The following is a 144,179-nucleotide window of genomic DNA, read 5'->3' on the forward strand; positions in this document are numbered from 1 at the left end:
TCTTATTTCTATCGTTAATAGATAATACATTCACTTTACAATTTTATGCATTTTCATTTGGTAAAAGAAAATAATCAAACTCGTGGGTAGTAAGAGAACATGTTTCATTATGTTTAATACGAGTCCGAGTATTAATGCGTTCGCTGTACGAACAGTACGAATAATAAAACTAAAGTAAACTTGAAAATGATGTTAATCTCAATAGGATGAAATTGATTAAGTGTAATTTTTGCTGTTCACTAAAAAAATATCAAAATTTTATCTCATTGACGAAATAATGAAATGAATAACAAGGATTCGAAAATGATTTGCATATTTTGCTAAAAAAAAAGAACATAAATTAAAAATGTTTTAATTTAATTTTATTAAATATATATATTTTAAGTATGTTTCAATTAAAACTAATATTAGATTAATATGTTTCCTTTTCTATGGATCACATACATGTGTTATATTAAATATTTAAAAATAATAAGTATGCGTGGAAAGTTTGGTATTTGACTCGACGAATCATACTACGTCGTTTCTAATCTCCTCGTTATCTTTTAGCCATGCCTATCGATAATCTCGACGATAGTGATTCATACTCGATCGTAAAACGATGTCAAAGCTTTTAAAATTAATCTAATCGAATTGAATTTCCTATCGACTTATCGACTAATTCTTATATTTATTAATTTTTATTCTTCATTTCGTTTTATTGTTTATTTTTTTGTTTGTTTGTGCATCAAATAATCGAATAATACTACGAAGTCCGAGGTTATACTATTTTTTCATTAAATTAATTAATTTTTATTTAAATTTCCCGCCAATAAAGATCAAAACTTTGATTTTTGTACCAAAAGCTTGTTTCGTTTCTCTTCGCAGGTCGAATAAACTTATATATATAGGTATATATGTATAAATATATATAGGTATGCATAAAAGGTTTCATAAACATACGCGCGAGCAAAGTTTCGTCGTAGGTTTGTTGTTTCTTTCGCAAGAAGGAAGAACCGCGAAATGCTATCATCGTTGGTCGTTTGCTAGTGGTGCCAGCGGCGGGGGTTATCATGTAGGCCACGTGACGTCATATCGTTCGCTGCCGCCAACAAAATGGCTGCCGTTGTATCTCGGTAGCGGGTCAGAACGGAAAAATAAAAATTTCTTCCTCCTAAGTATACATGTAAGTGTATAAATACTTGATTTTATCAACTACTCATATAACTTTTAATATATCTGACTGAACATGCGTTTGTTTACTTTGTCGATCGTATTAATTCATATTTTCGAAATAACTGATTTAACCTACAACAACCAATATGGCGTTTAGATTTCTTACTCTGATAATTTTAAACCTTCCATTTGTTCATCTTATTGGAAAAAAAAGTACAATTTGGTTATAAACTGAAATAAACTGATTCTACTATATTCGATATTATTAATACTTAAATTAATGTGCAAAGATCGTCCTACGAATTCCCTAATAGACTGATTTATTCATTTATTCGCATAATTCATATTGAAATATTAGAAAAAAATAATATGCATTATCATATACAGATATAATATTTGTTGAGAGGGAGGGGGAAGAGAGGCAATTATATCTTCGTAAAGAATATATGACAAATATCAGAAAAGAAGATTCAGAAACGAAGGAAGGAAGGAACGTTGCGTGGCGCGTCGGCAGTGTCGATCATGTGACCTTGACACGACAGAGTTTTGAACGATGAAGTTTGCCGCCGGTATTAAAAAAGAAAAAGAAGAAAAAAAGGAAAAAGAAAATATCAGAAAATAAACCATAGGTGTGCACACGTGTGTTACGATCGAACCGATAATCGTTAAACGTGCGGATATTTTTTTTATTTTTCATAGTTAGAGAAAAAAGTTTGAGGGCTTTGACGTTGGAATTTTACGAGATTCCATCGAATCGAAGATATTGTATATTATGCATGTGTTTATAAACCTCTGTGTGTGTGTGTGTGTGTGTGCGCGTGCGTATGCGTATGTGTATGTGTTGTTTGTCTATATCTTTCTCTGCAAACTTCCTCCACCGTCCTTCTCCATCCCCATACCCCCAGGAAAGCTTTCTCCTCTTTCGTTTCTCCCTCGTGCTTTTGGCGGTCACGCGAATAAGCCATTTGCTGAGAATCACGAGCGACTTTTTGCGTTGACGTTCATCGTATTTCTGTGTGTGTATTATTCTCTTTTTACAACGCAATGTACGAATTAAATAATACAAAAAAAGAGGGGGAGAGGGAGAAAACGAACACTACCGGACGTGTACGAACGTCGACTAAATCGTCGTATCTCATTAATTTTATCTTTTTTATTTTTTGTATTTTTTTCGGGTTGTGTGTGTTGGTTAATATTATTTTTTAATGTAAATCGCATGTAACAATAATTTTATGAAGTATTAGTCGATCTTTTTTTAGATAATCAGATGCGATTGATCTCATTCGTTTGAGTTAATTTATATATAGTATGTTGTGTTGATAATAATCATATTTTATTCTATGCTTTCTATGTGTTCGCAGATTATTTTTCTTTTCGAAAGAATCAGATTAGATCGATATCATTTATATTGACCAAATTTACGTAGTTGATAATAATTATGTTTATATATTTTCTTTTATATATTTCTGTTTACTTAAATTTGTTATAAAATATCTGTTTTCTTTCATTTTAAGATAGATATAAAAATTATTATCAAAGGATTAATAAAATATGCATATTTAATATTGTTGTAAATCGCAGATATACTTTCACATATAGATAGAATAAAAATATTTGTTATTTGAGAACACTATTATTATACTAATCAAATATTTTTTGTTCGTTATCTATAGAAATCATATTTTCTTATTCTTTTTTTTTTCAAACGTTATAAAACATGTAATAGCAAGTTCCTCTTACAATTAGTTAAAGAATCTCAAAATAATTTTAGATAAGGAAAGAAAACTTGAGTTCTTTACCAATGCGAAAAGAAAAATGGATTAATAAAATAATCAGAAAAATGTTTGGTGAGAAAATTTGGACAATTATTCCTTCGTGTACTTTCTTATATACACTTGCTTACTTAGTTCGTCGAAGAATCGATCGGATCTCGAAATAACACAGGAAATGTTCTTTCCCTTTGATGCTCTTAGCGCGTTCGGGATGAACGTATCGATTTATCGAGACGGACACCACAAATTCTACGTAGTACAAACGACGAGCGAGAACGTCGAACGAAAATGCTGGTAAGAAAATACGATCGATACAATTCCACTCTAGAATCTGGCTAACAGACTGACAATAAAATAAACTTAGAAGATTGAGAAAGTAACAACAACGATAATGCATAGTAAAGTATCACACGAAGTTGAACAAAAATACATTCAATTAATAATAAAAAAATGAAATATCACAAAAAAAAACAATAAAAATCGTAACATCATTAAGCAAAGTAGCAACCAAAAACTACCCTAAACGTTTCCAACTAAAAAAGAAAACTTCGTTCGTAACTTGTAAAACAATAGAAGTAATAATATAAAATATTAAAAAATGTCAAAAGACTTTGGTGGTGCGATTTGAAAAAAAAAAAATAAAAATAAAATAAATTCCCTTAGCATGATCAGTAAAGCCCAATAATAATATAAACGAATGAACGAATGAAAATATGAGAAAGTAATAACAAAAAAAAATTACACGTTTCATCGTAATTAGATAAATGGATAAATAGTAATCATACATAGGATTGATTGAAGGTGTTTCGGTTGGATAGTTAAAAGATGAAGTGTAGAAGGTTCGTTTGATTTTGCGAGCATCATTGGAAGACTTGTTATCGATCTATCGAACGTAAGCCAGAGGCTACACTGGCTTCGGACTTAACGGACAAGATGGTAAAATCACTCTCCGCGACGTTCGCTGTCTGTACGTCCGTTTCTATGTTCGTTGGATAATACCAGAGTTCACCTAAATATAACCCCTAAGTAGAAAGAGACAGAGAGAGAGAGAGAGAGAGAGAGAGAAGATGTCGAGAAACTATCGGCTATGCGTGTGACCGTCCTCCACTTATGTAGAAGTGAACTCGAGAGGGCAAAAGACAGAGAAAGAGAGAGAGAGAGAGAGAAAAAGAGTAGGTGTGTGTGTGTGTGTGTGTGTGAGAGAGAGAGAAAGAGAGAGAGAGAAAGAGAGAGAGAGAAAGAGAGAGAAATAGAGGATGGCAGAATGGAATAGCTTCGAACTCACAGTAACGTGTCCAGGCTGCGCAGGCAGCAGCTACAGCTGCGGACATCACCACGACGATGCATTATTTTGCACGTGGCTTAATACCTACGTATATCTCCAGCCAGATAGCAAGAGAAAAGCAGACTGACGCGGTTTGATGCTCAGCCACGACCCGTTCATTAAATCGGTTTTGGGTTATCGACGCGAATACCATCGGTCGTCGACCCTATTTACAATGAATAATATTATATATTTTACTATCTATTTTATCGGTACCCTCCACCCTCGCCACCCCCAGCCCTACCCCCACCCAGATAATAAAAAAACAAACGAACATCAATCGAAAACTGAGGTGTCTGTCTGTTGATCGACGTAAAATCTTCACAATCGAACAAATTCATGTATTTATATTTTACGTAATAATATTAAACAGACTATTGTATAGTATCATTGAATGATCAAGTATGTAGATACTCGAATGGATATATTAAATTAAAAGAAAAAACATATTTAATCGGCTAAAGCATATTCCGTAAAAAAGAAAAAAAAAAGAAAAAAAGAAGAATATAAAAATAAACGTAATACATTTGGATAATGAATATTTTTCATGAACTTTGACATTGGTGACAATTTGGGTAGATTTCGTAGAGAAAGATAGTGAAAAACAGGTCTACGTATCAGAATATATCTAAATCTATATGCATATATATATATATATAATATGTGTGTATGTACATATGTATGCACGCGCGTGTGTATGTGTGTGCATGCATGTATCTGTATAAATATATATATAGATATATTCGTAGTTGGTACATTCTCCCCTAATTCCAGGATCCCGTAGGTGGATTTGGTTCGGCGTCGGGGCGTTCGAAAATTGGTATTGGCGTGGCCTGGAGCGGCAGCAGCCGCAGCACCACCAGCAGTAACAGCAGCAACAGCAACGATAGTAGTACCAGCACCGATGGAAGCACCAGTACCGGGGAGTTTCTACTTGGAACGCCGGTGTGCCGGGGGTATAGCAAGAGAGCGTAACTATAATGAAGGCAACCCCCGTTCCGTCCCACAACACCCCTCGACATCGCCACTGCCATCCCTCCTGCTCACCCCTCCTCCCATCTCGTTGGCCAACCTCCCCTCACCCCCTCTCACCATCTCACCCTCTCACCATTTCACCCCCTCTCTTTCTCTCTCTCTCTCTCTCTTCATCTCTCTGTCGTTCTGTCTATCCTGTACGGGGTTATGCGCATGCGCGAGGGTCGAAGGGAAAAAAATCGGCCCGGCTAGGAGAATGGGAGAAACGGTGGAGGAGGATGAGGAGGATGGAGGGGGGTGGGTGGTCGTATCGATCGCGCTAACATCGGACTCCGTGCTCTGCTCGAGTCCGCTCGAATCCGCTCGAACCCGCTCCAGCTCGCTTCTCTACTACTATTATTACTACTATTACTATTACTACTACTACTACTACTACTACTACGTTTATACTCTAAAGTTACCTTCTCTAGTCGATAGTTTCGTGCATGTATATGTATATGTATCTATCTATGAGCAGACGAATGTAGGGACGTTTGTTATGGGGATGTTTCTATAATATCATACATATTATATATCTATCGATAAAATACTCTAAACATTGAATACATTTATACATTTGTATATGTATATGTATATGTATATATGTATGTATGTATATATGGATATATGTATGAATGTATGTATGGATGTATGTATGTAAATAGATAGATGGATAGATAGATGCATATAAATGTATTCAATGTTTTGAGTATTTTATCGATGATATTATTATTTTTAATAGCACGCCAGTTTCGTTATATCTATGTGTATCTATGTGTTTTTATTTTATTTATTTTCTTTTTGTTTTTTTTTTTTTTTTTTAAAGGTATTTTATAATCGTATAGAGGAGAGACAATTTTTTTTAGATAGGTAAAAAAGGTGATAGTTATTGGAAAGAAATAGTTTCGTTTTCGATCCGTTATTACTAATTATTTTTTCTTCATCATTATTGCATCGATAGATTGATCGATATGTTTATAGATATTTGGAGAATATTTTTTAATAGTTTATAAGATTAATGAAAAGATAGATTAATAGATATTTATATTACTTTTTATATATTTTAGGATATATTTGGAAAAAATTTTATGATAGTTTCAAATAGATGAAAAACAATAGATAGATCAATAATTGAAAAATTTTTAATCATTTGTAAATTACGTAAATATATTTTTATATTTATTTTTTTTTATATTTTAATTTTTTATCGAGAATACAATTATAAAATTTTCAAAGCAACGAAAAACCGTGTCAATTTTCTGTTTCAACAAATATTTTCGTAATACTTAAAAAAAAAACAACATACCAAATGGAAATATATATATTATATATATATATAAATTCAATAATTAATTTTTTACCATTCTATACATTATTATGGCTTTTATGTTCGAACATTTATGTAAAAATTTTCGTTTCACAAAATTTGCTGACCATTTGAAAATTCTTCCGTCCTTTTTTCTCTCTCTCTCTCTCTCTCTCTCCTACCATTAATTTGCTATTTCTCTTCGATCTCGCTGTTCTATGCCTGAGGAGACACGAATAAAAAAAAAAAAAAAGAAAAAGGATGAGACACATTTTCCGCGAACAAGATCATTAGAAATGATTTTTTCCCAAACGAGAACCACTAATTCGAATTTCTCTCTTCAAATAGTATTATCTGTAATTAATTAGCGGTAAGCCGTGGTTTTCCTACCGTTAATTGTCCCCCCACCCAAATGTGAGATCTCATCGTAATGAAATTCGACAACCATAACAAAGAGAAAACAAAAGAACGAAAGAAGAAAAAAAAAGGGAGTCAGAGACAGAAAGAAGAAAGAGTGAAAGAGAAGGGGGATAGGGGGGGGGACACAGAAACGAAACGAGTTATCGATTTACTACCCTCTCAACATTTTTGTCGCCAAAGAAATTCACTGACACTCGAACAAGTTAGTGGGAAGAAGAAGGATACCATTGTCCCGTAGCATAAATTTGACTACACAAATGGAGCGCCCACCCCACACCGTTTCATAAAATCATTTTACGTTAACATAAGAAAAAAAAAAAAGAAGGTCTCCGAAAATTAGTAGTCGAGATTAATACGAATCAACAACACAGCAGGTATAAATAAATTAAATTCTTTTGGCGTTTGCTCGGTGTGCTTTGCTTTTTCTTTTTTGCCTTTCTTTTATGTTTTTTAACATATTCTTCATCGTTCGTTCGTGCATTTTATTTTTTTTTTCGTTTACTTTTAAAACATTCGTTTCAATTTCTATTCTAGAAAGGGTAGAAAGGGAAAGAGTGAGAGAGAGAGAGAGGGATGAGGGTCGTCTTTTCAAAGACAGAATCTCAGAATGGTTGCTCGATGGAGGCAGAAAACGTCGAGAACCTTTTTCAGGGTCGTTCAGTATCCTCCCCCTCCCCCTCCACAACTTCCTCCTTACACTCCTTTACCTTCTTCTTCTTCTCTTCTTCTTCTTCTTCTATGTCCTCTTTCTTCTTGTACTCATTCTTCTCATCCTTTTCCTCCACCACCTCCTCCTCCTCCTCCTCCTCTTTTCATTCTCGAATCCAGAAGGAAAACGTTTTCACGGAGTCGCGTTTAATGTCGCGAAACAGATAAACTGAGGAATCATGGCGGCAAAAGTGCTACCCTTTTAAAACTGTTACCTCGAACGTTTACTTTAAAGCTGACTACTGGTCCATCGGAAAACATCCAACGATCGGTTTATTCGATCCTATATCAACGGTTACTTCCTCAACACATATATACATAGATATATGTATATGTATATATGTATGTATGGGTTAGTTGAAAAAAGAATTTACGATTTAGAATGTGTGTACAATATTAATAATCTTCTGGTACTTCAATATTTTCCGATTACATATTATCTAAAACTTATTTTGGTTAATAAAAAAGATTCAAGATTTAGAAGGAATGAATAAAGTAATTGTGATGTAAAAATACTCGCAATGAGTTGACATATTTTATCGTACTGAATTGGTCAGTTTTTATTCACATTTTCATTGGAAATTTTTAATAGTAAAAAAGTTAACGTAAAAAAATGATCAAATTTTGTAAACAATATTATATTTAAAATCTTATCTATAAGATCCTTTTAACGTATAATAAAGATGAACAGAAACAAGTTACATAAGTTACTATCGTTAGGAAACTTTGAGGATTACTCAAACTCCTTCAAGGTCAATCGAAACTATGTTGGTGAAACATTTGAGTACTACATGTTATCAAAGTCCCTAGTCGCTTTTCAACACCCTCCGCATAAATATGCATATACGCGCATATACACTAACCGTTCGAATCGTAGAATCACATGCTGATTTCTAAAATGTAAAACATCTAATATTCGAATGGGATAACAAAAAAACCTAACTATTCGGATGCAAGTAATTTATGTATAATAAAAGATTAACAATTTCGACTGCATTTTTATCATTTTTTTTTTTACTTTAAAGAATATTTATTTCTTTTCATTTTAATATTTATTATTATTAGTACAATCCAATTTTTTGTTCGATTCATTATTACACGCGGATTATAAATGCGTGAGAGATTAATATCATACGAGAGCAATAAAAATAAAATAAAATATAATATAATATTATAGAAAAAATGAATTACGTAATTTACGCAAAGATTCCAAACTTTTCGATAGTGTGTATACATGTGTGTATAGTGACCAGGTATATATTCGGTCATTCTATAGAATACCCAGATAGTTTCGGTCAATCTATAAAATGTGCTTCAATGATGTGATATTTCGAACATGAAGAGAGGCGTGGGGGGGGGGAAATATCTGAAATGAATGTAAGTGAAACAAAGCATAGAAATTTCAAAATTCCCCCCCCTACGGTCTCCTCGTGCTGTAAATACAACCCAACTAAAACACATTTTATACAATGCCCGCAGTAATACATTGCCCGTAACATATATATGAGAGGAGAAGTAGGAGGAGGAGGAGGAGGAGGTGGGAAGGTGGGAAGGTGGGGAGGTTTATATTCGACTTTCATAGATTTAGTGAGCTTAGAAGGGCAAGATCCGTTACCGGAAACGACAAGGACTCCTCTCTCCGCGAAAATCGGCTCGCAGCAACGCTAAAGAAGCCTTTCTAGAGCGGCGTTCTTCCGAAAAACGCGCCTTGGCGATCGGCCAAGCGTCGCAAAACGTCAGACCTTTGCCACGGGAAATACGAGCTTTCCATCTTTCACGAAACCCTCTTTCGAACGCGATAAGGGTCCTCTTCTTCTTCTTCTTCTACTTCTTCTACTCCTTCTTCTTCTTCTTCTTCTACTCCTTTTTCCTTCTTCTTCTAGTTTTTCTTTTTCTTCTTTTTTTTTTTTTGGGTTACCTTACGACCACTACTAAAACTTTGACTTTAAGATTTATTCCCGAATTATTCTACGTGCTTTCAAGTATTTATGTTTTTGACCCTTTTTTGTTGTTGTTCTGTTCTTCTTCTTCTTCTTCTTTTACTTCTTTATTTTATTTTATTTTATTTTATTTTATTTTATTTTATTTTTACTTTTATTTGTTCGTTCGTTTTATTCTGGTGCAACATATGCACGGATAATATCTCGTTTGACAGTTGTCGATCATGAGGGTTAAATTTTTTAGGATCGATTTCCAATTTGGCAAAAAATCATGGACCATATATATATATATATATATATGTGTGTGGATGTGTTGGGTTTAATTTTATTGGCAAATGTATCGTAGGTCGTTAACCTTATTTAGAATAATATGTAAAATATATTTTACAATGTATATTTAATCATCTGTTAAAATATTAATATGTAATAGGACTTTGAATATATACCGAGGATTATTTGAAATCTTCCCAACTATTTATTATTTTTAGCATACAAATTTCATTCATAAAGTGTAACATATCTAACAGGTAAAAATGCCACGGAATTTTTCAAATAATTCTAGTTTCCTCTTTCATCATATAGAAATATAAGAGAAATTTAAAATGGCGGAACAACTTTCGTTTCTTTTTTTTTAATCTTTTTCATCGTTTCACGCGTCTATAAAGAAAATTTCTAGAATTATTTTATTTATTTTCATTAATTCTTTTTTTTCGCATTTATGTTCGATTATTTCTTCAATATTATTGCAGTTGTTTCGATGATCGCGAAATGAAATTTGGATAATTGTTACTAAATCAAATAAACGCTATTGATATAAAGTTCTTCAGCAAGATACGTTATTAAAGTACCTCATTATAACGAAAATTCTACTATCTCGTTCTATTTTAGAATATATGCAAAATATTGGCAAGTTACTAACTTTTGAATTATCTCAGTGATATAATATATATTGACTTACCTTTACAGAAAATGAATTTAATAACTATTTGTGTTCTTTGAATAAACACTTGAGTTACAATGGCAAGTGATTATGTTTACACATGATATTTTATTTAAATCATTAATGAATGATCAATATATAATATATCAATAATTAGCTAATTAATTAGCTAATTAATTACATAAATAACTTAATTTTCTTCTCTCTCTCTCTCTCTCTCTCTCTCTCCTTTTCTCTATCTTTTATCATATCAAAGATAAACATTGTATTAAACAATCAAACGATATGATTTCTTTTATATATGTATAATATATTATTAAGACAGTGATCAGAATTATAAAAGTTATATTTTATACATATAAATATCAAAACATTGATTATTATTTTCGGTAAATGGAATCATCAAAAGCAAATCTATTTAACTTAATGTTTTCAAAATAAAGTATAATAGAAAAGGTTCGCGTTTTTGAATGATACTTTTTGAAAATCCCAAGTATCACGAGTAGGAAGATAGAATATACATATAGTATTCGAAGCATAGTAAGTATAGTTGGCTCGAGACGAGAAATCGAAGAGCGTGACTGTACAGGTTCCTTCGGTATGTACGGAACAGGTGGAAGCTCTCTCGTTGGCGAAGGTAAACGAGATCTCAGTACTCTTCGAACTCATGGGAGGATCTTTGAATGAAGATCGAACGTATATCTTTTTCGAGTCGATACTTTAAACTACGATTCGATACCCAATCGTTTATCATATTCTTCTTTTTCTTCTTCTCCTTCTTCTTCTTCTTCTTTTTCGTTTTCTTTTTCTTGCATTTTATTTTGCAGTAACAGCAGCATTTAAAAAATAGAATAAAGAAATAGGTGTCGTACGTTTCGAAGATTTTCTATTTTGTATACTTATTTTTTTTTGCTGACAATGAGCATTGTCTTACTTGAATTTTGGGACTTTTTATATCATGAAAGGAACCACTGATTCTCTTTCTCTCCCTTTTTATTTCTTTCTTTCTTTTTTTTTAACCGTGAAAGAAGAACCCCCTTTTGTAGCAACCCCCAAAAGAAAGGGTATCGATCGAATGGTACTTGGCCTCGAGGATCTAAAACGTGCCTGGAAAATCGTACTTTTAGTCCAATGCTACTTGGCAATAAATAATCATTGGTAAATCGACACGAACGAGTTTAAATGAGTTTACAATAATTAGAATTATTCTCTCTCGATGGATTGTTATTTTATAATTAAATCTCAATATACTGTGTGAATATATACATTGATTCCTTCTTTTACTTTTAATCAATTTATTTCAAACAAATTAGACAAATCGTAATTTTGTAAATATTATCTGAGAATAAACTAATCGAACATTTTAGATAACTTAGAAATAATTATGATTAGTTCATAAAGATTATTATATTTGAATAAATCTCAACATTAATATTATATCTAGAAATATATATTAATACTTTTTATTTATTTAAAATGAATTCAGTAAATCGTATTTGTACAAATAATGTTATTTCACATTAAATAATCGAACATTTAGACGAGTTAGGAATAATTATGATAAGTCCGTAAGAATAATTAATTTTCGGAAACGCGTGTGGCAGATTTTGGAAAATCTTCATATCGATATGTATCAATATATATACATATATATTTACTTACATATACATATACATATATATATATAATCGAGATATATATTTATATATATATATGTATATTCGTAAAACGTACTCATCAAAATAAATTATTATTATCCACCACGGGGTCAGTAATTAGCCGGCGTACGTGAACAAATGTAATGTGATTCCAATTGGCCTGCGAATCTGACACCACTATCAGGCCAGCTTCCGATATCCATTTCGATTTTACTTCTCTATTATATCACGCATAATAATTCCATCTCTCTCTCTCTCTCTCTCTTTCTCTCTCTCTCATGTTCATATATGTATGTATAAAATCACGTTTATTAGTTTAACGATTTTGCCAATCGGTAGCAGGTTGATTGGTAGGAAAATTAATGATACACAAACGATATCACACGGAGAGTGAAAGAAAAAAAAATGTGTTACTTAGGCTTACGAATGAAAAATTAAATGACGAAAATAAAAAAGGAGAAGTAAGTGAGAGAGACCAGGGATGAACCGGTGGGGGGGAAGGACGGGATGAAGGTGGGGTTTGGGGGAGGGACTTTGAGAAGTTGCGACACTCGCGTTTATCTCTCTCGTCACACGTGCGGCCTGTTGTCACGTGGTAAACTCGTCCTTCCGGCGGCCTTCGGTGAACGACAGGGCCGTCCGTCTACCCGGCCGATAGTCAATTACCTCTCGATCATCTCGCCCTTCCCACCGCCCCCTCGCCCTGAAACCCCCGTCCCGAAACCAAAGCCCTTCCCTTCGCCCCACCCTCTCGGTGTTTTTTCTCCCGTGAACGAGCACGAGCGAGTAATTAAGTTAAAGAGTCGAAACTAACGCGCTGTACCGGCGGATTTAACACTGAAACTTCGTAGGAGGTAGGAGGAGGAAGACTAGGAGACGGAAGAAATGCTGATGGACTCGGGGGATGGCAGTGCTGGTCGTGGGAGGAAGAGGGGGAGGTACAGGAGGGAGGAGAACTAGCGGTTTGGCTGATTTTGGAGAAACGAACACGCGAGAGAGAAATGTAGTTGAAAGAATAAGTGAAAGAGAGAATTTTAGACAGAGAGAGAGAGAGAGAAAGAGAGAGGTCTGTGTATACGTGTTCACGAGAAAGAGAGAGAGAGAATTTGTGTGTATATATGTTCATGAGAAAAAGAGAGAGAGAGAGAGAGAGATAAAAAGAGAGAGGTAGAGAGTTAGCTGGCTGGCTGGCCTGCTCGACCAACGCATTTTCGAAATTCCGACTGGGTAGAGCCGTTTTACAGACGGAATTAACGATATTCGTGTAGGTGTGTGGGTGCTTCTCTCGTACACGCTCGTATGCGAACTCGTATAACGGTTCTTCATTCGGACGAATTGGATGGGTCGAAACACCGTGTATTACCCGTACGCGTTCTCTACCACTCCTCCTCCCCTTCTCTTCTTCTCTATCTCTCTCTCTCTCTCTCAGTGTTGCACGCGTTCTCTGTTTTTCACCCCTCATGCCGTTTCCCGCTCGAAATTGCACTCTGCCGTACGCGCGGCACACCGAAAAACATTCGAGCTAGGCGCCACAGATTCGTATATATATAAATATGTAATTGTGTGCGTGCGTGTGTGTGTGTGTCAGTATCCGTGTAAATATATAGATATACATTACATACTTCTATTGCTTTGGAAAAATCTAAGCGAAATTGCGCGTAAGTCCGTCCGTACCGATGATGTTCACCGGAGGTTGTTCGTCAACCATGAACACGCGAATGGGAACGACTCGTAGAAACGAATTCTATGAAATAGAATAAACTTACGCGACCACGTTTGATTGTTTCTTCTGTTTTTAAGAGATTTTACTTTATTACGTTTTCAATATTAATTATTTTATTAATAGTTCGAAATCGATTTTCTGTACTTATTTTTTGTTTTTTTTTTTTTATATAATATAATATTTTTTCTCTATGTGTGAAACAATTTGTTTGGAAAAATGACGAATCTTCAACAAGACCACCCCACGCGATTAATTCTAATTACAAGTACAAATTTTTATCCGAAGTAATCCGTCTTTTGTTTTGAAATTTTTATATTTGTCATTAAAAAGATAAATGGTTGTTTCTTTTTTGTTTTAAATCATTGCTCTCGCGTTAGTTCGTGCTGAAATATTGATACAGAAGTTACGAATCTACTAATTCGGCACTCTCTCTTTCTCTGTCATCTTTGAACATCTACGAAGAATCGAGCAGATAAATTTCGATTATGTAACATTGTTGAAAAAGAAAATCGAAAAAGGAAAAAGAATAAGAGTCTCGGTTTAAAAAAAAAAAAAAACTAAGAAGGAAAGAGAGAACTATCAGGATGAAAACCGGTACTTTTTCTTTTTTTCTTAGGTGACAGGGAAAAAAGAAAAAGGAAAAGGTTGAAGAAGAAAAATAAGAAGAAAAAGTAGAAGAAGAAGAAGAAGAAGAAGAAGAAGAAGAAGTAGAAGAAGACGTTGCTTTCATCTCGAGATTCGACCCTCGCGAAAAAATGAGAAGAGAATTGTTTCACGTTGTATTGGTAAGACTAAAACAGACAAACAACGCAGATAAACAAAGAGCAAAAGAAAAAATGAAAGAGAGAGAGAGAGAGAGAGAGAGGGAATTGCGTGCGCACTATAGGAGGGTGGAAGAAAAACTCATATCCCTTAATGAAGTAAAACGGAACGTGGACTCTCATGCGTGTACGACTATGCGCGTAGGTTGTTATCAAAGAGAGGGAAAGGGAACGATCGTGTTGTCGTCGTACTTTGTCGCATTGAAAGGGATGAGAACTGTGGATATATCGTACCTACGTCACGAACCAACAGAAAGAGATAGAAAATAACACAAAAAAATATTAGTGAAAGGGAAAGAAAGAAGGAACGAGTCCTATGGCAACGAGAGAATCGAATGCACCAAAGTGTGAAAGAGAGAGAAAGCAAGAGAGAGAGATAGAGAGAGAGAGGGAAAGGTTAGAACGAGAAAGAAACAAAGTACACGTGCTTGGGACACAGAGAAAGGCGTTACATGGCGGACAGTGACGAAGCACCCTTCGTTGTAAGAGAAGAAGAGAGAACAATAGAAAGAGAAAAAGATAGAGAAAGTGAAGAAGAAATAGAAAAGGAGCAAGGAGAAGATAGGAGATAGCGAGGGAGATAGGAAAAGGGGAAAGGGTAGACTGGGAAGATAATTGCGAAGGGGGTGTTTCTGTAAGAGAGATGGAAAGAAAAAAGTATGAGTAGTATAGAAGATTGTTGTTGATGCTATAATCCATGATAGAATGAGATAGGAGAAAGATGCGCGTTTTAAATAATATCCTTACATTTGTATCTGTTATCTATCTTATATATAATATTTAAGTATCGCATTTATAATATTAATCAAAAATTGTCGATTATTTGAGGATATCATATTTCTCATAGAATACGATTAAACGATGTCCTTATATTTTTATATTTTTATCTATTATCTATCGTATATACGATATTTAAGTATATTACATTGATATTAATAAAAATCGTCGATTACATTTGTAAATATTATTTTTCATAGAATATCATCTAAATGATTTTATTAATTGATCTTAGAAAATGTTTAACTATTCAGACGTATGAATTATTCTTGCAAATTCTCTTACGAATACGGGATAATAGAAATAATGTTCTTCTTTTTTTCGAGTGCTTTTAGAAATGATTCCACGGAGTCGTGATATAAACGTTCGTCGGGACTCTTGACTCCTTTGTCCAAAACGACGTCTGAAATCGTAAAACTGCGCTCAATTAAAGGGTTAGCCCGCTCGTCAAACGTTACTGCCCACTTGCTGCGGGACATTCGTTTCGTCTGGTCGCGATAGCGCTCCCGGCTATAAACCTCGAATATCCTCAACGGTCGCTATACGTAGACACACAGAAAGAGAATCCAGACACAAACACGCAAACACACGTAAAGTAAAATAAAGAAGAGAGAGAGAGAAAGTTCGGTTTCTCCTCTGAGAGTACTCGTACACACGTTACCAAATACTCTCATCTATCTATATCCATCTATCTATCTTTCGTAATTATCGATCAGGTAAAACGAGTAATCGTCTAGCAACCAGCAGCAACAGCAGCAGCAGACAGTTTAAATATCGACTGAATCGTAAAACTTGTTTGAATCGATTACCACCCTGTTTATCGTACAATCTGACCTATTCAAATCGTTATTATCGATCTATTGTAATTAAATTTTCTTATTATAAAAGAAAACAAAATGAAAACAAAAATCGTAAGAAACGAGTGATTAGATTCGATCGGATAAAAGTAATACGATAACCACCGCGTCGAATGTAACATGGAAATTGAAATTTTCAATCGTTTCTGAAGTTAGCGGGCGCATAAAGCTTCCTCTGCATCCGCGTTCGGTATTGAACGCTTTCGGCGCGTTATTAATCCAATGTTTGTACGGTGCATTGCGCTGACGCGGTCTCCCATCGACATAATTTATTACACACGGAGCATCAATTTTGACTAAACATTCGTCCTACCGGCCCGATGTAATGCAGAGCCCCCTTTACCCCTTCAGCCAGGTTTACTCCCCAGAAGACGTCATTGGTAGATACGTTGCAATTCCGGTTCTAATTATTTCCATATACGAGTAAATAACCAGATGATCCATCTACATTTACCTATTAACTGTAACTACAATTTTTATTTCTTTTTCTTTTTTTCTTTTTCATAAAACAAAATAAACATAATTATTCAAAAATCGTCTAACGCTCGAACAATAATTATTAGACAAATTATTAATATCAAATATATTTTCATATATTCTAATAATTTACATTTCTCATCATAAACGGTTATTGCAGTTTACACGTAGAGACATATACATACACGCACACGCACACACACGTACACACACAATAAAAATAATATCTTTAAATGATATATTCAATCAAAACGATACATCTTCGATTAGTAGAACCCTATTCAAATATAAACACGTAGATACTCACTTATAAATACTCACACATCCATAAACTCAAACGAACACAAAGAAATATACTCCTATAGAGAGAGAAAGAGAGAGAAAGAGAACGCATTCAAATAAATCCTCTCTCGACCGCGACTGCATTGTTCGGATGCGGCGTGTATGCTTTACCTGTCTCCCCGTTATGCGCATGGGGGGGTAAATAGTAGTTAGTTTTGAAGAGGTCGACAGTCGAGGGCTTAGAGGTAAAAGAGGAACGAAGGGAGGGAAGAAAACTCGGTGAAAGGGTGAGGGGGCGGGGAAGGGGAAAAGGTGTGTACGTTACAGGTGCAACGAGGTACAAACTATAGGAAGATACGAGAAGGTTTCTCATACTAACTCTAACGAATCGTATGCACCGACGAGATCGAAAGTAAAATCTTCTCCCCCTCTCCCTTCCTCCCTCTCTCTCTCTCTCTTTCTCTCTCTTGCCATACACCACGGCATCACTTTGTTTACCCTACGCCGGCAACCGAGTGGCCTGTGCTTTACGCTCTGCCGTAAACAAACTACACCTTCCACTTATCTCCTTTATTTACTTCCCCTCGTCGAAGAGTTGATACAATTCGCTTTCCTTTCTCTCTCTCTCTCTCCCTATTCCTCTCTCGTTTTCTATTTTTCTCTTTATTTTTCTTCCTTCCTCTCTTTTTTCTGTGTATTTTTTCTTTTTCTCATTTTTTACCTTTCGTTCTTTTATTCCCTTTTTTTACCCACTCGTTTAAATCCTTTATTAAGAAATCACGTCCTCGTTTCGTCTACTTTATTTTTCAATGATAATTTTTATCCTTTCATTTTTCTTCTTTTTTTTTCTTTTTTTTTCTTTTTTGCAATAGTTTCTACATTTAATTTTTTATTAATTACGGGAAATAGAGTAAATTTTTGTGAAATATTTGATATATCGTTTATTTACTCCTTTAGTTCTATCTACGTGTATTTCTCTTTATTAGAGTCCGTAGTTATTACCGTATCTAATTTAGTGAAATTATTAACGTTACTCCTATATCAACTAATTTCAGACTAAAATATGTATACAATACCTATGCTATGAGGTAGAGCTATTAAAATAATGAATTATTAACGTTAATTATTGTATTAAATATGATCACATCGATTTATCTATTATATCTATTAACGTATATGTATATCAAAGAGTAAATACGATTATCAATCTCGATCTTTCTATTCGTTTATCGATTAGTCAATTATAGCAATTAGAGTTAAGACAATTGAAGTATATATATATATATATATATCTATGAACTTTCTAATTGAAATGAAAACAACATGAAAGATAAATGAAAGTGTTTCTCTATAGAAACGTCAGAAATTATTGAAAGGAACGTTTGATCTATCGATCTATTAGATTGTTCGAATAATAATTTCGTTTATTCAATAATAAATAAGAGCAGATTTTTTTATATATAAAACCCAAGAAGTTTTATACGCGCATTCGCGAATGATCAAATTTGATTAATTCAAGTTCTCGGCTATTATTCGCGTTGTTATTCGACGATTAACATCTACCAGTGTCTTTATTCTCCCCTTGTCTACTTCAACCGGACGATCGAAACGATTTCATTTTTAAATCGAAATTACCGAAAGGAAATTATTATAAGTTATTTTCAGCCTGGTATTTAATTTGAATCAAAACAATGAATTACATATATATCTATGTTACTACTTCCTAATTAAAATCTAAAAATAAAGATGAAAGATAAATGAAAGGTTGTGTTCATTACAATGCACGTAGAAACATTAGAAGGTATTGAAAGGTAAACGAAAAGGATCGATTGATCTATCGATCTATTTATCTATCTATCTATCTATCTATCTATCTATCTATCTTAGCTTCTCTTTGCTTTGATCTGTAGGAAAGCTATGTGAAAGAGCTTTATAGTAACTCGTACTCGTACTAGAAGGGATGAACAGAAGGGAGGAAAGGTGAGGAGGTGTAGTAGGAGAAAATAGAAGGGTTGCCGAGAGAAATAGTTGTTTTCAAACTAGCAAACATAGCTGCGTTGGTCACGAGCATAATGAATCTATTCCGTTGGGCTAGTGGTATACGTAGAGGATGGTTGCTGTTATCCGTTTTCACTGTGACCCCAGCACAGCAACGGGGTTTCTGCTGTTAGTGCTACTGCTATACTCTGCTTGCTTGCTTGCTTGCTTGCTTGCTTGCTGTTTCTACTGCTGGTACTGATGCTGATGCTGGTGCTGGTGCTGGTACTGGTGCTGGTGCTGGTGCCGGTGCTGGTGCTGGTCTGGTACTGGTGCTGTTACCTCTCATGTTCTCCGATACCATCGAACGAACAAACGCCAGGCTCTACCGTGATACACATCGATCCTGACGAGAAAGACCCGATTCGTATCCTGCTTCCTACAGATTATAATTATCAGAACGTATTACGTTCAGAGAATTCTACCTATCAAACCCGACAATTTACAATTTACTCCCATTACATTTGTTTTATTCTCTACGGTTTATTTCTATTGATAATTATGACAGCGAATTCAATTGAAAAATTAGACAAAATGGTTTCGCGATTTATTTCAATATTATAATATTATTTTAATATGATAATATTATTTTAATATGATAATATTATTTTAATATTAAAGAAATCGTAATTATTGAAATATTTGTGGAGTATCATTATTTTACGTATTATATCTCGACAGTTGTCTACCTATCAAACCAAACGATTTACAATTTACTTCTATTTTATTTAATCTGATACGTGCAGCATATATTTGTCTTGATAATTATGACAATGGATTCTTCGTTAAAGAACTTAATGAATTGATTTTATAATATATTTGATAATATATATATAATTGTAATATAGAAGAAATCATAATTATATTGAAATATTTATAAAGTAGAATTATTTTAAAAGACAGTAGGTAAATATATCTTTTGTTTATTTATCGATACAATTTATGTTTCGACAAAGTGCAATGACAATAGTCTCCTTTCAATCATTTTTGTATCCATAATATAACAAACTTGCCCAAGCAAGTCTAGCACAGGCATCGTTTATAAACGTAAATATATATTTATTATATATTTTATTCAATAAAATGAAAATTTAAATTTATGTTAATAAAAAATTAATAACCAAAAAAAGATAATTTGTAAATCGAAAGTTTAACATAATTTAATTACTTTTTTCTTTAATTATTTGTCTTTCCTTGTAAAAAAAAAAATAAAAAATAGAAAAATCAAAAAGAAAACATAAGAATAAAATGAACAAATAAAAATATCAGACATTTCCTCACCAACAAAATATTCAAATCCTATTAAACAAATGTTTATCGAGCCTAACATTGTTTCCCAAAAGGTATCTTAATTACTCCGAAAATGAGCATACTAAAATCCTAATATCCCAATGACAATTTAATAGGAAGCCAACTGAATGGTCTAAACGATGTCTCTGTTATCGATCGATTACCAAATTGTCGCATAACGTTTGGGATATGTCATCATCGGTGTGATATTAACGGACTATGAAAAGAGAAAAGGGAAGACACGCGAATTGTAGGATGAGAAAGATGAGTAGGATGAGGATGAGGATGAGGATAGGTGGAAGGAGGCAGGTGGGGGAGGAGGTTATAGGTCCTGGGGACGGATAGCGTCGTTGGAAAGCGGCCGTTTCTCGTTGACGAACCAATTCATTATTATCCGGGATAAATAATGCGTTGTGTGTGCCTTGCGGTAACGGGAATTGTTCAATTTCCTCGTCGATGTGATGCATACACAAACCTACCACGTGTATACTCTTCCTCCCTCCCTCTCTCCTTCTCTCACTCTCTCTCTCTCTTTCTCTTTCTCTCTCTTTCCGTCTGTCCGTCTCTCTCTCTTTCTGTATCTCTCTTTCACTCTCAACGTTCATGAAAGCTCCACGCGGATAAAGGCCCTACATATCCTCCCCACCCCACCACCCCCACCCATCTTTCCCCTGTTTCACCCCCTTGTTCCCCCCCCGTGCGTGCATCGATGTAGTCGAGTCTTTAAATAGATCGCGCGTGTAATTATCGCTTGTGCAAACTCGCCGAACGAGATCGGATGGATGGACGAATGAACGAACGTTCGTTCGTTCGTTCGTTCGTTCGTTCTCTCGTTGGTTCGTTTCCGAAAAATTCGAAACCCTCTCTCGAAGCGATGAAAAGTAGCGGCATTATCATTAAAAGGGGATTAATTAATGGGAGGGGAGAGAGAGGGAGAGAAGAAAGGGGGAAGATGAGGAGGTAGGGGGCCAGGAAGGGAGGGAAAAAGAGTCGCGTTTGCTTTATAAAACGCACGTACCGGTTCGTCCTCGTACCGATGACGTCCTCGTGTTTGATCGGTGCATCGCCGTTGGTAATCTTGTCGTTCGTGAGATTATCGTTGTTCGACGGATAATACGATGTACGTACATATATATCTATTTTCGCGTCGTTAGCGTTTGACCGGTTCCAAATTAAAACAGAACAGATATTATTATTATTATTATTATTATTATTATTAATCTTTTTTTCTTTCTTCCTTTACCGGCTAGAAAAATCTGAAGAAAGAAGTGATAAGAAGCAATAACGTATTATTACATTTTAAACATTTAACGTATCGATTGACTGTAAAAAGAGAAAAAGATACTAGGGATTACATGAATGATATGAATAAATGTTAATAATCGTAATAAGAATATAAATAATCTGAAGTACAATAAAGTAATGATATTTAATGGTAAAAATGAAACAGCATTAACGATAATAATGTAAATAAAAATATTGTTAGTAATAATTATTTGATAATAAAATGAAGAGACGATAATTATTTATAAATAAATTCTAAGATAAAATGAGATGATGTTAAGATCTTCGTAAAGTATATTAAACAATTATTTCTTGACGATAAATAACACGATTATTATTTCCTTCCTTGTTTTATTAATTGAAAATATTTCTTAACGTTCTCATAAAAAATGGTGGACAAGACTAGATGAAAAGGTGAGAGAAAATAAGAAGAAATAAACGGGGGGAATCCCGTTAAAAAATTCGCGGAAGAGTTAACCATTGATCGGGACGTAGTATAACGTGTTAAAAATTATGGAATAATTTTAAGATGTCTCCGGTAAGAAAAATAAATAACCGAAAATTCTCTCGAAATATTCGATGGAAATGTGAAAATAGATAGAAAAGGTGAAATTAAGTAGAGATAGATAGACGGATAGATGGATGGAGTAAAAAATGTAGCGAAATATAATACAAGAAAGAAAAAGGTAGATGGATGAAAGAAAGATATGCATATTCTTCTCTTTCTATCTTTCTCGAAGTCGAGCAACGAGAAGCACGCGAACCACGTCGAGCAAATTCAATGCATAAGAACGAGACGAGAAAGAGAGGATTATAATATAAATGAAGAAGGCACCTTGGCTTCGTTTCTACCTGTACCACCAAACGAGAGAGACATGATACAGAAAAAGGGAAAGATGAAAAGAGAAAAAAGAAATAGAAGAAAAGGAAAGAGAGAAATGAAAGGGTAGGGGAGAAGACAAAGGGTGGAAGAAAGTGAGGAAGGTGGAAATGAAGAAAAGAAAGATGATAAAGAGAGAAAGAGAGAGAAATATATGGATGAGGGGTGGGTAGACGAGGGTGTATAACGATGAATATGACAGATTATAATTTTACGCTGCGAGTAGTGTGAGTAAGATGAAGAGGGGGAATGGGGGGGGGGGAAGGAGGAGGAGGAGGAGGAGAAAGTGGAGAAGGTTGGTGACTAGAAGGAGAGGTTTGTCGCCAACGACGCCGAAGCTCGACGTATTTGACGGTGGTGGGTGGCAGAAGGAAGGAAGGAAGGAAGGAAGGAAAAGAGACAAAAAAGAAAGAGAAAGAGAACGAGAAGGAAGAAGAAGGAAGAGGGGGTGGTTCGTCGTGAAGGTGCCAGAAGAAGGTGTTGGTTGAACAAGGCAAGCTGGTGCTGTCGAAGCAAAAAGAACGACGAATGTAGAAAAGGAGAGGAGAGGAGAGGAAAGATGTATTCACGATTAAGTCGCGCTCGTGACTAACTCGAACATTTTTCTATAATTGCATACACCTTTCCAACCATACACATATTTACACGTATATATAAGTATGTATAATAAATTTAAACGTGTAAAATCTAAGTCACGAAAAGGGAATCTTTTGGAAAAGTTTGAGAGTTGAATCAATGAGATCTTCGATATCGATAAACGTTTGTATGCATGTATGATACATACATATGTATCTACATACTAGTCGGTTGAATCATCCTAGGGAAAAGAGGGGGAAGTGGGTGGTAGGTGGGGAGGAGGCTTGGGAAGAAGCTTGGGAGGAGAGAAGTAGGTATGGTCGATGACGTAGGAGAGGAAGAGGGGAACGGAGGTCGCGGTTGCGACTTCCGGCTTCTATCTCACCTATGTGTATATATATATATATATACATATATGCGTTGTATACTTGTATACCAAGCATAAGCTTATATGCGAGGCTGACTGGCCGGAGACGTCGTGGGAACTGACTTCCTCCGCCGCTACGTTTTTTTCATACCGGTGAAAGTAAGTACAACCGAGAGAGGCGTGTGCACGTCAACGGCCCAGCAACTCTCCAAAGATATCACCCTGTCCCTCTTCGTCTTCCTCTCCCTCTCTCTCTCCTTCCCTCTTTCCCTTTTTCTTTTCTTATTTTTCTTACTGTTCTCTATCTATTATATATATGTATGTATGTATATATGTTGCATACACTACAAATCCAAACTTTTGATACGCGTCAACAAAAATTATTAATTTTTAACAGATAAAAATAATCTGCTTTGGTATCATCAGCTCATGTCCTAAAAGGCTTAATATTTGTAAACTAAAACTAATCTGAACACCTCTGAATCATTGTATAATTTAATATCGCAAACAATATTGATTACTCCGAAAAATTATTATTTATTATTTAAGAAATCTAATGAATTTTGATAATAATACGAATTCTTCTACCATATAAAACATATGCAAGAATATTATGAAAATATGTAAGTGTATAATGTTAATGTAATAAATGTTCAAAAATTTGCAACTAGTAGTATACATATATGCAAGGTATGTGAGTATTTACGTACAAAATATGACTAAAAAAATTCATGTACGATTGGTAGATAAATTGTAGGTAAGTAAGTAGTTCTAACGAGTTCCCTTTCTCCTCCCTTCGATGGAGAAAATTTCGCTTTAGCGAGTCCAGCTCGTTACTAGCTTTTAGCTTACGACGTACCTAACTACATAAATATATGTATATGAATATATACCTATATATGTATGTATTATAATTACGTATATATTCATAAATATGTATATATATATGTGTGTGTGCCTATACCTTAGAATTACAACAAGAGTTAAAAATAAACCGTCGTCGTGGTAAGGTTGTCCTTAAACAGAAGATAAGAAAATAAAACGAGCCTGAAGTTTAGGTAGCAAGTAGGCAAACGTTCTACACTGACATGAACGCGGTATATACGTATGATTAATGACTTTATGGTGGAATCGTTTGAACGTACATATACAAGAGACGACTTCGATCGTATTTAGTCTTGTGGTAGACGGTGGATGGTCATCGTTGTCATGACAAAAATTAAATTTTCGATATTCGTAGGATTTATGTATGGGCATTCGTAAAAACCGAAAAAAAAAAAAACATAAGTCTTTAGGGAATTTCCTATAAAAATTTGCGTATGATCTAGCAATATGATTTTTATTCCTATTTACGCGTTGATCTAAGTTAGTTAGCTAGTTAGTTAGTTAGTTAGTTAGTTAGTTAGTTAGTTAGTTAGTTAGTTAGATATATAGATAGATAGATAGATAGATAGATAGATAGATAGATAGATAGATAGATAGATGGATAGATAGATAGGTAGGAGAGTATGATACGCGATCGAAATCGAACATCCTCGAATTTCTAGGCGCGTTCGTTATCACGCATACACGCTCGGCCGAGTTCGCGAGCACTTTGCCGAGCATTTTCGCGAGCATTTCGGCAAGCAAGAGCAGGAGCGCGTGTTCGTGCACGCTACTGAAATCACCCTCCTCGAAATATAGTTTCCCCGCTGGCTTCGTACACGAATCTCTCTCTCTCTCTCTCTCTCTCTCTCATTCTCATTCCCTCTCTCTATCTATCTATCTATCTATCTCTCTTCTACTTGTCTGGCAGCTCAACCACGATCGGCGCACCCCTTTCCAACTCTCGCACGCATACGCGCACGTGCACGTTTCTACGTTAACTCTACGATCGAGTCGTAAAGCATCGCACACAGAGATACCAGACAGAGACGAGGTAGAACGAGAGAACGAGAGAATAAAAGAGAGAGAGGAGAGAGAGAGAGAGAGAGAAAACGTATACTAGCCCCCAACACCAATACGAAGACGAAGCGTATTTCCACGGAACGCGAACGTAGGAGCATTGCCCCTCGCTTGCTCGTTTGCTCGTGTGCGCGCGCGCGCGCACCCCCGAGATGTAACGACGCACCCCTTCCCCTTAACCACCACTCCCAGCAGAGTTTTACTCGCGCCACCCCTTGACCCACCCTTCCATGGCCTCGCGTTCTCCCCCTTTCTCTATCTCTCTCTCTCTCTCTCTCGCTCTCTCTCTCTATCCTCCCTCTCCCACCCTCCACCCTCCACCCTCCCGCTATCTCATTTTCTACTTGTTTCCATCCGCGTGTCTCTGTCTCTCGCAGAGCGTCGCCCAACCCTCCTGACCAACAGTTTCAATTTGTTATTTTTACATCATTTCGTCCTCCTCGCTCTCTGCCAGTCCAGTAGTCCAGGCCAACCCTTCTTCTACTACCCTCCCTCACACTCTCTCACTCTCCTCTCTTTCCCTCTATTCCTCTTTCGGCGTGGAACCGCTTCGAACCCTTCTCTATCCTATTCTAACCCTTTCTCTCTCTCTTTCTCTCTCTCTCTTTCTCTCTCCCTTTTTCTCTATACTTCGACGTGGCACGATTACTCCGTAGCAGCAGCGATGCCTTTTAATCGTCCGGTCATTATACCTATATCATATACGACATTTAATCACGTCCCTTGTTTTCCTTCAAATTCTTTTATTTCTAGGAAAAATTTGTGTTAGAATTTGTACGATATATTCGTCTCGAGATCTCTATCATCAGTACGTATACAGACAAAATATTTGATGGAATCAATTTTTAATAATTCTTCTATAAACATATATTTTTTTTCTATTTTCTTATTGATCGATGGTAATTTTTTACTCTCATTGCAAAAAAAGGTTCGAGTTAAGGGTTGGTTCTTACCAACCTTCTAGTAGTCGCAGACTTCTTGGATTCTCTCTGGCAAACATACGCTGAGCTACGAGATAGCACGTCCTCGTCCTGGTGCGCGCGCACCCTTATCGATCCATGCCGAGTAATCGATCGATCTATATATACGAACATATATATTTATATATATATATATAAATATGTATGTGTGTTTGTGTGGGTGTGTATATATTATATATATTTTATATATACTACGAGGCTAACTGAATATATAGAAATATATACGAACCAAGAGAGTATGTATGTATTTATGTATTAAAGCTTGTGTGTGTGTGTATATATATACGTGTATATGTAGTTACATATATGTATCTCATTCGATCGATAGCATTCAGTGCCAGTCGCACAGCCGGTCTCGGAAGGTGCGAAAGGACGAAGAAGTTAGCCATCTTATTTTGATCTTTCGACTAGTTCATTTAAATTTTTTTCTCATTATTTTATTTGATCATTTTATTATTTAATATATACGTATTTATATAAATATATGTAATATATTAAAATGAAATTAATTAAAATAAATATTATATTTTTATATATATTATATATTATATGATATATATAATAAAATATGTTACATTGAAATATACATAAATAAATAATAATATAATAAATAAATATAATTTCTTTTTCGTTACATTAAAAAATATATATAATTTATTAATATATTTTAGGTTAAGTGCATTAAGGATGAAATCAATGTAAAATTTAATTCTACCTATATATATATATATGGGTATACTTATATGGATATATAGTACGATGTAGAATATGTAGTTATCTCCTATCTCTCTTTTCTTTCCTTTTTCACCATCTCTTTTATTTTTATTCTCCTCCTTCCACTCCTTCCATCTCAGAATTACTTCTATACTCAGCAACCTCCTCTCTCCTTGTCTTTTATCGGGACGTACCTTCTCTCTCTCTCTCTCTCTCTCTGTCTCTTTCTCTCTCTCTCCCTCTTTTACTACTCCGTTTCTCCCTCGTTTCCTTCTATACGTTCATATATATATATATATACAATATATCGATACATCTACATACTAAAGTAGTAAGCGTGCGTGGGTCGAAAAAAGGATTACTCGAATATCTTTCTCTTTCTCTTTTTCTCTTGCTCTTTTTCTCTTTCTATTTTTCTTTCTCAGTCTCTCCCAGTATCCCAATTTAGACTCTCCCCAAGTATTTCAATGCTGAACTAAACCGAGAGCATCCTGACACACGCGCGCGTATCTACGCACTTTTATTTTTCTTCTTACGAAGGACGATATCTTATCGAGAAAGAAAAAGAAAGTAAAAGAAAAAATAAAAAAAGAAAAGAGAAAATAAAAATAAAGAGAGAGAGAAAGAGAGAGAGAGAGAGAGAGAGAGGGAGAGAGAGAAAAAAATAAAAAAAAAAAGAATCTCATCTCTGTCTCTTTTTTCTCTTTCTCCAAAAATCAGCTATCGCGCCCGTAGAGAAGGTAGTAGAAAGGGTGGCAGGATGGGGGCGAAGCGAGGAAGGGGGTGGGAGCAAGAGGGAGAGAAGAGGTAGGAGAGTCGAGAGAAATAACGGAGTAAACGAGGGAGATAGAGCGTGAAGGAGGGAGAGAGAGGTGAACGTAAGGTATGTACATACATATATACATGTATACGAGTATATACTATACGTATATCTATCTAAATATATATATAGATATATATGTATATATAAAACATATATATATATATATATATATATATATATAGTTGCGCGCGCACTCTGCAGCCTCGTGAAATAGGGGGAGAGAGAAACGGGATGCAGGGAGTAACGTCGTTCCAGTTGGTGGGGATAAAAGAGAGAGAGAGAGAGAAAGAGAGAGAGAGAGAGGGATAAAAAGAAAGGGAGAAATGGAGAGGGTGATAGAAAGGGGACTGGTAGAAGGGAGAACCGGTAGAACGAAGTACGAGCTAGCTGTTCTCCCCCTCACCCCCTCTCGACATTTCTCTTTCTCTTTCTCTCTCTCTCTCTTTTTCTTCCTTTCTTTCTTTCTTTCTTTCTCTCTCTCGTTCTCTCTTTTTCTTCTCCTTTTCCACACTCCTACAGCGCGTGTATAACGCGTACGAACCTTTACCTCCACCTCCACCTCCACCTCCTCTTCCTCCTTCTCATTCCTCCTCCTCCTCCACCTCCTGCTCCTTCTTCTCCTCCTTCTACTTCTATCTCTCCTCCGTCGTCGTTAGACGCGCTTTGCCAGACTCCCTCACCCTCTCTGAAATATCTCTCCATGGATATTATAGAAGGCGACGCCGGTATTTCTCTATCTCTATCTTTCTTTCTCCTTTTTTTCTTTTTTTTTTTTTTCTTTTTCTTTTTCTTTTTTTGCTTTTTGTTGCTTTTTTTTTTCCCCCCTTTTGATTTCTTTTTATCTTACCACCGCTACGCGAATAGAAGAGGAAGAACATATTTAACCCTTTTTACAAAATACAATCGTCTCGTTTGCGAGCAAGTATTTGTTTATGTTGTTGTTGTTGTTGTTGTTGTTGTTGTTGTTTTTATTGTTTTTTTTTCTCTATAATAATAATAATAATAATAATAATAATATAGAAAAGAAGAAGAAGAAGAAGAAGAAGAATAATAATAAAGTCTTTCGGTTCTTTTTCCTTTTTGTAAATATACGAAAAAGACCCCGTCCGAGATCTTTTCTATCGTTCCTATGGGGGCCTATGGGGGTTGATTTTCGTTGGACACACGAGGTACGAGTGTACTGCTAGTAGTAACCAAACGGAAGAACGGAGATAGTAGATGCAAGGGGTGAAAGACTATAACAGAGAGAGAGAGAGAGAGAGAGAAAAGAAAAAGAATGACAAGGAGAGAAGAGAAGAAGTGAGAGAGAAAGAGAGAGGAGACTGTATCCACCTAACCTACCTACCGCAGGGCAAGAACAGATGAGAGGAGATCCCTCTCTGCCAGCCATCAGGCTAAAAGGAAGGGGTGAGTGTCTCGGGGTGGGAGTGGGATACGGGAAGGGAAAAAGGGGGAAAGAGAGAAAGAGATAGAGTGACGAGCTTCTCTCTTTGAATCTCTCTCTCTTTCTCTCTCCCTCTCTCTCTAACTCCTTTTCCCTTCAAAGCGTCCTTTGTTCACTCCTCGCTCGTCCCCCGGGACCTCGCGTCCTACGTCTTTTCCTTCCAGCGCACCGTAATCGTGTCTTCCAGGGCTGAAACCCGCCAACGAGGAAATACCGAAAACTTCTTCTTCTACTTCTTCTACTTCTACTTCTTCTACTTCTACTTCTTCTTCTTCTACTTCTCTTTTTTTCATCTCTCTCTTTCTCACCCGTATTCGTCTAATAGTTCGTTGCAAAAAAAAAAAATGAAATTATATCAATTATCTACCTTATTATTACTATTATCGTTATTACTTTTATTATAAAATATTTCGAGAAAAATGTGTTGATTATTATTATTATAAATAATAAAACTAACCCCTGGTGTTTGGAAATTTTGGAAAGAAACAAAAATTACTTAAAATATTTTCTCTCATTTTTCGTAGTCGGGGATGGGAAGGAAAAAAGGAAAAAAATATAATAATAAGATACATTCGTTTAAGTTTCTCGTCACAAAAGTTCCTCGCAGAACGGAGTGGAGCAAAGCAAAGCAGAGCAGAGCAGAGCAGAGCTGAGCAGAGCAGAGCTGAGCAGAGCAGAGCAGAGCAGAGCAAAACAGAACAGAGCAGAGCTGAGCAGAACGGAGCAGAGCAGAGTAAAGCTGAGTTGAGCTGAGCTGAGGAGAGTAAAAGCAAAAGCAAAAGCAGAGAGAGAGAGTGAGAGAGAGAGAGAACCCACAGTTTCCCGTTTTCGCTCATCCCGCTGCTTTTTCTCCCCGCTCATACGACATACCCTTCCACTCACAGAGTATCCTCTCTTTCCCTCCCTATCTATCTCTCTCTCTCTCTTTTTCTCTCTCTCTCTTGGTCTCCTCCCTCGAGGAGAGTCGGTGATACGCCATTGGAGCCGGGCGTGGACCAATCGTGAAACTCGTTTCGGACCTGGCGCATTCCCCACACACGTGGTTGACGTATGTCCATATTCCTAGGGATAGCTGCGCGAAAAACGTCAAAAAGAGGGAGAGAGAGAGAGAGAGGGAGAGAGTGAGATAGAAGTTTCGTAGCCGAATCGTGGCTCGCCATGCTGCTAACACGAGATAGGAAGAGAGAGAGAGATAAAGGACGATGGTAGATATAGTGTAATAGAGTAGTAGTAGTGGTGGTGGTGGTGATGGTTGTAGTAGTAGTAGTAGTAAATAGTTGATAGTATTGGTGATGGTAACTAGGTAGTGGGGATGAAAATGAGAAGGAACGAGAATCGAGAAAAACAATGATATTGCGGAGGATACGTGGAGGAGAGACGGAGAACCTCCTGTAAAGAGTTTCACATACATATATATATATATATATATATAATACACATATACAAATATAAATATATATAGGGTCGTAGGATTGGAGAGAAAAAGAGATGGAGAGTGAACGTGGATAAAGAAACAAAAGTTAAGAATAGGTAGAAAGAGTTAGTACACGAGTTTAAGGGAGATAGAATGCGATGAAAGAGATGAGAGACAGAGAGAGAATGAGAAAGTTAGAGAGTGAAAGAGAAATAAAAAGAGAGACAGAGAGAGAGAGAATGAGAGATGGAAGGGAATCGTTCGAGAGAGATAGAGATAGATGGATAGACTGAGACAGAAAAAGGAAGAGATGGAAACACACACACACACACACACATACATAGAAAGAGAAAGAGAGAGATGAAAGGGAGAAATTCCTCCCAATCCTACACAACGCCGGTTACGACGTGACGCGAAGCGCCGACCACGTGGTTCTTCTCTCTCTCTCTCTTTTTCTCTCTCTCTCTCTATTCTCGTATTCGCCATTCCCTTCCTCTCATTGTCAAACATATCCGTCTATCTTTTCGTCTCTACACATTCCTACTTCCTCTTCACTCTTCACTCTTCTCTTCTCTTCTCTTCTCTTCTCTTCTCTTCTCTTCTCTTCTCTTCTTCGTGTTCTTCATCTTCTTTTTCTTTTTTTTTTCTTCTTTCGTCGTTGTCGGTCGTTGTCATATTCATTTTCGTCGTCAACGTAGTTGTCATCATAGGTATCGTTGAAAAGTGTATCTTACTATGTACTAACATGCTGCTTTTAAATATCCGAGGGTAAACGAAGATAAGTCAAAGAGGAAATAATTGTTAGAAGAGAGGACTTCAATTCGTTCATTCATTCGTTCGTTTGTTAGTTCGTTCGTCTGTACTTTCTTTCATAGGATTTGGTACCGCAGTCCCGCACTGCGGTCCTAGCCAGTTGATCCCAGACCAATTTTGCATTATATCGATTATTCTTCGATTTTATATCATTATAATTGAGAAATAATGAACTTCTTCACGTTTAAACAATAGATTCGGTCTAAGATTTGAAGAATTTCTTGTGGATATTTATTTTTTCCAATAAATATCATTTGTACGATTAAATAATTTGGATTATTTGAATTGGTAACTGATGTTATACCAATTATCAGACATTGATATGTTTGATAATTAGTCCATCAACAAAGTGACACTAGCAACTGTTTGGTAATAATTAAATATAATCATTAACATAATTTCACAATGGAAAGAGAATAAACAAATTTTAATTCATAAAGTAATTGATTTTTTTTTTACGATCATTAGTTATGCTCTTGTTATCCCGAAAAAAATAACAGAGGGGAAAAAAAGCTCCTGCATTGATAAGCGACTTATATTGATTTTCTCGAAATAAAAGATTATTTCGGGGGTTGAGCGAAATGACGTCACGAATTGATCACAAGTTCCGAACCAGTTAGATAGGTTAAATTTTCTCTTACAATTAGAATGAACGCGTAGTAAAACACGCGTGCAAGTTTACGTAGTACTACGTATAAACCCTCGCGATTCTCTTTCATCGCAAATTGGCCCACGTGGAGAATATGTATCAGCAGGATGAAAAAGCACCAACACGCTTTCGATTATTATCGAAATTGAACACACACACGACTTCCGGCTGGCCATCGATAGAATCTTTCCACTCGGTGCAACACGCTACTTTAACATTCCTATCAAAATCAACAAATTATCTCTTTCCTATCTACCAAATAATTATCTCTCATTATTTTCATGGGAATTGATCTGATTGTAAATGATCGAGATTAATATCAAAATTATATAAAATTAATTTACTAATATTTTTGTTCGCAGTTTTGTTTACAAAATGATGCAAGTGACAGATTAAAAAATAAAATGTATACACTGATATTAATTGAAATATAATTATTTCGTAGAGATTTGTAACAAAATTTTGTGAAAAATAAGGCGTTAGTGATTCCGTTAAAGGAAAAATTGAAAAAAGAAAATAACTAAAAACGTTTCCGTATAATTTGTATACAATTTTAATGCGAAATCAAGATAAATTGATTACTTTATTAAATTTCGATACCTCAGAAACAAAATATTTTATTATCCAGAAGGAATAGAAGTATCCTTGGTCTCTCTTAGGTTTTTAATAATATCTTTAATTTTTATTTATTTATTATATTACTGCTTTGGTATATAATAAGAATGTTACCTTGTCACCCTTAATTGTAAAAGTGGAATTCGGATCGGTTATATTAGATTATTATACATTTTATTTATTTATTTTATTTGATAATTCTTTTATTTTCATAAATGTATATCAATATTTCCAAATTTGGCTTGTTACCCTAATTATAATCAAGAAAATGTAACAAAGTGAAAAATGCATACCATTTTTGATTCAAATAATTGATTTCAATTATGAAAATGATACGAGTGAACAAATTTCGTATGCGAATCTCATCCAATCGCGAAAAGTGCAAACACATTTCAAGAGATTTTGGACGCGCGACTCGATCGTATTTGGCGAACAACACTCTATCCTGATTTTAGATATAGTCTTCGATGTAAATAATAAAAATATTTCTAGAAATAATCAGCGTATTTTGCAAAGAAAAGAACACAAGAGAAATTCAAATAAATTATTTTTTATAATATATAAAATTAAATGTCAAAATATTCTTTATAGTAATTTAGAAAAAAACATTACTTTTTGCAAAATGACTGCAACAAGAAGTTGGAAACAACGTTCCAAGGGATACTAAATCGTTAATGTTAATACAAAAATATAAATAACATTCTATTGGGATATTAATAAAACTGTCTCGAGTATTACATTGCGATGAATGAAACAATAACTGATAACAAGAATATTATACAACACAATACTTATATAATCCAAATAATTTCAAACTACTCGAGTGACGACACTAAATAAACGTAAATTGAAATATTCCCCAAAAGAAAAGGAAAAAAAAACATATAAATTCAATCTCTTTAAACTAATTAATAAATGATCCATATAATATTATTATTATTTTTATCATTTTTATCAATTCACTCGAAATGGTTACGCTCTTCATTTTTGTTAATACACGTAGAAACTGATTAATCCGTCGAGACACTTTAATTCGGAAGCATCGAAGAGGAAAAGAGAGCGTATCCAAATACAGATAAATAGGTCATTGCATTAAAAAGCATAACTAGAGGAAGAGTTAGGCGAGGATTTGATCAAGAAGAAAGAAAGAAAGAAAGAAAAAAAAAGAGAGAGAGAGAGAGAAAGGTAAAAAGAAAGAAAATAAAGAAGTCAGAAAGTAAAGTATTGAAAGAGCAAAATAGAAAGTCTTGCGAGTGATTTAAATTCTGCCACATTTTCCGTCTACTCGAGTCTGTCATATTCAAAATGAAAAAAAAGAAAGAATCAAATAAAATAAAATAAAATAAAGTAAAATAAAATAAAATAAAACGGGTACCAAGTTGTTTGGTTTTCTTCGTTGTCTTTAATTTTCTTATTGGTCTTTGATTTGTCGGAGGGTAAAAAGATGAAAGAGAAAAGGGTAAAGTACGATCGGAACAAGTGAAAAGTCGATTTACGTACTCGAACGATCTTGACCCAGAGAATGTGGTTGGGTAGTAGTGTCAGTAAGCGCACGACAACCACCACCAACCAACCAACCAACCAACGAACGAACGAACGAACGAACGAACCAACCAACCAACCAACCAGCCAGTACGGGAATTCCTACAACGGGCCATCTATTACAGCAAGCCACCTGCTGGCTGTGGCATTGAATCGGCGAGTAGACAAAGGAAGGGAAATCTCAGGGAAAAGAGAGGAGTCCGAGGAAAACGACTGCGGAAAACGAGTGGAGCAAAAGGAGAAGGAAAAAGAAGGAGGTGGTTGTGGAGGTGGAGGTAGAGATGGAGGTGGAGGAGAAGATGATGGTGGTGGTAGTGTTACCACTGTTAAAGGAAGTTAAGAAAGAGAGAAAAGAAACCAAGTGTGTCGAGCTTGGAAGCCCACGTCCGTGTTCCTCTCGACGAGACTATTCCAAGTGTGCCATCCAACGAGTGCATCGTCCGTCCATTCTCTCTCCTTCTCTTTTTATATAATACTTATACCATACACTTCTTCCCTCTTTATTCCACCAATAACACCGATCGCAAATATCGATGAGAAAATTTTTCAACAAAAATTTCCGAAAAATAAAGTAAAAGACCCGTTTGTCTGTTGAAAAATGATCAAGGGGTGTGGTTGATCTACTAAATTCGATCGATCAAACTATCCTTACGTTTTACCGATAAGTTTTTATACTTATCTCTACGTTCTAGATATTTTATATAGTTTCATATATATGAGCTACGTTTGACATGGTGGTTTGATATTTATGGAAGGTAATTAATATCAAATATACATATATATATAATATATTTGATATTAGTTCCAAAATTTCGTTATTATTTTCATCATTATTTTTCATCTAATTTAAATATTAATCAAACGCTATTATTAAATCCGATACAAAGTAGAAAATAAACTTCGTATATTTAAAATAATGTATTCAAAATAAAACGAAAGAACAAAACCTAAAAGAATGAAGTGAATTACTAGCGTATTATACATACTTATTTACTTACTTACTTACATACATACTTAGGTTAGCACGCGACGGGACAACCTCGAAGGGAAGAGCTCGCAATGGGCAATGGGATGGGAAAATCGCGGGAAATTCGAGGGCGCCGCGCCCGGAATCCGATGGTAGATAGAAGCAAGACGATGATAGAGAGACTCCGACCCTAAACCTCTCTCTCTCTCTCTCTCTCTCTCTTACCCCCTTTCCCGCCCTCGACCAAGCCAACCCTCACCTACCCCGAGTACCGTCGCATACTCGACGATCCCAAGTATACGTCGACGTAGCCGGCATAGCCGACTACTATTTTGCATCGTGACCTTGACTCTCTCTCTCTCTCTCTCTCACACTCTTTCTTAAGCTGCATGCCTGCTTCGAAAAAGAATCCAACGAGTAGCCCAGTCTTCTTTCTTTCTTCTTTCTTCTTTCGACACGAGAAAACGAAAGAGAACAAGGAGAGTTGTTGCGTGGCCCTCGCACGTATTTCGCTCTTTCTCCCCCCCCTTCTCCACCTCTTACTCCTCCTCCTCCTCCACCTCCACCTCCACCACCACCGTCGTCGTCGTCGTTGACCTACTTTAGGGCAAGCATGAAGAAAGGCACACGGTACCTAGGTGAACACGAGGTTGCTCCGGTTACGCTACTTTCATTTCATTTCGAATCACCGGTCCACCTTTTTCCTCACCTTCTACGCAACTTTCCCCTTTACCGATCTTTTTCATTGTTTACCGGGGATGATCATGTCAATTAAAAACATTTTTCTAGATTATTGTAATCATTTTTGTTCAAATATCTTGAATAATGTTAACGAGAAAAATGGAAATAAAATTTGATTTAAAGGAACGCGTGCGAGAATAGAATGTGTTTTTTTTTGTCTTTTATTTATTTATTTTTCTTCCAACGATTATGAAAAATAAAAAGTGTTCGAATATTTGTTCGTAACGGGAGAGAAGGAAGTACTACTATTTTCTAATAAGTAAGTTTGTACAACAGAGTGAAAGAAATTGAAAGAGATAAAAAAAACTAGACAATGAATGAAAAAGAGATAAAGAGGGAAAGACAAAGACGGAAAGAGTCGTATGGATAAGGAAGAGGGAATTCAACAAGTAGAAAGCCGACAGCTGTTGATGAGAACCCTCTCGGTTTGGTCCTCTTTCGACCTCCGAGACTTTGAAATTCTTTCTACTTTGGATTATTGTCAGACTGTCGCACGCGAGATCTCGGCCCGATTTGAAATGCTAGGAAATAAGTATTCTAGTAAGTTTTTATCAAGAAAACGGAAACGTGTTTCTTAATACAAGGTACATGTGCATATATTTATGCATGTAAATATGTAAGATGTTTGGCATCGACGAGAAACATGCTTTTCATCGCTTCAAAACTTGGAATGTTACCGAGTAGGCAACCTTGAGCCTTGAGCGAGTAACATGAAGTATAATTTTCTCAAAGAAACAGAGAGTTTTAGAAAAATTATTATATTATTATTATTATTATACGTGATATATCAATATTTATTTATACGAATATAAAAATGAAGAAGAAAAATTATTGATATTTTATATTTAAACATATTTAATAATTAATTACATTACGTATAATGTAATAATATTTTATAATTTATAATAATTATAATACGCAATATATTAATATATTATATCAAGATTTCTAAATGCAATTTTATCAAACAAATTTTGACCAAAACTAACAAATGCTTGGTAGCGCGAAAATTCATTAAAAACCAATTTAGCAACGTTACAAGTATAGTATACCTGTGAGTTTATGATTAGTGAAATAGAGTCTATACTTAGGATTTTGAAAATATTTTCTCGAGTAAAAAAGACTAGTCAAGTGAAAAAATTTTAAATAGTCTTATGTAATATAAAATAATATTAATAATATATATTATAATTAGATAGTATAATAATATATTACAGAATAGATAAATATATAAATAAAATATTGTGGGATGCGAGCGCCTCCAAGCCAAACACTTAAATAGGCATTCGTGAGGAGATTGAACGGTGGGCCCTGGATAGCTCAATGGTTAAAGAGTAGTCGCCCGGAAAGCGGAAGATCCGGGTTCGAATCCCGGTCCAGTCAGTCGAACGGTCCAATTTTTTCACGAATCCTACAATATTAATTTTCCCATGTAAAATAATTATTAAAGATAATTTTAATGTTTCAAAAATATCAAAAGACAAAAGAAAAAATCAATTGGATCACCTGCCTTTGAAAAAAAAGAAAATAAGAACACGTGTAACCACAAGAACAAAGAGATTGCACTTGGATGATATTTGTGAAGATCTCCCGATCACTGTCAAAAATGTTCACGAAACATCCGGTCTTGTGCGTCCTTCGTATCGATCGACTCGATATCGTCGACGGGACTGACGCGTCCAGCACGAAACTTCTGACACGATCGAAATCTTATTGAAAAAAAAAAAAAGAACAAATTACAGGTGCAACCGATTCATTCGATCGATCAATTCACCTGTTAAACGTCACGAATCAAATTGAATTTATAATAAATATCCGCAATTTTATACCGAAATCTTCTTAACTATGCTAGTTGTTACATAAAGTGTAAGTTTAAACACTAATTCATTGAATAAATAAATAATTAATATATACACACACGATCTTTCTCAACGGAATTCATACGAAATATTGATAATAAAAATGAATAATCCAGGAAATTGATATACATATTAAAGATTTTTATGAAAATAAAAAATGCACATATAATCTAGACATTCGATATTTTGATATACAAACGTAAAGATTATCTCATTTTTACTTAACATTAATTAACAAATTAAACCCTCGATAATCCAATTGTTTTTTGTGTCTATACAAGATTATACAATACGAAATGTATAATTTAATTGATAGTATAACAACGCGCTTACTTAACAAACAATTATTATTATCTACAATAAAATTGACAAAAATTAATGACGAAAAAAGAAATGAATTAAAACACAAGAAATAAAAATAAAAGACCAACTATGTATGATCTCCGAAAATTCTCTGCTTACGTTGCGAAGACAACAAAATTATTGAATATCACCCTAATCAATGGATCTAACGCTTATAATCGAATAAATCAATGAACAAAAAAAAACACCATAATCATCAAAAGACATGCCCTCTGTCGGAAGGAAGAGCAATCGAGGGCTCTCACGGTTTTCGATCGATACTCCGTCGGTCGATCGTTCGAACGGGCTGGAGGGGGTGGCAAGCGGTAGGAAGGCAAGGGGGGAATTTGTGATTTCCTGATGATGCGAAAAAGGTACAAAACCAATAGGAAGTGTTAATTATAAACATCCACGCGTATGCGTACAACACTTAACACAACCTATACACATACACCCATACATAATACACACACATACAAATAGAAACGATTGGAGATGACCGTAAAAATCAATAAATTAGTCGTAGTAGTCGTAATCGTAGGTATTGTTAGTAGTTGCAGCGGATGATGACGGATGATGGGTTGTTGTAAGGCGAGTTAAAAGGAAAGAAAAAGAAAAGAAATGAAGAGAGAGTGAGGGAAAAATAAATAGGTGGAAAAGGAGGCGACAATGAAAGTTTTAATCGATTCTTATCATAGACGTCAAGAGAGAAAGCACGTGGGTTTTGACGGTTGATAGAAGGTTTCTCGCGTCGAATCGGCGCGCGCAACCATTGTACCGCGTGTATATCCTACGCACCTACATAGTATGTCGTATATAAGTGTAACGTATGTACGTAAATACGAAAAGGAAGTAGTACAAAACAAAAAGAGAGAGAGAGAGAGAGTGAGAAAGGTGACTAGGGTGAGATGGGGGGGTGTCGACGATCGGAGACGAAGGAACGCAAGATATTTGGAGATATTTATAATGCATGGACGCGAGCGAGGACTCGGCACGCGGTGCGACATCGTGTTCCTAGATGGAAAGAGATGAAAACGAAAGAAAGAGAAAGAGAAAGAGAGAGAGAGGAGGGACGGCAAGGAACGTTGGGGCAGGTCGTACATAAACGGGCCGACACAGAACCGCTGGAATTGCTGAGAGACGGAGATAGAAGGCTACGTGTTGTGTTATGTTGTATATGAGTAAAAGAGAAAGAGAAAAAAAAAAGGAGGAGAAGGAGAAGAGAATATAACGCGTATCCTCTTTCGTGCCGCGTGCTGAAGCTCTAAGTTGTTTAATGAGTCGGAAAGAGTTAGAAGAACACGTTGTCCAAACGTGGAAGAGGATGAAGAACAGAAAAAGAGAAAGAGAAGGAAGAAGAAAAAGGGGGAGAAAGAGAAAGAGAGACAGAAGATAGAAATTACATAATTGGTGTGTATCTGAGAGATTAGTTTTACGACACTTCGGTTCCTGTTACCAGATCTCCTCCCCTTTCTCCTCTGCCCCATCCCAGAATTAATTCTTCCCCCACCATAGAGACCCGCGAGTGAATACAGACGAGTCGTGGGCACGCGACCCGAACTACGATTGTGTGTATCTATGAACGTGCGTGTGTCTGTGTGGGTGTGTGCGCGTGTGGATAGATAGTAATGGGTATATGGGTAGAAGGTTGGAATACATTAATGATCTGAACTGATAGGGTAACGCGATCGTCGGCTAACGTACGGCCGGACTCGAACTTGAGAGCCGTGAAATTTGTCGTAGGTCAAGGCGGGGATCTCCCCGTACCTCTCGTCTCGTCTCTCTTCTCTTCTCCTCTCTTCTCCTCTCCAGCCAGCCTCCTCCCTCGACTCGCATTAATGACCCCGTTTAGGAGTTTATGCGAATACCTCCGAGCGCTCGGAGTCGGAGCCCACGAGCGTGTTTACAATACTACAGCCTTCCTTCTATTCTCCATCTTCTTCTTCTTCTTCTTCTTCTTGTTTGAGAGAGAGAGAGAGAGAGGAGAAGAAAAAGAGACGTTCTCTCGATTTATGTAAGATCCGATCGCAAAGTTGAGCGTTCGAGAGCAGTGGAACCACTTCGGTCACGGAGGACAACGATAAAAGCGTCGGGTTGGTGAGCTCGTAAATAAAAGGGTGGAAAGAGAGAGAGAGAGTTAGAAAGAAAAAGAGAAAGAGAGAGAGAGAAAGAAAAGAAAAAGAAAAAGAAAAAGGGAGAAAGGAGGGAGGGGTAGGAGGAGAGTCGCGGTCCATTCATGAGTTCGGCCACAGGCAGCAACGTGCTGCTGCAAGAGGAGGAAGAGACGAACGAGGAAGAGGAGGAAAAGAAGGAGGAGGAGGAGGTGGAGGAGGAGAAGGAGTCGACTCGCTCGGTCGTGCGTACACGCTGGAAAAGTCTTTTTCTCCGTGTATTTTACGGGAGGTCAGGGTTAAAGGAGGATGAAAGAAAGATGAAAGTTAAAGGAAGAGGAGGACGACGACGACGACGAGGAGGAGAAGGAGGAGGAGGAGAAAGAGGAAGTAAAGAAGGAGGTGGGGTTGGACTAACGTTTTATGCGACTACGATTCTCTCCGACCGCGGTACGTCGACCCTCTCCCTCCCATCTTTCCACCCACCTTCCCATCCTTTTCTCTTACGAAAGAGATTAATCGAGAGCGAGTTACAATGCCCTCCTCCTTCCTCTTCCACCTTCGTTCTCTTTCTTTTTTTTTTTATTCTCTTTCATCCCTTTTTTTTACTAATTTCGATCTAAAAACAACGTACGTGAAGGAAAAAGTGATACTTGGTATATTGCGTAAGTATAGTTATTTGAAATTTTTCCATTTAATTTACCGACAGAATTTAATTATCAGAAAAACCCTTTTCTCAAACGATTCGAACGATTCCGATCTGATTGATCTTTTCCCGTTCTTTTCCTTTACTTTCTTCTTTTTGTTGTTGTTGTTTTTATTAACCTTTTCAATTCATTCCTACTTTTTAAAGAATCCAGTTAATAATTATATTGAAAGTAGAAGAAAATGAATGATAAAGATTTAGTCTAATTTCTAGTAGTTGCTACTTACGTACCCACCACGATTTGTTTGTTTAGCAGGAAAAAGACGAAAGGTCGGTTGGTTGATTGGTTGGTAGGTAGGTTGGTAGGTAGATAGGTAGATAGCTTATGGTTAACGTTGCATTTAACAGAAGATATTTTCCAGAGGAAAGTAGAGAAAGAGGAAAAGATAGGAAGGCAGAGAGGTTGGGAGGGTTTTAGGAAAGAAAATGAGAGAGAAAGAGAGAGAGTAGTTGTACGAAGAGCAAAGGAAATCACTTCTGTTGCAATCCTCTCCGTGCTCCTCGCTTCAGAACTCTATCCCTCTCTCTCTTTCCCTCTCTCTCTCTCTCTCTCTCTCTCTCTCTACAACCTCTTTCAACTCCTCTTTCACCTCCTCGTCGTCCCTTCTCGAGACTTTCTGAGAGCGGAAAGAAATTAATAGAGGTAAAGGCTAAACTTCCTGCACCGCGAAGAAGGACTTGGCGTGGCTCGTAACTTTAAATCCTCTCGGACGAATTTCCGACGTGCGTCTCCCTCATCTCAACAGAGGAAAAGAGAGATATAAAAGACAGAGAAAGAAAGAGAGATAAAAAGAAAAAAAGAGAGAGAGAGAAAGAGAGAGAGTTTACGTCCCTTTAAATTTAAAAGGAAAGGGAAACGATATGCTTCTTCCTTTTCTGACTTTCCTGACCTAGTGCATGCTTTTCGTAGATGCACCCCGTCGATCCTTCTTCATTCATCTTTCTGATATATACATTACGTGCACATATTTATATACTTACAAATATAAATATTTATATTCATTCACATCATTATGTACATCATTATATGCATAGATTTTTTCCAATGTATACCGTATATCATATATTTTAATTATTTACTTTATAATTATATATTATATACCGTACAATGTATATGACATTAACCGTATATTCTACACTGTATATTGTAAATATTAGGTTTCTAAACAGAAATAATACAAGATTTAAAGTTTAATTGTTAATTATTCTAACGGCGGGTATCTCAAAACATCCAAGCAAAGAATCTTCTCCATTCTAACTGCTACATATGTTTATTTCATTGATAAAATTTGACATTTAATATGCACATACATACACATATATACTTGAAATATTAAAATTCTATTCCCTGACTAAATCATTTTGAATATTCATTCCTCAACGAGAAATACACTTTAATAACATGGAAAATATCGGTCGACTAACACTCTTATTAAAAGTATACAAACAGTCTAACCTTTATAGGAAAATTTTCATATTGTCAATAATTTGAAGAAGTGATCTGTGAAAGGTAACCGATTGTTTACCAAGACACAGTAAGTTTTGAACGATTATCAAGGCAACAACCTTTGTGATTCTTTGGCAATTAGGCAGACAATTTTACGAGGGTTTCATACTAATCTTATAAAAGTAAGTGCATACGCTACATCCTAATTAAATATATTATATATATTCATAATTAATCTCATCGAAAATATCGTTTATGTATGTGCATATATATATATATATATATATATATATATATATATATATATATAGAATATTTGAAATATTGTTCGGATTTATATAATTAAAAATTAATCATAACTTTATATAATTTCATCTACATACATATAATGGAATATAATATATATGTGTTATCGGTATAAACGATAGGGGGAAAATTAATGCTTCTTGAATATCTTACAATATTAAATATATTACATATTACGTAATATTATATATATATATGCATATTCAAATAAATATTTAATAAAAAAGCACAAATGCGTTTGCTTAAAATACATTATAGTTTTCAAGGGGAAGGTCACGAATGTGACCATCTCAAAAAAGTACATTTTTCGATGACATATCTCTCTTTAAAATAGGCGCTAAGATAACATAATACATGTACTTTTAAGTATATAATACTATCTCTTTTGATTTCTTAACAAATATTCTAGAGTATAAAATTAGATACATATACAGGGTATTATACACATAGAAAGAGAGAAAAAGAAAGAAAGATGTATATGCAAATGACTGGAAACGTACACTTGGAAAAACTCAACATGTTCGTTCGTTCGTTCGTTCGTTCGTTCGTTCGTAGATACGTTTTGAGCATCGAAAAGACTTTATCACTGATAAGGATATCCTTATCGTCGTGCGCGAGCAAAAGATAAGATGCACGAGGTGTATACTATACGCACGAACACGAATCTCACATAAATCCGTCTGTTCTCTCCTCTTCGTTCTTCTATATTTTTATTCATTAATTATCAACTAAACCTTATCGATCTATCAAAAAGAACATAAATGAAAATCATGGAAAAGAAAAAAAAATAAATAAAATAAACATTTCAAACCGAGAAAGAAAGAAGAAAAAGAGATATTAATTAATAAAAAATAAATATTCCTAAATATTTTAACAATAAAAATCAAAGTACACAAATAATACAAAATACTTCAATACTTAAGAAATTATTAATGTACTAACTTGTCAATAATTATAATTAATGAATTATTAAAGGAATTAATTAAACAATCATAAACCGCTTGTTACGAAAATATTATCCAAACGTCGAAGATTTATAAACTAATTGTAAGATAGAAGATATATATATTCACAAAACGACAAATCAAAATGAATACCTACTCCTTGCAGGACGCGTTTTAAGGAAAAGGATATTCTCGAGAATGGAATAAGGATCTGATTACCGATCCTTATCATCCTTGAACATCGGAATTCTTAACGAGCTTCCGATCGGTCGCTTCCTATTAAATTCTCTGTTTACATCTTGTTATCCTTTCTTCAACCTTTCCCCATCTTTCCTACCCTTTTCTCGTTTCTTTTTAATCGTTCACTCATTTGCTATCTCCGTTCATCTCTCTCTCTCTCACACACAATAATCGCGAAAAGGTCGTCTTCGCATGGACGAATTAGTCGATTAGAGAAACGTGCACCTGTCTCGTTTTAAATATTTAACCCTGCCCCTTCCCTTCCCCTACCCCCTCCCCACTTCTCTCTTTCCATCTAACTTCCCTGCTTGCGTCTTCTGTGCATGTAGGTGTGCATGCGTGAGTGCATAAATATAAACAGGTGCTTTTAATTTATGAACCTTAGACGGAATATCTCGATCGAGAATTCTTTTTCTCTCACAAGTCGTTTTTTTTCTACTTTCCCTTTTCCATTTTCCCTTTTATTACCTATCCTTTCCTTACCCTTCCGTCATGTTCTGCTTTCTTTTTCTCTTTTTTTATTTTCTTTTTTTTTCTTCTTCTTATTATTATTATTATTATTATTTAGTTTTCGTTCGCTGCTTTCTTTTTGCTCGTTTTCTTTTTCTTCTCTTGTTGACTCTCGTTCTGTTTTCTTATTCTTTCTTAGAAGCGTTAGCCGATGGTATACGCGTCGTTAGAAACAGAGAACGTCGATTTGGTCGTCGTATTTCTACGTCTTTCCACGAGCTTCCGACTCCGAAGCCGAAGGTGAATCGCGCGTGTAAACAAGGTCTATTCTAGTGTGTATATATACATGCACGACGATATCGTACTTACTCGACGCACCAACTTTATTCGCGACATGACCCGACTTCTTATGACTGTATAACTATTATTATATATTATATATTTACGTCTATATATTACATAGACATATATGTAATAAAATATGTATAAATATATAAAAAACACTGTACACTGTACATTGTATATAACAAATATTCTATACTATTTACTGTATATAATATATTGTATATACCATATATTGTATACTACTTACTGTATAATATATTTAGTACATAATATAGTATACTGAATGCTAGATATTATACACGCAATATATCGTAATTTTATACTCATATTATACAGTATATCAAAAAAATATTTGTTTAGCCAATAAGTCCATAAACTTTTTATCGTGTTATTTACTGTTAAAAAAAATCGCACAAACTTATTGGTCAATCTAATATGTATATCGATACATTATATACAAATATTTATATGAGTATTTCTACTTATATACAAATCTATGTATTTTCGAGTCAGTACTCTGAAGTGGCTCAAGTTTTTGCTATTATGTAGCTCGATCTCTCTTGGAGGTCCCCTACAACTAGTGGCGGGAAAACGGGAAGAGAAGTCGTTTCGATGTCTCGAAATCGAGGCCGGAAGTAGTGGAGGAGAAGGAGGAGGAGAAGGACTCTTGGCTTTCGAAGACGCTCGTAAAACGTTCCACGAACGGTCTACTTTTACTTGGCCATTTTCGAGCGGGAAATTTTGTTGGATTTTTAAACCGATCTCTTTTATTTCATCTTAAATAAATAAATGATAATAATAATAAAATAATAATAATAATAATAATTAAATATAAAATAAAAATACAATTTATATATATTTCTTCGAGTATCATATCTTCTCTCTCTGTTTGTCTCTTTTTCTTTTTCTTCATTATGAAAGAGCAAGCAAGAATCTTTTTTCCATCTCTCTTTCTCTCCTACCTCTATATCTGTCTCTGTCTTACTTATTAGTACGGCAAAGCACGAGGCGCGCTCCCCTCGAGACCGACGTAACGCGGAATGTCGCGGAAAATTCAAAGTATCGCTGATCCGAGGAAGTAAGCTATGAACTTACATCGATGTAGCTTCAAACGAAGTCTTGGATCGCGCTCGAGACGTCCCGTTGACGATCGCCGTTCGACCAACAGAGAATAAAAATGTTGACGGTGAATTTTCTTACCCTCTTGGTCGTATAGAAGGTGGCGCGCGAACGAAGCTACGCGAAGCTACCGCTCTGCCGTTGGAAGGCTCCGTCGAGCGTTCAACGAGCGAGAGAGAGAGAGAAAGAGTGAGAAAGAGTGAGAAAGAGAAGAGAACACGAGCGAGATAGTCGAACCGAGCCGAACGAAGCCGAGCGGTAGCGGGGAGGAGCGAAGCGGGCCGTCGAGGTCTTAGTCGAGCGCTACGTTCTTAGGCTCTTTGTCGTATACGCCCAACCGTCTCAGGCCCGTATCTACCAACGCGTTAGTTTCTCTGAAAAATACTACCTCAACTTCGGGGGGCCCACCACTTTCATTTTATTTTTTTTTTTTTTATATAATATTATTTTTACTCATTTTTATTATATATTAACGTATAATATATTAAATTTATTTACCGTTTAGCGAGATGTATTAACAAATAATTGTAATTCTTTATTATTAGTTTAAAATGCAAATTTTACTCTCCGATATTGAAACGTGATTTTTTTTTTCTTTCGATTATTTTATTTTCGATTTTCCTTTTGTTTCTTTTTACGTATTGAAAATAATCAATAATGGACTTTAATAAATACAAGAGACTCGCACGTCGAACGTTCGGGATTAAATAATGCACTTCCTTTTACAGAAAATACTGAAAGGTATATAAACAATCGGGGAATATTCAATATTAATTATACAGTTAATTTACGAGGCGTGAATAGAGCTCGGCCATCCGCTTAAACGAAATCTCCCATTCGAACGCGGACAATATGCCGCGTCGTTTGGCATACAATAGAGTTTTATATGTAATTTATTAAAAGCCAAAACTCTCCTGCGGACGATGGATATTATCGGCGAGCCGTTCGTATTTGTGAGAAAAATGCGTAGTAGTTGGTAGTAATAGTAGTAACAGAAGTAGTAAAAAGCTCGAGCAGGAAAACACCGTCGATCAGCTGAAAACAATGCAAAAAGGGAAAGGATGTTTTTGTATTCCAAAAGAATCTTTTTCCATCTTTTTTCTTTGATGAAACTGTATGCACGTAAGTCGTTCCACTTGCATCAGGATTTACAACGGGAATATCCTTTAGACGATATAATAAGAGTTATCTCCTATCCTCCGAGGCACGGAGTCTCGAAGCAGTCATTAGAATTTTACAACCTCGATCGATGATAACGGGAGCCCTTTCCGTAGACGTTTCATTCACAAAGAACGTTGATCGATCACGCGGGAGGAGATAATACTTTGTATATGTACGCGCGCACGTGTCTACCTATCGTTTAAAAAGTATTCCCAGAGAGTGAGAGAGAGACAGACAGAGAGAGAAAAAGAGAGAGAGATCTTCGGTGAAAATTTAACGACGATAAGAGAAAAGTAAATGAAATACATGATAAATGATTACGTGTTTTGTAAGAAAAGAGAGAAAAGATTTGGGATTAAAGAATGTTGAATGATCTCTCTTGTAGATCAAGATCTTGAGAAATATAAGGTAAAATAAAAGGAAGAATATTGGATTCGTATGATAGTTGCAGAGAGAAGAGTAAATAGATCGAAGAATATATGCAGGGTACGGTATAAGGGTAGATACGGTACTGCTCGGCGTAGCGAAGTGCAGGTGGGCCGAGCATCTACGGAAAGAGACGAAGTCGTACTCGGGGGAAAACCGAGCGGCGGCACTCGGCCGAGGACTGTTTTGCCAGAGTACCTCAGTAATGCTTTGCATGGCCAGCTAGCCGCAACTCGGCAGTCGTGTAGCTGAGAGTCGCGTCGTATATTTATCGTTTAACTCGGTGTGGACATCGTGTTGTGTGATATGTATTATTATTATTATTACTATATTACGAGATGAGGACGAAGAGAGTTGGTGACGAATAAAGGAGAAATTAAAAGACCGTATATAATAATATTGATAGTTGAACGGTGAGTTAAAATACACTGTGTTTCAACGATAAAGAGAGATATATTTTTCGGGCGTGGATCCAATCATTTTCTTCTTCTTGAACGACTAGAACAACGACGACAAATAGAACTGCGAACTCAAGTATTGTGTCTCCACGTTGATGAGGCAAATAGAAAGTAATTGTTGAAGATATCAAATATAGTCGCGTGTTTAAAGAAAGACAGTGGGACACATTTGTGGTTGTAACGTGTGATAAAAGTAAGGATTGATAACTTTAAAAAAAGAAGAAGAAGAAGAAGCCGGATCAGTGGACGGACGGCAGCGACTACGCTCGCTGCGGCCCTGGTGGAATCTCGATTCCACCCCAAACGTGTTTCCTCACTTGAGAACCGAGCTACCATCGAGACTAACTGTGTATGGTGCACGAGCGAATCAAGATGCTGTCGTCGGTGCCAGCGAAATAATAATGTGGTGCGACGTTGGTCAGGTGAGTGTCGTGCAAGATCCTGTTCGTTGGTTGGATGATTGAATGATTGCTTGCTTGGTTTCCTCGGATTCTTACACTTTGTTCTCATCATTGTCATTGTCAATCGTAACCAGCAACCATGGTCTACGTTCCTACAATATTCTTCTTTCTTTCTTCATGATTTATCGAGTCGTTAGACAAACGGGGGAAAAACACAGCGATAGAGAGAGAGAGGAAGAAAGAGAAAGAAAGAGAGCGAGAGAGAGAGGAACTGCGACCGTCGCTGGTCGATCGGCCGACGGCGAGACGAAACGAACTTCCTTCGTATATTCTCGCCATCTTTCCACACAATATTTCTCAACTTACTTTTCCACCGTTTTCCAAATTCTAATATCTCGCATTACATATCTACCGTCGCATTTTATTCAAAAATACATTTAAGTATAATAAATTCAATCGAGAAAGAATAAACCTCGACGACGCGATATTCGATCACGAAATTTCGATTCCAACGATTCTCGTATAACTCGGAAAAAAATCTTTCTCTTATATATCTCGTATAAAACATATAGAATAAAATATTTGTTTAAATCTAATTTCCTAAAACCTAAAAAGAAAGAAACTAAGGAATGAAGTATCCTCGTAGAAAGACAGAGTAGAAAAGTAAAGCAAAGGAATAAGAATTCAGGTAGATTAGATTGGTAAGAACTGAGAGCGCGTAAACAGATCGAGTAGTACGTGTGTCAGATTTGACGCGTGGTAACCTCGTGTTCGGTAGTTTGAATTCGAAGCGATCCCGCGTTTCCTTGGCCTGGGGCTGTGGGGTGGTGGCGCGGAGGGTAGGAGAGTTGGATCAGAGAGGTGTAGTACGAAGAGGAAGAGTTGGGTGGAGGTGGACGAGTAGGAGGAGGAGGGGGAGGACGGTAGAGAACGGCGACAGCGACGATGACGGCGGCACCGATGATAACGTATAAAAAGAGAGGGGGGTAGCAAAAAGAGAGAGAGAAAGAGAGAGAAAGAATCGTGTATAAGATATATGTATGTGCGTTTGTGTTGTGCTGTGTGATGTGTGTGTGTGTGTAAGTTGCGCTCGCGCGTTCGACACGATAGATGTATTTGCGAGGGGTGGTGGGGGGAATCGCTGTGAGGTGACTATGGCAGCGACGCTGGGTCGTGGGTCGCCGTTTGCCCGCTAGGTGGGGGTAAAGTAGCGGCGCGTGAGAGAGAAAAAGAGAGAGAGATAGCTGGAGGCTGGCTCCTCTTCTTCTTCTTCTTTTTATTCTTCTTCTTCTTCGTCTTCTTCGTCTTTTTCCTCTTCCTCTTCTTCGTCTTCTTCTGCTTCTTCTTCTTCTTTACTTGGCCACCGGCGCCGTGGAGAAAACGCTCACTCGACTCTCTTCGAGCTCTGCTGGTTCTGCTGGTGTGGTGTTGGTTGATGGTAGAGAGGAGGTGATATGGTACCAGTGGAGGTGGCCAAAGGAGGTGGGCACGTTTATGACCAACCACCGAGGGGGCATCGTAGTCATGGTTACTACGACGACAACAACCCGAATCCTCTCTCTCTCTCTCTTTTTCTCTTATTTTCCTTCTTTCTTTTTATCTTGATCTTTATCTTTCTCTATTTCTTCTTATCTCGCAAGGATGTTTTTTTAGAAAATTGTATACACAATTTTTTTTTAATATCCTACCCGTTTTTGCTCTTTCATCTCTCTCACACTTTAGATCGAATGACTAGTTTTTGCATATATTTCATATTGTTTTTGTATTTCTTCTCTTTCTCTGATAATAATATATTCAATAATATATTTTGAAAGGATGGGTATAAGGTTAGACCAATGTCCAGGATGAGATATACTAAACATGTTAAATTCTTTCCGTCGCGTCCAGCTATTGGAAACACAACGTCCGCACAAAGTTCGGTGCTAACTTACTTCATTTCATTTATTTTCGACGATCCACCGATGTCGTTCTTTTTTATCGTCATCCTACTTCTTCAGATTCGATTTTCACTCTTACGTTTAATAAAAATAATTCTTTGATTTGATAAAGAGAGAGAGAGAGAGACAAAGAAAAAAGAAAATGTTATTTACCAGTAACTGTTTCTATCGGTTCTCATCGTTTCATTCGATTATCAAAATTATGTTCCTGTTGCGAAAGTATCAAGTAGTAGGGAAAGACAGGACGAAATTGATGAAAGTTTCGAAGGATTTATCTAGGTATAGTCATTCGACCATTACACAAGAGAGAGAGAGAGAAAGAGAGAGAAGTTCTAACAAACTAATACTGCATCCGCTGTTGATCGGAATTGTTCGACGATGGTTCACGAATTACTTGTAGAAATTCGACATGAAGTAAGTTGTTCATTTCTAATAGTACTGGTATTAAGACTAGCAGTACTAGTAATTCGACAATTTCCTCAACGAGATTCATTGCATTCTTATTATCTTGATTTTGGATATATCAAAATTGATCATTTTGAATAAAAGAAATGAATTTAGATTATTTATTAGAAGATGAAATATTTTTCTATCGTAATTCGTCAAAGCGTTTCGTCTTCCAACTTTCCGACGGCAGGTATCAGAAATGTTAATAGTTTAATATAATTTACTGTACATTTAATTATACGTATTTTGGTAATAATAATACTGACAATGAACTAATTGTAAATCAAAAAATTCTCCAAATTTATTTCATGATTTATTTTATATTATAAATCATTCTATTTTTATTTTTTTTTTGCTTCTTAGAAACTTCATTACGTGATTTATTATATAATAGAAATAATTGTGACGATGAAGAAGCTTAACTTCATAGACCCTTACTGAAAAATATACCCACAAGAAAAATATTTTCGAAAACTACATAGGATCAAAAAAAAACGAGAAGTACCCTCATTGGGGGAGAGAGATCTCGAAAATGTAACCTACTATAAACGAAAAGTTCTATATATTTACATAAGTTCTCGGGTGACGCAAATACTTCATCGTTTTGTAGTACGCTCATTGATACACATATGACGCATATACACACGCATACAAAATAAAATCGACTATCGTACGCACGGCGTATTTTCGAGAGATAATCGTAAAAAACTATACGTTTAAAAGAGCAAACTTTGAATGTGTCGATAAAAGTAATTGCCAATGGAAAAACTAAATGTTTAAAGGTTAACGTTCCAAATATTGTTTTTCTTCAAGCATGAATAAACAAACGAGAAAGATTAAAAAAAGGATAAGAAGGTTGTTGAACGAACGCGAATAGAAAAATAATTGGGAGAGCAAGCAGTTTATTTGAAACGTGTAAATAATCGGTTTGTTATAGTTCATTTGAAAACCCTGCTTGAAACGGGTAGGGAGATGTGTTGTCCGTAGAGTTATCGGACGGTATGCGCTGATCTGTCAATAGGCTTCTCCCATTCATAAATTCGGTGCGGGTAGTGCGGCCGCATAGTTTCACCGCGAAAAGCACGTGGCGCCTCGGCCTGTTGGAAAGGCCGCTTCTATCTCTCTCTATCTCTGTCTCTTTCTGTTAAACTCCTTCCCCTGTGTCTGTGTTCTCTTGCACGAACCCCTTCGTCCACCTCTTCGTTCACCCCTTCTCCATCGTTGCTCCGTCCCGCAAGTTGCGTTTCATTCTAACCACCGATAATGACTAACATCTATCTTTCTCTTTCTATTTCTGTCTATAATTAGAGTATAATCATACGATTTATACTCTATTAATCTTTAATACCGTGTCCCTTTTTCCTCTTGCATGAGCCCATTCGTCCAACCCATCTTCTCTCACGTTCGTCTAAACTATGCTTTTAACTGCAACTACTGAAAATGATTAACTTTTATCTTTCTATCTTTATCTAACCGATTCCTGTGTCTCTTTTCCTCCTCTTGCATGGAACCCTTTCGTCCAGCCGATGCAACTTGCGTTTCACTGCAAGCAGGAAAAACGAGCTAGCTTCTATCTATCAATCTTGATCTAAGTTCTATCTCTATCTTTCTCTTTGTGTATTAGTATGTACAAGTAGCGTATAATTGGCATATAAGATTTATCAGTGGAACCACCAGCAGCGGGGCATTTCTCCGTTGATGCGTAAAATCTAAGAAAGGAATCAAAGCACTTCATGAGTCGTGATAACGGTACGTATGTACGTGTACATATGTGTTAGGTACCTGTAGAAAACATACGCGTAGTCTCTTGGTCGTCGTGTCGTGAAAAGAGAAAGAAGAAAAGGCAAGACCACGAGATATCCCGTGGTAACCGTTAGGAATAGCGTAGGTAGCACGCGACACGTGCCTACGCACGCTTTCGGAGTAGAAGAAAGGTGGAGGATATCGATAACACTTAGGCTTCCACACTCTACACTCCCGATGGATTTTTCTAAGAAACTAGAAGGGATAAAGAGAGAGAGAGAAATGGTAGACACTTTGCGGTAGGTTAAGGTTAACGCACACACAATGAAAAGGTTGATCATCGATATACCCACATAAACCGCATAACCTTTCTCACCCTAACCATAATATATTTTTCTTCCTGCTTTTAGAGACCCTGTTGTTGTCCTCTTTTAAGCTTGTATTTGGATAAACTAATTTGTGAGTCTTTTTTTATTTTGTAAGTTGATCGTGGTCTATTTCTTTGATCCTTTTTATTTCTTCTTCCTTTTCCCTTTCTCCCCTGTTTATACCGCATAACAAAAGACGAATAATAACACCTGTACCATAACGTTAAGAACTACTTATAGGAGTACTCTTTTACTACGGTTTTTTTCACCCAACACGTTCTTCGTAAGAATAACTAAAGTAGCAGGTGCTATATCAACACCCTAAGTGTTCTTTCTTCGCTTTTTTTTAACCACAAACCCCCCGCTGGTATTTCTTATTCTTATTCTTATTCGTTGACACATTCAAATATATTTCAATGTCATCAATATATCATTCAATGTCAATGTGGATTCCTTTTTTTATTTCTTTTTATTTTTATTTTTTTGGTTGCTCTTCTACGTTGCGTTTGGTCTGTCTAACTATCTCTGTCTCCCTTTTTTTATTTATCTCTTTCTTAACCCTCTTCGAATTAACACGTCTCTCCTCAGTCTACCTGCGAAATCGTACCCTCATTTTTCGCTCTTTAAAATCCCCCATTGTTTTCTTCTATGGGTAAGTACGTGCCAGCCATAAACGAGTAACGACCAAATAATCTCCATTGACGAGAGTCAAGCACTACTGCGTGTGTTGTTTCATTGCCACGAGTTAAACTCAAATACACGCACACATATAGACTCCTAACTCGTACATTTCGATTGGATCAACTATCGAGATTATTAAGCCATCAAATTTTTCATATATCATCGAGCTTCAAATTCTTTCATTAACATCAAATGAATTTTTCATCGTGTTAAAGAAAAAATACACTCGTTTATTCATATTTCAAATCAAAGATTCATCCATTACCGTACAATTAATTTTTCTGATAAAATTAGACATGAACTATACTCGTGCATTTCGATTAAATCAACTATCGTATTATGCGATCGCATCTTTCATCTATCAGATTTAATAATTCTTTTCCTTATTATCATGCATATAATTCATTTTTTGATAATGTTCGATCTAAGCAACAATTTATTTTCAATCATGCAACACAGTGTCAATCTCTGTTAAGATATTACACATTTATTCATTCCTTTCTAACCATAATTTATTATCCCGAATTACTTATTGGTGTAGAAAAAAAGAAATAACATGAACCCTAGTTTATTATTTCTAATCTTCGTGACAAAAGTAACGGAAGCTTTTAGAGATATCCAACAGGTCTCTAATTATTCCACACAACAAACAAACACTTTTCCAACATGACATATACATATAAACAAACACACATGTTTGTAAAGGGCTGGCATGCGACGACGTGCGAAACACACGTGGAGGAAGTAACGCGACTGGGTGCATCGTGCTCGTCCTCCTCTACCTCCACCTCCTCCTCTTCTCCCGTCTCTCTTTCTCTCTCTCTCTCTGAACACACACATACACACACACTTTCCACCACCTTTCGCAGTAGGTCGACGGTATCGGAAAAAAGCATCGCGCTCTCTGCCCCCACGTGGGGATCGCGAAGCACCGTCTACTTGGACGTACTCGCAAATATACTAACTGTATACATATACGTGTGTGCGGTGTGTGTGTGTATATATATATATATACATGAGAGAGAAAGAGAGAGAGAGAGACACGTCCCCTGAAGAAACGCTCGGACGGATCTTCGAAGATCACGTGCTGCGCATAACTTACATTCCCACCACTCCTTTCGGTAGCACGTGCCTCAGAGTTTCTCTCTCTGTCTCTCTTGGTCGTCGGTGCGCTTCCCCATTCTCCTGCTCCTCCCCCTGTCCTTCTATCGACGGGTATACTTCTCTTAAAGAGAGAGAGAGAGAGAGTTCGATTCCGCGATTCGATTCGATCGAATGAAACACTGTGTACTCGATCTTAGACAGTCGGTCGCCTTCTGCGACACCACCTTGATCGTTCTTTCTTTCTAACTATATTTTTCTCTCTTTCTCTCTTTCTCTTTGGAAACTTTGCTTTGGAACCACTGCATTGCAGAAGGAAGAACCGTATTCGTTCAATTCGCGTTCTCCTATCTATTTTTGGTTATGTCGAGACTCCCTCGAGATTCAGAATTAGTCTATTGTATCTGTTTAGAATCGAAAATTAAAGCGAAGGGTTAATCCAGTTTGTTTTTTTTGTCTTTCTCATTTATACATTTTAAATAAAAAAAAAGAAGGAGAAGAAGAGATGTTAAGGGAGAAATTTATAAGAGGGAGTGGGTAGGGGGTAGGGGGTAGTGAGGAGAGAGAGAGAACAAGGAATGATGAATTAGAATTGTAAACAAATCTACAAATCTATTTATATCTACAGCGTTATTAATATCTAATAAAATATGCAATTTAATGTGATAGAGGTAGATAAAGAAAAAGAGAGAGTGAAAGAGAGAAAAGGAGGAGGAAAAGAATAGTTGGTTTTAAAGAATCACGCTCAGGTGGCAGCAGTTCTCAGAGTCTCTCTTTTTTTTCTCTCTTTTTCTATCTTTTTCTCTTGCTCTCTTTCTTTTTCTAATGGATGAAGGGGGGTCGAGGTGGAACGCGTAGGAGTCGCATTCTATTCGTGTCCATCTAACTTGTCTTCCCTCTCTTTCTCTCTCTCTCTTTCTCTTTATCTGTATTTGTATTTTTTTTTGTTCTATCTCTCTTTCTCTTTGGATGAGAATAGCGGACGGGTGCGCGCGCGCGCGCGCGGGTGCGGGTGCGGGTGCGAGTGGTATCACGTATCGAGGCCGCACACACGTAACGCGAGCCTTTGGAGGGTCAGGTGGTGGGGGGTGCTTATCGGGAGAGTCAGAGCGAGCTTACGCCCGCGTCGCCGGTGTTACGCAATTCACTTGGTCGCCGTCGTCGACGCCGACGGCGTCGGCTCCTCGTTCTCTTCTCTCGGCATCGACGTCGTCGTCGCGCCTTCATCCACATACGCCATCGAAATCGAAATCGAAATCGACTGAATTGCGACTGCGACTGCGACTACTACTGCGACAGCGACAGCGACAGCTTAGCAGCTACTACGATTGGCTATTGCGATATTTTTCCAAAGATTCCTCTCTGATATCCATATATGTGTCATTATTGTTTTTTCATATCTTATTATTATTACGTTTATTATGCAATAATTACTACTACTGCTACTACTATTACTATTACTTAATTATACTTACAATTACATACTTTCCAAATCAAAGATTTCAAATTGAAAGAAAATCAAAACTCTGAGAGTACGTCTAAGCACGTGAACCACGTTACGTCGACTAGTTTTCTCTCTCACTCTATCTATCTATCTATCTATTTTTCTCTTTTTAACTCCTCTTTTTTTCGTTTTTATTTCCTTGCGAAGCGTCGCGACGTTACGTAAGCTCTCCTCGTCCTCTTCTTCCATATCTTTCTCTCTCTATATATATATATGTGTATATATATCGCACACATACTAGTATCCCACTCGTAAACCTCTGGAGAAAGACAGCAGCAGCAGCAGCATCGTGTCAGCAATATCATTCCTCTTTCTCTCTCTTTTTCTTTCTCTCTCTGTCTCTATTTCCCTCTCTTTATTTCTTTATTTTTCATACCTGAAAAAAACCCGAAAATAATATCCTTACAAATACTACGTCCACGATTTTTTTCCTTCCTTAACGCGAATATAGAACAGAGGAAGGAAAAGAATAAAATTAGGAAAAGGAAAGAACGGGACGACGTGGGAAGAAGACGGCGGCATCGATCAACGTTATTCTCAGTGATCGAGGAAAGAAAGAAAAGAAATAGAGGGAACAAAAAATAGGAGAGGGAGAAAGAAAGTAAGAAAAAGAGAGAGAGAGAAAGAGAGATAGGTAGAAAAATAAAATTTAAAAAAAAAACAAGAAAAAAGAAGAGCAGAAGAGAAAAGGAAAAAAGGAAGGGAAAAAGGGGAAAAAGGAAGGGAAAAAAGGGGAAAAAAGAAGGAGCGTCGCGGCGTAGGAGTCAGTGTCCTTTAAGTAAGTTAGACGCCTGCGCGCGACGCTTTAAGGGGTGGCTGCGTGGGTGGTGCTTGCCGAGGGTTAATAGGACATTGGCGCCACGGTGGCGGCTTCGAGAAGTACGGCCACGTGCGTCCGCTATCGAACGGTCGCCACCCCTCTCTCTTCCTTCTCTTCCCCCTCGTATTCCCCCTTGCCCACCGCTCCTTCTACCACGAACTCTCTCGCGAACCACCACGCCCCTAACCCCTTCTCCACCCCCTCTATTTCTGCGCTATATTATATATATACGTTGTATATAAATTGTATATACATTTAATATATAAACGTATATATGTATATTAAAAGGTGTATGTATGTATGTATGTATGTATTTATATTGTATGTATATATATATATTTATATTTATGTATGTCCTAGCTAGGCTAGGTTATATCGTGCTAGCCCCACACGAAATATATAAATATATTCGTGAATGTGTACGGTTCTCTCTTTCTTTTTCGTTCATAACGTACGCGTATATATATATACTTTTACGGTGTATACCTAATTTGGAACGTATGTATTATTTCAGAATGAGAAAAGAGAGATAAATCGTGCCACGCACTCTCTCGACGCCTTTTATTTGATTTCTTTTCTTTTTTTTCTTTCTTTACTTTACTTTACTTCACTTCTCTGTCTCTCTTTCCTTTTGTTTTTCCTTTCTTTTTTGGATTTTTTTTTCTTCTTTTTAACATCGAGTACTTCGATGAGGTTCACGTATGTGCGCATGTATGTGTGTGTGTGTGTGTATACGTTTTCATTGAAATGGGTCATCTCGGCGCAAGGACGCCTTGATCTTACCTCTTCTTCTCTTTCCTACCAACAGAGCAGATCGTGCGCGTGTAAAGATAGCTTCTGTCTTTCACACACACTCACTCTTCTCTCTCTCTCTCTCTCTCTTTCTCTTTACTTGATGGCGAACGTGCTCGCGCGCTCTCCTCGGAGGAATTTTCAAGGTGGACTCTTCGAAGGCAGCAGTATGCGTGCGAGACCCGCATCACATCCTCTCAAACCAGTTTCACACGGACGCCAACGAAACCTTCGTTTCTTCGGCATCATCGTGCGATTAGTATCCTTTTACCCCCTTCTTCCTCTTTACATTTCTTCTGTTTTTGCTTTCCTTTATTTTCTTTCTCGTTTCATTTCTCTATCTCTTTATCTCCCTTTCTTTCCCCCCCCTCTCTCTCTCTTTCTCTTTCTCTTTCTCTTTCTCTCCCTCTCTCCCTCCTTTTTTTCTCCGCTTGTTTTTTCCTATCCTTATCGACCAACTCCTTCGTTTGCATTATTCTTGAACATTCAACGAAGGTAACAACACGAAGGTGAATTTGTCAAGAACGTTTTGTCACGCACAACCTGCCCTTATTAGTTTTCTTTTCTTGATTTTGTTCCAATCGAAAGGGTAGAAAAAAAATGATAAAGATGAAATCGAACTCGATCGATCGATTGATGGTCTCCTCCTTAGTCGCTGCGTAAAAGGAAAAAGGACACACGTAGGAAACTATTGCCTACCTCGTATCATTTGGCTTTCTTTCTTTCTTTCTTACTTTTTTTTTCTTATTATCCTTCGACTTGATTCTATATATGTATCTATCTTTCCTTCCCGTTCATCTATCTCCGTCGGTAATTTCAAGAAGACGCGTTTTTCAAAGCCCCCTATAACCGAACGTCTCCCAACGGTGGCTTGGCTCCAACGGAAAATCTATATCTCGAGGGATGAGGTGGGGAGAGTGTTGTAATACTAGTAGTAGTAGTAGTGGTAGTAGAGGTAGGTAGTAGTGTGGTATACGGCGCTGGTGGTAACGCCGGCAATTATACCGCTCGATTCAAACATCCCTTTTTCCTATTTTTCCTATGTTTTTTACTTAACCCTGATGCATGTTTCGTTAAAGTGTCTGAGATGTAGAAATTTTGTTTTCTCGTCTATTTATAAATATAAATAGGTAAGAGCAATACTATTTAAGTGGAAGAAAATTTCTTGGAAATAAATAGCATAGAGTGATCGAGGGAGGGAAAAAAATCGCGCTTGCGATTACGCGGGTAATGTAGCTCTTCTATTATGTCCCTCCGTCGATTTTACACTCCACTTTCTTACGACGATTTTACTCGAATTGTCTACCAGCCTTCTGGCTGGCTGGCTGGCTGGTTGTTTCGTATTCTCCTTTCGAGAGCGTCCGTTATTCGTCCTCGTGGAAAGGCTGGCTCCTCGCGGTATCGTCGATAGACGGCGGTAGTGCGTGAACGGCCCTGTACGCAGAAGCGTGATACTTGCCCCGAAAGTGGGGGTACTGCAAAGCGCTGATAAGGGAGTGGGGGTAGCGTGAGAAGGATGTAGAACGTGTCGGACAAAGAGCGGCGCATTACTTGTGCATGGGGCGTTGCCATGGCAACACTGCTCCTCTCTTTCTCTTCTCCTCTATCACTACCACCACCACCACCACTATCACCGCCACCACCATTGCTTCTACCTCCTTCTCTTCCTCTCCCATACTCTTTACCGAGTGAGAGGGGGTGGATCGAGCGAGGTGCGCGGAAAAAGGGGAATGCTGGTAGAGAAAGATCGAGCGATATCCCAACGTTGGAACACGAGAGAGTAAAATGGAACGACGTAGGGTAAAGAGAAGAGAAGAGAAGAGAAGAGAGGAGAAGAGAAGAGAGGAGAAGAGAAGAGTGGTAGAGGTGGAGGAGGTTGAGGAGGTGGAGAGAGTCGATTACCAAACGCGAGGCCTTCGGTGCAATCAACCCGTTGCCCCCTTGCGAGGGTAAAACTACCCTCCGGTCGGATAAGGATGGCAGCGGGAGGAGGGGTAGTGGAGAAGGCGGATGGTCGTCCTTGTGTGGGTGTACGTAGCGCGTGTGAGAGGTCGTCGAGCGAAAGAAAGAGCGTGGGGCTGTGGAGTAGGGGGTTGGGAATAGTTGGAAGGGAAGTATATAGCAGCAGCAGCAGCAGCAGCGCTGCTAGAGGAGGAGAGTAAAAAAGGGGGAGTAAAAAAGGAGCGCTAGGAGAATTACGAGAAAGATTACATGCGAAGCGACGTCGACGTCGACGTCGAGGACGAGACGAGGACGTACAACGAGCGCTCGGTCGGTAAGGCAGCAGGGTTATCTTTGCTTGGAGACACGCAACCCGCCTCGTGCCTCTTTTTTAAGTCGATTATTTGCGAATCGCTAAGATGACCTTCTGCTCATACCTCTTAGAGGGTATCTATCAAATATATTAATTAAAAAAGAAAGATCGAGATACGTGTTAGCTAACACACGTCTTAAGTATATTTTCGAATACGTCTCTCTCTCTCTCTCTTTCTCTTTTACACGATTGAAATCCTCCCCGAAGCGATGAAGGAGGAGAAATGCTTTCATAGAATTGAGATCGATAACATAGCAGCGTGTGTTCGATCGAAGCTCTGAAAACGGGACGCTTATCAGCGTGGACGTCGACGACGAACGACAACGACGACGACAACGACGATGACGATGACTAGGGACACCTTGCCGTTTGTCCTTGCTAGTCCTATAAAATGTATCTATATGTAGATTTAGTATACATACACTACCTATATATTATACTGTAGCATGTAAAAAGGATCATCGGTGTGGTGGATAACGACGGCAACAACTACGACGACGACCAAACGTTAAGGCAAACGGTTGGCGTGCGAGGGTGTCGAGAGGTTTTCGTTTCGTTTCGTTTCTCGTTCCTCTTGCGCTGGTAACGCGTAGTTGCTCTATTCTCCAGGAACCAGTTTTCCTCCACGCTTGTGCGCGCGCGAGCGCAAACGACAGAGATAAGAAGGAGAGAGAGAGAAAGAGAAAGAGAGAGAGAGAAAGAGAAAGAAAGAAAGAAAGAAAGAAAGGAAGAAAGGAAAGAAAGAAAGAAAGAAAGAAAGAAAGAAAGCCTGGCTCGACGAAGAACTCTCTCACGTATATACGTTCAACACTTCGACGAAGGCCGACGCGCTCCTGCGTCGAATGCGCGCGCGCGCGCGACTACACACGCACACACATACGCGTGAGCTCATACACGACGACGACGACGACGAACGAACGAACTCACTATACACGTCAGCTAAACTAGAAAGTTGCCCCGACCGACAGCGAAGAAACGACCGGTGGTACGCCGTTCGGCTAAAGCCTTTCGAATTTAACTGAGAATGTTTTCTACTTTATGACGTGCCAAACAATTTCCGTCGGGGAACTTTGGGAGAATTAAAAAAATCTCGTTTGAATTCTATAAACGGAAATAAACAAAATCATATCCGGAGTTTTTCATCATATTTTTTATTATCTATATATTTTCTCTTATATAAATACAATTAATATAAAAATGCATGCAATGTTTCATACGATATTAGATAAATTTATTTCTATAGTTGGAATTTGTATAGAACAGATTTGAAAATGGCGCGCACAATTCGCATAGCTTTCACCGATGAGAAGTCGTTGTGTTGTTGTTGGTTGTTGTTGTTGTTGTTGGTTGTTGTTGTTGTTGTTAACGCTAGCCTTAGGAGTTAGTATGTATAAATCACATAGACGGCGTAGTGTATTATCCCGCGTAACGTTTTCACGGCGACAACCCCATTCCTGCGAGTAGAAAGTCTCGCCGGTAGAGGTATTTTACTCGGCGCAAAAGCGACATCGCGGCATGGCTCGAGAGCGTGGGTATCAGCACGGAACCGAGTCCTACGACGTGTTGATGCTGCGTTGCCACGTTTCGAGGTTTCTCCTTCCTTCTCTCTCTCTCCCTCTCCCTCTCTCTCTCTTGCTCTCTCGCGCTTATGTACTCAGCCGTATCGTTGGTCGTTCCGGCGAACGAGCCACGCAAGCGATTCGACGTTGCCGCTTCGTGCCAACTGGCGGGAAACCGAAGTTTCGAAACGAATTTTCTCCCACTTTGCTAACGCAAACGAGAGAGCCGGACTCGCCAATGTACTTTTCTCCTCGACTCGCGATCTTTTTCTTTCTCTCTCTCTCTCTCTCTCTTCTCTCTCTCTTCTCTCTTTTTTTCTCTCTTTTTCTTTCTGTCTCTCTCTCTCTCTCTCTCTCTTATTCTTACCATCTTTTTCTTTCATTATTTCTTATACGATTTCGAATTTAAAATTCTTTCCTATCTAATATTATTGGAATATATCGTAGGTGTAGGAAGAACTGACGTAACATCTCCATTTTCCTTTCGTGGAAAGTTACGCGACGACGGTGGCGCCTCTGACGTACGACTAGACGACTTTCAAAATAGAAAGGCCCGCCACTTTGAAAATAGGTTTCGAAATATACGTGGCCAGACGCTTGATCCCTTTCGAATGTGCGTGCGGCCTCTAAAATAGGGAGGAAGAGAGAAGCTTGACGAAATGGAAGGAAAGAGGAGGAAGAAGAGGAAGGAGAAGAAGCAGCAAAGAAGAAGAACGAACGAACGAGTGGAAGAGGTAAGGAATATAAGAGAAGAGAAAGATAGAAGGAGTGTGACGGGGCGGCGGGGTAAGGAGGGGAAGGGAAACGATGGCGCGACTCGAGGCAGCCTACAGGGAGGAAGGAGGGTAGACGGTTTTAGACTACGGACTCGCCGCGTCGGCGTCGAGTTAAAAATAACAGTAACAGCGGCAGCAGCAACGGAACGGAGAAAGAGCCAGTCCTCGGCGTGTCTCTACGTTGACGACGAAAAACCAATCTCGAATATGAATTTCAATCGATTAGAAAAAAATCATTTGAATTTCCAAAATGATCCCAACATTATTTTGCAATCGTGAAGAAATTTGTCTTAATTATAAGAGAGATATTTCTTTTCTAAGAGAAATGATAGAAATGCTTTTTTCTTTTTCTATGAAATTCTTAGGGGTTTTCTTTCTTTTTTTTTTTTTTTAAGTAAAATAGAATTATAATTCTCTTAAAGAGAGAGAGAGGGGGGAGAGAGAGAGAGAGATAGAGAGAGCATATTTTTCTTCAGGTTCATTTGCGTCCCAAACGAATTTGACTTTCACGAGCTGTTCTCGTCGTAACCTTGGCTCTTCTTGCTCACGCTCACGCGCTTTAGCCTGTTCGCCCGCTCCGCCGAATTTTATTTTTGTACCACATGGCGCACTTTGCCTTACTCTTGTTCTCCAATTCACCCTAATGTTCTATTCGAGATACCAATAAATGGGATGTTCTTTGAAAACAACTCGCTAACAATAATTCCATCTCTTTTTATCCTTTTTATACGGATTTATTAAAACTTTCTGAAAGTATTAATAAGAATTTTATAATTTACAACTAACATAAGTGTCTCTCGTTTAACGAGAAATCTTTATCGAAGCAAGACTATTCGTAATCGCCATCTTGAAAAATTCGATCCATTTGAAAAGATGCGCGTATCTCTTGGTGTCGCATAATCGAGCATGGAATATTTTGTAGTTCATGTAATTGGATATAGTCAGAGTTATTTATCGCGGACGAAGCCAAGAGGGAAAAGAGGGGAATGGTTAGGCTAAGAGTCGCGTGGATTATATCAGAGAATCATGGTTTCTTCGCGCCTTGCTTTGTTTCCACGCCTTCTATGGTCTCGAGCCTAAACACGATTACGAAGAAATCGTATTAGAATTAGTTAATGAAATTATAATAATTTATTCCTTCGTTCATTTGTATTTCCAAGTTCGCGTGAAAAATTGTGCAGAACGTCGATCGTTTTATTTGACTTCCGTCAACCCTTTCGTTGGACACCCCTTTTTTTCCCCCTAACCATTTCTTCTTTCTCATACGATCAGGTGGCTGTACCTGTCGACGCCACCTTTGTCGTAACTCGTTTCCAACATCCTCGCGGTTAACCCTTCGCCGATGGCAGGAATCCGATTTACTGCGAACATAAACGTTGTCTTATCGACGTACTAGCGCACGCGACGTCGTTCGTCGATATTCTTAGCTCGTACAAGACAACTCAAGTGTCTACAGGTATACAACACGGTTTGCGTATTCTCGCATATGGCGGCGGTATTTTCAAAATGATATCATAAAATATTGCACGGAACTTTATATTCGAACGCTTCTATTTCTAAACAAACAAACAAAATCAAAGATAAAAGAATGTTTCCATAATTATACTAAACTACGACAGGTAACACAATTTCGTATCTCAAAATGTTCATAAGTATTCGCATCTAATATCATTGATCTCGTCGACCTCCTTACAAATATTCTTCTTATTTTCTATTTTGAACGTTCCCGTTAATTACTTCTATTCTTTCGAAAAAATTCTTCGAAATATTTTCCTTTAAACATTTCGCATGTTATATCGAGAAAGCATTAATAATTTTTCTTTCCAAAAGAAAAAATATCATCATTCGATATTATAAATTAACGTCAGAGAATTTTTTTTGTTCATTAAAATGACGGGAATATTCCGAGCCTACTGGGGAAAGCCCGTTTAAAATCAAATTTATTGCATCGATTATTTCGATCTAATGCAAGCCTAAGAGTATCAACGATTTCAAATTATTCCTATACACATATATACATAGAGAAATACATACATATAGCAAATACATGTAACTGTGTATATATTACTAGGAAAAAGAATAGAAATAGCTGGATAACTCAGGACACGGGAACGCTTATTACCGCGAAGTCAGCATAGCTCGAGGCGATCGAGCAAGGACAGTACCGCTACGGAGAGTAGCAACGTTTCCCATTCCTCTTAGTCCTTCCTTTCCTCCTTTTATAACTTCTTTCTTCCTCCTTCCTCTTTCGCTCTCCCTCTTTTTTCTCTTATTACATATATCCCATTTGAACTCGTGCGAACAACATTTTAATGCAGCGCGAATCGTATCGCCTAACGTTAAGTTGACAAAGTCTCCTCCTATCCTTACTTCCAAACGGAATACCAAAAAAAAATAAAAAAAAATCAAAAACAAGAAGAAGAACGAAGAGAAAAAGAGAGAATAACATCAAGTTGGAAAAGTCCTCCTCCTATGCACTGGTTGAGAAGAGAGAAAAAAAAAGAAGAATGTTAGGGAAAGAGAAGAACCGTCAAAAGTTGGGAAAGTCTTATGCACGGTTGAGAAGAGAAAGAAGAAGCAAAAACAAGAAGAATGTAGAGAGAGAAAGAGAAGAACGTCGAGTTGGAAAAGTTCTATGCACGGTTGAGAAGAGAAAGAAGAACTAAGAAGAAGAAGAAGAAGAAGAAGGAAAGAAATAGAAGAAGTAGGATCCCGCGAGGACCAAGAGGACGACAGTCGAGCGTTCGACACGGGCAGGAGAGGTCGTTGAATCCCATTAAGCGGTACTCTTCGATCGTTTCGCTCCGACCACCTGTATACGAGTCGTTCGTTTCGATCGTTGCCTTCTCTTTCCTATGCCTCTCCCCCTCCTCCTCCACCATCTGTTTTACCTTTTCTCTCTTCCTTTTAAACATATACATTCGTACGCATATATATATACACATATAGAGGAGGCTATCACCTTCGGCAACAACGAAGCACCAGGATGAGAACAATTATGGAGAACGCTCGAGAGCAGAGAGAACTCTCCGCTGCTACGTTCTTGCGAATATATCCTACATGTTCATGCTGATACACACATACACGTGCGCACGCGTATAAACATGAATACGTGTACTAGTAAGTGTGTATCATTTCCAATGTATGTAGGGATGTATTATATACATATGAGCAATATATGTATGAGAATAAGAGAGAAAGAGAGAGAGAGAGAGAAACAGAGAGAATATTGCATTCTCGTTTTCTCGTGTATCCAAGGCGGCCACACCTTTCACCAACACCCAAGCCAGCAAGCAGCCTGTTGGCTAGGCCAACCAACAAGCAAGCAAGCTCTAGGCCGTGCAATGGTAAAACGACTGTGGATGCTCGTTAGTAGTTGCTCGCTTGCTTATTCGCTTGCTTACTTGCTCGTTGTTTTCTTTTTTCTTCTTCTTCTTCTTCTTCTTCTTCCTGTTCATTTATTTTACCACTGAAAAACCTGCTGCTCCCTCCTTCCCTCCCTCCTCCCTCTATTTTGTATTTTATTTTATTTTATTTCTTTCAATTTACGACTAATCGATTCGATTTGTCAAATAGCCAGGGAATGCAGAATCCAAGATCCATTTGTGCAGTTACCTTACATGTCTCAGAAGGTTAGAGAGAGATTCGGAACTTGAGTTAGATCGAAAAAATGAAACGTACGAACAAGCAGGCAAACAAGCAAGCAAGCAAGCAAGCTAGACCCAAGCTAAACTCAGACCAACCCAGACCAGACAGGCAGAGAAACGACTGCAACCGTCGAAGGGGGATTTCTCTGCTGTCGCTTCGACAATCCGGACAAAAGAAGCAGGGACCAACAGCCGACCCTTCGTATAAAAGGTTCCAACCCTCGTCTCTCGCTCTGTCTTTCTTCCTTTTTCTTTCTATCTCTCTCTCTCTCTCTCTCTCTTTCTCTCTCTCTTTCTCTCTCTCTTTCTCTGTCTTTTTTCTGACCGAGGGTTTATACGGGTTGCTCTACTACGAGGCCAACAATACGACCTAGAGTTTTACCGACACGTACATACAAGAAACGTTCTCGATGTTGCTGCTGCTGTTGCTGCTGCTGCTGTTGCTGTTGTTGACCGACCGACCCTCTCTATCGGTTTAGGTTTGAATATGCGAATGGATTCGCCAATGGTCAACAATTCCTTTTTAAAGACTTCCTGTGAAAATCCTTAGATGTAAAAGAAATAGGCAATAAGTTGTTTTACCTATCGCAAAAAGAGAAAGTTTTCATTTCACACGTACCAGATTTAGATTTATTCCTAACATTTATAGTTACACGTATAAGTGTATAACAAAATTTGATTCGTTCAAGTTCCTCTCGATCTATTATTTATAATATTATTACTGTTAACCGTGGGTAGAGCATATATGCAAGAAAAAGTAGGGAGGAAATAAAACATGTCCGTTTTGCTTGCCAGCCAGCCAGCCAGTCACTCGTCTAGATCGTAATCGCGATCTCCTACCATCGGGACTACGACTTTCTCCTCGAGCGGCTCTTTAATGTGCCTTATTAGTTACCACCAAGGTAGTTTGCAATTTCTATTTTGTATTTTCCCCTGAAGATTTTCCAACTTATAAATTAAAAAACGAAGACGAAAAGAAAAACAACAAAGAGTCTCGAGAAGTTTAAATAGGCTTACACTTAAATTTTGTCGTCAGTTGTCTTCTCATAGTCGTAGCTTTTTGTCTAATTTCCTTGGCCTTTTAAATTTGTCACTATTGTTGTCGTCACGTTTGCGACAAAAAAGTTAAACCCGAACGTGAGAACCCCTGCTATTGCTATTGTTGCTGTTGTTCTGTTGCTGCGTACCATGCCTGCCTGCCTGCCTGCCTGTTTGCCTGCCTGTCTATTGCTTGCCTGCATGTATTTGAACGTTCCTGTATATTCAGGAACGTTATAGCAAACGTGCTCAGGTTTGAAGGAAACGTTCTGTAAAGTTCCCCTTGGGTTGGTCCTCCGTCCGACCCTCGTCAAGGCTCGTCGCTTTTCGTTCGAGGCTTTTCATGCCAAAGTACGGACTAGGGATCGGTATTTCTTATTTTTCTACCTGGATTTCAGGTATACTACCTACCATATTTAGGGACCCATAAAAGTAGTTTCCAAGTTAAGGGACCGAATAAAAGAATAAAACCGTCCCAAAGATTTTCACCAAAGTTTCCTGTGAATCTTCTTCTGGAAAGGAATTCGGTTCCTTTTTATTCTTCGACATTCTATTCTCAAAAATTATTTCTAAATTCTACGTCAATACTTTTTATTGTATTTGTTTTATAAAAAATCTTTCCGATTTTTATTGGGTTCATACCTGTCAAATTTATCTTTTATTTTTTCCCCCCTCTCAATTCCAATATTGAACTTCCTTTTCTCTTGTTTTGCTATATTTTATTTTTTGTGCGCATGTAATCGATTGATCGGAAAAATAACGACTAATTCGTTTTACCCAATAAAAAAAAACACGTTACTTTCGTGCAATATAATACAATACCGGAATAATTTCCTTTCCGATGTAAGATAGATGACTCTACGCGCGTAAGGCGTGGAAAAAGAAAAAGAAAAAAAGATAAACTTATCAACGTCTGATAAAGATCCGATGAATGCGTGCTGCGTTGTGAAAATAAATGACACGTTCGATCGGCGCCCGATAATGCAACAATAAAATCGTTAGTCGATGAAAAGAGAAAACGAATAGACTCTTATTCAATTTCAACAAGTTTGTATTTTTGTTTATTTTTTTTTTTTTTTTTTCGACGATTGTTAATCAAAATTTAATTAGGCGTAACCACAACCACGTTGAGACTATTTAGCATTATCCCTTCGTCTCCAATTACAATTCCGTAAAGGATCGTTTACAATTCTTTAAAAATCCAATTTACAAGGAAAAAAAAAATAAGGGACGAGGCAGCAGATGGGGGGGGGGCAGACTAAAAAGAAGAAATCATCCAATGTGTGGTGTTTGACCTTTTTCTTCTGGTGTCATTTGTTAAACACCTGTGACCAACGCACAAACACCGAGCTAGCGATCATCATCCTTTCATGACATTTCTCGTTTAGGTTTGCTCATAAATTTGCGCCCACTTGCTGCTCCAAATATTTTACGTTAGCAAGCAAGGAATGAAGGAAGGAAGAAAGGAAGGAAGAATGGTTTAAAAGGAAGAAAACTACTTTAGTGGTTCTTTCTTTCATCCCTCCGAGCGTAACCATGAATTCCAACAATAGTAAAAGGAGTAGAAAAACTTTACCTACTACCACAATTAAACTGTCTCGTTCTATCTCAGAGAGTATCCATAGAACTCAACCCGATAATTGCACAATCGGCTTTATCGGTTTGGTCGATCGATTCACCTCATAAAAACGTACGTACGAACCACCACCACCACCACCCCCTATCGACGAATTGAAATCTCTCGAAACGAAACGAAACGAATATGAGCCCCGAGGATGAGGACGAAGAGGAAGAGAAAGAGAGAGGCTAGAGGGGGGAGGGGGTAGATGAATATATACAGGAAAAAAGAAATTTCCTATCTGTGGTTTTCGATTCAATTTCGAGCCGACGAATAGCGTCGTTGGTTCATCGGTTAATAGATATTCTCGTGTAATTTACAGCACTAACACTAGGATCATCCTGACACGTACCGGGTAAAAATAAAGAAAGAAAAAGGGAGAGAGAAAGGGAGAGAGAGAAAGAGAGAGAGAGAAGAAGGAAGAGGATATACGGCAGGACGTGTATTATATTCACAGTTGCGTGCGCGCGCGCGCGCGCACCTAAGCAGGAAGATGCTGCGTTATAAAAAAGAAAAAAAAAAGACAGGAAAAAAAAGGCCGAGGGCGACAAAAATGTATGAGAAAGGGACGTTCGCTCCCACACCGGCTTCTTCCCTCCCCCTCCCCGCCCCTCTTTCTCTCTCCCTTACTCTTTCTCACACACACGTTCTATTTCTTTCTCTTTTTTCCTCTCTTCTGGCCATATGGCCCCTTTTTCCCTTCCATTTTTTAGCCACCCCACCTTGTCTCCCCCTCTTCCACCTATCTCTCTCTTCCTCTCTCGCTCTCTCTCCCTCAGTTTGGTTTTTTTCTTTCTCTCCCTCTTTCATTCTTCTCGAACGACAAAAGTGGAGAGGCAGCCACCCACGTGGGTGCATCGAGCGTCCACGTGCGTACATACGTCATCGTGATACGAGCAACTACGACCTTTCCAATCGTTCCATTCTTATGGATCTTTAAACAGTCTCCCCTTCTTCCTTCCCCTCTTTTTCTCTTCCTCTTACCTTCTTTAACTATATTCTTTTTTTTCTTTCTTTCTTTCTTTCCATCCTTCTTTCCTTCCTATAACTTCCAACAGTATTTCCTTTTAAAATCCAAAATACTTCTATCCTCGAAAGGATTAAGATTACTTTCCTCTATTTTATTTTGATTCCTTTCATTCATTTTAACCAATTAAAGGCATCGAACTCTCTCGAGACAATCGCGATTGCGGATCTTTCTTTTCTCTCATCTTCACTTTACGATCTTCCTTTCTCTCCTCTTTCTCTTCTGTACGCACTGTAGGCTTACACATATACACATGTACACGTATTGTACATGTATGTGTAAGACCCTCACCCTTACATTTTACCCTTGATGCATTTGCCATCTCTTCCTCTGTCTATCCTTGTCTCTTTCTCTCTGTCTCCCTCTCTCTCTCTCTCTCCCTCCCTCTTCCCCCTTTCTCTCTCTATCTTTCTCTTCTCCCCCTTCTGCAAGTTCGGCCTCAGAGGATAGGGCCGGACCCTTCCTTCGTTTAGGACATCGCAGATGCCGCGCGCCCTTGTAGATTACTTTGCAGTGGTTCTCAACTTCTCGTTCTGTTAAATTACACGAAAGATCTGGGATTATTCTTGATTACTGAGAATAACGTATTCCGTACAAATAATTGAGAGCCACTGAATGAAATAGGGGAGCGAACCCTCCTTTTCGGAGAGCTTCCTTTATTCATCCCCTTAATGTGGGACCGAGTGGTTCGCAGGAACCTTCTACTAGCCATGCGATATATAGGATAGAGTATTTATCTGACAATGTTAGTACGTAGACACATATTCATATATATATATAGATTGTGTTACCAGGATGCACTTGGGTTATATTCGCATCCACCCCCGAAATTTTTCTTTTCAACGTCCTAGAGATTTAATATCATTATGATTTTATTATTTTCTGATTAACACTTTGGTATTTGTTAAATATACATATACTTAATATCTGCTATACTACTGTATTTTTATATGCATACAAGATAAGAATTAGAAAAATTTAACTAAAATAGAGATAAATTTGTTTTGTTTAACTATTTTATTTTTTTTTTCTATTTCTGGATTACGGTATTTTAGGTCTACTTAAAATAATATGACCTACTATTAATATTAATAACATATTTTAATTACATATAATAGTTAACCGGTAATTATCATTATTTATAATAATTAAAAAAAAAAAACATCCAAATGAAACCATAATTATAACACTAACAATATTAAATATTTCTTATTTTTTTCTGATTTTTTTTTTTTAGAGGGACACGGGGGTTTAATAAATTTTAAAGGAATATGGGAAAACTCGAGATTAATAAACTAGATTCAAATAAGATCTTGAGAACGGCGCGCATCGTGCTTCATCATGAAAAACATAATTGGAGAAAAAACATTGAGAGAGAAAGAAAGAGAGAGAAAAAAAGAAAGAGAGAGAGAGAGAGAATGTGTATATATGTATGTATGTCTCTATGTATGTATATATGTGTACATGTGTATATATGTATACATGTGTGTGCATGTATATATATGCACATGTGTATATATGTATGTATGTGTATGTAAGTATATATATACATGTGTATATATATATGTATATATGTGTGTGTAAGTATATATATGTACATGTGTATATATACATGTGTATGTGTGCTCGCGCTCGGCCGCGCGTGTCGTTGCAAGTCCTTGAAGCTAGTTCATACTTACAAACGAATGCCCTGGCAATCTTATCCGACGTTCGTTGTTAGATAGCACGTCGCTAATCTACCGCGGACTTTACACCGCTCGACGTCGTGCTTACGTTCGTCATACAGGATCGCGATGACTCTGTCAAAAAAATACCTAACTTTACTTTATACTTTCAATTAGATACATCCTGGTTTCGAAAATCGTTAACTTTTTTTTTCGACGACGTATTTCTCCAATCAATTTTTCATTCGATAAAGTTGAAAAAAAAAAAAAAGAAAGAAATATTTTATCTAAAAATCAAACAGCTAAAGATGACATTCGTAGATATTTTATTTTATCGGATATATTTCGTATTAACTGTCGGTCTTTCGATATTATTCTTCTTGATTGTTTATTCTCTTCGTATTTTTATTTATATATAGGTATTTATTTATCCAATTTCTGTATAATTTTCTTTTTCTTTTTATAATTTTAAATTAGAAATCAATTTTATAAGTTAATTTCAAATCAAAGATATTTAAAAATGGAGATCGTGTTACGTATCATACGTACCAGCGGCAGGTTTTTTCTTTCATTGATCCTAATAATCCGATCTCTCAAAGTAAATTGTATTTTATTGTATAATGACAAAAATATATATTCTATTATTTTTATTATTATTTTCTAACATTTCTGTATCCAATGAATTGATGCTAAAGTTAATAAAAAAAACGTTTAAAAGTGCTCATTAGCTGACGTCATTAATAAACTTTCACGAAAACACATTGATAAATGAAATAATATTATCGATAATATAATTAGCATCGTTGTAATTAATCGAATGAAAGAAATTGTTCGGTTCCTTTCTCAACGAAATTTTTATTTGTAACTAAGGAAATATCGTTGATTTATTTAAAAAATAATGTCTCATGTAAATGCATGTTGCTGACGCTGTTTTGTTCGTCGTATCTACGTTAGTCGCCGCAAAGTCGACTGTTTTTCAAGCTTGGCGATCTCGCCGTTGCAGGTCGCTATCGTCGAGTCCCCTTTCGAAAATAACACGGCCGGTTGACGTCATGCCGTCACGACGACGATCATCGTCGTCGTCGAAGCTTCTATACTCCTCGTGCCTCCAACCTACAACTCTCTTTGCAGCTAACATTGTCATTATTCAAAATTACATAAACTTTCAATCACATTTTATCCAAAAACTACAATAAAAAACATGACCCAACGAATTTAAATAATAAATCAAAATATCCAATACTTTTTTATTTGGCGAAAATTTAATTAATTTTTTATTCGAAATTTATAACGATTTTATTATTCCACAAATAATTTCTCATTCTTTTTTTATTATTATAAATATTAATATTACTATTATTATTATTACTGTTGTTGTTACTGTTATTGTATTTAAATTGTAGATGAAAATATATATGTATATAAAAAAAAAAGGAAAGATAATTGAGCCGTTTGAGAGATTAAAATATTATTGTTAAAGTCGTGTAATATTGTACGACTTTTTAAACTGATCGAGTACGGACCTGGTTAGATAGACTTCGACTCTTGTAGCAAACATTACCTCATCATCGCGCATAGCCGGATCCAACTCGAGTCTTCTTCACTTCTCTCCTTCTCTTTTTGCGTTCTTTCTACTTTACTCGAGTCGATCGTTCGTTCGGCTTCTCGAATCTTTTAGCTTTTTATTCTATTCGAGGAAATCATCGAATCAATCTATACATACTCTTATACGTAGCTTTTAACGAGTAAATTTTCATTTCTACCATCGTTACAATCTTTTTTTAATTTTTCTTTTTTTTCTTTTTTAAATCTAAAAGTATTATACCGCCACATCGATCACCGGGGTGATCGTCGTTCTGTTCTTTCAATAAGAGAGGGGAGGGGCCATGTGGGTCGTATTTGACCCTCTACAATAAAACATGCAAAACTTGCGTTATAACAATCGACACGTTAAAAAATAAAATCAAAAGATTTCGTCCTTGATTAGATTTTCGTCAGAAAAAGATGGCTCGTTTTCTTGTTTCCTTTTTTTTTATAAATATTTACCAAACAAAATATTAACGCTAACATTCGTTCGTACGCTCGTAAGCTCGTACGTTCGTACGTTCGTTCGAACCGGCTAGATAACTTCGACTCATGCAACAAAGATTACCTCATCGTCGTACATAGCTGGATCCACCGCAAACCTTTTCTACTTATTTGTCATCTCTCTTGGTCTCTGATATGTGCTGCTTTTCGACGGATATATTTACGCGAAACGTGTCTTCATTCGAAACTTCACGACCAGATAACAACCTTAAAGTTGGGACAAAGAAAAACAAGAAAGAAAAAAAAAATATACTCTAGCAAAGTGGAAAGATTTGGAAGAAGAAAACGTGTAAAACGTGTTGATAAACGAACTGAAATTAAAACTGCTAATGCAAATACTAACACAAATACGACTGAGGGATATAACAAGTAGAAGAAAAAGAAGAAGGATCAAAAGGATAAATAAAGGATAACATGAGGAGAAGAAGAAGAAGAAGAAGAAGAGAAGAGAAGAAAATAAGAGAATGTATTCTTCGTATATACGACTTGGTTCCTCTCTTCTCGAGTTTGATTTATGGCGAGTTAAATAAGCGTGCGTTTCTCTGCGGCACACGACTAATCCGTTACGACGGAAGGTACCTCCCGGTTGGTGGTGGTGATGGTGGTGGTGGTGTGGCCACCCTATGGTTTACCGCGCTCGATTCAACAAGTGCCCGAGACCACGTTTTACGATTATCGGCTTTAAGGAGAAACACTACGGACCTACTATTATACCTACCATTTAACTCTTTCAACTGAGACACAGAATGAAATGACGATCAGAAACCCTAAGACCTTATTTAAACTCTTTTAAGGGTTCTTATCTTCTTCTTACGTTCTCTTATTACTATTATTTGTTTTATTCCTCTTTCAACATCGAAGCTTCTTGCTCGTATTCATGCTGAATATAAAAATTATTTGATATTTTTAAACAATATTCGCGAGAAAAATCAAAGAAAAAAATGTACGTGGTAAAGTGAGTTTCCTTCTTTATCGACAACAAAAAATCTTTATCTTTTTTTCTTCGCTCACACTCTTCTTCATTACCGAAGAATTCAACGAATCAATTGAGAGACTTATGTTAGTCTTTTATGAATTCTTCGTATTTTTCTTTTCTTTTTTTTTTTAATTTCTATCTCCATGATAAAATAAAATGGAATAGAAGAGTATATCGTCGTAAGGATTTTAAACACGTATTATTTGGTTACCATGATCTTTCTTGCCAACATTGTTAAAAAAGATTCAAGCGAGAAAAGAGTCATGGTTACTCCCCGTCGTATCTGTGAAACAACGAGAATACGCGTGTTTTTTTGTCACATCAAATGAAACGTCATATGCATACCACGTGGTTGAGACGGGGCGAGGAATGCACCGTAGGCGACATCTAGCGATATTTCGACTAAACCTCTTGTCACGTCAGTGGTTATCAACTTAACATTTCTCTCTCTCATTCTTTTTTTCTCTTTTTATTTATTTGATATTTAAAAGAAGAAAAGTAATATTTACTTTTCGATAATATTACTATTTATCGTCTTTGATTTCTTTCAACGCCCACGTGATTAATCGTCAACCCCCTGGCGTATAATCTCCGTTTTCGATCAGCTCTAACTGGCTAACAACTTGAAAGAAAAAAATAAATGTCGCGTAAGCAGGGGTCAATGCTATTCGACACCTGTTACGAGACACCAAGCTCATTCGTATCCCCGCGAAATTCGTATCGTGCTGTGTTATCGTGATAGAAGAAAGAAAAAAAAGAAAGAAAGAAAGAAAGAAAGAAAGAGAAAGATGAGAGATGAATAGAAGTGCGTTTGTCATGACTGTGGAAGGTGAGGTGGGGAAAGAAGGGGGGATAAGCAGAGAGGAGCGGGGGAGACCCGCATTGCTTGCTCGATCAGAGTTCTACGAGTTCTCCCGAGTAACAACGGTCCCTCTGTCCTTCCCTCTTGTTCATTCTATCTATCTTCTATCTCTCTCGCTCTGTGTTTCCCTTCGAAGTCCGACTCGATCATCCATTCCGACGATGACTTCTTCCAGAGAACGCGTGTTAGGTAGGGGAAAACGTCTGACGTCATTGAGCAATGTTCTGTCAGCAAGCCGACCCTCTGAGTCATTTCGTGTTTCGTTCTCGCTCGCTTTCTTGACTCGAAAAGAGTATCTAGAGTCGGCAAGGTCTTCACGGTCATGCTATCATGTTTTGCCTGCTAACACTCTCTAGTAACTCGGAAAATTATTTTAAAATTGCAACGAGCAAACGATTTCTTTTTTTTTTCTTTTCTTTTCTTTTCTTATTTTGTAAACAAATTTTTTCCTATACATTAAAGCTTTCGAATAGGCTAACGACTCTATAGTCTCGTAATCGTGCATGCTTTCTTGCACGAATGTATACTTTCACTTTTACTTCGAAGTAGTAATAGCATTAATATAGACGTCAAAGATAGTCAAAGATTTGACGATAGTCCTTCGTTCCTATCGATCCTCTACCTTTCGCTAGAACGGCGTTTTTGTATGTGTCAAATAATTCTTCTTATTTTCTGTATTTAAACGTATTATAGTTGGTTCTAACAAGAATGTATTATTTTTCAGAGTTGTGCAATGATGGGTCTGCAGGCCACGGCAGGAAAACGTAAACTGGAGGGAGGTGTGGGCTGCATGGAGTTCGATATGGACATGGGCGAAAGCCCGTCAAAGTTAGGTCGCGTTGAGGGTAGTTGGTGGGCTATGGAAGATAGCTATACACCGCCACTCAGTCAGACGCAAGCATCTTATTACGATATGGAGGTATCGTCGCCCTGCTTGCAAGCTAATCCCTGTCAACCGACATCAGGGAATAATCAACAACAGCAGCAGCAGCAACAACAGCAGCAACAACAACATTCGACGTCGCAGCAACAGCAGCAGCAGCAGCAACACTCGGCGTCTCAACAACAGCAGCAGCAACAACAACAACAGCAACAGCAGCAACAGCAACAGCAGCAATCGTCAACATCCCCGTCGGCAGCGAATGCCTCTACGGTGGTGCAGCTACATCATCACGCGCAACATTACTATCATCAACGCGGTGCCTCCAGTAGTCCGATCGGTAACAACGGTTACAGCCAATTGTCGAGGCCTCAACCTCAATGGGGAGCTTCCCATCATTACGAGCCGCCAACGATAAGACGCGAAGAGAATGGGAAGAGCTACCTCGAGTTGGGTTCGAGTTACCGCGCGAACGAAAGGTGCTGCGAGGGCTCCAGGTCGAGTTGGTGTCGACGAGGTAGAGCCTGCTATCGGCAGAGACGAATGACCGTTCTCAACATCTCTATGTGTAAATTGGCCAAGTACCGTCAGTTCCCCGATCCCAGTTTACATCGGTCGGTCCTCATTTGCAATACCCTAAGGTATTTGGAGCGCGAGATGGAGAGGGACAGGAGTCCACCGCCCATGGAACCGGTAATACCCGCGCCCATGGCGCAGCTTCAACCACCCGAACAGGGCAGGTTAACCCCATTCCCGATGCCACCAACTTCTTCCGGGGAGACGGACGCGGACTCGGGTATCGGCGATAGCGACGATAGCAGATCGATCAACTGGGGTAGTGTGCTATCGCTTTCCAGTCAGTCACCTCTCGATCCACTCAACAATAACGAGCTTCTCGACGTTGACATCGGACCAGACTTGGATCTCGACTTTATGCCTGGATGGAAATTAACTCCTCTATCGGCGGACGATATTCTTAGGAGTACGACGATACAGGAACAGCAGCAACAGCAGCAACAACAACAGCAACAACAACAACAACAACAACAGCAGCAACAACAGCAGCAACAACAGCAACATCACCATAATCATCACCACCACCATCATCAACACCAACAGCAACAACAGCAACAACAACAGCAACTGCAACATTTAACCTCATCGAGCTGTGGTAGCACAAACGTGGGTGGTTCAGGTGTAAATAACGCGAGCAGCAGTAGTACGCACGAATCGCTTATGTGCGTAGGATCATAGCCCCCAATATTAACATCGTTGAGTCATCTCATCGATTTCTATCCCCTGACACCGCAAGGCAAATAAAGAGCGATTGTCATGGGGTCCCCTCCACACAAACACATATAGAGAAACAAAAAAAGAAGGGAGGAAAGAAGAGGCATATTCGGGCCTCTTAACTCGGACCGTTCGGTCCCGTCCTCCAAAAACTTGTGCCTCCATCTGCACGTTTCTTCGGTTGCTCGCATCAATAACGAGCTTCGAATTTGATAGCATCCGTCGAATGGTGTTATAAAAAACACTTACCGAGGACGTTATACACGGGACCGAACTAGAACGAGTGAAAGTATGGAATATAGGAATGGTATGAAGAGTGATAAACAGAAGAAGAAGAAGAAAAGGAGGAAGAAGAGGATCAGAGCTCTCAACGTCCACGCCCCCGGGCCGGCGATGCGGTAGATGAAGAGAGTACCGAAGGAAAGAATGAGAAAGAGAGAAAGAGGGAAAAAGATTTTTGAACAGCTTGCATTCCCAGTCGATTGCGACGGGAATTGACGAAAATCCAGAACCTTCTACTAGACTCCTGTTCCTCCTCCTCCTCCTCCCACTCCTTAACCCCCTCCTTCTCTTCTTCCCTACTACTCGAAAGTCCCAGAAGAATCGATAGACGTGGTATCGCTCGCCTAGCCGGCCGGCGTTGAGAACTCTCCGTCGATTAATCGTAAGTCGCACGAAGAAGAAAAAGTAGATGAAAAGTAAGAAGAAGAATTAGAAGTAGAAGAAGAAGAAAAGACACGTGGACCCCTGTGGCGAGAAAAAAAAATAGGGGTGTGTTGTATGCGAGAACGATCACGACCGCCGTGGCCTATATCTTTTAAGAGACGTCCTACGTACGACGCATGGATGAGATAATTAAAATAGAAACGGACACACGTGCGTGCGTGATACATATGCATGCACGCACGCACATACATTTCTCTCAACGCTTATGGTGCTAGGGGTTGCGCAAGCCAACCTTGCTGGCTACGAAACCTGGTGCTCTTTCTTTATCGAGAACAGCTAACAAACGAAAGAGCTGAACTGTCTCTCTTTTTTCTCAATTCTCTCACTCTCTTTCCCTTTCTCTCTATCTCTTTACTCACTCGCGCACTCTATCTCTCTCTCTCTATCTCTCTCTTTCTCTGATTCATCGTCGATTATTTAGATTAATTCCGAACATCATGTTGCGTCTCCCCCGAGTCGACGATAAGTTTGAGTTCGAGATAGAGATGATTTAAGAAAAAAGAAAAAGAAAGAGAGTGATAGAGGGTGGATGGAGGATGGTGGAGGAAGAGAAAGAGAAGGAGAGGTAGAGAGAAAGAAGGAATGAAGGTCGGAACGTGGCGCGTGCCGATCCTTGAAACGGGAAATCCCGCCGCTTACGATTCCGACGCGCGACGCTAAACAATTACGTACCTGCACATTTCGAGATATCGGGATAATATAAAAAAAAGTTGTTAACCCCCCGGTGGTTGTAGTTAGCGATGGCCACCCTCGCGCCACTGATCTCCCCGTAATAATGTATCATAATGTATCTATGTACACACACGTATATAAACCAAGCGTGGCCCCGCTTGCCACACGACCCGCACCGGAGGGAAAACTCGCTCGATGAATGACGACGACGAATGACACGACGACCGATCACGATGACGACGAGAATGAGAATTTATAATCAGGAAGAAGAAGAAGAAGAAAACAAAAAAATAATGTCTACTCTCGTTCGTCTACTCTTGGCAGCAGAGACGTTGACTCTCGTCGGTGCGATATCACAAAAATAAAAATAAATCAATCGAAATCTTTACTCTCGGATTGTGTTGTTTATCGATCGACTAAATTTCTATTTCTATCGTAATCGTTCGCGAAAGGTTTTTTTTATTTTGCAGAATAAGAAGGGGCTGGGGGAGGACGGGGTTTTTCATCCGATTTCAAACGATTACATATATATCGAAATTTTCATAACGAGCAACGACGTTGAGTGGAGTCTCGCGCCAAATGGGAGATCGATCGAGAAAGAGAGAGAAAGAGAGAGACAGAGACAAAGATAGAGACAAAAAAGAAAGATAGGGGAAGAGAGAGAGAGAGAGAGACTTGTTCGATAGAAAAAAAAAACTAAACAAAATAAATAAAAGTGCACGCAGATATGATATATTCGTTTGTTACAAATCGATTTGGTGTGTATGTCGTTCGTAGAGTAAGAAAGACGAATTCGCGTGAGAGATCGGCGATGGTGAGGATTCCCTCTTGGGAATTTTAAGTAACAACAACAAAATACCGATCTCGAATCTCGCGGATCATCGATCCCGTCGTACTATTTTACATCGAAAATGAGAGAAAGAGAGAGAGAGAGAGAGAAAAAAAAACCTCAATACAACGTATATGTGAAACATGCGAAGAAAATAGAAAGAAAGATAGAGCGAGTGAGAGAAAGAGAGAGAGAGAGAGAGAAAAACACCGCACACAGAGCATAAACACACACACACACACACACACACACACACACACACACATAATAAAACGCGCCCACGCATTACAAAGCATACTAAGTGCGATAGACGAAATACGCTCTTAAGTATTATCTTGTACATAAGTTACACGAAACATTAACAATGCTAAACAATAAGTAATAATCGGATGGCGACTCTCGTGCGATTAGAGAGAAACCATTTGTTCTCTCTTTTCTTTTTCTTGCCGCTGCAACAACACCAACGAATCGACGCTCAACACCAATCCAAAACCAACCCCAACCCACCCCATCTCAGCCCAATTCCGCCACCCCAAACATCCAGACACGTTCGTTCCCTATCGAAGGAAATAATAAAAAGAAAAATAAGAAGAAGAAAAAGAAGGAAGAGGCAAGAAAAAAAAATAAGTTCGATCGACTTTCCTTTCTCTCGAAAACCTTAGCCGATTCTTCCAAGATCCCCTCTCGTCTCTCAGCCCCCTAAATTCAATCCCACACCTACCACTTCCTCGTGTGTTATCACATCCTTTAATCTTAACTCCAACAACAACAAAAATAAGAACGTTTTCTTCTTGTTTTTCGTTTTGCTTCTCCTACGATCTTTTTCTTTCTAATTTTTCTCTAAATTTTCCTTTATCTTATTTGATTTTATACGAAACGACGAGCAATATTACTTTTAGCGAAAGTGCGAACGAATATTAGAGAGGAAAGAGCGTAATCGGTGTCCTTGTGCGCATCTTGCTTCGACATATGTTAACTTCAAAAAATCGTTAAATTGAAATAATATCGATAATGAAATTAAAAAGAGTGCAGATAAAGAAAGAAAACGGCGGATAAAATTGTAATCGCAAGATTTGCGTAAATGTAATAGGAATGATATTATACCGACACAAAGTCGATGCAAGACGCGCATATCGCGAATTAGAAGAGAATTGAGATAATAGGGGTCGTATAATAAATTTATACTTCTGTGACTACGATATTTCGAGGGAAGGAAAAAATGGATGCAAAAAAGAAAGAAAGAAAGAAAGAAAAGAAACAAACATTGTAAATATTATAAATAAGTACAGCGCAGATAGAGGAGAGAGAGAGAGGGTGTGAGAGAGGGTGTGAGAGAGGGTGTGAGAGAGAAAGAGAGTATAAGAAAGAAAGTTATTGTTTAAGTAAAATAAATAAGAAAAGAAGAATATAATAGGCATATAATGTGAAAAAATATACAAATATAAGATATTATTATATATATAAACACAAGAATTATATATATAAGATTATTATATATATATATATGTATGTATAAATATATATATGCATATAAATATATATTTGTGTATATATATATAAACATATATATATACATATATATAAATATAAATATATTTACCTTTGTAAGAGCGATACAAAAAGATTAAGATGATGAAACAAACAAACAAATAGGGAAAAAACTAACGGCTATGGGGACTCGCGTGTTACCGTTTTATTGAGAAAGAGAGAGAGAGAGAGAGAGAGAGAGAACGAGAGAGCGAGAGAGCGAGAGAGAAAAGAGTAAAAGAAATTTATCACAGGCATTATCCTCGTAACGCATTAAGCGTCGCGCGAATTCTTTTCGAACGTCACTTCGGTTTTTCGCGTTTATTACGAAGACGAAGAAAAATAATACAGAAATATAAGGTGAAAGAGGGATGAGGATAAGGTCGAATATCGGATTATTCATTTCTTTTTTGGTAATTAATTTTTAACGAAGAATAAAAAAAAATGCAGAGGAGGAGGAAAAAGAACCAGTAGAAGTAAAAGAGAAAGAAAAAAAAAGAGAGGGAGAGAGAGAGAGAGAAAGAAATCGGAGCGAAGTTGAAAGAAAAAAAAAATAAAAAAAAGATAAAAATTCGTCGATCGACAAACGCGACGATCCGTCCAAGGAGTCTAAGTGTTGGTGTCGATGAACGGTAATATAAACGCGGATAACGAATCGTTGATCTCCGTCGCGATTGCATTTAGAAAAAAAGTCGACACGAGTATAATAATATCTATGTATAATATAAATAATGTATAGACGATGATGCACATATGTATATTGGGTATGGCGCCAAGAAATGTACGATTAAGTTCCTATTACGATACCTAACCGATAATTAGTTAGCCATTTTTATCTGGATTTCAAACACCGAGGTGCTGACGGCGTCGAGTCGAGTCGAGTCAAGCCACCCCACCAACCCCCTCACTCCCATACGATCACAAACTTATTACAAAGACCGATCCTCATGTCTCCTTCGTCAACTAAATACAATAATATACATACATACATACATGCATTCACACATACCTAATACATTTACACATACTCATATTTATGTATACACACTCAAATGGTACATACTCAGATATATACATACATGGTACATACACATGGAACGTACATATACATATACATGCATGCATACATACATATATATCCATACATAATACACACACTCACATGATATACTTACCCACATACATGAAAAATCATCGTTCGCTCGACGTCAGCGTGAATGATAGTTTTAATACGCGCGAGTCCTGTTATAGCCGCGAATCTACGATAGGGAGAAAAAAAAATAAGAGATTCGATAGAGAAGAAACGTGTTGTACATTGTAAATAGTAGCGTGAAGAATAAAAAGAAAAAAAAAAACAAGGGACGACGGTTATGTGGAGAAAGACAGAGTTAATTAATTAAAGCATAAAAAAAGGTAAAAAAAAAAAGATACACACACATATACACGCGTACACGCAGAGACACTTACACACATACACATATAGGTGATGAATTGCCACGATGACGTTCGTTTTAACGGAGTATGGAATAAGATATTTGGAAGGAGGGAAGAAAAAGAGAAAGAGAAGATAGAAAGAAAGAAAGGGAGAGAGAGAGAGAGAGAGAATAAGAGAGGAAAGAGGAGGAGAAGGAAAAGAATCGGATAAAAATTGCGATGAACACGCGAGACGATCGTATTTTTCATTCATAAAAACATACTTTTCTGGCATACTTATTCCGAAATATTATATAAGAAAATCTATACGAAAAAAAAAAAGATGATAGAAAAATAAAAAGAAAATAAGGAGAGGGTATAATGATAGAATAGGGTGCGCGAAAATTCGAGGAGAAGAAAAAGAGATGGAAGAAACGAAAAGAAAGAAAATAAAATCATAAAGAAACGTGAGTTTGAAAAATGGCGCTCCAATTTGTCTTTCTTTTTTTTCCTCTTTTTTTTGCTCTTCACGCGGTAATCACGCGATCGAAGGAAAAATGACAAAATCGTTCTTTTTTTCGCTCTCAATTTCTTATCTCTATATCTTTTTCTTTCCTTCTCTCTCTCCTTTTTCCCTTTATCTCTCTCTTTCTCTCTCTCGAACGTAAATATAAAATATGAAATTTGGCAAAAGAACATTGCAATCTTCCCCCTTTCGCACATCATCTAATAAGTACTTATTTCTTCTATACATAACTTGCGTTTCCACTCCGTATCCGAGAAGAATCATGGCGTTCCTCGCGCGCGCTCGTTCGCTCGCTTTTTAATTCATAGATATATCTAAGAGAACGAACAAATTTGTAAAGGGTGCGTGGTATCTTCTTCCGAGGCAAACGTCGATCGCTCGATTATAATTAAAAACAAAAATTGCATCAATATTCGAAAAAAAAAAAAAGGAAAAAAATAAAATTAAGAAAGAACACAAAATGGAAAGGAAACGCGTTATTTGTTCTTTCAAAAGAATTAAACGTTTAATTAATAAACTCGAGTATTTAGAAGGTTCTCTTCTAATTACGATGATAGATTAAAAAGATAAAATTATGAACGAATAACCACATGTCGCAATTACTTTACTTCTATTTCCGAGGAAAAAAAAATGTACGCGGACTTTTCGAGCGACCGATGCGCGTTGCCTCAATTCATACCCTTTCATTTATTATGTTTTTCGAGTTAAGTATTAAAAAAACTTGTTACACACATTGTTCTACCAAATTCCTAATGGCGAATGATGATGATGATGATGATGATAATGATAATGATGATGATGATGATGCTGATGATGATGATGATAAGGGTGAATTAAAGCAAGCGATAAATAAGATAAGGAAAAAGGGCAAAGCAAAAACGTACGATATGTGAACAACAACAAAAACAACAGCAGCGACGACAACACTATCAAAAACAATAAAGAGTATTATTCTATATATAACAATGGCTTTTTTTCTAATATCATTTAATCCTTCCCAAAAATGCAACACAGTTTTAATTTATTTATAATATATAATTTTGAAATATTAATGAGTATTCAAAGAATACAATTACGACCAATATTAATTGAATTATTTAATTAATATACTTCTTTATACTATAATAAAAAATTATCCAATATTCCTTCCTATTTAGTCATCATAAATTGCAAAGGAAGCGTTTCAAATTCTTGAGATTCATAGTATCGTATATTTTTAATATAAATAATAATAGTTTTATATTAATTATTCTTTAAAACGATTAATGCAATTAATTCTTTTTCCTTTAATTTTTATAATAAAAATAAATTATTAGTATGAGTTACTTATAAAAAATAATTATAGGAATACAATATGATTACTGAACATTTCTATATTAGTATTTTTCGCAAAGATACTTCCCCTTATAAATTTGAACTTTATCAAATAACTATACACTTAATTCAATCATACTAAATCCTTAATTATAAACAGTTTTATTTGATTATTGTAAAAGTGATTATTATGTAGTAAACTGATAAGATAAATTAAAAATATTAGGAAAATATGCATGTACCAAAATTTACAATTCATAAAAGGAGCCATTTTTTCTTCTGACAATATACTTCTAAAAACTTACGCTAGATGGCTCTGGTGGAAAGCAAAACTAAAAGATAAAAAATTAATCGAACTATTAGCTTTTTACAATCTTTTTTTACACATTTTTTTTTTAAATGAAATAAAATATAGACAAAATTACAATAACATTAAAAATATAACGATTAATAATTGAATATTTTCATTATATTTGAATCATTTCATATAAATAAGCTTATTAATATGAAAGGTTAAAATAGTTCAGCATGTAACTACTAGGATCGTTGTCATAACAAAACAAACCATATCCGATGTTTAAGAATGTTGTGTTAAAGAAGAAAATATACGATGTATAGTTATTTTCGCATAAGTTTTTTTACGAAACTAATATTATATTTAAAGTTTTGTTAAATGCCTGTGATAAAAAATATTATTTTGAAGGAAACAGTTCGATTAAAAAATGTTACATGAAATTTTAGTGTCCCTATGGGGTTGTTCGACCAGTTTAATGGGAATACTCGAGATTGACGTGAGAATTAATTAGAATTAAAATTTAAAAAGTTTAAATTACTTACAAATACCACATTTCATTGATTTATAAAACCAAATTCATTAATATTAATTATTCTTACTTTTTCATTTCAGTCTGTAGATTTAGATAAATATTTCCATCCTGGAGAACGTGCCTTAGTAACAAAAATAATTGACATTGTCAAACAATGCAACACGATTAGAAAGTTCATCAACGTGCATACAAACTTATGCGAAACCAATGAAACTGGTATTTATTTATATGATAATTACTTGTATTTTGAATGTAATAAGTATTAAAGAAAAATACAGGGTGTCTAAGATTTTTCCGACCAAACGAAATTATAAATTTAAATATTCTTTTTACATACACAGAATCACAAGATATCGAAGGACTTTATCAACGAGCTCTTTGTGATGGAATGAATCAAGCTTTAGAACCTTTTCACCAAGACGTTATAGAATTAGAAAATACCGTTTTAACTAACAGCTATACACCTGTATCGTACATACTTTGTCAAGTACAAAAGCACGTATGCTTGTTTTCTGTCTTAAACTCCATCATACGTGAAGTAATCGTTTTATTTATTTTATACTTTGATTAATAAAATACTATAATCTCAACTTCAAAACTTCATATGTATTTGTTATAATAATTGTAGGTAAATACACAAAAGCTACATGGTTGTAAATTAATACAATGTCTGCATCAGCATATGCACACTGGTATACCCGAAGTCGAAGTAGCTTTAGAAAAGTAAGTATCAAGATTCTGTTAGAATTTTTTTATGTTTTATATCTTTTGTTCTTATGTTTTTAGGATGATACATTGTCTACATGTAATTTTTTATAAACAGTTGACAAGCTGGCTTTTATACGGGCATCTCGAAGATGTGTATCATGAATTTTTCATTCAAAAAGTATCTAACAGCCAGAACAGTTCATCATCAACTGATAAAAAAAATAATACCAATGGTTATGGAGAAAGTAATCATAAAAAAAATAGCTTGGACATGTGGGATTATGATATTCAGATAGATATGCTTCCTTCTCATATCGGACCATCGTTGGCAGCCAAAATTTTAACTATAGGACAAACTATTATAATGTTTGGCAACGATCCTAGGCAGAAGAAAGGTAAATAAAATGATTGTTCGATTATCAAGAACTGTGTGGAATAATTTGTTTCTATAATTACTAAAATTAGGAGATTCCTTTACCAGATTTCAGTGTAGTCACCAAAGCTGATAATTCGATATGGGGTGAGAAAGAATACGAATATTTTAGAAAACTACAAAATCTTCAGTCCAAACCAATTTTTAATATCATTGAATTTGAAAGGACCATCGACGAATTAAAACAATGCGTAACAGAACTTTTATGGCAAGTTGCTGTAGAAGAAGCTCAACTTTTGCAACAGCTAAAATCAATGAAAGATTTTTATTTAATGGGTCGTGGCGACTTGTTTAGAGAATTTATTAGGCTGACTGCACATATGCTAAACAAACCACCAACAAATCATACATCCAGAGATATTAATCTTGCTTTTCAAATTGCAATAAGAAAAATGCACCTAAGCGATGAAAGTACTATGGATAGTTTTAATTTCACTGTACCAATACCGGAAATTAAGACCAATAGTGACGACGATTTGATCGGATGTAATGATTTTTCGGAAAAAGAGCTCGAAGATCCTATTGGTATAACTGTTTTATAACTAATTACAAAATCTTTTTTCTGATGTTGAAAAGAATTCGAATATTTATAATGTTAGAATATTTTCTTTTTTATAGAAAAACGTGGTTGGGGCTTGATAATTTTAAAATATAAAATTGTTTGGCCGTTACATTTATTATTTAGCCCAAATGCATTGAACGATTATAATTCGTTATTTCGATTTTTATTAAGGGTGAAAAAAACGCAAATAGATTTATGGAATCTATGGAGCGAACATATGCAATTTAAAAATATGTATGTACAATTGAATTACTTATCTGTTATACATTATATATATATTTAATAATTTATTATATAAAATCATTTTTATAATTGTAGCGACATCGGCGTGATTCAATTACGAAATAACTTGATTTTCATTCTCGACAACTTACAGTATTATTTGCAAGTGGATGTAATAGAAAGTCAATATGCCATAATGGAAGGCAATGTGAAAAATACGAAAAATTTTGAAGACGTGCAAAAGGCGCATTCTATTTTTTTGGCTAATGTCATGTCGCAAACATTTTTAATAGGCAATATTAAAGAGAGGAAGAATCCAGTAGGTTTGGCTACAACAGACTTTTCATATTCTAATCTATTATTATCATTAATAATATTTTGTTATAATAAATTGTACTGTTCTTCAAATGAATCTAGTAAAAATTCTTTTTTTATCAGGTAAATAAATTAATACGCCTTTTATTAAGACTCTGCGATGATTTCATTCTACAAGCATCCACATGGGAAGTTGCTAATTTGCTCGTTACAGAGAAAGAAGAATTAAAAACACTTTCTGATACGCTCGATTGTTTAATGGACTGGTTGACAAAAACACTAAATCGAGTCCGTTCGCAACCAAGTGGAGAACATCTAGCTCAATTATTATTGAGATTAGATTTTAATAGATGGTTTAGTAAAAAAACTGTAAAGTTATAATAAAAATTGCAAATTATTTTTTCATTTAAACATTTTACTTTAAAATAAATTATTATTATACTTATACAGTTATATACAACAAACTGTTTAACGTTTGCAATATGTAAGAGAAAAAATAGGAAAATGTTGTATGATACTTGTACTGTTATTTAAATAACCGTTATTTAAAATTTTAATTAAATTTTTTGTTTAAATTTCTATAAACCTTTATAAATTTTAAATACAAAATTATTCTGAATCGCTTCCATCGTTATAATCGTCATCCGTATATCCACATTTTATATCAGGTTGCAATTGATTTAATTGTATTGCATTTTTAATCGCTATGTCCGAAGACAAATCTTTGGCAGTGAGATTATCATTATTTTTAATAAATGGATTTGCACCATTTTTAAGTAATAAACTTACAATGTCTAAATGCCCATGACTCGCTGAGATATGTAACGGTGTTTCTCCCATTTTATTCTGAAATTAATTGTAAAAATCACTTTGATAAACTGCTGTAATTAAACAATTTAATATGATCTGAAGATTGAATATACTTGAGCATTGATCGCGGAATTCGGTAAAGATAGTAATTCTTTAACACAATCGATGTGACCTGTAGAAGCAGCCCAATACAAAGGGGTATTTCCTGCAGCATCTAAACCAGTTCCTGATACTCCTTGTTTCAGATATTCTTTTAAAAATGATATGTTTCCCCGTCTGGCAGCTTCGTGTAATGGCTGTAAAATCTCTTGCATTTGTTCTTCGACTAAAAATGAAAATAAAAAATAAAACAAATGATTTATAAGTATTATAATAGCATTATCATTAAATATAATTCTAACCATAATTAGCAGGTATGAGGCCTTCACGGCTTCCACATTTAGCTTTCCACCAATTATTGTCTACATCTTTTTCATAAACATAAAGTATGTCCCCTTCATCGAAGGATAATTCATCCGCCTATGAGAAGTAAACATCATTTATCTAATAATTAATGATATAAAAAAATAACTTTTAATATCATAGTATAGAAAATTAATTGGCTTACTTGTTGTGCGGTATATTTGTACAATGCTCTGACTACTTTAACCCTACCTTAAAAGAAAATCCTTTATTGTAATATTTTACTATAATATTATACAGCAGGTGAGAGATCTGTTAACAAACTGTTCAGACTGTGAACAAATCAGACAACAAATATTTCACGGAACAAACACAAAAAGAAGCACCACTGTGTCTAAGATTTGTAGAACTGTATTAATTGATAACTAGTTCATAACCAGATTATGTTTGTTAACTAATAACCCACTATATTTGGATAAAGGTGAAATACGAAATGTGACATTTTATTCGTAAAATATTTATTGGTATTTCTATGATTTTGCATTCGATTATATGAAAAATTTTATTTATTAATTATTTCTATTATTTTTTAAAATTAATATCTATATAAAAGAATGAAATTTCTAATGAATATTTCCTAGTAACAAAACAATTTACAATGAAATACAGAAACATATATGTATATTTCTAGATACCTAATTTAATTGTAGTACATCATAATAATTTGATATATTCATTTTATAAATTATCATTAAATATATAAAATTTTAGGAAAGATGTTTTTAAATAGGTATTTACCAGGTTTCCAGCTAGTTTTGGGTGGAACAGGTGTTTCCACAGACATATTCATCATGAAGAAAGCACTCTTACCATCATAATCCACTAAATGACACATACAGCTATATTCACATCAATTCCACATTGATGCACTATCTATGCACACATTTTACATACATAACACATACATACATTTCCTTTATAAAATTATTATTATTATTATTATCATCATTATCATTATTATTATTATTATCACTATTATTATCACTATTATTATTATTCTTATTATTACGCATTTAAACTTTCTTTTTTGATATCTTCATGAATAGTACCATATCTATAAAATAAAAATGTATACATTATGAAATATTATTATTACAGGAAAGTAATTCAATGAGTATTGTAATTAAAAAATATTAATATTTTTGATATACAGGGTGTCTTAGTTTTTTCTGTAAAATTTTGCCATCATATTTTGTAAGTAAAAATAAGAAAACAATATTACATAAATATGGGCTCTTAAATGCTTCATTAAAAAGTTATAGCAAAAATAAATATTGTACTTACTAAAAAATACTACAAGTACAAATGCGATCATTAACCAAACCCAACATCTCCAATTAGATTTGGTATGTTCCTCCAACTTCAAAGATTCCGTTTTTAATTTTCCAGTATTAAGATTAGTTAATTTATCAGACTTTTCCAAAGTTCCAATATCTTTTTTGATTATAGCACTTGCTGCCAAAGCATGCTCTTTCATGCTGCTTGTCATAGAGAGCATATTTTCAGCGATCTTTTCTTGAATGTTGCGATTGAATTTCATTAGCGCATCTAAATCTTCATCCTGCATACTAGTGCTAGGATATCTATGTCGAATTCCATCGTCTAAGGATCCTTAAATTTAATATGCATATATTCGCTTTATTATGTTGTGTTTTTTTAAACTTATTATTTTTATATGAGACATGCTTATAATATAGTTTTTGTTACCCTTCTCGGTATGAAATAATTCTGCACGTAACTCTTGATTGTATCTTGCTGTAGTTTTTTGATGTATCTGTGTTGCTATATTTGGACCAAGAGTATCATTCGCATTGGATGCTTTAGATAACATTTGTACCGCAGCTACTCTTTCATCAGGATTATTTAATTTGGCTGTGTTAACGATGCCTTTTAAAAAATCAAGTCTCTTAATGTACGTCGTTAAAACATCTTTCGAAGGCTTGCTAAAAGAAAATTATCTTTTATTTAACAATATCTTTAAAAATGAATTATTTTTTGATATGAATCTGTAGTATCGAATGAAATTACTCGGGTAAGGTTTGCAGCTTTTTTATCATTTCATCTAGAGAAAGTATGTACTGCAACAAAAAAAATACATGTTTATATAATACGTTCGAATAAATATTTACAAATATACTGAGAATAATTTTCATTAAAAACAAAATAATAGATAGGTTAGTAATATGAAAATTAATATAATATAACCTTTTCAAGTTTCCAATCCTTCTGTGAATTATCTTTAGCCATTAATTCACAACGTCCCAAAAGTCTTCTAACATTAACTTCTAATCTAGACATTTGCAGCATTTTTAACTAATTTATAAATATGAATATTAAACCAAGTAATTATATTCTATCCAGTATCATGTTTTTTGTAAGAATAAAAGCATCAAAAAATTCTAAACATTATTTACATTCATCATTAACAAAATAAAGCAACACTTGTATACTTTACTATATTTTCATTTATATAATAATATATTACAATCTATACAAAATGAATATATATAAAATATATAAACATTGAAAGTTAAAAGAAAATTGATACATTGTGCTTAACTTCAACTGTTTTAAATTTTCCGCCATTAACTTGCGTAAACAGCAACGTATATAAGTTTTATTATACTTTTAAATAAATTTAAATAATAAATAAATCGATCGATCTCTCTCTAATCGATTTTAATTATTATCGTATATTTAATTTCAATTTTCTTGGATTTAATTATTAATTGAATATTTTTTTGTTATTGAAAGATAATATAATTAATATTTGTTGTATCGAATTTTGGACATATTCTTTCGATAAAAGATACATAATACATGCATATATATATATATATATATATATATATATATTATATAGAGATAGTGATACGCGCGCGTTTATCTAGAAATGCAGCTTTCTGTAAAGTTGATAACGCTTTGTAGAATCTAGTTTATTTGACGTCGGTAGTAATTGTTCAGTGGGGGCCGATCCCTATAACAACTTGACATCATAGATTGACAGAACCGCTAAGATGGCTGATATTAAAGACACTCCGCCTTTATTTGATACTAATGAAACTAAAAGCGACGATTTGGAGGATGATGACGACGATGTTTTTGCCTCTGCAATACAGGTATTTTCAAATTCTATAGACTTTTAATTTTAAATTTATCCGCAATTTTTACTAAGATTATAAATTTTCTAATCTCATTTCTAATGTCATTGAAATTGTTTGTATATTATTCAATCGATTCAAATTTTAAATTAACAAATATATTATTTCACTTTATATTCTTATTAATAGGTTTATTAAATAAATGTCAGTAATTAATTATATTTAGTAATTTGTATTTTAAAGATTTAATGTTTCATTATTTCTAAGATTTTAGAAAATGTATTTAATAGTTAACTGTTGTAAAATTTTTTGGCTTATCTTTATTTGTAAATACATATATGCATATTGATAAAATTTAATCGAGAAAAAATATAAGATTAGTTCTGTTTGATACCGTCTTCATATGTTCCTTTTTAGGATCAAAGTCAATTGGAAGATTCGTCCCCTTACAACGGCATATCAACACTACAAACAGAGTTACCCAAATTGACCTTACGAGATGCGTTGGAAGAAAATTCATTTTCTTCTGTATCAAGTCCACCACCAGGTCCATTAAGTCCACCATTAGGTCCGATGAGCAGTGATATTGGAGATCTGCATGACGTTCCTATTAATGACAACATGGATACATTGTCGACAAATGTTATCAAATCTCAATCATTCGAAGAGGTGTATATGAAATTTTAATTTAATTTTAGTCACAGATTTATTTAATACTTTTTTTTCTTTTCTTTTCTTTTCTTTTATAGGTACCAAGCGATTCGACTGATGTTTTTCTTAAAATCACAGTTACTTCGCCTCAAAAGATAGGCGATGGCATGGGTGCTTACATGGCCTATAAAGTCGAAACTAGAACTAACATGCCAATATTTAGAAAGCGCAATTTTAGCGTCACTAGAAGATTCAGCGATTTTCTTGGTCTTCATGATAAATTAACCGATAAATATCTTAGAAATGGTAGAATTATTCCACCTGCGCCCGAGAAAAGCGTTATTGGTATTTTTATTTTATCTTCATGCCAATACTTCTTTTGAATTAGATTATATTCGTTTAAATATTAATTATATTATTAGGTACAACAAAAATAAAAATGTCTGGTGACAAGAACCAAGAACAAAACTCCAGTTCTACGGAGTTCATTGAACGCCGTAGAGCTGCTCTCGAAAGATATGTAAATAGAACTGCGGCACACCCAGTTCTGAGCGTAGATCCTGATTTTAGAGAATTTTTGGAAGCTGGTATAATTTTACATTAATTTTAATACATATATATATATTAAGAATTTCTTAATGACTTCATAAATTTATAAATGAAATTTGGCTTAGATATGGAATTACCTAAAGCAACTAATACATCTGCTTTGAGCGGTGCTGGAGTAATGAGACTCTTTAATAAAGTTGGAGAAACTGTTAACAAGATAACATATAAAATGGATGAAAGTGATACGGTGAGAATCATATTACCATAACATAGAAAAAGATTATTTTTAATATAACATATTCACTTAGTATATTTTATTTTCAATAGTGGTTTGAAGAAAAAACTTCACAAATTGAATCTCTTGATACTCAACTACGTGCTTTACACTCTGCTGTTGATACTTTAACTAATCAAAGAAGGGAACTTGCCAATTGCACAGGAGCAACAGCAAGAGCAGTTGCGGTTCTTGGTCATGGGGAGCCAGGAGCTTCTCTTGGTAGAGCATTAGCACAATTAGCTGAAACCTTAGAAAAAGTAGAAGTAATCAGAAGAGCGCAAAGCAATAGCGATCTTTATCAATTTGGAGAAATGTTAAGAGATTATGTCGCACTTATGGGTGCTATTAAGGTTGGTCAATGCATATGGATTTAATAAAAAAAAAAACGCAAAGATATACGGGAAGAGTTGAATAATTAAAAGAAAAAACAAAATATAAAATGTAATAATTAATATTAACATTCTTATTCACACAGGATGTTTTTCACGAACGTGTTAAAGTATTCCAAAATTGGCAGCATGCTCAAATGATGTTGAACAAAAAAAGGGAACAAAAGGCTAGATTGGAACAATCCGGTAGAACCGATAAAACGAGTCAAGCTGCTACCGAAGTTGTTGAATGGGAGGCGAAAGTGGAGAGAAGTCAAGAAGAATTTGATAATATTTCAAAGATGATAAAAAAAGAGGTTGAACGTTTCGAATTAGTCAGAGTGGAAGACTTTAAGAAACAATTAATCGAATATCTTGAAGCGATGTTACAACATCAAAACCAACTGATCAAATATTGGGAAAGTTTTCTACCGGAGGCACGAGCGGTTGCATGAACATTCCTCAATTTAAAAATATAAATGAATTTTTTTATTATGTATAGATATATATATATGAAACAAACTTTACGATAAATAAGATTTATTTGCCTTACCTATAATATTTGCATTTGTATATATATATAAAAGAAAAATAAGAAGATAAAAAGGAGGGGTAAAAGAGAGAAAAAAAAAGAAAAAACGAACAAATTATCGACTGATTAGAGAAACAAATACACACGCTTTAACGAAAAATTTAGTTAAAAATCGAAGTAGAGAAGCAGGAAGCGTGGAATGATATGAACATGAACAAAAAAAGGATTAAAATATTTCGAGCAATATTTACCTGCGTAAAACTTCTATTGTGAGAAGAACACGAAGCATACATAAATATATATATATACAAACACATATGAATATATAAATCTATCCATTTACATATGCAAATTAATGATTCCTATAAAATGAGACATTTTGTAAAAATAAAATTGCAAGCTTTAAATTCGTATTCTCGTAATTTAAGATTGTTAGATATTATATGATAGAAAAAATAATCTTTGTCATTTGGCACAATGGATTTGTACTTTTAAATAATTTTTACGATTAGATTAAAACCTGCAGCTATCAGTAATTTATAGATGCAGTTTCATGTGCCAGTATACTAATAATATTTTTTTATATCCGTTCGCATGGAAGGATCGTATAACAATTTTTATTATTATTATTATTATTATTATATTTTTTGTTCTGGAATTAATTTAACCGAGTTTTCTGCAAAGACGTTATAATTTGTTATTGCTTAAATAACAAGAGAGAAAACGAAACAAAATCAGCAGAAAATATTCAAATTGATTATAAATATAATATAAAATAATATACACGCGCAATAAACATGTTTCACGTTAATTTTTCTTGCCGAGCATATTAATAAAACAATTTTTTTTCTTTTTACATGCTCGCTATAGCAAACATCTAGATATAAATAGAAGTTGACTCTACAAGTATAATAATTGCAGTCGGGTATTTCCTTTTTACTAAATAATGTCCGCAATGTTAATACGTAATACGTTGGTTTTGATAAAAAGAACAGAATTATTAAAGAAGAAAAGAGAAGAAAAAATGCATTGTTCAGGAAAAGAAAAACTTAAAATCTAGAATTGAAAATAATGATTATCAAAAAGAGGGAGATAAAGAAATAAATATTATCTATGTTCATTATGTTACATTGGAATTCTATTGTATTATTTGCAATTAACAATATGTTATATTAAATTGCTTATTATTACCATTATCTTTTTTTTTTTGATGTATATTATTTTTTTTTTTTAAACTCTTCCTTATTGTTATGAAAAAAAGGAAGAAAAAAGAATTAAAAATGAATTTTCCAACGTAAGATCCGTGAAGTTGGCTACTCTGCCTGCAGTAGATTGTTGGCGATTGTTGGTCGCATATAATCACACAAATGTATTGACCCTTTTATGCTTGTGTCGTTTAGGATGGAAGTGATGTAAATTAAAAACTAGGTTATCAATAGTTGATGATAATTGCTAAAATTCGCTAATGAACATAATTTTTGCTAATATTGAACTGTCTTCTTGCATACGTGGCAGAGTCTACCACCAATCAGGAAAGAAGAGATTTCGATAGGCGTGGCTTTGAAACACGTATGCTTGTCTCTCTAATGTTCAGCAGTCGCCATAATTCTTAAGAAGTCGTCGCGTGTGAATGGTAGTAATGGTTCTTTGAAAAAGAACAGATTATCTCTTGTACATCTTGCAATTACTTTAATCGACAGACATTCAATTGAATATCATTGGGTAAGTATTAATGAAATATAGACAAAAACATTTCCTAATTTGTTTAATTGTATTCAAGTATTAGAACGACATTATTATATATAATTTTGCCGGTTCTTTGGTTGATTTATGGTAAGATGAATATGTAGTCATCTCTTGCGGTCGTGTCGATGACCTGACACACTGTCATCCATATGTCATTATCCATATGACCTTTCTTCCAATTTTCAACCTTTAGATTTTGACTTGTAATATTTATCTAATCGTAGATGTATAGTGTGTGTGTGTTTCATAGTATTTTATTTATATATTATATATCAATTAAAGTTTCTCTTTTATCATTTGAAATTTGACTTCATCAAAGGTTCTTTCATTCTTTTCTATTATACGTACTTTTTAAATCAATTCACATCGAATTTCTTTTTCATATATCATCGACCTTATTTTTTGTATGCTTTTTTTCAAGTACTCTCAATAAGCTTAAATTTTTTTATTGAACAATTTGGAATATTTTCTGACGGTGTGACTGTATGTATTAATTCATGACATGTAGCATGTAATTATTTGCTTTATTTTCTTCGCAGAAAAAAAAGACAAAATGGATATGCAAACAACGCTAATATGTATAGGGATAGTTGTTATCTCAGCGGTGAGTATACTTCTAATCTCATTGTTTGGAATGAAAGGAAAATCATATGAAGAAGCTATAGCTGAGCAGAGGAAACTACCCGATGATCTTTTATTGAGTAAGTAAAATTATTCTATTCTATTTTATTATTCTATTTTAACACTTAGCCAACTGGATGGGGAGATCTCTCTACTTTGAAGTAAGTCGTTTAATGACCGATCAGAGAGATCTCCCATTTTTACCTTAGTAATGCATGACTTTTATTCTATATTCTTTTTTTGTTGTTATTAATTAGTCTTGAACTACAGTTTTTCGCAATTCATTGAATACTTCTCTGCTTTTTTATAAATTTGTACATTTAAATAATTTTTTGATGTTCTTTATTTTTCAAATAATGAATACTAATTTGCTTTAATTGCAAAACATGCACCGTGGGCAGCGTACAGTTAGCTGTGGCATGCACGGTTGGCTAAGAGTTAATAAATTTTGTTATCGTATTATTATAAAGATATTATGTCTAAATCGATATTTCATACTATTCATATTTAGGTAAGAAGGATAAGAGCAAGGATAAAAAGCATAAGAACAAATCTGGCAAGAAAGTAAAGGAAAAGAAAGAAAAAGATGAGAAGGATGGAAAAGAGGAAAAACAGGAACATGTTCAGTTTGAGGAAACACCGCAAATATTGCCACCTGAATTGCCATTGCAGGTACGATTTATATTTAAGCGACAGGTTAATTTATTTGTTTGATTTCTGTTTCTAATATTACACATCGTACTTAAAAATTTTAAATAAAAATGTATTAGTAGTTCATGCATGCTACATGCTCTTAGTATTTTTAAAAATAGGAAACAAAGCTTTTATAATCATACCTATCATTTAGATCTGGGGAAAAGCTTATACTTTTTATTCACATATCATTCATTTGTATATGTATATATATGTGGACACATCTTACATCTCGTGCATGAAACATGGTATGCTAAGTCATGTATCAAATATCATGCAAGTATGTTCACGTATAAGATTCGTGCATGCAGCATCATATTCCTGTCACGGTGCGATGCAATCTTAAAAAAAAGTTATTATAAAGAAATTGCGTCGTAACATTTACTGTTTGTTACTCAAAAATTGATATTAGTCATTAGTATATTTGTAAATAATATCATGTTGGTACAATTTCAATAAAGTATTTGATAACTTTTGTATTTTATCAATACAATTAAAAATTGATCGTGTAAGTTTGCATGTGTATTCGAATTTGTAAATATTAGTCGATTTCATGAATTTAAAAATTTTTACTATTTATTTCATGTTATAGAGAGAAATAAAAATTGTGTTACTTTTATTTACAATTTGTATTTTTGTATTTTTGTATTTTTGTATTTTTAATTGTTGAATGAAGCGAATCTAACGTATTTGTCGATAATAGAAAAATAGAAGAAATATGTAGAAATTAGCAAAATTGTAACCAAATTTGTTAATTTTTATTAACTGTTTGTATTGAATGTAGAAAATCTAACCTATTTGTTGATAGTACAGAATATGTTACTCCTTATTAAAATCGTTATATGTATCTAGGTATACATTATTTAAACTCAATTCAAGACAATATTTTAATAATTCCGAATAAGCACATGGTAAATACAAATAACATTTAACCTCTTAGTTACCAAACATTTCCTTGACAATGTTGAAATGCCTAACTTCAAGGAAATGCTTGTCTTCATTCAATTGGTTTAATTTCCATGGCAATATATAAATACCTAACTTCAAGGAATTTTTTGTTTTAATACAATTGTTTTAAACAAATGAAATTTGTTATTTCGTTTCTATCATTTTTTGCTTGAGAGCAAAATTAGTAGTTGAGTTTCAGTAAGAAGATACGTAACTTTCTCTCTCTGTCTGTAATTTTGAAAATACATATGTATCATAGAAAGAAAAATGCCCTGGTAAGTCTAAATAGAATAATTAATATACATTTAATATTTTGTATGTATTTTTGATAATCAAAGAAAAAAGTAGATACGTAGATAAGAGATTATTTATATTACAGTTATATATTTCTTAATTATAATTCATTTTATTTGTGCCTATAATTACACTAAAGTTGTGCTTTTTAATTAATATATTGATCACATTATATGGAAACGGTGTAAGTTCATTTTTGGAAAAAAAGAAAACGAAAAACCTTTAATTTTGATGTTTTATTTATAATTCATGAAAATTACGGTTTTTCAATTTTTTTTATTCTAAAATGGACTTTCGCTACTTCCATAATAAACTGTCCATATATACCATATCATTAAAACTTAACTAGTTAAATTCAAAAAATCACACTCGATATATATATATATATATATATAAAATATCATTACAGCTTAATTAGTAAAGTTATAATACTATATATACATATATACGTATATGTGTATGGTATTTGATAAATTTGGAATTTCTAAATTTGTTGCTATTAATAACTTTCTTATACACACAACATGGGACTGATACTTATACTAGTTATTTGCTGTATTACCTTATCTTAAAGATTAAATGCAGCAGAGTAAGAGTAGATACCTTATATTACTAAACAAGTTTCCATTAAATCATTCGTTCTTACTTATTCGTTACATATTTTTATATATATAAATATTATTTTAATTATTAAAAATAAAATAATTATAAAGCCAGTAAGAAATTGTTAGCATTATTATGCAGTACATTCTATTAAATCAAATGTATTATCTTAAATGACAACTTGCATAGTATATTCGAATGAAATGACTAAACTTGTAGAGTCAGTTTAAAAAATATTAATACCATTTGCAAAGTTTCTTCCTAAGGAGATTTAATATACTCCGTAAATATTAAACAAATTGACATGATGGATTTGTGAATTTCAGGTATATCTGTTCAGCAAGAAGTCAAAATAAAACCCATTATAAGGTGAAAATAAATTCATAATAATGATATACCTTTTTAAAATGAAATCAATCTTTGTTCGGTTGTTGTTAGTTCTAACAAGAAATATCAATATTTCATACTTGCAAGTATTCTGTGTCGTGATAATACTGTGAACAAACATTTTTTTATCATAATATACGACTTTTTCTTAATAATATTTTATTAATATATTTATGAAATTAAATCCATTAATTTCAATTATTTTATAAATAGTTCATTCAAAAATTGTTTTCTTATCTTTCTTTCTCTCTTTCTCTCTCTTTCTCTTTCTCTCTCTCTCTCTCTCTCTTTCTCTCTCTCTCTCTCTCTCTTTCTCTCTCTCTCTCTTTCTTTCTCTTTCTCTCTTTCTTTCTCTTTCTCTCCATTTTACACACATTTAATTTAATATAATGCTACCTAAAGATTATTGTAAATTAAATAATATTTTATATATCTGGCTTTATTTTAAATAATATATTATCTGGCTTTATTTTATATTTATAATTATTTAACATTGTGAAAAATATCTAGCAAACATTTTCTATTTCTATTGAAATCACAGGAGGGTAATAAGGCAAGTAAGAAGAAAGGTAAGCCTGAAAAGGTAAAGCCGATCCTCGTTAATAAAGATGAACCTTTGGCTATTGCATCTGAAATAAGTTCTTCACAGCATATCTTGGGAGAAACTAATCATTTTGAGCTTATTCAACCAAAGGATGATCTCGAACTCATACGGAATCATAGTGTGAGTTATTTGCTTTTGGTATAACTGCTTGGTTCATATATGTATCATTCATTCGTTTCAAATTATCATTTGGTTATCGAATCGGAATGCAAGCATTTTAAAAAGGGATAAAGCATGTCTATGCAAATCTAATTTAGCAATAATTTTTGTTATTTCATTTATAACACATTGATTGTTTTTTAGTAATTATGTTTCATTGAGACAATTATTTCATGTCTGAATATAAAAGAAATTGTTAAATGATGACGATCAATGTGTTATAACATGTTTATTATTATAATTTATTTTACAGTTTTTTTTTTTTTTAATTTAGATTAATGACATTAAACTTATTTCAAGAAGTAATTTTTATAAATGCAAATCACAAGTGTGCTTTTCATTGAATTTATTGATTTTTATTAATTATTATTTTTATTTTTTTTCCTACAATAGAAAGAAAATCTTTCACAAATAAATCAAATTAATCAATCTGAGCCGATGGTAAGTAAACCTCTGAAGGAAACTCCTACAAAATTGAAGAAAAATGTTAAAGAACCGATTAAGAAGAAAGATGAAAATATTAAGGAAGAAAAAAAAGAAACAAATGTTAACGTTAACGTGTCACCTGCTATTGCAAATAAAGAAGTTGTAAAAGAGATTAAAGATCAGCAGAAGGAAGCAGTTGTAAAGGAAGTAAAAGAAGTGGTTAAAGATCCTGTACCAGCCGTACAATTACCTAACAAGGAATCTAAGAAAACAAAGAAAAAAAATGATATTTTGGCTCAGATTGGTAAGCTCACACATTTCATACTAATATATTTCAATATAATTGTAACATTTATATATCGATACTTATTTATTTTGTTTAAATTTTGTAATAGGTGGTGATAAAGATGCTGTTAACGTTTCTCTTTTGATGCTTTTCATTCAAAAAGCTGAACTCAGTCGCTCAGAAATACAAATCATCATAGAACAACTTTTAAACATGCAAATGGACAACCCATCAGAACATTCGGAGTGGACTGAAGGTCGTGCTGATCCTGTGATTAAATTAAAGAAGCAATTAGCAGAAAAGGAAAAAGCATTGACCGAAGAACACGAAGCTAGCGTTGCATTTCAAACTAAATTGAAAGAATTGCGTAGCGAATTTAATGCTGAAAGATCTAGATTATCCGCTAATGCAAGACAACTGGAGGAAGCACTGAATAATAAAATAACAGAAGCTCAAACTTTGCATACACGTATGCAACATATTTTGGAGAGCCATGCTGCTGAAAAACAAGGATTTGCTAGACAAATTGAACAATTACAAACTAAAGTTAACGAAGATGCTGCAATTATTCACAAAATGCAAGAAGATCAAGGCCAAACTCAGGGTCATTTGCAACAGGAATTAATAAATCAGCGTAAACAGTTGGAAGTTCAATTTGCTCAAATGCATGAAGCCGAATCCACGTTAAAAGCACAATTGGCACAGAAACACGTAGAAGTACAAGACTTGCAAAATGAATTACAAGTATCTTGTGCTAACAGCACAGCTGAAATAGAGATGTTACAGCAGCAATTAAGCATAATGCAGGGCCAATTGATGCATACAGAACAACAGTTGCAACATTTTAAGGAATCCAGTGATAGACTCCAAGATGTTGCTAGACAATTGGAGGTAATTATTAATTATATTCTTCGTAAATAAATTTTTATTTGATCATATAATAATTATTAACATTTCTTTTAGGAATCTCATCGTGCTCATGCCGATTTAGATCACAGATTAAAAAATTCGCATCGACATGAACAAGACTTACAGAAACAAGTTAACTCGTTGCAGGCTGAGTTGAATGTAGTTAAAGTGGAAGCTAACGAAATTTCCTCTTTGAAATCTGAATTAACTAAAGCTCAAACCGAATTACTTAAAATGGAATCGGAATTGTCACTATCGAAGAATGAAGCAAATTCTGAGGCTGCAGAAATTATAGCATTAAATACTGCATTGTGCGACATAGAAGAAGAACTTAAAAAATGTAAAGAAGAACTTGAGTATGTTTATAACGACTTGAAGAAATCTAAAGAAGAAGTTAAGTATACCGAATCTATATGTAACGATATGAAAAAGGAATTAGAAAGATTAAACAATGATTTGGATAAAATGGTCGGTAATAATGCACAATTAAAGGACGAAGCTGTCAAGTATCAAAACGAGTCACGTAAGCTTCAGGAAGAGCTATCGCAATTAAAAATAATGCTTGCTAAAGCACACGAACAAATTAAAACGAATAATGAAGCTGCAAGTGAATTGAAAGTTTTAAAGGCTGAAATACAGAGACTTCAGATAGGAGAAAAGAAATCAAGCGAAATACAAATTCAAGTTACGAGATTACAGGAAGAAAAGGATAGACTTTCGGCTCAGGTATATTATTGACATATATTTAATATACTTTTTTTTTTTTTCATGTTAAAAATATTTAAAGTAAAGCGTTATAATATTATTGATTATTGGTAATAATTATTATAGATAATATGTCTTTTTTTCAATATAGCTTGTGAATTTTATGGAAATGCAAAAAGAAATACAAAAATTGCGCGAAGAGAACGAATCTTTGGCTTCTCAATTGACTGCAACTACTGAGCGTCCTGCTGCAGACGGCCATGAAAATGGAATAGAAGAAAAATTGCAGAAGAATAATATCGAATTACTGGAACATGTTAATTTGTACGCATAACAATTTTTAACTATTAATAGCTGCAGTTTCTTTAAAAGATGCATGAATATTTGAATTAAAAGTACATCATTAATTTTTGTAGACTAGCACAGAAAGATAGTCAGTTGGATGGTTTGAGAACAGAATTAACGCATCAAGAAGCAGAACTCAATAAATTAAATGCACAAGTTGATGCATTGAAAAGTGATATGAGCAATAAGAATAGTTTAGTTGAACGACTGCAAAATGATTTGGATGCACAAAGATCGAAAAATAATGTAAGTGATGGAATGATAAGATAATTCTATTATGCGAACAATGGATACTTTTTACAATTTTATTTATTGTCTACAAAAACGATGCATGCATGTATAATATTTATTCTCTTATATACATATATTTTTTTTTAAATATATTTCCTATTTGTTATTTCCAATTGCTTCCATCACTTTGCCAATTGTATCGTCTAATTAATATTCAAAACTATTCTTATTTACCACACATGCTGTAATATTATATAAATATATACACAATTCATCTTGTTTATGATGAGTGCAGGAGCTACGTACTAAAAACTGGAAAGTGATGGAAGCTCTTTCTGCCGCTGAGTCGCGTGCTAAATCTAACAATGGAAAAGGCATTGTTGTAAGTTTTTATTTTGTTCGTGGTAACATGTATTTATGTTGTTTATTTTATTTTATTTATATAATATTTATTATATTTGAAATGAAATTAAAAGATATGCGTTAAAATTCTTTCTAAAAAAGCCATATAACACTATTATTATATTTTTAAATTAAGTTAATATATATTATTGTATGTATTACCCTGGTAAGAATTACATGGTTCTACTATTTTATATTATGCATAATTTAAATATGCATTAATATTATTATAATTATTAAATTTGTTTTTATATTATCAGGATATAGCACAGAAAATTAAGGCAGAACAGCAGGAGCAGACCAAAGCATTTTTACAAAGGGTATTTCCGGAGATTAAAGTTACAGAAACTTCGCACGAGCAATGGTTGAATGCCTTTGAAAATAAAGTATACTTTTTTATAAATACATTAAAAGACAAAACTGTAGTAGAAGTAAATCCAGATATAGAAAAACAAAATATACATTTACAAGAGATGGTTTCGCATTATAAAAAAATTATTGATGATACCGTGAGTGAAATTTAATAAGATTTACAGTTAAATAATTCCCTAATCAAGTAAACTTTTATAAATATTTTAATTATTTTTCTAATTCTATAGGAGGGTATGCTTACTAAATTGCAAAGTCATATAGAATCCGAAGAAACTAGATGGCAAGCCCTACTGCAGCAAAAGGAAAGCGAAGTTTCTAATCTTAGGGTAGAATTGACTGAATTACAAACTAAATTAAAAACAAATGAAAAGGTAGATTCTTATAACTTTAAGTTATAATTAAATTATTTCATCATTAATTTTGTATATATATATATATTATTAATATGATTTTCTTTTTTTATTAAATAGTTTCGAGACAAGGTATCTGAATTGGAAGCCAAATTACAGGATGCTCAATTCTTAAGAGAACAGACTAACGCTGAATTATCAGTTCTAAAAGTTGCACAGAAATCTGTTGCAAATGGAAATATGTGCAATCACGATCTTGCCGCTTTAGAGAAACTTCAAGAAGTTAGTTAATTAATAAAATAAATAATCTATTATATAGAAATATCTTTGAATGCTCTGATTTATTACTTAATTATAGGAGAAGACATGGTTGTCGGAAGAACTTCAGACGGAAAGAAATAAAAGGGCAACATTAGACGCATCGGTAGCAAAATTAAATGCTCTAGTAGAAACTAGTGAGTCTAGTTTAACGGAAGAGAAAAATCTCGTAGCACGGCTCCAACAAGAAATATCACAACTAAAGGTATAAACAAATATTTGTTCTATTTAAGATAATATAAATATATGCGCAAAAAATGAAAATTCATATTTATGCACAATTATATCTTTTCATTATATTATTTTATTTTAGAATGAAGGATGTGGTGGTTGTAGCAGTTCTGAACAATCCATGTTGAACGGGCCTCCTACTTCTGATTCTCCTATATCCGAGGTTAGTACATAGATAGATGACATAATTACTATTGCACCTATAGTGCCTTATTTTTGATAGATTTATTTATGAGGCTTATGCTATGGTTATGGTAATTATGAAGTGATGTCATACCTAAAAGTATAAAAAATTACTTTAAAAAGAAATAGTGTTCTACACAATCTTTTTAAATATGATATCACCATTGATACACCATTAAATTAGAACAAAGTTCGGAATTACACTAAATCTTGAATAAGATTAGAAGATAAGCCCTGTATCAAATATAAATGACTTATCTTATATTATGAAATTACGAGATAAAGATAGTAACAAATCCACGCTATTAAAATTCTTTTCTTTCATCTTTTTTTGTTATTAATTACACACTAACATGATTTTTATTATTTAAAGCATGTATTTATACTCGTGTGTATATAAATATAATTGTCGACACACATACACACATATACACAAACCGCAAACACGTATTTATCAATTATTTTAGCTTACAGCTATAAAAAATTTTTTTTAGGTTCATTGGTATACATGCTTATACGAATATATTATATGAATATATTCTTAAAGCAATTGTTTTGCACTATTTAATGAAAAATCGTATGCGTGAAAAATTTCATATAAATATTTATATATACAGGATGTTTCAAAATATGTGGGCATAATTTCAGGGTTGTTATTTCAATACACTAAATTAAAAAAAAAAAGTTTTTTGAATTTGCCGACAACGTGAAATAAAAGTATTACTTGTAAATAGTTGAAACAAACGTCCAGGAAAGTTATATGAATTATTAAAAGTCGAAATCTGCTATAATTCGGAAACAAAATGTTCTATCGAGCATACGAGATTGTATGAACTTTTTTTTCTTATTTTAGCGTACTGAAAGCACCTCTGAAGTTATGCCTACTTGTTTTAAAACTTGTATAGATTTCTGTTATTAAAATAGATTCTGCAATAGAAATGAATCATAGAAAATGAATAATATTGAATATATATACACTTCATAGCTCGTGTTTACTTAATATACAGTTTTAGATGTTAAACGTAACACTTATTTCGTTAATGTCCTTTTAATAAATACATTTATAATACTATTTATTACTCTTAAATGAGGGATAAGGGTAAGGATGTTCATTAGGGAAAATTTCATTGAAATTACCGCGTTAAGCGGAAATCTAATGAACATATTTTTTCGTTATGATTTTATAGAGAATTGCACTAATCGATTTCACATATCTATTTAAAAAAAAAAAAAAGAAATTGAACAATATTCGATAAATTATTTCTATTATTGCTCTCTTAGCAGTTAAATAATCGTATATCTGAAATGCAGACGCCACTAGCAGCGCAAAATCTGATTGCTGCATTAGAAAGTACTTTCCTCAAGAACACAGAGTTTGCAAACTGTTCCATGACCAAGTCTATGAATTTGGTTCAATCTCAACAAGAAATTGACAACAGCTCCCTAACTTCAAAATACTCCTCCAAATCTTGTCATATGACAGATCACAACACACAGGCTAGTTGGAATCCATTGAATGGCCAGCAACATAAAAAACACAAGAAAAAAAGGAAGGTAAACCTATGAATTTCTGAATCAAAGAAATGTTACTGGTTCTCTCTCTATCTATGTATATATATATATATATATATATATATATATATATATATACATACATATATATATTTCTCTATCTCTTTCTATTACTGTGTAGGTCCATTCTCACTTCAGGCTTTAATATTATTAGTACAAAAGAGAATGCTATCTATACTATTATTAGAATGTGTATTTTTCTGTTTGTCTCACAAACATATATATGTTGTATAAAATGTCGTATCTTCTTGTTTTCTTTTCTTTTTCTTTCAAAAATCTATCAGAATGTTGGATACTTTCTATTACTTTATGTTAAATTTTTCACGATGTGGATTATTGGAATATTATTTGTAAATTATTATACCGGATTACAGATAATTGATTAGACTTGTATAACATATTCCAGTATTTTTATATATCGATATATTGCGATTAGATTTTCTTATTTGTTAACGAGGCGTTGATTCTTTTTTTTTCTCTTTATTCTAATCATTGAAATCATTAATTAGATTGATATTATGTATTATAATATTTTTATATATCGATATATTAATAACATTTCTTTGTGACGATGCTGATTCCTTTCTTTCTATTATTTTGCTGTATTTAATCTACAGTATTGAAAAGTAATGTGTGGTAGATCTGTATAGAGTATCATCGAATAATTATTATTCTATATGTACACTTTGTAACAACCTTTCATCTCTAGACCTAGTTCGACGCACGTATATAGCAAGAATATAACATTAAGCGAGGTTTTAAATAATTAAAAAAGGAAAAAAATACAAAGAAAAAATATTACAGAATAATTGGAAAATGTTGTATACATATGTAGACTTGTTTGCTTTTTAATATAAAATAGATTTTAATATCTAATATCATAAAACTTTCAATATTTTAATCATTTTTCTTATAAAACATTACTACGATAATATACAGGGTGCCTGAAATTTTTCCGACCAAACAATGTCAGTATATTTTATGTACGAAAATAAACAGATGACCTATATTTATATAGCATTTTTTCTTCTTCTTTTCATGCATAAAATACGTTGACACTGTTTAATCGGAAAAACCTTAGTCCCCTTGTATATTTTACAAAGACATATAACGTTTCATATATGTATAAACAAGATTTAGGATATATTTTAAGGTAATTGTCCACTCGGTGTTTAACAAATATGAAATTTTACTGCACCAGGATCATTCCCTTTTTGTAATGAAGCAAATTCTTGCGACTACTGGTCATAAAAATGATTTTCTTTTTTCTCTATCTTTCTCTCTCTCTCTTTCTCTTTCTCTCTCTCTCTCTCTCTCTCTCTCTCCCTCTCTCTAAAATTTCAAAAAAAATAATATTCATATACATATATTATATGAGTTTCTTTTAAAATGACAATTGAAATGATTGATCAGTCAAGTGTAAAACAATGCGTTTATACCTTTGTCCCAGTGTTTGTTAAATATAAAATTTAATTTTAAGATTAAATATACAAAAGCGTATATGTATATATATCAGAGTTAACGCGTGGCAGCAGCTCATTACGGTTCTTCTTCTGATGATAATAAGAAAAAAAAGCTAGCTTTGTCGTATCGAAGAAGCGATGATCTTCCAAAAAATAACGATTTTATTGTTTTCGTTCTTTTGACAGTCCACTAAGAAATCCACGGCAAAACGGCGCAGATTCGCAGGTATGCAAATCTAGAAATGAAATTTCTCTCTCTCTCTCGAGATTTTTCTTTTAGCCTTATAAAAGGGTCAATGGTAGACTGCTGCTAGCGGTACATGTCAGGTTTCTAAATGATTTTTAATGAAATTATTATTTTGCATACACACAAATTATGTTATCTAATATTAAGTTAAATATCTTTATTTTTATGCATCAGTTTGCTTTTATAATTACGTTTTTCTAAACAGGGAATAACATAATTTCTATATTATTATATCCATGTTTGGAAGAAAAAAGAAACATTGAATTAGTACTTTTTTGTCCCCATTAATTCATATATGCCAATTTAATATGTATATACATAATTATTCATAGTTTATTCGAATACCCAATTTTATATAAGAACAAAGTTGAAATAATATTTGAAAATTTATATGCCTTCTTGACTTTTGATAATGTGTCGTTCTTGTGAGATTTTTGCACAATGTGTAATTCTTAGTTCTATAGATTACATTTACCTTTATTATAATGCATTTTAAATGTTTTAGCACATGTAATAAGATGTATCCATTACATGTACATTTTTGCAATCCATAAATGTCACATTTGTGTTTTTCTATTGGTATCATGCAATATATATCATTTGTGTATTATCCTACGGGATAGAATACTATCATTTTTGATAATTTTTTTTTATATATATATGTTTATGTAATCATAAATCTATCAATCATATTATCCTGCTATTTTATACATTGGCGATACTTGATTTTAGTATGGTTATTCACTTTTAGAAAACGTAAAATTTATTTTTATCCAAATAACATAACGTAGAAAATAATAGAGATAGATTTTAATTAATCCAATAGCCGAGTTCTCGTAGACATATTTATATAAATATGCATAATGTTACAAAGTGTATATAAAAAAAAAAAGCGTAAAACGGCAAGACCAAAACGATGGACATAATAATGCGAATGTACATAATAAGTATAAGTATCAAATTTTATAAACACAAACACTGGGGTAAAGGGTACACTTAAAGCAGCAATCTATATATGTTAATTTCATTTAATTATTACTTCATCCATTTATAATTTTTTTTAGCATATTATCCTAAATATATAATATATTTATATTTGCTTTCATTTTATATATGTTTTATTTTATTCTTTTTCAGAGCATCCAATTATAATCTGATATATACATTGAATATTACATGAAATATTTTCTTTATAGAACTATGGAAATATATTTACAGTGTAATAGTTGTAGATAGATTGTCACCATTTCAAAAGTAATATTTGTACTATCTAAGTATCGCTAAACTACACGCTTATGCCATTCAAAATAATCTCTTTAGCATACTGTATGTGATTGTTTTTTTTTTTTTTAATAATTTTAATAATTTTATTCTTTCCCATTTTTCGTTAGTAGGGTTGATCAAGTATAATTAATGTTTGTGTCCCACGCTTTTGTCATTTACTTAAGTTAATCATTTTTGCTTGCAGCATTATCATAAGTATTATTGCCTTAACAGGAACAGTAAATTATTATTATTTTCTATAGTTGCTGGTTTTTTCTTTGTAATGCTTAGTAGCATTTTTGGTGATGGTGGTGTGTTAATAGTGGTGGTAATTATTTTAACACATTAGTTTTGTTATTTCTACGCGTGTTTATTTGATTATTTACTTAAAAATATTGTATGGTATATATAGTTGCATATAGAACATATTATATTATGTAACGCTCGTTATCAGATGACTTATCACTTCATGATCGATAAATTGATGATCCCAAAATATGACCTCATTTGAAATTGGTATTATTTTTAATTTTTAAAGTCATCTATTTTTATTATAATTAATAAATTCTTATCACCAAGTAGTATATTTCGAATCAATCTAATTATTTTTTATCTTTCGAATGGTTGAGAAAAAAAGAGGTCAAAGTTAAGGGTATTGCGTGACAATTTTTTTATCCATTGCGATACGATAACACGCATGCACATATACGCGAATTTTGAAAATCTAGCATTCACATATTATTAATAATAATATTATATGCGTAGACACATATGATCTTCCTATATTATTATACATGATCGTTCTAAGGAAACACGCATTTAAATGTTTATCAATTTTATAACATAATATAAATATGCATCTTACACTAAAAACTTATGCTTTATTGTTTAATTAGTATCGGACAAAATGATGTACAGGAAACAAATCTATTTGCTTTTATATGTAATTTTTAAATTGTCTAATTCTAATGATAATTATAAATGTTGTTTATACTTTCAGGGTGGTTCAAGAAAAAAGTAACTTCAAAGAACAAGCTACGTTAACGTACCATGTCTTAGAATGGTAAAAAAAGAATTGGAATAAAAAGAGTATAAAATAATGTATATGGAACCAGACTGTACACATAAACAGCAAGACTTTGCTACTGAAAAGACTAATATAACAATTTAAAATATATTACGAATACAATGTTTATTATATGAAGAATACCATATTTTATTATGTGGAGAAAATGTAAACAATTAAACTTTAATAGTTAGTAAATAAGAGACATTAAAGCCGATATTTGCTATCAATGATACTAGAAGAGAAGCATAAGTAACGATTAACATAAGAAGAATTATATATTATTTATGCGTTATCCATTTGTTGCCTTTTTAAGTGTTTTATATAATTCAATTTTATCTTCTTTCTCAAAACTATCGTAATAATGTTTATTACCGTTCTTAAGATTTTATAATTATAATGCGTTCATAACTAAAATTTATTTGATTGTACTTGGTAATGTCTCTTTTTTTCTAACAACAGCTTTTTTAAATTTACATATATGTACGATGAAATAAATCATTTCTGTAAAAGAATTTCTCCATATGTGAAACAGTATGGTGTTAATATCACATTTTTAGACATTTTTTCACATTGTTAAAGCATTTGTACACGAAAGCTAAAAATCGTTAAGAAGTTATATATGTGCAATAAATGAACAAAATGAAATAATCTTATACGTAAATAAATAAATAAATTAAAAAAAAAAGGAATAAGATGAAGAAAAATTATAATAGAAAAAAGATTTATAGATATATGATCAGGATAATATAGAGTTCTTTGGTTTTATATGCCAAAGTTGTTTTTTCATAGGAGTTATCTATAAATGGATAAAACACACACATACATACACTTATGCAGGCCTCTATGTATATAGAATTACATAGGCGTAATCTTTAAATTTTGTTTTAGAAGACAATAATTTAAAACATTTCTATTATTGTGAAATCTTATGAACAATATTTTTTATTTAGTGTTAACCAAGCACGCATGGTCGATGAAAAGCAGAGTTTGGAAGCATTTAGAGAACTCGTTTGGTTTTAGTTTGGACAAAATTTATATTTAGTTTTTGTTAATTTTGAGTCACAAAGTTGTGAATCACGAATAACGAAAATACTCTTTGATGACGCAACAAACGATTCGTTCGCATTAGATAATAAAAGAAGTACCTACTTTTTTGAGATATATTAACAAATCTAATGATGAATTATATCTATTGTTAATATATGATTTTAGAATTAACATAATTAAAATCACTTTTTTCTAATCGCATGTATATTCTGGTGACGAAAAGACAAATTAAAAATAGCACTTTTTTTTTATATGATTAATTTGATAATACATTCATTCACAATTATTATTTTCCATTAACCTTGAGATGATCTGTATATCATTTAATTTAATCATTAATTTGATCGAGTTTATTACGTTTCGTTAATTTTTTTCTTTCCTTTTTTTCTTAAACAATAAAGTGGATTATGCATTGTACTTATTCGTATCATATATATAATGTTTACAGACTTAGAACTTAGTTCATTAAATTTCATTGTTCTATTTTTTCTTTTCTTTTTTTTCAACATTATAATATGATTTCGATTGATGTTATGCAATTATATTAATGATATCGGATAAAATTGTAGCGTACAAAAAATATTTGGAGAATTTGGAAAAAAAAGAAAAAAAAAAAACATTTTAATAACACGTTGTTGAACCAGTGCACAGCAATTATATATTATTGTATTCTTCTATTAATTAAAATATATTTCTCGTAGATCATTCTGAGAACGAGAGATCAATTGTTTTAATTTTATTAGGAATTATTATATACCGTAGCTTCCACGTAATATTAGTAAAACACGAGAAAAACAAAGTTATTGTGTCAAAAAACAAAAACTGTTTATCGTTTATATTTTTATTAATGTTTTAATAACGAAATACTCTCAATATGAAAGATAAAATATTATGTCGATAAAATTAATCGGTTCAAAAATCCTGGTAGCGTATCAGGTATTAATTGTAATATAAAAAGTAATAATAATTATTATTATATATATGGAAATAAATGCACGTAATTATAAATCTGACATTTGTGTATATTACTTATTTTTTAATATTAATCTAACGGCGTATAATAAGTTTTATTTTGTAGTGAGTGAATTATGTGTAATCACGCGACCGCTTAAGCCGTTAAACATTTTTTATTAATTAATTTTTTAATATCGAGTTAATAAAAACATCATATACAAAAAATAGCTCATTTTTATTCTTATACATATAATTATTTTTGTTGCAAAATTGCTGCTTCATATAATCTATAATTCTTAGTTGTTTTAATTCTGAAAAAGAAAATGATATAAGAAAGTAAAATCGATGTTTAAATTAGATTAATAAATGAAATATATGTCTATTTGATTAAAAATATGATATCAGAGTAATGGATCAATATCACAGATATATGTACAACATTTCTATAATCCTATCTCTTTGTGTTATCATTCATTATCAGTTTAACATCGTTTGCAAAAATCCTAGTATGTAACTTCCTAAGTCTTCATCTTGATTAGTCCAAGAAACATAAACACTTTTTTGTTCATCTTCGTCGCCTTCTACTTTAACTAAAACAGATTCTACAGAGATCGAACCATCTGTCAATTGTACTGTCCAACCTGCTAATCTCTCTTTAAGAGGTTGCAACAATTTCAAAGTAGTAGAATGTGCTGGTCCAGGATCTCGAACTTGTACAGTAGAAGTAAATCGTACTACGTGTTTAGTTATACCTGCTGCTTTAGCAACCTAATGAAAGAAAATTTTAATTATACTGTAGCACTGTAAATAAATTCTGAAAGTTTTTATCTTATTAATATTTGACATATTACTTCGTCTGCATCGACCAGGCAAACGCCATCTTCTCTCAACATTAAAACACTATGTAATAATCTGCGTCTTTTGGGATCTGGTGGCAAAGCAGAATATCTTTTTGCTTCTGCTTTTAGTAAAGCAAGGGAAGCATCTACCGGAACTTTAGAAGTTGTTGTAATAGCGATTGTTTCTCCATTAGCAGGATTGTAACAATTTGTACCAAATTCTTGTTTAATTCTCTCTTTTAAAAATTCCATCTTTGCAAATTCGCCATGCACTAACATAACATTTTTAGGTTCGCAGTATTGTATCAATTGCATGATGCCTTTCGCATCTGCATGCGCAGAAAAAGACATATATTCCACAGCCATTTTAACTTCGACTATTTGACGATTTTCAAATTCTATTCTACGTGCTCCATTTAAGACTTTACGTCCAACTGTACCTTGTACGCAAAATCCAGGCATGATTACCATATTGGCTTCATTTGGTGCCCATTTCTTAAAAATTTGTAAGGATAAACCAGCATGTAACATTCCTGGTGTTGCAAATACGACCATTGCACCTGGATTATCAATATATGATTTATCGAATGGCTTTATATGCTTAAAATCAAACATATTCCGTTGCACAAAAGTCTTTTTTATTTTTTGATTGGTCCAAGTGATAAACATTTTATAATAATTGTTTGCTTTTTCGGTCAAACCCAAAGCAAAATAAACTGGTACTTTTAAATTCATTCTTTCCCAATATGTTTCAAGTAATATACAAAGTTCTTGAGCTCTACCAAGAGCAAATACAGGAATTAAAACTTTCCCACCTCTATCAATGCATTCGTGAACCTACGAGCAAAAATATCTGTATTTAAAGAATTTCAGTTATTATCAATGTATCAATAACTTTATTTATGAATACCTTTTTCAAAAAATCTCTTTCTCTACATCTTTTGGAATCTCTGATCGTAGTAGCGTATGTGGATTCTGATATTAATAAATCTGGTCTACATTTATCTATCCATGCTGCACCCAAATGACGATCTGGTGTCATATTATAATCACCTGTATACACAATCGATTGAGATCCTACACGTATCCAAAACATAGCTGCTCCAAGAACATGTCCTGCGTAATATGCTTTTATTTCTAATTCTGAATCTACCATGACCGATTGATGGAGGGTAACAGCAATGACTTTTTTCATACAATCTTTAATCATTTGCGATGTGAAAAAGTTACTTTCTCCTTTACGTTCTACGGCTACTTTCCTCATGTCTTCTAAAAGTATAGGAGCAATAGCTTTAGTAGGATGGGTCATATAAATTGGCCCTGTATAGCCTACCTATAAACCAAATTATTTGATAAATAAGAATATTACGATAATACAAGTTATATGAACATATTAAGTGCTGTATCGGTCACTGGTGACTGATGAAATAAATTTAGTCTATCAATAGTAATGAATGATGATTCTCCAAAGAGACACATCGAGCACTGAATATAATTATGAGTTTGCATTTTACTTACTGCATAATTATATTGAATGTAGCAAATTGAAAGGTAAACAAAGTATGAACAGCATAGATGTATGAACAGAAAAGATTTTACCATTTCTGTAAAGTACGGAAGAGCTCCGCAGTGATCCAAATGAAAATGGGAAATAATAACGCAATCTATGTAACCAGTCGCAGGTCCTTCTGGTACAATATACGAGAAATCGGGGAATCGTCTTTCGTCGTTGAATCCCATGTGCATACCACAATCAAACATGATATTTTTTCCTCCTAGCGATACAAGTATACAACTCCTCCCAACATCTTGACCCGCACCTAACGGCGTTACTTTTATTTCTGGCATAGTTTAGCTTATCTGTCATTAAAAGATAAATAATTAAAAAAATATAAAAGATTATTTGTACATCTACTTTTTATGATTTTGTTGATGCATGCAAAGCTAACCTCAATGTTCGATTATAATGTATCACTTTTGTCTATTAATTCAATTATGTTGTATAATATTGATTATTAAAAATTGATAACGTGTAACATATAAAAAACAATAGTTTAACGTTATTTAACTTTTATATGTTTTGATTATCAACAAATGTACAAGAAACACATGCTGTTTATATCTTTTGAATGCACTTATTACACGCACTGACATACACGTTCAAGATCATGAATAATAAGGTTATTACGTTTCTAATTTTTAATTAAATTAATAATATGTAATTGTATTTAATTACAATCTATTATTTCACGTAATAAATGAATATAATTTTTCTAATTACTAGTTTAAAAAACTAAAGAATACAGAAGTACATAGAAATTCACAAGTCCCCTTTTTTATCTACCCAGTTTCATTTTTGTTACTACCGGGACCACCAGTAGGCGATAGCAGGTACTTAACACGAAGACGATACAATACTATCAAAGAATACAATATTCTTTGATAGTATAAGATAGTACAGTAAAACCTCTTTTTGTGCGGTGGATAGGGACCGCATAAAAGAAATCGTACAAAAAAATATTCGGTAATTTTATAAATACTTACATATTATAAACAACTTTGTACGATATACAGTAAAACCTTTTTTTGTGCGGTGGATAGAGACCGCATAAAAAAAGTCGCACTTAGAAAATACATCAATTATTTGCAAAATATAGATGTGAAAATGCTTTCAATCAAATTAAATAATTATTAGGAGATTGTTTAAATCAGATGAACAGCGTCGCGAAGTCCGGATACATCGTCGTCAAGGAGACCATGTAATCAGTTCGTCCACACATGTATATGTACATTGAAAGAAAACATAAAACTGGTAGCAACGCTGCTGAGATTTAGATACCGCATAAAAATAAATCGCACAAAACAAATCGCACAAAAATAAAATCGCACAAAACAAATCGCACAAAAATAAAATCGTATAAAAAAGGACCGCACAAAAAGAGGTCTTACTGTATATGATATATTATTTGATATTATATATAGTATATATATATATATAGTTCTATTGTAATAAAATTTTAAATAAATATATTTAATTTTTAGTGTATAAACATGTGTGTGTACCTTCAGAAATGCGTATATAAATTAATTTTAAAATGCAACAATTAAGTCAATCAAGATGAGTTGATGTTAAATCCAACGCTGATTACCTGTAACAAGAAGAAAACTATATTAATCATACAGTCAATAAACCCAATCCTAAAATACAAGTCGCCAAATTAGCAGATGCACTATTATAAATATAATTTCCTATTTATTTTTATAAAATCTCTATTTCAGGTTGCATAAAACTAAATTTAAACGCGTGATTTTATATTATAATATATATTATAATTACGAAATAAAAAAGCTACCAAATATTACAATAATAAAAAAAAAAAATAAAATCTATTTTAAACATTGTGAATTACTTTTATACCGCGTTCTTTACACATACAAAATTCCAAATATAATAATATTCGATCAAAGATAAAATTTTACAGACAAAAAAGGGTAGGAGAAATTATTGTGAGATTTAACGAACGTTAATTAAGTTTAAAATCTAAGAAAAAAGAAAATTTAAATAGTCTTGACTCTATTAACAAAAAAAAACTTGTGCATCTTTTGAATTATTCAAGCATGAGTTTGGCGTAACAAGGAGATGCAATGGTTCATCATCTCCAAATACAACTACAAATTAATGACGAGCAAAAAAGTAATATAATAAAATATAAAAATGACTAGAGAGCTATTTTCGAAAAGTTCGAACTTGCTGTTGAACCTTTGAAAAAAACTCTATAGTCTATGTAGTTACCCTCTTCAGCCACATTTAAGTGGGGGCCTCTTCGGCATTTAGCCTCTTCTTTCTTCATCCCTGAAAACTGCATTGGACATTTTCAACATGCAAGAAAAATAAGATATCTCATATCTTTTTTTGCAAATTAACTTCTATTTCGTTATGATTCTAATATGGAATTATGAAAAAATTAATTTATATTTAATTTTAATTATATTCAAGCTCGTACAACCATGGATGAACTTAGAGTTCATTGCATAATATTACACGAGCACAATTAATCAAACGTCCAAGCAGATAATTTCCTTCGATGACCTAATAACACGTCGCACTTTTAATATCAAATAACAAAATTCAATTGAAATTTAATAATGCAACAAAAATGTAATGCATTTTCTTGCAATATTTTCATTTCATTCATTTGTTATATTGAACTAAATCAATATTTTTCATTATAAGAGAAAATCGCTATTGTGCGAAGTGCTAATCTCGTAATACTTAAAACTAAGTATCAAATTCATCAAAGTATTTGCGAGTTTGTTCGAGTCTATCTCGTTCGAGATAGAATCGAAATAGAAATGAATCTTTCAAATCGTTGCAAATCCCTTTAAATCATGATACATAATGAAGATTACAGAAGAGTCACAAAATAAATTTACAAAGCAAGCATATTAGAATAAATAAAAAAAACATTTTTGTAACAGTTCTGTATAAACCAGGCGGCGAAATTTCCACTCCGGAGTGGAAGCAAACCTCGTGCCTTTCCTGGATCCTACCTACTTAAAATTAAAGTTTTCACATTCGCTCAAAGAAATATGCTATCTGCCTGTCAATTACCCATATTTAAAAAGAGCAAATACACATACGTACCCACCCACTCACTCCACGATTCTCTCACATACCACCAGAGTGCAAAAGCCTAAACTAGAGAGCATGCCCCGGGACACCTCCGACACCCTAGTTCAACCACGTTTTCTAAACTTATGGGAGTACGTACCAATGCTGTAATCGTCTGCCAAGGCTAGTGATTATTGCATAAATGACTAAAGCAAAAATACAAGTATACACTAGTATATATGCATACTGTAAACGTCTCATGCAGGTTCGTGCACGTTGGCGCCTGCACCGGTGTGCGTGCGGATGTTTATTTAGGATATCGGTGTTCTTAAGATTAAGTGTGAGGAACAGAGGCTGTATGCGTCACCCGTGGAGGGAGGCCGATGCTTCGTTGTTCGACGGAAAAGTATAAAAAGGGCAGTCGGACAATACGGGTGGAAGTAAGAAGTAGCAGTTAGTTAATCTTATGTTCTTATGTTCTTATGAGTTAGTTAGTCTTATGTTATTATGTGTTTGGGAGTTTACAAATTTCAGAAGTGGGATGTTTACAAATATCAGAAGTGGGATTCAAACTCGCTAAATTAGAAATTCGCGATTCACGCGTGTGTTATGAAAAGTGGGATAAGATTCACGTTCAGTTTCGAGTTAAGACTTAAGGTCAAGTTTAAGATCCTCTAAGTTTTATGGACGTTCGGTAATTTTACGATTTATTGTGTTACGCGTCGTGTGTGAATTAGAGGTCTGTTAGTGAATTCGGGATCAAGGGATACTGGACGAAAACATTAAGATGAGTACACTGAAAGTGAACCAGCTTAAGGACATGCTCAGTGCAAAGAATTTAAGTACGACCGGAAATAAGACCGAGTTGGTTAAGCGGTTATTAGAGGCAGGAACGCCTGCTGCAGATTTATGTTTAACGTCGGGAGGCACTTGTGAAGAATCGGACGAGCAGACCGAAGTCATGTCGGTACAAGGTTTGAATTACGTACCACCCCCTAACCCCGCATCTACGGAAATGGAATTGTTACGGCGGGCACGGGATTTAGCTGAGCGAGAAGCTGATCTCTTACGTAGGGAGTTGGAATTTTTAAGAAGGACGCCTCAGTCAGTGATAAGTGAAACGGAAAGATCCAGGGTGAAGAAGTGGCAAGATATTAAGGAGTTAATCGGTGAATTCGACGGCAATGATATCGAATTCGACCGATGGGAGAAGCAGGTCAAAGGACTGCTTGCCAGTTACGATCTGGATGCACCTAGTTCTAAGGCCCTAGTTTGTAGCCGACTAAGAGGAAAGGCCTTAAAATGGTATCACTCGCGAGTGGATTGCGTTGATTTGAGTAGCAACGACCTTTTGCGCGAGCTTAGGAAGATGTTTGGGCAGCAAGTTGATCCCCTAATTTTACGGCGCAAACTCGAGGCGAGAGTGTGGAAGCCTACCGAGAGTTTTACGGATTATGTGCATGACAAGGTGACATTAGCTAATCGCATCCCGATTGATGAAAAAGAAATAATTAGCTACGTGATCGACGGTATCCCAAGCCAGGAGTTACGCACTCAGGCCAAGGTGCAATGTTATGCATCGTTGGAATCTATGATAACAGCATTCGCAAGTGTGTCGGCACCGAGAGAGACGCTTCATCGGCGGCCGACGGGAGAAGGAAAAAGAAAACCGATCGACCATAAGAGGCCGTCGGGGGAAAATTATGCCAGATGCTTCAACTGTGGAGAGACAGGACATTTTGCGAGGAACTGCCCCCGTCCGAAGAGGGAAAGAGGCAGCTGCTACAAGTGCGGTAAACATGGACATCTTAGACCAGAATGCCCGGAGAAGGGTGGCGAAGTCCACAGCGTCACCAGGAACGTGACCACCGATGACGACTACATCAGGAAGATAACTTATGATGTCGATTCAGGCAATATACACTACATCTTAGTTTTAGACACCTTATTGGATTCCGGCAGCCCCGTGAGTTTCATAAAGAAAGGGTTAGTGATGGGACCGATCAACTCTGCGCCGGAACTCGGAAGTGAATATTATGGTATTAATCATAGTCGTCTGCAAGTACACGGCTCGATACAAGTTAGTTTAAAATTAGATGACGGCGAAAGGGTTGACACTCGTCTGTTGGTAGTACCGGATACTACAATGGTGAACTCCGTTATTTTAGGTCGCGACGCATTAAAAAGATGTGGATTAGTTTTTAGCAGAAAAGATAAGCGCTCCGAAGAAGAGGTAGTGATAGATCAGATTATGAATATAGAAATAGATGATTCCACCGATAATCAAATTACCGAATTAGACATTAATCCCAAAATCGCGGTGGAAAAACAAAATGAATTAAAGGAAATCTTAAAAGTAAATTACTTAGATGCACCTCGTCCGGAAAAACCTAGAATAAGCATGGAGCCGAAATTAACATTACAAGAGCATAAGCCATTTCATTTATCTCCCCGTCGCTTATCGTTTGTCGAGAAAAACCAAGTTAGGGAATTAATAGGAGATTTGCTAGAAAGAGGAATAATTCGACTGAGCGAATCGGATTACGCATCCCCTATTGTGTTAGTCAAAAAGAAAAACGGTAAGAATAGGATGTGCGTCGATTACCGCGCGTTAAATAAAGTCACAATAAGCGAACGCGATTTAAAAGCAATTAGGAATAAGGCAGAAGATAGAATGGCTGAGAAGCAAAATTATAACAAGAGGTATTATGATAAACGCCATCATAAGATACGGTCAGAATTTAATGTCGGTGATTATGTGGTGGTAAGGAATTTTGATAGCACTGTAGGGATTGGAAAGAAACTGATACCAAAATTTAGGGGTCCGTACGAAGTTATAAAGAAATTACGAAACGATAGATATGTAGTTGCCGATATAAGAGGCTTCCAAATATCTCAAAGACCGTATCAGGGAACATGGGAATATTGTAACATGCGTCCCTGGCGAGGAACAGAACAGGCCAAAGAATAGAGAGAGAAGAGAACAATCTCGAGTTTATATTTAGTATACTTTATCCTTATGATTAAAACTCAATTGTATTATGTTTCATTTCATTTTATTTCCTTCAAAGATAGTGTACCGACAGTTAAAAGTTTATATTTAGTGTATTTTATCCTTACGATTAAAATCCAATTGTATTATGTTTCATTTCATTTCCTTTTTAAGATTATCACCGAAATCGCATCTCGCTTCATGTTTGTAAGAATGAATATTATTTTAGTTATTGATTAGATCAAAAAAAAAAAAAAGAGAGAGGAAACAGGAGAGAGAAATATTGTATCCGAGTAATTGTATTTCTTATGTATGGATTATCTTATATTTTTTCTTTCAGATTATTACTTTTATTTATGATCGTATTCTTATGTTTGTATTCATGTACTTTTTATGTATGTATTAACCTTATGTTCATGTTCATTTTACGTTGCGCCTTTATGCATGTGTGATGGTCTAGTGACCGAGGGCGGTCACCGTCAGGACTGGCCGATTGTAAACGTCTCATGCAGGTTCGTGCACGTTGGCGCCTGCACCGGTGTGCGTGCGGATGTTTATTTAGGATATCGGTGTTCTTAAGATTAAGTGTGAGGAACAGAGGCTGTATGCGTCACCCGTGGAGGGAGGCCGATGCTTCGTTGTTCGACGGAAAAGTATAAAAAGGGCAGTCGGACAATACGGGTGGAAGTAAGAAGTTAGTTAATCTTATGTTCTTATGTTCTTATGAGTTAGTTAGTCTTATGTTATTATGTGTTTGGGAGTTTACAAATTTCAGAAGTGGGATGTTTACAATACTAGTAATATACGAGTATATCATAGTTTCCACAAATAAATGCGGATACTCTACTATTCAAAACGATTTTATTACAAAAAAAAGTAGAAAAATTTAATATAAATATAAAAATACAAATATATTTGTATTTTTCATACCATAATTGATTCTACAAGTAGTATTCCGAGTATTGCAATTATTAAAAATAATTGCAAAACGATGTACAATGCACACACCTAATACGCACACACATGTGCAATGTACACCGTGTAATCACTAGCACAATGACAGCCGCCAATAGGGGAAAAACTTAAAACTAAACCTATACTAACCGTTTCTCACCCATACGAGTAGCACCTGGGCATAAGCATAGATGAGAACGCAGAAAGTATAGGGGGGAGAAACGGGAGATTAGTATATTAGAAGCTGAAAATCCTGATCTAAAAAACATTATTAACATACATAAACACATAGAAACATTTTATTTTATAACATATAGCAAAACATTTTATTTCATCTAAACGGGCTAAGACTCTACACGTCATTTGAATTTGACTTTTTGACTATGCACAAGAATTCTGTTAAATTTAATTTCTTAATATTTAAAGAATTTTAAAAGAGCAAAATAAATATATATAAAAATCCTCGGACGACTCCTTTCATTAAGTTGGCTGTTCTAATAAAAGAACTGGGCTTTGAGCCACCACTTAACTGCTAGAATCTATCCGTCGCGAATGAGTTTGTCTTCTTGCTCATTTATTTATAATATCGAAGTATCGATATATTACAATTAATCGCGATTAGATAAACTAAGTACGAAGCAATGCAAGTAAGACATTTATTACATGCTTTTCTGGACAAAAACGAGTAAATAAATGCTCGATTTCACCACTACTAACCACGAACAAAACACGTAATAAAAAAGAAAGTGCATTTATTAATTGCATTATTAATTAAATGAATTTAACCGGTGAGACAAGAAAACCTATCCTGAACTAATATAAAATATACAATACAATATACAATATAATATACAATTATCATGAGTAACTCCTAGAAAGGAATTACTCATGTGCTCGTCACTAATTTATTTAAATAATTACAACCAGTAACTCGTGCCGATTAGGACCTTTCATCCTCGACATGATTGAGCACCGGAGGGACTTCAAATTTTAACTCACGGCATAAGAAGTTCTACGATGGCTCCAAAACACTCCTACTTCGCAGCAAGTATTGTAGAATGCGAGTATCGAAGATCCATCGAAGATCCATCGAAGAATTCATTCCACATCTTTGATAAGGTAGAAAGTCCGTCGTCATATCTGTAAAATAAAATAGAACAAAACGATAAGTTATCTGCAATATAATCTAAAATCATATAAAATAAAATCGAATAAAATGTAAATAAAAATAGATACTTACAATGCATTCCAATGGGATGAAATTCAATTGCACCATGGCGATGCACCTCGCGTGAATCTAAAAACGCGGTATAAACGAAAATAAGAAACTATAAATGAGTTTCTTATCGCGAAACCGAAATTTTATTATACGACGAACAACACTGATTCTAATTCGCGTTTGATTTTAATGTTTTACGCCCGATCACTGATTCTAAACAACTAATTCAAAGACTGCTTTGCACACAGTCAATGCAAGTAGAAAAATCTTCATTGATGCACTGATTCTAATACGCGAACAGTCTGTGCGACTGTTTAAAGATAAAAATATAACTTTACTCGAACAAACTCTAATGCAATTACTGCCTTGGTCGCAGTTAATTTATATATACTTCAAAAATAGTTCGCGAACGCGACGAAATTGAAATGAAAACGAACGAACGTGCTTCTAATCCGTGATTTTAATTATATTTAACGATACAACACTCCCGTATATTGCTTCGCGCACGATAGCAATGCACGAACACTTGCAACACTTCACAAACACAATTCACAAACACTTCCAGCACTGATATATTCCCATGATGATCTGAAACAGAAATAAAAACAAAATTATAAATATCATTGTTGTAAATAAAAAAATTATTATAATTATTGAGAAAGTGTTTAAAATAAAAATTGACTTACGTTTATTCTTCATTGATGAATGCACGATGGGTATCCTACCCTTAGGATGACGATGAGCACACGTTTAAACCGAATAGAAGAAACTTACGGAGTTTCTTTACCCGAAAAAACGAAACTTTTACATACGGCGTACAACACTGATTCTACTTTCCGATTCTTTTATATTTTATTTTTACGATGCAACACACGAGTACCTCATTGCCTACGCGCTCGATTGCAATGATGTTCTGCAACAGAAAAAGAAAAAGAACAATTAATATCATCGTTATAATAAAAAACCATTAAAGTTATCATAGAAACGTTTAATAGGAAAATATACTTACTTTTAGTCTTCATTGTTGACTGCAGGATGGGTATCCTACCCTTAGGATGACGATGAATAAAATAAAATTAAATAAAACTCTGAAAAGCTGAAACATACTAAAAAGATTATAGAACAATATATCCTGTGAATCATTCCTGAAGGCATTGCACACTTTTAAAGATATTTTATCATAAAGAATCAATATAAATTCAAGCAATATTAATTGCCTTTATCTCACTACTTGTATAAAATTACATATAAAGTATTTAATATCAGTAAAAATTGTTAATAAAAATCGATAACGTTATATATATATAATAGTTTAATACGTCACGTTCGTTAGATCTTAGCTCGTTGAAGGACTGATCAGGAATGATCACGTAACCGCGTCCTTCATGTCGAACGTTCGGCTGTCTTCGTTTTGTTTTCGGCTGTCTTCGTTTCTTCTGTTCTCACTTCGAGAAATTCCTGGAATATACGTACACATTCGTTATTGCCCGTAGATAGAATATTTTGTTTTCTTATTTTCTCTCTCTCTCTCTCTCTCTCTCTCTCACTTTCGTTCTCACTCTTTGTATACATTTCTGTATGGTTTAAAAAAAAGAATAACGCTTACCTCGATGAATATGAAGATAAAAAAGAGTAAACACAATTGTTAGACTGGATATATGTATTCCTGCTGGACTCTTCTAATGCTAGGTACCTAAAAAAGGAAAAAAAAGATTACATTAGTATAACATAAAAAAAATCAAATATATGAGTGTATGTGTACGAGCTACCTATTACTTATGCATATATGCCTGTATGTGTGTGTATGTTACAGGAATCGAATTTAATACGAAATACGATCTTTGAATACATAATTATGAAAAATAATTAATTAGAGCATCATTAGAGATGGTAGTAAGTATCGATACCATGAAAAAAGCTGGAAATTAGAAGAAATATTGTTAAGTAACATTGGTGAGATTTGGCGGCACGTCGAGATATATCGATGTTACATTCTCACAGATATCTATCGAACTTTTCAATATTTCGTTTTGAAAACACTCACGTATAAAAATCTTGCTTATAGCTATCGTTTGATATATAATAGAAAAGTGTACAATACTTTTCAATTACCTGAGTTAAACGAGATGACAGGTATACAAAATGGTGGTCGTCGCTGTGACGTAGCCGCAAAGAAACGAAGCGACATCTGAGACGACATCATGGCTGCTTCAGAATTTTGCGTTTTTTCCATCTATTATAGAAAAATATCGAATAGTTAAAAATAGTATATAGGAACATAACAATTGTCGAAATATATACTTTATTAACCCATACAATAAAAATTGATCATTATAAGTCGATATCCATAGAAATGATGCTGTAAAACAAGATATATATATGATTGCGTAGAAAAATGCATACCAACGTACATGGAATTTTTTTCTACGTAAATACTTTTTATCCTCGACATTATCGTAATCTTTCGATTATATCATTTGGATGTCATTTGCTAGAAGAATCTATTAGTATATAGGAAGATTATTTACGTTAGAAAATACTTTTTAATTACCTGAGATTAACGGGACGACGTAGCATCCGTCCGATCTCCAGCACCGACGCCGCGAAAAGAAAGAGGAATGATCAGCAAAGAGCCCTGATTGGCTGATAATTATTACAGAGATTAGTGACCAATCAGAAATTCCCAATTACCATATAGAAATTTCACGCACACAAGCTTGCCCCGTCACACGTACGTAACTCGCCTTTCTTCATGACCACTCTAGTCAAGCTAGATATGATAATTTATTTATTAAATAAATAAAAAATTTATTCTATTTTACTATTTAAGGTACACGTATCTTGTTAATATTTAAAAAATAACGAAAAGAACAAAGACAATATGCACTATAATCCTTATCACACAGAACAGAAAAACACACATAATTTATTTATTGCATAAATCAAAAATCCATTTTATTATTAATTATAATTATCTAATTATTAATCCAATAAATAATTATTATTATCTAATCTATTGTTCTGTTAGGTGTATACGTTCCTTGGTAATATTAATAAAATAACGAGTAAAATAAAGACAATATACACTAAAAACTTTATCACATGGCAACGTTCTGATTTAAACATTCCTTCAATTTTTACGTAATTGTTTAAACTTATATACGTTTGTTTTAACGTCCCTGTGCAATGAAGACTTTGGATAATAAAATTTTCTTTCAGAAAAATATCACATTAAAATTATTTTATATTCAAAGTATGTTAATAAGTATGTAATGTTTAAACCAGTACATATGTGTTTAAACAATCTGAAATATAAAGAGATTGCATTAGAATATTAAAATAATTATTAAATAATCGATAGGAATGTCTATTGTTGTCTAAAAGATCGGAATATATGATCTATGTACCGTCCCCTTCGAAATCCACCGTTGAAATGAGATGTTGTCCTCTATGAAAGTACTTTTATTAAATGTTGTTTATATGACTTTGCGAACGTTGCGCATGTGTATAAAGGGTGTCATACATCTAATACATAATCTTTAAGATTAAAACGTTATGATTTCGTATTTTTATCTATTTTAAGTAATTATTATAATGCTTCTGCGCAGTGAGGACTTCGAGGGTAAAATTCTGCTGTAACATAAAGAGAGTGCATTAGTGTATTATAATAATTGTTAATTAATACGTAATGTACACGTATATGTAAATGAAAAAAAAAAGTACATTTCTCTAAACAATTATACAACCAATCTATTCAAACAATTAATAAACAATATACTAATGGAAAATGTGAATTATTAAAGTTTACCATTATGATAGAAGAAAGCTGAGGTGTTTGCTCATTTAAATACCAAAAAAATTGCCAGGATTCATTTTAAAATCCTGTAAACTCTTCCTTTATGTAAGTAGTCGATATATAAAACGATAAGAAAGCCGAAAAACGAAATTTTAATTAAAATCACGGATTAGAAGCACGTTCGTTCGTTTTCTTTTCAATTCCGTCGCGTTCGCGAACTATTTTTGAAATTTATATATTAAATTAACTGCGACCAATGCAGTAATTGCATTAGAGTTTGTTCGAGTAAAGTTGTATTTTTATCTTTAAACAGTCGCACAGACTGTTCGCGTATTAGAATCAGTGCATCAATGAAGATTTTTCTACTAGCATTGACTGTGTGCAAAGCAGTCTTTGAATTAGTTGTGTAGAATCAGTGATCGGGCGTAAAACAAATTAAAATCAAACGCGAATTAGAATCAGTGTTGTTCGCCGTATAATAAAATTTCGGTTTCGCGATAAGAAACCCATCTATAGTTTCTTATTTTCGTTTATACCGCGTTTTTAGATTCACGCGAGGTGCATCGTCATGGTGCAATTGAATTTCACCCCATTGGAATGCATTGTAAGTATCTATTTTTATTTACATTTTATTCGATTTTATTTTATATGATTTTGGATTATATTGCAAATAACTTATCGTTTTGTTCTATTTTATTTTACAGATATGACGACGGACTTTCTACCTTATCAAAGATGTGGAATGAATTCTTCGATGGATCATCGATGGATCTTCGATGGATCTTCGATGGATCTTTGATGGATCTTCGATGGATCTTCGATGGATCTTCGATGGATCTTCGATGGATCTTCGATGGATCTCCGATGGACCTTCGATCAACAGACTACAATACTTGCTGTGATGTAGGAGTGTTTTGGAGCCATCGTAGAACTTCTTATGCCGTGAGTTAAAATTTAAAGTCCCTCCGGTGCTCAATCATGTCGAGGATGAAAGGTCCTAATCGGCACGAGTTACTGGTTGTAATTATTCCAATAAATTAGTGACGAGCACATGAGTAATTACTTTCTAGGAGTTACTCATGAAAATTGTATATTATAATGTATTGTATTGTATGTTTATTAGTTCAGGATAGGTTTTCTTGTCTCACCGGTTAAATTCATTTAATTAATAATGCAAATTATTATTGCACTTTCTTTTTATTACGTGTTTTGTTCGTGGTTAGTAGTGACGAAACCGAGCATTAATTTACTCGTTTTCGTCCAGAAAAGCATGTAATAAATGTCTTACATGCATTGCTTCGTACCTAGTTTATCTAATCGCGATTAATTTTGATATATCGATACTTCGATACTTCGATATTATAAATAAATGAGCAAGAAGACAAACTCATTCGCGACGGATAGATTCTAGCAGTTAAGTGGTGGCTCAAAGCCCAGTTCTTTTATTAGAACAGCCAACTTAATGAAAGGAGTCGTTCGAGGATTTTTATATATATTTATTTTGCTCTTTTAAAATTCTTTAAATATTAAAAAATTAAATTTAACAGAATTCTTGTGCATAGTCAAAAAGTCAAATTCAAATGACGTGTAGAGTCTTAGCCCGTTTAGATGAAATAAAATGTTTTGCTATATGTTATAAAATAAAATGTTTCTATGTGTTTATGTATGTTAATAATGTTTTTTAGATCAGGATTTTCAGCTTCTAATATACTAATCTCCCGTTTCTCCCCCCTATACTTTCTGCGTTCTCATCTATGCTTGTGCCCAGGTGCTACTCGTATGGGTGAGAAACGGTTAGTATAGGTTTAGTTTTAAGTTGTTTCCCTATTGGCGGCTGTCATTGTGCTAGTGATTGCACGGTGTACGTTGCACCTGCGTGTGCGTTTAGGTGTGTGCATTGTACATCGTTTCGCGACACGTAATACCGCGCTTATTATTTTTTAAAGTTATTGAATAAAAATAACTTGTAGAGTCACGCGTACGATACGAACTTTTTTTTTTTAACAATCGTTTTGCATAGTAGAGTTACCGCATTTATTTGTGGAAACTATGATATACTCGTATATTACTAGTATGCATATATACTAGTGTATACTTGTATTTTTGCTTTAGTCATTTATGCAATAATCACTAGCCTTGGCAGACGATTACAGCATTGGTACGTACTCCCATAAGTTTAGAAAACGTGGTTGAACTAGGGTGTCGGAGGTGTCCCGGGGCATGCTCTCTAGTTTAGGCTTTTGCACTCTGGTGGTATGTGAGAGAATCGTGGAGTGAGTGGGTGGGTACGTATGTGTATTTGCTCTTTTTAAATATGGGTAATTGACAGGCAGGTAGCATATTTCTTTGAGCGAATGTGAAAACTTTAATTTTAAGTAGGTAGGATCCAGGAAAGGCACGAAGTTTGCTTCCACTCCGGAGTGGAAATTTCGCCGCCTGGTTTATACAGAACTGTTACAAAAATGTTTTTTTTATTTATTCTAATATGCTTGCTTTGTAAATTTATTTTGTGACTCTTCTGTAATCTTCATTATGTATCATGATTTAAAGGGATTTGCAACGATTTGAAAGATTCATTTCTATTTCGATTCTATCTCGAACGAGATAGACTCGAACAAACTCGCAAATACTTTGATGAATTTGATACTTAGTTTTAAGTATTACGAGATTAGCACTTCGCACAATAGCGATTTTCTCTTGTAATGAAAAATAGTTGATATAGTTCAATATAACAAATGAATGAAATGAAAATATTGCAAGAAAATGCATTACATTATTGCATTATTAAATTTCAATTGAATTTTGTTATTTGATATTAAAAGTGCGACGTGTTATTAGGTCATCGAGGGAAATTATCTGCTTGGACGTTTGATTAATTGTGCTCGTGTAATATTATGCAATGAACTCTAAGTTCATCCATGGTTGTACGAGCTTGAATATAATTAAAATTAAATATAAATTAATTTTTTCATAATTCCATATTAGAATCATAAATAGAAGTTAATTTGCAAAAAAAGATATGAGATATCTTATTTTTCTTGCATGTTGAAAATGTCCAATGCAGTTTTCAGGGATGAAGAAAGAAGAGGCTAAATGCCGAAGAGGCCCCCACTTAAATGTGGCTGAAGAGGGCAACTACATAGACTATAGAGTTTTTTTCAAAGGTTCAACAGCAAGTTCGAACTTTTCGAGAATAGCTCTCTAGTCATTTTTTATATTTTATTATATTACTTTTTTGCTCGTCATTAATTTGTAGTTGTATTTGGAGATGATGAACCATTGCATCTCCTTGTTACGCCAAACTCATGCTTGAATAATTCAAAAGATGCACAAGTTTTTTTTTTGTTAATAGAGTCAAGACTATTTAAATTTTCTTTTTTCTTAGATTTTAAACTTAATTAACGTTCGTTAAATCTCACAATAATTTCTCTTACCTTTTTTGTCTGTAAAATTTTTATCTTTGATCGAATATTATTATATTTGGAATTTTGTATGTGTAAAGAACGCGGTATAAAAGTAATTCACAATGTTTAAAATAGATTTTATTTTTTTTTTTTATTATTGTAATATTTGGTAGCTTTTTTATTTCGTAATTATAATATATATTATAATATAAAATCACGCGTTTAAATTTAGTTTTATGCAACCTGAAATAGAGATTTTATAAAAATAAATAGGAAATTATATTTATAATAGTGCATCTGCTAATTTGGCGATTTGTATTTTAGGATTGGGTTTATTGACTGTATGATTAATATAGTTTTCTTCTTGTTACAGGTAATCATCGTTGGATTTAACATCAACTCATTTTGATTGACTTAATTGTTGCATTTTTAAATTAATTTATATACGCATTTCTGAAGGCACACACACATGTTTATACACTAAAAATTAAATATATTTATTTAAAATTTTATTACAATAGAACTATATATATACTATATATAATATCAAAGAATATTGTATTCTTTGATAGTATTGTATCGTCTTCGTGTTAAGTACCTGCTATCGCCTACTGGTGGTCCCGGTAGTAACAAAAATGAAACTGGGTAGATAAAAAAGGGGACTTGTGAAAAACGATAAATGTATTACTGTTCTAGTATCATGATCTTGTGATCTAAAATGTATGAGCCTACTGTACCATTTATGAGGCGGCAGTTCTCAATATAATAACCTCTTCTTTAATTTAGTTTGTTTCTAATTTTTCAACTTTTCTAATGATATTTATTATAACGAAAACTTGTATATAATTTATACTGAGTTAGAGTTTTTGGTTCAAATTCGAATGAAAAACATGGAAATTCTTTTTTATAATCATCAATATACGTGTGCAACTAGTGGCCAATATGTGGTCCTTGCCTTATAAATTTTTGAGTTCCTTCGTGATGCAATTAAATAATAATAATAAAATATTAAACTAATAATCACATCGCCATAAAATAATTCTTAGAATAACAATATTATTATTTTACCAATTAAGCAATCCTATAATCAATAAAACTTTGATAGATTTTAGACTATTGGTATGAGATAGTGAATGGGCTGAGTTCTCAGAATATTTCTATAAATTGTTACCTGTCTGATCTCAAATAATTTCATTTTTGACGAATGCCATTTGCAATATTATTGATTCGTTTGATTGCGGTATTTAATTATAATAGCACTATGGTGCATCCTAAATTAATTATTAATTATAAATCGTACTACACGTATTGTAAGCATGCAATCTATTTTTAAAATAAAAATAACAAAACACGCTTGAGATAATTTGTAACACTGCAAATGTATGTTAAATCGATTAGAATTATAAACATGTCAGTTTATAAATTTTTTGTAATAATCGACAGATCAAATAACCTAATTTTTAGTCTCGTTGCATCGATTTATTGCTGAATAAAAAACATTATGGTTCAAAGAAACGATGATTATTTAAATTTAGCATGCATTAAAGAAAAGATTGTTAACAAGGAACGTAATTGTTATTGCTGTGGTCGTGTTATTTGTGACAATCACACAACTAATGATGAGATGAACATTGATAACATAAAGAAAAATTGCGAAGATACAGAAAATTCCGAAACATCCTCTTGTCGATCGTGTTTAACGAGTTGCGATTATCCAAGTAAACAAAAATATGTCCAGGATTGTAAAAAATCAAAGATCGAATGCACAAGTATCCAAAAATGTATAGGGGATGATTTGATTGAAGCTGAAATTTGTCAAAATGACGTTAAGGTTAAACCGTGCATAAATGTTCGAAATATTAAATGCAATGCATCTTCATCGAGATCGCAATTCATCAGTAATCGCAATGATGCTTGTCAAAATATTTTCTCGGAAGAAACCAAATTAAATGGCGAAGATACTTGCGGGAAAAAAAATTCGTGCATGAAACTGGGTTGCTTAGAATTAGACGATCCCAACGTCTGTACACGCATTCCTTCGATAATTCAACATATCGAACAATGTAAACAAAATTTTTTGGAGATAATCAAAGCCTCTTTGATGAATATTGGCAAATCTAAAGATCCGGAACAAATAATCCGTTCGACGTTACGCACTGCGCGTGATAAAGAAATCAATCGTTTATTAGAAACACAAAAAACAGGAGATACAAATACGTACGAAATATCTTTATCGGATCGAAATGAATTTGAATTTTTAAAGAATTTTTCTAAAAATGATTTTCTTTCTACGGCTTGTAAAGATTTAAATGTATTTGATAAATTGAAATCGGAAGTTTGTGGACCATGTGGAGTCAACAATGATGTAACTTGCATGAAAGACGACGATAAGTTGAACAAACCAAAAGTAAACTTCAAATTTATAAATTAATAGTTGTTTTTTTTTATATTACTTTTGTAACAATAGTGTTTAAATGATCTCTAATACAAATAATGATTAAAATTGATCTTATATCAAATAATTTGACGATTAGACGTTAGGGGATTACAATGACGAGGAGATAAGCGAGTTTGTTAAAATCATAGATTTAAAATTGAGAGAAGAACTTACGAAAAATCTTCGGAAAAATATGTGTGCCGATGATTCGGTCGTTTTAAAAAATTCGTATTATTGCGTGGCAACGCTTTGCCCCTGTATGACGAAGAATTATGGTTTCAATGGACCTCTCATACTTGGACCATTTAATTTTGGTCCACAAAATGAACAGATCAACGTGTGTCAAAACAAATTAGATCAATCGGAAAGTGTCTGCAGTTCTTTTGACAGTATTAACTCTTTCCATTATTCTGATTGCATCGCTGATAGTGACACCAATGATTGCAATGATTCTATAAATTTGTCCAGTGCATCTTCTCAGAACGTAATTTGCCCCAAATTAGTTGAAGTAAGTGTTTCTGTAATTGTAGATTAATTTATTATCATTAACAAAGAATTTTCCGGATTTAAGTGCAACGAAACTGAGCCATCAAGAAAAATCACAAAATGTAGAAAGAAAACACCTATTGTACTTGACCATCATTGCAGTTATGTTTCCTTACCCGACAGAAGAGCGGAAGAACATTTGGAAAAATCGTATTCAAAAAAATCAGAAGAAGTTGCTAAATGGGGTAAATGTGACGACGTGGTTGATTCTGTTTTCTACGAACGAGATGAAAGAATAAAAATATGTGAAGAAATGGGTCTCAATATAAAAGTTGTTGAACAAGATTCGAAGAAAGTTACTTGTAAACGTAAGAACGCTGACGAAGAGAAATTTTTGTTAACTCGTGTGTGTGGATTGGATGAACTATGTAAATCGAAATTGCGTACCTGTAAAAGAAAAGAAACAGAGGATGACGTATCTAAGCATATTTGCAGTAAACCGTCGCATACTTGTCGAGTTGGTTTCGATGGTGCCTGCATTACTGGGGATGACTTTGATAACTTGGAGAGGTTTCACAATATTGGTAGTTATGGATTTGCTAAACTTTGTCGGAAACTTTTTAAATGGTTTGCTATTCTTATTTATGATTATTTCAATTTAGATTTTTTGTTATTGCATCGTACTGGATTGTATTAAAATAGCAATTTAATTTTAGGGTCCATTGTATATCTAAAAATTGGCACGATTTGAGAAGTTATCCCCATATCGTCGTTCATTTGCCTTCATTGAATTACGATAACGAATTGAAATGTAGAGCAAGAAAAACCTTTGATTATTTGCAAAATATTCAAGTTATCGATCTTTCACGCAAATTCTATTGTTCTATCAAAATTTTAGAATGAAAAATACATGGTTGGTTTTCTGTAGGTAGGTCGAATAGGGTGGCTAGATGATCCAAACGTTGAGGTAATTTATATTTTCCCGACACCCCAAAGTGAAGAATTGTTGACCATGTTGCAAGATTTAATAATTAGCGTACGTCCGGATGTTGATATATCCAAGAGATTGTTAATGTTACGACCAGAACCTAAATGGTATATTTTATTTTCTATATTTAATGAATTTATTCAATTACGTATACCATTGAAGATCGATTTTGTTTAGTCTTATGAAGAAATGTGTCAGCGGTAGTGCAAATTTATTTTTTTCACCTGACGTTTATCGAAGAGTCAGATCCTTGACAGCTGGCAGACATGCGTTCATTTTATCTGGGGTTATAGATCAGAACAATATTTTCATTGCTTGCGAGTTGAAAATACCGATTATGGGTAAATAGTTGTTAAATGCCCATGATTTTGATAATACAGTACAGATAGTAGAATTATTTGGACGAACTGTTTCCTAAAATTGACTTTACAGTCATTAACACAAGTTTCTATGCCATACTTTGTATTTCATTTTTTTCCTAATTTATCTGTTGAAACATAAATCGTATAGGTCCGCCATTGCAGTTTCAAAAACGATTATCGAGCAAGTCATACATAATGGAATTATTGGACGTTAATAAAATTCAGCATCCTCCATTTCTACACGTTCACAGTTTTGGTCAGGTGATCACATTTAAATAATATTTAACAATGTTATATCTTTAATGAAGTTTTACGTAATTATGATACGTATTATGAACGTAAGTTCGATAATGACCAGAATGGATAAAGTTCATTCGATTTATTATTTGCTTTGTGTAATATCGATTTTATTATTTAGTTGTGCAGAGGCATGGCTGTTATGATAATCCAATATCCAATGTACAAGACGTGGTTCGTAAAAATAGATAATGGCTTTTACGGATATCAAACTGCTATAGTTCTTTTCAAAACAGGTATACTTAGAAGTGTGATCAGAAACATTGTAAGTTTCATATTAATAGCATTAAAAAAATATCAATCTAGAATAGAGAAAAATTATTCTATTAATCCTTTCGTTACAAGCGACAAATAAAACAAAAATACAACATGATCAATAATAGAATGAATTAAAAAGGAAATATTTGATTTCTTTGATTTGTAGGAACGAACGGGCAATATAAACGAAGATTATTTGTGCAAATTGTTGGCTAAAATTTTGCCTATAGAAATGCGAGTACAGAAATCGATTTATCCGAATCATAAAGAATTTTTTCACGATTTGGAATCGTTCGGTAAATTTAATCTTAATTGGGGGAATAGATTAGACGATTAGACGATTTTTATTTTAATTGAATTTAATTAGGTGGTATAATACAAGCTTGTCCAAATAATTATTACGACGTTTTGAGCATCGGTGTGTTCATCGAACATGACTTGGCTAAACCCGTTGTTATCACAGCTGCAGAAATTATTCACTTTGGTCGAGACATTAGAAACGATATGGCATACTTTTTACCTCAAAATAAACTCCTTCAAAACGAGCTCGATCAACTGGTGGACAATGTTGGGACAATTTTACGAAACGAACACGTTGTTGGATACTTTGGCATCGATCTTGTTTCTTTTCGTGATCAATTCGACGTAGGAATATACGCGCACACTTAAACGTCATTTAAAAAAAAACCCAAATAATTTCAAACATTTTTAATTTTGTATCATTATTTTTTCAAAAATAATTTTCAAACATTCGTTTGATTTTTTAAATCAAAATTTAGGATACGAATAAATGTATTAATAGTGCTCGTATTGTTTTTGAATTAGGTTCAACAGTCTTGGGTGATAGATATAGATCCATATTATACTGATTTAATAGCATTCAGCGACTGGGTCAAATTTTGCGTTGGTCCGTGTAAGGATGATAACGCGAAGTAAGTTTCCAATTACATTTAAAGTAGATGATTTTAATTTGATATTAAAATGAATTTGTATTTATCGTAGATACACACAACGAAATACGAATGAATCGACGGTCAGTAACATAACCGAATTATTAATTAAAGTTAACAGACACGCTATTTGCTGCGGTAAACTTTTTGGCACCGGTTTGTCAAAATATTGTGGACAAACTTTAATTAATCTCTGCAAACAAAATCAAATATATTACGACAATCAGGTACTATTGGAATATTTCATTATTTAGGTATAAATTAATTAGAATAACTATAATTCGTATAGATTATTGAAACGTTCAAAAAAAAATGTTCGATATTCTATTTTTATAACATTATTTTAAATAAATACTTCGAAAATTTTATATATTTATTCCCCTTGAAAAATTACTTAATGTATTATACAATCGTGTATTTTTTTTTGAAGGAAAAAGTAGGATGCATGGTGTATCCAACAGATAGTCACAATCGTGCGCTCAACGTTGTGTCGATAAATTCAACGAGATTGTTGACGATACAAAAATTTATTGAAACTTTGAAAGTATTAAATCAATTATCGTTGAGAAACAATATTCGTGAAACATTGGTGGACACCGTAGATTTGTGCAATAATTTAAAATTGATCCGATAAATGTTCCTATCAAATCCAATATTCTATTCAAACAATTTCTTTGCAAAAAATATTTATAATAAATATAAAAATCTAACAGAGAGAGATAATAAAAACTTAGAGACAATAAAAATACTGAAGATCGGGATATTGATTCTAACACTCTATTTGAAGAATTGAAATCTTTATAATGCTTTATAAAACCTGAGATGAATTCTCATGCTGTTTTGAAATATATATACGAAAATAAATTCAGTGAGATTTTTGCAAATTAAGTAATTGTACTGCGTATTTATTTAGCTTTACCTGTTCCAGAGACAGGAGTTTTTTCAGATTAAAAATTAAACTATTTACGTTCTGCAAAATGTCAAGAACGGTTAACTGATTTATCAGTTATATCTATTGAAAATGATATTCTAGATGTATTAAATTAATATTTTATATTAGTGATATAATTAAAAATGTTGTGCCGGTCAAAGCCCGAAGAATTAATATATAAATAATTATATAATGTATAATAAGAGAGGATAATTATAATAAATCAATATTGTCTTTATATTCTATTCTCTCTGGTTCTATATATGTATTTGTTTCTAACTAAACAAACATTTTTCGAATTGAAATTAATTATTTTGTTGTAATGTACTAATCTTGTATTATAGAAAAGAGGGCTACATTTCTATTGCACACAAGCTACTCTTAACCATGTGACGGCCCTGTTAATATTATAGTTCAGTATTGTAACTGTACTTACTTGTTTGCAACCCTGTTTAAGAGTAATTGATGAAGAAGTTTCGTATAATAAATCACTATTAATAAGGATCGTCTCGAATTATTTTAAAAGACGTCAACAGTTAGAATAAACTGTATAATTCATTTTAATGAATAACACAATTAAATTTCTCTTACCATTTATTTTTAAATGTATTTGCGAACGTCGTAGGTATATTGAAAAAAGAAATTTTAAAACATTTCTTACCTGTTAAACCACGTGGAGTAATTATTATGCATTGGAAAAAAAAACAAAAAAACCTATAAAATTATAGTAAATTCTAAGTAACGTCGAATTGAAGATTACACTTGAGATGAATAAAAAAAAAAAAAAAAAATAAATAAAAATAAAATTAGTAGGAAGGATGGCGTAGAAAATATGAAAAAATACGAGAGGAACCTATTTGTTCCTTTTATTAAACGATAATTTTCGAATAAAACGACCTCGAAGGTTGGACTTCTCTCCTTCTTTCTCTCTCTCTCTTTTCATTTCTGCGTGTGTGTGTGTGTGTTTCTATAAACATCAATCTTCGTCTCTGTCATTTAATTATTTTCGTAATTACAATGATGGTAATTAAAATTCTTAAGTTAATTTTAGAATACTGTTACGGGATTTATCGAGGAATTCGAGTTCTCATTAGCACGTATCTCATACTTTATTACTTTTTTCTTTGTTTGTTTTTTTTTCGTTTTTTCTTTTTGTTTTATTTTTTTTTTTTTTGACAAATTGTACGGCGCGAAGTTTTTATCGAGGATAGATATTTGTTGATAGTATTATTATTTTCTCCATAATTTCAAGTGTTTCGATTAAAAAGATTTCGTTTTTAAATTTGATTTTCCTTTATTTTTTTATTCTTAATATTCTCTCCGTGCGTTTTTATTCAGATGTCGTCGTATTTTGTAAAATCATGGAAAACGTCGAGTTTACGAGTCCTTGAAACAATTCTGTTCTCTTTTTTTTCTATATTCCCTTTTTTTCTTTTTTTTTCTTTTACTTTAAACCTTACCTTTAACCATTTTATTTTCCCTTTTTATTCATTAATGTTTTCGTTAGTTAAATGTAGTTTATTTCGTTTGTACAACGTTTGATCGTATTCTCATTAAAAGTTGATGAAGATTAAAAACGATTAAATCGGTCAGTCGAATGTATGCGAGTGTGCGTAACACACACAAACACATACATACATTTGTAATAATACTTAATTGACAGTTTTAATCGATTTTTTTTAAGTTTATTTGTCACTCTAATATTACTGCGAGACCAATGCGGTAATTATGCGCCGTCGACTTTTATTTGATGTATAACTTTTCGCCAGAGATATCATCTTTCCTTTTTTTTTTCTTTTCTCGACTTTATTAGTTTATTTTTTTGTTCATTGTTTTACGTAATTGAAAACTTTACGATCCTTCTTTATCAATCTTTCGTTTAATTTTTTTCTTTTTCTCGTTGTACCTACACGTCCGAATAAAAAAAAAAATTCACGCGAGTTCGATTCCTCGAGCCAACAGTTTCCTCACTTTTTTTTTGTTTTTTTTTTTGTTTTTTTTTTTCATAAAAGGGTTTTTACAACAATCCTTAGGATTACGTGGACAACGTTTAATCTACTTTTTTTATATTATTACAGGACGAATGAAAATAAAGGAGCAATGAGTTTTCTACATAATTTCTATCTTCTTTTTTTTTCTTTTTCTTTTTTTTTTTTTTATTCCGCTCTTTCTCTTTCCGTTTTATTTTTTGATTTATTTTCTTTTTCGTTTACTTTACTTCTATAATAACTTAAATAAACGAAAGGAAATAGATTTTTGCTTTAATTAAAATATACCAATTTATTTCTAGTTCGATATTATCCTCTTGTTCGTTCTTTTATTTTAATTCGTCCTGTTAATTTCGGCGGTAATATCGGGGAAAAAAATAAGGATCAGATAAGGAAAAACGTATTCCGTTATGTAAATTTTTCTCCAATATTTCTCTCGTAATATTTTCTTTTTTTTTCTTTTTTGTTCTATTCTTCAATGGCGACGATTCTTTATTTATTTTCTTTTTTTCTTTCTTTCTTTTTACTTTATTTTTTTACTCTCTCGCTTTTTCCTTCTTTTATGCGCTATCTCTCTCTCATTCTCTCTCCCTCTCTCTCTCTCTCTTTCTATTTCTATTTTAATTAATAGTAATTTATCTCTACCATCAAATTTAATTGATCTTTAACACTAAATTTATCGAAATTTGGTGTTTAATTATAATTTAATTATATGGTTATATAATTTAATTAAAATTAATTATATGGTCTCGCGAAACAAAAATTTGACTTTTGAAAAGATGACAATCCATTTGATTTTTGGCTAGAATAATTTCAATCAAATAATTTGTAGAATATATATATATCTTTCAAGCGAAGTTAAATAAAAAATAATAACATTAAAATAACCAGTCTTGGTAAGTTTAGCGTTAAAGAAAACAAAGATAGTTAGATTCTCTCTTGCAATAAAAATCTACATTAAATTTTTATCGAGGAAACCAAACTTTCACGATTTATGTATTTGTTTTTTTTTTTTGCAAATAATTCTTTTCTTTTCCTTATACTTTATTCGCTCGTTTATTAATTTTTAATGATATCTTTTTTAAGTATTTTCGAAATATTGCGACCCTGATGATACAAGTTTATTGAAATTTTTTATTCTTTTTTTTGACGGACTTGCATTTATTGTTAGTGTAAAATTAGAAGTAAAGTAGATAGAATAATCGATCTAAATAGTTATTTCGTTTCCTCTCTCTCTCTCTCTCTCTTCCTCTCTCTCGCTTATTTTTTATTTTCTGTTTCTTTCCGATTATTTCTAGTCGCGATATTTTTTAAATATACGAATAGTTAATCTTATTTACAACACAAACGACGAGTTCGAAGTCCACGTAGCTTAGAACAATTTCTTTCGTTTAATAATCGTTCGCCTATTTTCCGGTTTACATTGGTCAGGGTTACATCAAGTGCTTAATTGTATTATGTTTTTTGTTTTTGTTTTTTTTTTTTGCCTTTTTTTTTTCTTTAAAAACGATACAATTCGTGGCTTTTAAGGAGATCTGTCTCCTTAAAAAAGTGAACGCAATTTAAAAATGCGATTTTTACGTCGAAAGAGACACTTTTTTTCCATTTATTTAATAATAATTATTTATTATTTTTCTTTATTCTCTTATCGTTTTTAATCATTAGTCTTACATCGTACGAAAACAAGAAAAACAAAGACAATGTTTATTCGAGTAAAATAATTTAAAGGAAGAAAAGAAAAATTGTAAACTAACCAATCGATTATCTCCTAAACTATTTTTTTGTTCTTTAATCACACACACATTTTCATAATAACTTTGTTTTTTCTTTTTTTTTTTTTATCGAGGAAAACGTAAGAATTCGTCTCGTAAATTCTAATCATTCTACGTATAATTATTGTTAAACACGAATTGTAATAATAATAATAATAATAAAAAAAAACACAAAAGAGAAGATTATTTTTTATCCAATGTATCGTACAAAATTTCGACGACGAGACAATGAAATGATTTTTGTCTTATACCACATCCATCGCATCTTCTTCTTCTTCTTCTTTTTTCTTATTATTTTGTTTCCCTTCTTTATCATACTCTTCCTTATCGGATATATTATATTTTTTCTTTTGTTTATTTAATTAAAACTCTCGGGAGAATTTATGCTTGTTGTAATGCATGTTATCGTAAATGCTTGTATGACGTACAAAAAATGATAAATTCTTAAAGTCGCATGAACCCAGTTTCTGCGATTGGGTATAACGTTTAAAAATTCATTTTCTTTTTATGTATATATAATATTGGAAATATTTCGAAGAGCTTAAAAGATGGTACGAATTTGTAAACAATAATTTTCTTTTGCATACATACATATGCATATATATATTCCAATCTGTGTCGATAATTATAACAGTGGATTGTAAGTCAAAATATATTTAGAGCAAAATAATCGATTTTATTATTTATATGTTAATATATAAGTAATTGTAATATCAAATAAATGATAAAATTAATATTTTCATTTTTTTCCATTTATAATTATTCCACTGTCATAATTAACGATACATGTACATACCATTAATTTATTTGATATTAAATTGATTTATATTATTTTAATAAATCACCGAATAAATTAGTATAATGATAATTTATTTGACTAATTTATTTGATAATTAAAATGATTTATATATTATTTTAATGATTCATCAAATAAATTAGTATAATGATGATTTATTAAAATAATATAAATCATTTTAATTATCAAATAAATTAGCATAATTTGTCGACTTATAGGATACTATCATAATTACCTACCGGCACATATGTATATGCATTTCAAAGATTTAACTGTCTTTAACCCAAGCTCATTACCATAGAAAACACACGATCGTTAATGTTATTAAATTAATTCTACCTGTACGAGCGTCACATGTACGGGGTGTCTCAAAATATATGCGCATAACTTTAGGGATTACTGTTTCAGTAAGTTAAAATAAAAAAAAAAAATAGTTCATGTTTATCTGATATGACACCTTGTTTCTAAATTATAGTCGTTTTTGCATTACATGCGTTGTTACATGATTTTCATACTAATAGTTCGATTAATCTTAATCCAAAACAATTGTAAATTGTAAAAAAAAGCAGTTGATATTCTTAAACGAGTAAAAAGAACGTTTGGTAACATGCATTGAAGTCGAACAGTGTTCACTTCGAAAATACTTTATAAAAAAATCATTTAACACAAAAATGTATATAATTCGGAAACAAGGTCATATTGGACGTATGATTGATTTTATGTCTGGTTTTTCTTTCTTATTTTAGCATACTGAAAGCACCCTTTAAGTTATGCCCACATATTTGAAAACACTCTGTATATGCAAACACGTATGTATGTAAATATGTGTATACGTTTATACGTAAATACATACACACATACATATATACATGTGCACGTATCTGTATATTCCTCTGACGTCAATTCGTTTAACCAATTAACCGTAAATTGTGGACGCTAAGATTAGTTGGAACGTCGTTATAATTAACAGTTCATAAAGATCAGATTGTTTAACGATAAATACAATAACAATAATCAACGAAACAAACAAAATTAATTAAGTAATTAATTAATTAAGATAATAACAGATAGACCGATAAAAGGAACGACCAATATTTATTTCTTATCTTTTTTTTTCATTTTAAATTCGTACGATCGTTTTAACATTTTCCATTCTTATTCCAATAATTATTATTATTATTATTATTATTATTATTATTATTTATTATTATTATTATTATTTATTATTATTATTTATTATTTATTATTATTATTATTATTATTATTATTATTTTTCTTTTTTTCTTTTTTACTCCTGCATGTACACACATTCTATAAATTCGGGGGGGATTCAATAGATTATGCGATATTTTTTGTGTTTATGTATGTACGTGTGTATGTGAGTACTCGAGTGTTATAAAAAAAAGAAACCAACAAAAAAATTGAAAAAACGAAAAAAAGGGATTTTTCTCCTATAGAGTTCTCCGTCGACGTTTATTTTTTTACTTTTTTTTTGTTCCTATATTGAAATCGATTAGTTAAAAATCGTGGGGGGGAAAAATTGTTCACACATTTTCGAAATACTAAAGAGTGGTTTGCTATTTAATTTTATGTATATTGCGATAATATTATGTAGACACAGGAATACGGCGAACTTTCTTTCCATCTTTTCCAATTTCTTTCATTTTGTATGTATTATTTTGTCCATTTATTTCTTTACCACTTGCACAAGTTCCATTTTAGATCAACGATTTCATATCGTTTTGTGTTATTTGTTAATTTTTTATCTTGGTTGCGTTTTTTCTCTTTAACTTCAGATGATAGTACTGTACCACTTACAATAACTGCATGTGCGTGTTACGGGTGTGTGTGTATTTGTGTGTGTGTTTGTTTTTTTTTTGGGTTGTTTTTATATCATAATATTTTTTTATTTATATACCGTACGTTCTTGTATTGTACTATATACATTGTATACGAGTTTTGTCGTTTTTCTTATCTTTTTTCTTCTTCTTCCTTTCTTTGTATATTTTCTTTCTTACTTTTCTTTTGAAGGATTTTACAACGTACGATTAATCAAAATGCGATTAAAATGTCTTTTTATCGTTTTTTTTTTCTTTCTTTTTTTGTTTTTTCTTTTCTTAATAATGATTACTCCGTCCTATGTCG

The 144,179-nt window shown here is 33.9% G+C and overlaps 7 protein-coding genes and 1 long non-coding RNA gene across 20 annotated transcripts; 5 read left to right on the forward strand and 3 right to left on the reverse strand.

The window, feature by feature from the left end:
- The first annotated feature begins 851 nt into the window (after positions 1-851).
- Positions 852-1,752, forward strand: LOC122524573. The gene is made up of 2 exons (XR_006305580.1): positions 852-1,165; positions 1,543-1,752. It is a non-coding gene; the product is annotated as an uncharacterized LOC122524573 (long non-coding RNA).
- Positions 1,753-47,881: 46,129 nt separating this feature from the next.
- Positions 47,882-80,507, forward strand: LOC122525139 (GATA zinc finger domain-containing protein 10). Of its 2 annotated transcripts, XM_043647775.1 has the most exons (3): positions 47,882-48,590; positions 62,283-62,569; positions 76,256-80,507. In XM_043647775.1, exons 2-3 carry the CDS (start codon positions 62,495-62,497, stop codon positions 77,663-77,665), a joined length of 1,485 nt encoding a protein of 494 aa, XP_043503710.1. In that variant the 5' UTR covers positions 47,882-48,590; positions 62,283-62,494; the 3' UTR covers positions 77,666-80,507. The 2 variants fall into 2 exon arrangements, with proteins under 2 accessions (XP_043503710.1, XP_043503711.1); XM_043647776.1 differs by lacking the exon at positions 62,283-62,569 and having other exon boundaries at positions 47,884-48,590.
- Positions 80,508-85,134: 4,627 nt separating this feature from the next.
- LOC122525032 (gamma-tubulin complex component 4) lies at positions 85,135-88,292 on the forward strand. Of its 2 annotated transcripts, none has more exons than XM_043647573.1 (9): positions 85,135-85,499; positions 85,616-85,751; positions 85,877-86,034; positions 86,164-86,258; positions 86,322-86,638; positions 86,725-87,201; positions 87,295-87,472; positions 87,557-87,779; positions 87,899-88,292. In XM_043647573.1, the coding sequence occupies exons 1-9, from the start codon at positions 85,431-85,433 to the stop codon at positions 88,154-88,156; spliced, it is 1,911 nt and encodes a 636-aa protein (XP_043503508.1). In that variant the 5' UTR covers positions 85,135-85,430; the 3' UTR covers positions 88,157-88,292. The 2 variants fall into 2 exon arrangements, with proteins under 2 accessions (XP_043503508.1, XP_043503507.1); XM_043647572.1 differs by having other exon boundaries at positions 85,136-85,499; positions 85,877-86,073.
- On the reverse strand, positions 88,018-90,004 carry LOC122525034 (osteoclast-stimulating factor 1-like). Of its 2 annotated transcripts, XM_043647575.1 has the most exons (6): positions 89,786-90,004; positions 89,193-89,239; positions 88,987-89,104; positions 88,699-88,910; positions 88,565-88,621; positions 88,018-88,142 (listed from the first exon to the last, which is right to left on the reverse strand). In XM_043647575.1, exons 1-6 carry the CDS (start codon positions 89,880-89,882, stop codon positions 88,131-88,133), a joined length of 543 nt encoding a protein of 180 aa, XP_043503510.1. In that variant the 5' UTR covers positions 89,883-90,004; the 3' UTR covers positions 88,018-88,130. The 2 variants fall into 2 exon arrangements, with proteins under 2 accessions (XP_043503510.1, XP_043503509.1); XM_043647574.1 differs by lacking the exon at positions 88,018-88,142 and having other exon boundaries at positions 88,193-88,621.
- A 56-nt stretch (positions 90,005-90,060) lies between these two features.
- On the reverse strand, positions 90,061-91,478 carry LOC122525035 (vesicle transport protein USE1). The gene is made up of 5 exons (XM_043647576.1): positions 91,253-91,478; positions 91,076-91,125; positions 90,755-90,990; positions 90,332-90,658; positions 90,061-90,101 (listed from the first exon to the last, which is right to left on the reverse strand). Exons 1-5 carry the CDS (start codon positions 91,352-91,354, stop codon positions 90,061-90,063), a joined length of 756 nt encoding a protein of 251 aa, XP_043503511.1. The 5' UTR covers positions 91,355-91,478.
- A 430-nt stretch (positions 91,479-91,908) lies between these two features.
- On the forward strand, positions 91,909-95,519 carry LOC122525036 (sorting nexin-2). Its single transcript, XM_043647577.1, has 7 exons — positions 91,909-92,166; positions 92,566-92,817; positions 92,898-93,144; positions 93,222-93,386; positions 93,474-93,595; positions 93,676-93,975; positions 94,101-95,519. Exons 1-7 carry the CDS (start codon positions 92,065-92,067, stop codon positions 94,446-94,448), a joined length of 1,536 nt encoding a protein of 511 aa, XP_043503512.1. The 5' UTR covers positions 91,909-92,064; the 3' UTR covers positions 94,449-95,519.
- A 327-nt stretch (positions 95,520-95,846) lies between these two features.
- Positions 95,847-111,060, forward strand: LOC122525037 (kinectin-like). Of its 10 annotated transcripts, none has more exons than XM_043647579.1 (18): positions 95,847-95,953; positions 96,041-96,247; positions 96,811-96,972; positions 97,404-97,564; positions 100,359-100,541; positions 100,974-101,310; positions 101,402-102,183; positions 102,256-102,927; positions 103,058-103,230; positions 103,323-103,497; positions 103,778-103,864; positions 104,145-104,393; positions 104,484-104,627; positions 104,727-104,888; positions 104,965-105,129; positions 105,238-105,318; positions 106,620-106,892; positions 110,884-111,060. In XM_043647579.1, exons 3-18 carry the CDS (start codon positions 96,825-96,827, stop codon positions 110,902-110,904), a joined length of 3,813 nt encoding a protein of 1,270 aa, XP_043503514.1. In that variant the 5' UTR covers positions 95,847-95,953; positions 96,041-96,247; positions 96,811-96,824; the 3' UTR covers positions 110,905-111,060. The 10 variants fall into 10 exon arrangements, 9 of the variants coding, with proteins under 9 accessions (XP_043503514.1, XP_043503513.1, XP_043503516.1 ...); XM_043647580.1 differs by having other exon boundaries at positions 95,860-95,937; XR_006305694.1 differs by lacking the exon at positions 110,884-111,060 and adding an exon at positions 106,990-107,161 and having other exon boundaries at positions 95,850-96,247; positions 106,620-106,955.
- A 2,109-nt stretch (positions 111,061-113,169) lies between these two features.
- On the reverse strand, positions 113,170-116,035 carry LOC122525039 (integrator complex subunit 11). The gene is made up of 5 exons (XM_043647587.1): positions 115,742-116,035; positions 115,392-115,652; positions 114,703-115,125; positions 113,805-114,629; positions 113,170-113,721 (listed from the first exon to the last, which is right to left on the reverse strand). The coding sequence occupies exons 2-5, from the start codon at positions 115,638-115,640 to the stop codon at positions 113,431-113,433; spliced, it is 1,788 nt and encodes a 595-aa protein (XP_043503522.1). The 5' UTR covers positions 115,641-115,652; positions 115,742-116,035; the 3' UTR covers positions 113,170-113,430.
- Positions 116,036-144,179: the final 28,144 nt, after the last annotated feature.

Source organism: Polistes fuscatus, unplaced genomic scaffold, assembly GCF_010416935.1.
Source record: "Polistes fuscatus isolate 324 unplaced genomic scaffold, CU_Pfus_HIC Scaffold8, whole genome shotgun sequence".
Classification (NCBI taxonomy): domain Eukaryota; kingdom Metazoa; phylum Arthropoda; class Insecta; order Hymenoptera; family Vespidae; genus Polistes; species Polistes fuscatus.

Coding starts and splice junctions, on each gene's coding strand:
- LOC122525139 (XM_043647775.1), top strand. CDS start 62,495: ATGGAAGGAAAGAGGAGGAAGAAGAGGAAGGAGAAGAAGCAGCAAAGA. Junction 62,570..76,255: donor CGAACGAACGAGTGGAAGAG/GTAAGGAATATA, acceptor ATTATTTTTCAG/AGTTGTGCAATGATGGGTCT.
- LOC122525035 (XM_043647576.1), bottom strand. CDS start 91,354: ATGCTGCAAATGTCTAGATTAGAAGTTAATGTTAGAAGACTTTTGGGA. Junction 90,991..91,075: donor AAGCTGCAAACCTTACCCGA/GTAATTTCATTC, acceptor ATTTTCTTTTAG/CAAGCCTTCGAAAGATGTTT. Junction 90,102..90,331: donor TGTACTTGTAGTATTTTTTA/GTAAGTACAATA, acceptor TTTATTTTATAG/ATATGGTACTATTCATGAAG.
- LOC122525032 (XM_043647572.1), top strand. CDS start 85,431: ATGTTACATGAAATTTTAGTGTCCCTATGGGGTTGTTCGACCAGTTTA. Junction 85,752..85,876: donor ATGCGAAACCAATGAAACTG/GTATTTATTTAT, acceptor TTACATACACAG/AATCACAAGATATCGAAGGA. Junction 87,473..87,556: donor CATATGCAATTTAAAAATAT/GTATGTACAATT, acceptor TTATAATTGTAG/CGACATCGGCGTGATTCAAT.
- LOC122525036 (XM_043647577.1), top strand. CDS start 92,065: ATGGCTGATATTAAAGACACTCCGCCTTTATTTGATACTAATGAAACT. Junction 92,167..92,565: donor TTTTTGCCTCTGCAATACAG/GTATTTTCAAAT, acceptor GTTCCTTTTTAG/GATCAAAGTCAATTGGAAGA. Junction 93,976..94,100: donor CACTTATGGGTGCTATTAAG/GTTGGTCAATGC, acceptor TTATTCACACAG/GATGTTTTTCACGAACGTGT.
- LOC122525034 (XM_043647574.1), bottom strand. CDS start 89,882: ATGTGTCATTTAGTGGATTATGATGGTAAGAGTGCTTTCTTCATGATG. Junction 89,105..89,192: donor ACAAATATACCGCACAACAA/GTAAGCCAATTA, acceptor TACTTCTCATAG/GCGGATGAATTATCCTTCGA. Junction 88,622..88,698: donor ATTCCGCGATCAATGCTCAA/GTATATTCAATC, acceptor AATTAATTTCAG/AATAAAATGGGAGAAACACC.
- LOC122525039 (XM_043647587.1), bottom strand. CDS start 115,640: ATGCCAGAAATAAAAGTAACGCCGTTAGGTGCGGGTCAAGATGTTGGG. Junction 115,126..115,391: donor TTCCGTACTTTACAGAAATG/GTAAAATCTTTT, acceptor TTTGGTTTATAG/GTAGGCTATACAGGGCCAAT. Junction 114,630..114,702: donor AAAGAGATTTTTTGAAAAAG/GTATTCATAAAT, acceptor TTTTGCTCGTAG/GTTCACGAATGCATTGATAG.
- LOC122525037 (XM_043647579.1), top strand. CDS start 96,825: ATGGATATGCAAACAACGCTAATATGTATAGGGATAGTTGTTATCTCA. Junction 96,973..97,403: donor ACCCGATGATCTTTTATTGA/GTAAGTAAAATT, acceptor ATTCATATTTAG/GTAAGAAGGATAAGAGCAAG. Junction 103,865..104,144: donor ACAATGGAAAAGGCATTGTT/GTAAGTTTTTAT, acceptor TTATATTATCAG/GATATAGCACAGAAAATTAA.